At 45.5% G+C, this 143242-nt stretch overlaps 15 protein-coding genes across 15 annotated transcripts; 7 read left to right on the plus strand and 8 right to left on the minus strand.

Annotated features, from left to right (window-relative positions):
- Window positions 1-6904: 6904 nt before the first annotated feature.
- Window positions 6905-9606, plus strand: PtA15_2A144 (uncharacterized protein; the record flags this gene model as incomplete). Its single annotated transcript, XM_053166135.1, has 3 exons — window positions 6905-7657; window positions 7744-8131; window positions 8246-9606. The coding sequence occupies 3 exons, from the start codon at window positions 6905-6907 to the stop codon at window positions 9604-9606; spliced, it is 2502 nt and encodes an 833-aa protein (XP_053017387.1).
- Window positions 9607-10767: 1161 nt separating this feature from the next.
- On the minus strand, window positions 10768-13236 carry PtA15_2A145 (uncharacterized protein; the record flags this gene model as incomplete). Its single annotated transcript, XM_053166136.1, has 3 exons — window positions 10768-12630; window positions 12707-12846; window positions 12930-13236. 3 exons carry the CDS (start codon window positions 13234-13236, stop codon window positions 10768-10770), a joined length of 2310 nt encoding a protein of 769 aa, XP_053017388.1.
- Window positions 13237-14243: 1007 nt separating this feature from the next.
- On the minus strand, window positions 14244-15663 carry PtA15_2A146 (uncharacterized protein; the record flags this gene model as incomplete). The annotated part of the gene is made up of 3 exons (XM_053166137.1): window positions 14244-14731; window positions 14838-15416; window positions 15510-15663. 3 exons carry the CDS (start codon window positions 15661-15663, stop codon window positions 14244-14246), a joined length of 1221 nt encoding a protein of 406 aa, XP_053017389.1.
- A 10170-nt stretch (window positions 15664-25833) lies between these two features.
- PtA15_2A147 (uncharacterized protein) lies at window positions 25834-27967 on the minus strand (the record flags this gene model as incomplete). The annotated part of the gene is made up of 7 exons (XM_053166138.1): window positions 25834-26407; window positions 26508-26805; window positions 26910-27030; window positions 27129-27265; window positions 27365-27453; window positions 27549-27714; window positions 27793-27967. The coding sequence occupies 7 exons, from the start codon at window positions 27965-27967 to the stop codon at window positions 25834-25836; spliced, it is 1560 nt and encodes a 519-aa protein (XP_053017390.1).
- An 848-nt stretch (window positions 27968-28815) lies between these two features.
- PtA15_2A148 (uncharacterized protein) lies at window positions 28816-31471 on the minus strand (the record flags this gene model as incomplete). Its single annotated transcript, XM_053166139.1, has 5 exons — window positions 28816-29360; window positions 29479-30066; window positions 30148-30615; window positions 30678-30947; window positions 31036-31471. The coding sequence occupies 5 exons, from the start codon at window positions 31469-31471 to the stop codon at window positions 28816-28818; spliced, it is 2307 nt and encodes a 768-aa protein (XP_053017391.1).
- A 2258-nt stretch (window positions 31472-33729) lies between these two features.
- On the plus strand, window positions 33730-35493 carry PtA15_2A149 (uncharacterized protein; the record flags this gene model as incomplete). The annotated part of the gene is made up of 3 exons (XM_053166140.1): window positions 33730-34247; window positions 34330-35108; window positions 35285-35493. 3 exons carry the CDS (start codon window positions 33730-33732, stop codon window positions 35491-35493), a joined length of 1506 nt encoding a protein of 501 aa, XP_053017392.1.
- A 1185-nt stretch (window positions 35494-36678) lies between these two features.
- On the plus strand, window positions 36679-39931 carry PtA15_2A150 (uncharacterized protein; the record flags this gene model as incomplete). Its single annotated transcript, XM_053166142.1, has 11 exons — window positions 36679-36976; window positions 37053-37222; window positions 37293-37330; window positions 37437-37887; window positions 37988-37995; window positions 38092-38196; window positions 38270-39091; window positions 39170-39271; window positions 39359-39463; window positions 39565-39676; window positions 39761-39931. The coding sequence occupies 11 exons, from the start codon at window positions 36679-36681 to the stop codon at window positions 39929-39931; spliced, it is 2382 nt and encodes a 793-aa protein (XP_053017393.1).
- A 10286-nt stretch (window positions 39932-50217) lies between these two features.
- On the minus strand, window positions 50218-52715 carry PtA15_2A151 (uncharacterized protein; the record flags this gene model as incomplete). The annotated part of the gene is made up of 5 exons (XM_053166143.1): window positions 50218-50828; window positions 50914-51510; window positions 51587-52027; window positions 52108-52380; window positions 52469-52715. 5 exons carry the CDS (start codon window positions 52713-52715, stop codon window positions 50218-50220), a joined length of 2169 nt encoding a protein of 722 aa, XP_053017394.1.
- Window positions 52716-54083: 1368 nt separating this feature from the next.
- PtA15_2A152 (uncharacterized protein) lies at window positions 54084-54290 on the plus strand (the record flags this gene model as incomplete). The annotated part of the gene is made up of 1 exon (XM_053166144.1): window positions 54084-54290. The coding sequence occupies one exon, from the start codon at window positions 54084-54086 to the stop codon at window positions 54288-54290; it is 207 nt and encodes a 68-aa protein (XP_053017395.1).
- Window positions 54291-55775: 1485 nt separating this feature from the next.
- PtA15_2A153 (uncharacterized protein) lies at window positions 55776-56604 on the plus strand (the record flags this gene model as incomplete). Its single annotated transcript, XM_053166145.1, has 3 exons — window positions 55776-55988; window positions 56084-56326; window positions 56449-56604. 3 exons carry the CDS (start codon window positions 55776-55778, stop codon window positions 56602-56604), a joined length of 612 nt encoding a protein of 203 aa, XP_053017396.1.
- A 6965-nt stretch (window positions 56605-63569) lies between these two features.
- PtA15_2A154 (uncharacterized protein) lies at window positions 63570-63975 on the minus strand (the record flags this gene model as incomplete). The annotated part of the gene is made up of 2 exons (XM_053166146.1): window positions 63570-63619; window positions 63714-63975. 2 exons carry the CDS (start codon window positions 63973-63975, stop codon window positions 63570-63572), a joined length of 312 nt encoding a protein of 103 aa, XP_053017397.1.
- Window positions 63976-108889: 44914 nt separating this feature from the next.
- On the plus strand, window positions 108890-109264 carry PtA15_2A156 (uncharacterized protein; the record flags this gene model as incomplete). Its single annotated transcript, XM_053166147.1, has 3 exons — window positions 108890-108928; window positions 109008-109103; window positions 109178-109264. The coding sequence occupies 3 exons, from the start codon at window positions 108890-108892 to the stop codon at window positions 109262-109264; spliced, it is 222 nt and encodes a 73-aa protein (XP_053017398.1).
- A 6507-nt stretch (window positions 109265-115771) lies between these two features.
- On the minus strand, window positions 115772-116439 carry PtA15_2A157 (uncharacterized protein; the record flags this gene model as incomplete). Its single annotated transcript, XM_053166148.1, has 2 exons — window positions 115772-116356; window positions 116431-116439. 2 exons carry the CDS (start codon window positions 116437-116439, stop codon window positions 115772-115774), a joined length of 594 nt encoding a protein of 197 aa, XP_053017399.1.
- A 1614-nt stretch (window positions 116440-118053) lies between these two features.
- On the plus strand, window positions 118054-118293 carry PtA15_2A158 (uncharacterized protein; the record flags this gene model as incomplete). Its single annotated transcript, XM_053166149.1, has 1 exon — window positions 118054-118293. One exon carries the CDS (start codon window positions 118054-118056, stop codon window positions 118291-118293), a length of 240 nt encoding a protein of 79 aa, XP_053017400.1.
- A 21738-nt stretch (window positions 118294-140031) lies between these two features.
- On the minus strand, window positions 140032-140277 carry PtA15_2A159 (uncharacterized protein; the record flags this gene model as incomplete). Its single annotated transcript, XM_053166150.1, has 1 exon — window positions 140032-140277. The coding sequence occupies one exon, from the start codon at window positions 140275-140277 to the stop codon at window positions 140032-140034; it is 246 nt and encodes an 81-aa protein (XP_053017401.1).
- Window positions 140278-143242: the final 2965 nt, after the last annotated feature.

Consider the following 143242-nt stretch of genomic DNA (forward strand, 5'->3'; position numbering starts at 1 on the left):
CTGTAGGGTATGAGGAGGAGAGGAGCAGTAGTGAGGGAAAAGATGAAATGGGATGTGCAAATCTGAATGATATATGCAGGGAGATATATTTCTAGTATGTGTGAAATTGTATAAGATGGGTGAATGAAGCTGTTATCAAGTTCTGTCCGCAACCACCTCAAAATTTTTAAAATCTACCCCCCCACACCCCCAAATACTAAACACTCCCCTTGCCCCTGACAGAACTTTTTTGCCCATGCCCACTGGCGACCCCCCCCCCCCCCCCCCTTGACCCCCCTCCCGGTATCCGCTCTGGATCAGGTCAGGTTCTCTCGGCCTTGATTCACAACCTTCAGGACGCGCATACTGCCAACAACGCGTCGCCCAACATTGTCATGACCTCTGCCTCTGAACCGCGCTGACTGCTTGATGCTTGCCTGCCAGTGACCAAGCCAACGTTGGCCTCATTCCTCCAATCCCTCCTGGCCCGCCCAGAAAACCAGACCCATGATGGGAAAGTTGTCATGGACACGATGCTTATGTCCTTGCTGCCACAGCTCCTGGACAGCAAAGCCAAGCAAAAGCGCATGATCCTACAAACAATGGAGGAAATGCGCCAGACCATGCAGGAAATGAAACACGCAATGGCGGACCTCCGCGAGCTACCGGGACGCGTCACAACCATTGAGGCAGGACAACTTCCGCGCAAACAGCCCGCACCGGTCAAGTCCTACGCTTCAACTGCAGCCAAGCCAAAAGCCCCACCTCCCCCTCCAACCAAGGCCGAGATGGTTGCGGCCCGCCCTGGCCTCACCATCATCCACGCAAGATCCGGAACCGCCCCGCTTAAGGAAGTTGGCGCAGAAATAACGGTCAGGAAAGTCAACGGGGTACTTGAAAAGATGAACGCAACAGTCCAGGGCAAAAAGGTCTTGGTAAAAGTGGTCCGATTCCTCCCATCTGGTGATGTTTCTTTCTACTCTAAGAACCGCAAACAGAAGGAATGGCTCAATCAGAACAAACAGGTGCACCCCAACCTTGAGGCATCACCAAGTACATACTCCATCCTTGCTCACGGCATCCCCCAAACTCTCAACGTTGACGTGTTGACCATCAAAATTTCCATTGCATCAGACAACGAATTCTTGGCAGACAAGATCTTCAGGATGAGGTGGTTAGGAGGGTCCAGGGACCCGTTGGACCCTTGTCAAGCCGGTACAGTTTTTATCTCCCTTACAGAACCGTTGGTAGCTGATCTCTTGGTAAAACAGAGAGGCCTCTTTTTGAATGGGTGCTTCCATAGGGTAGAGCGCTTCAAGAAGCTCCCGCCGCAGTGCTTCAAGTGCTTGCAAATGGGCCACTTTGGGAAGTGGTGCCGGGCGGACCCCAAATGCGGAAAGTGTGGCAAAAAGCACGAGACACGTGATTGTCAGGATGCGACGACCCCGGCGAGGAAGATTTGCGTGATCTGCAGAGACGCTGGGAAGGGGAAGGGTGTATGGGAAATTTCAACCAGCGCTCTCTTGTAGAGAGCAGGTTGGACAAGAGTTAAGGATAATTCTGGATATGAATTACCTTAAGAAGCTAGTTACAATGAATAAAAGTGGAATAGAAGAAGAATAGAAAGAAAGTATTACGTATAATTCATGTTTATTTATTTCCACGCTATTGTAGCTGTTTAATACTAGTCTTATGAAGACTGAATTAGCCGGTAAACCTGGCTTCTTCGATAAAAGGTATCAAAGGAACAATCAAGATATGTTTCAGATCGTGATAGTTTGTAGTTGTCTAAAGAGCACGACGGGTTATTACTATCAAACCCAGAGATTCGATATTCAATATTAATCAAGATTAGAAGAAGATGGTATAAGGAAAGTAAAGGGTTCAAGATGGGTTTCAATTATCTATCTATGAGGTAGTCAATAACAGTGACTTACAGCTAAGCGTGTAATCCACGAATGATTTAGTAGGTCCTCAAACGTTTATGATTTCGGCGAGTTACTATTCAGTGATGTGTTTTAATTGGTCAGTTGGAGTAATCCTAAACGGAAACTTCTCTAAGGAAATATTACTGAGATTAGACAATTCTAAAGTTGGACCGTTACTAGGTTGTATTCCACTACAAGCCAGTAAAAATGTAACAGTAAGTCGAGATCAAGTGATGATTTCTTTTTAGTGAATTTTCGGGTGTTCTGGTTAGCTCTGCAGAGCGGCTTCCTTCTCTCAATCACCGGAAGTCATCTCTTTACTAGCCGAGTCATGCGTAATCGAAGTCCTCATCTTGCCTAATCTTTGCTCCTGAGTATACTCTGTTTGGACTGCAGCTCAGTGTTTCTTGTTTGTATTGTTTTGTTTGTTTTATTCTATTGGAGCGCTCGGCGCTTTGCTTAGTTGTAGCACTCGCGCTCAATCTATCATATTTTACATATTATTCATTTTAACACATTCTTCATTATCCACTCCCATGGTCCTGGCGCTATCATTTCTTATCTTTGTGTTATACATTTGTGTTATGTTTGAAACCTTTTGGACTTTTATAAAGTCTCTAAGGTTGACAGGAAACTCACACACCTTTTGATAAGGTGTGTGAGGTCAAACGGGCATGGCTGCTTTCTAAAAATCATCTCCAACATGAATAATATAAATCCTATACTAACACATATTTGTCCTAGTAACTCTATTGTAGACTCCTCTCCTTTTGTTTCAAGCAATGAAACCTTTGTGCCCTCTATTATTGTGCAGTTGAACTGCCACAATAGTTGAGCGACTACTTATAGTATTCTTAACACCAAGCCATACTCAGTGATCTTTCTCATCCTACAGGAACCCTGGATTAACCCACTGACTTGTTTGCCTCCTGACCACAAAGCGTGGTGGACCTTCTACAGCCCGGAACATCAGCCAAAGGACCTCAAAGACAAGCACCGGGTTGTGTCCTATGTCCGGAAATCCATTGCCTCCCAGAACATCACAGTTTTGGGCGGCAACAGTAAGTTCTTTATTGCTCTGGAGACCACGTTGCTAACTGGGACCCGGCTGCGGGTCCTAAATGTTTATAATCCACCAGGCACAACCACAGGTATTGAACAGCTCCGTGGATGGCTGGAAGGCACAAACAATAGGCGGGTTGCAACAATCATTGGGATGGACTCCAACCTCCATCACTGCATGTGGAACCCGCCAGGGTACCACCACGTACACAAAGACGCTAAGTTTCTCATTTCTTTGTGCAGGAGACACGGGTACAGACCTGCTTCTGAAAAGGATGCTCCTACTTTTTTGTCCAGCCAGGGGTCAAGGACGACCATTGACCTCACTTGGTCAAATTTCCGAGCCTCACATATGATCCACGGCGCTAGCACCACCTCGGACAATCACAGGCCTGATCATCAGAAACTCGTCATGACGCTGATACAGGCGCCTCCTGGACCATCCTACCGTTTGATAGCCCCCAGGCCGACGGACCTGGATTGTGAGAAGCTCCAGAGAAGGGTGGAGACCAGCCTGAGCCAGCTAAGCACCTCATCTCCCGCTTTAGACGTTGACACGTTTGAGAGAAGGTTGACTGCCTGCTTGTTTGACGCTTGGCAAAGCCAGGGAAAGAAGGTCTGGATCAACCATGGAAAAGTGAAAAAGTGGTGGGACAAGGACAAGCTGAGTCCCCTTGTGAAAACCTGGAATAAATGTTGACGGCTTCTGCTGATGGACCCAACACAGGAAAACGCGGACCGCTTCAACTACTGGAATGGCAAATTCCACGAGGAGGTCAACTTTCTCAAGCAGGATCACTGGAGGAATTTTCTGGCCTCCTCCGATGCAACTACAGTTTATCAGGCCTTCCAGTTCACCAAACCCAGGAGTGGGGGGGGGGCGTACTCCCACTGCAAGACCCAAATGGCGTAGTGACCTCAAGCAAGGAGGACCAGGCAAAGTTACTCTTTGCCGGAACATCAGTAGTCAACAGCTACTGTGATTTATCGGATATTCCCCCAAGGGAGGCTTCATCCTTTGTAGTGTATCCCTCCATCTCTTGCTCACCCCAAGGAGGGGTTGGGAGCGGCGGCAGTCTCCAGTGATGGCACGCCGTCCAAGCTTGCCTTTTTAGGTGATCCGGGTACGGCGTCAAACTTTGAATGTGAATTAGTCGGCATACTATTAGGACTGGAAATAGGAAGCAAGGCCCGACTGCCTAGTGCCGGAGCGCGGATAATTCTGTTGACAGACAGCCAAGCGGCTATTGAAAGATTAAACTCTCCTAGGGCCCCCAAGCCGGGCCAGTACTTATTATCTCAAATATCCCTCCATCTCTTGCTCACCCCAAGGAGGGGTTGGGAGCGGCGGCAGTCTCCAGTGACGGCACACTGTCCAAGCTTGCCTTTTTAGGTGCTCCGGGTACGGCGTCAAACTTTGAATGTGAATTAGTCGGCATACTATTAGGACTGGAAATAGGAAGCAAGGCCCGACTGCCTAGTTCCGGAGCGCGGATAATTCTGTTGACAGACAGCCAAGCGGCTATTGAAAGATTAAACTCTCCTAGGGCCCCCAAGCCGGGCCAGTACTTATTATCTCAAATCCAGGTAGTGGCTGACACCATCCCCCGCTCCACACAGATTTTGATCCGGTGGTGCCCAGGACATGTGGGAATTGCTGGTAACAAACTGGCGGACAAAAAGGCAGCAGAGGCTTGCAGCCCATTTCTGCTGGACGGGTCAATCAAAGGCAGCATCGCGACAGAGAAGGCAAGGCTGATTAGGAAGGAAAGGGTCTGGGGAGGATTGCCAAGGGTGTCCTTCCCTGTTCAGGCCGCTTTTCATCAATTGAGATCAGGTCATTTCCCCTTGAACTCATTCCATTTCAAATGCAGGAGGGTGCCATACCCAATCTGCTTATCTTGCAGAGTCCCCGAGACAGTTGATCATTATCTTTTGGCTTGCTCTAGGTACAGCTAGGCCAGGATGACGGCCAGGCAAATTCTTCTCAAGGAGAGGATCACTGAAATTACAACCAGAACCCTTCTCCACAACGCCAGGGCCCCCAGGGCTACGGAAGCTTTCATCAAAACATTGGCAAGGCTCCCCTATTTCCGGCGGGCCAACAACACCAAAGGTTCCCACCAATAACCGCCTGCTTTTCCCGTATTCGACCTCTTTTTCCGGATCCAACCCCCCTCCCTCTCTCCTTCTCTCTCTTCTCCCTTTTTCTCCTTTTTCCACCCCCTATCTTTTTTTTCTTAGTACTAAATCCCCGCCAGAATCACTGTCATTCCTTCTCCCTTCTATTTACATTTGTATTGCTTTGTGCGGAAACTTTTGTCTGGTAGATGAATATGCATAGTGTGCAATGTCAAATCAATACTGCACTTTAAAAAATAAAAAAAAGAAGAAGCTGTTATCCAATGGTGGGGTGAAAGATGTACTGATAAAGGTAAATCTAATAGTGGAGGTAAACAGTCATACAGGGTCTATGGAATAGAAATTGCATGTGGGGATACAACATCTAGAGGGGTGTACAAATGTGAGGAAATAAAACAAGGGGGGAACACATGATGAGCACAATGTAACAAAGTATGAAGATGAGCAATGATAAAATGTAGTGAATTAATGAAGTGAAGTAATGATGAGCACTAGTAATGTCTATGTAGATCAATGAGATATGTAAGGATGGGTTGTTATGTGTACTACAATGAATATAGATGATGAAAGCTATGTTATGTATTCAATTTATGTAGCTATGGTGATGATTACTAGAATATGGGAAATGTAAGAAGCAAGAAAATTCCAATGAAACTATGAATGCTAATGACTTCTGATCCAATGGGAATTTCAGGGTAGTATGAGTCAGCTACTAGGGGTGAAATATGGTGTGAAATCTGAATCTGGAATAATAATGATAGGATATGCATGATATGAGAATGGTGATATGAGTGGTAAAAGGGTTAGCACAGTGGTGCCAGGTGCAGTACTCCTCTAAAAACCCGTCAAAATAAGGGTTTTGGGCCCTAGCACTACAACTGTGCTGATGTAAACACTGGTAATTTAAATTACCAAGCTTGTTACGTGGCAAATATGGCCACTACAAGGGTTCAAACACTCTGTAACAGAGGAAGGTTTAATTATGTAATTATTAATTACAGGGAATTAAATTGGTGTAGAAGTAGTTGGTAAGCACTTAAACTGATTGGCTGCTTGACAGAGGCGGAGGTCTTGTGGCAACTACTTAAACTTTTCTGGAAACAAATTCAACTGTCCAGAGCCAAGTCTACAGGCCACTGAGGGCACTGCCAGCCGTCCTGAGAGAGCCTGCGGAGGCGGGCGCTTTGTGCCCAGGAGGGACTTAGTTAAGTTTGATGACTTATTTGTGGTTTGAAATTTGAGGCAGTCATGAGAATCATATTTTTGGGACAGCAGTAATGCTGTCAATTTAAGGGGATCAGTGATGATTTTGCTTACCCAGGTGCAATGTTGCAGCTTGCTTGATGAACTGTCCAAAAATGGGAATGGAGACTCCAGAATCATCAGGGAGAAGAATGCTGGCTTTGCAAGCCCAGCAAGAGAGAGTGACTGCCTGCACCCATCCTCAATACTGTTGTGTTGTTCATCGAGGTCATTTTCTTTGTGAAGAGAAAATTGGGTTATGCAACGTGTTCCGCCGGACAACGCAGGCGATTGGGAGTTTCCTGAGGACGGCTGCCCGCTCAGCCCAGAGGGCAGGGTGGGCACGTTTGCTACTGGGCGTGGTTGGTGGCGGTTACAATTGAACAGTCAAACCTTTTTGGGTGGCTCTGTGCGGGGTCCCCGGATCCTCCTCCGTGTACCGAGTACATACATTGTACTCTGATTTGTTCGTGTTGGCCAACTTTCTCCCAATCGCATCAATCCCCCCGACATCCACATCCTACCATCAGGTCAGAGGAACGGCTCTCTAAATGGGAATCCAAGGCTTACTGCCGTTCCTAAGATCAATCCAACGCGAATCACATCTCCAACACTGGGCTGGCAAGACTCTGGCCATCGACGGTTACGTCTGGCTCCATCGCGGCGCGTACCACTGTGCCCAGGAATTATGTCTAGGAAAGCCGACGACGAAACACGTCGAATACTTCGTGCAGAAGATCGACCTCCTGCGCAGATTCGGTGTCTCGGCATACGTGGTGTTCGATGGCGACCATCTGCCGAGCAAGAAGCACACAGAGGACGATCGCGCGAACCGGCGGAAGACTGCGTTGATGAACGCCCAGAAATGGCTAGCCCAGGGCGACCAGAAGAAAGCCCGTGAAGAATTTGTCAAGGCGGTCGATGTCACTCCTCGATTAGCTCACGATGTCATCCTTGCCCTCCGCTCGATGGGTGTCAAATACGTGGTCGCGCCCTATGAAGCAGATGCGCAGCTACGATACTTGGAGATGCAGGGCGAAGTCGACGCGGTAATCACCGAAGACTCGGATCTCTTAGTCTATGGGGCTCGGAATGTCCTGTTCAAACTGGATCCATCTGGTAATTGTATTCACATTAGTCGTGACGAATTCAAGCAACTTGAAGATAAACGAATGGCTCTATGGAGTGACCAACAGTTCAGACAGATGGCGATGTTGAGTGGATGTGATTATCTAGCTAGCATCCCTGGTCTCGGGATAAAGAAGGCGTATGACTTGATAAGAAGACATCAGACAGCTGAGCGGGCAAGTTGATCATCCCCACTAAACTCCGAATCTTCCCACTGCCGCCCCAGTCAACAACTATCCTGACCATCTCACCTTTCTAACAGGCCATCAAGGCAACTCGTCTCGATGGCAAACTACCTGTCCCGCTCAAGTACGAGCAAGCCTTCCGCGAAGCCGAGTTGACGTTTGAACACCAGTTTGTCTACGATCCGACTACCCGAACGATGATCCCTCTCAATCCCCTCCCAGACGTACCGCCTTCCCAAAAATCCCTCGCTGGATGTGGGGAAAAATGGCCTGATCAGATAGCAATCGATGTCGCGGAAGGACGCGTCGATCCATGCACTAAAGAAGTTTTTTCGGGCAAATCCACTGCACTCAAGCACGTCTCTCCGCGCTGTCAACCTACAACAAATACTCCCAAGCAGTCGACCTCCAAACGCCCAGCGCTGAATTCTGGGAAACAATCCACCCTCAATCAGTTTGCCTTCAGTGAGTTTTTTTGGACAGTTGTAAATGACGCACATGCCAGTTTCCTCTACTGAATTACATCGTCAAACCCCGCTTCGTTTTTTTTTTTTTTTTTTTGCAAATTTGTTTTACTAGAGTCATCCAATTCCAATTCAAAAGCAGTCTCTTCGACCCCCGCACACCCTTCTATTTCAGACAACCTTCCTAGTCGACAAGACACGAAGTCCATTGCTCCAGTCAACGGAAAGCCGAGCAAATTTTTTGAGCTTCAATCTAGTAAACAGCCCGATTTAATTAGCCCGACCCCACCCGAAGCTGATTCAGCATCACAGGGATACATTGCGACACAGACAACGATCGAGGATCTTGCAGCCGAGGACGCCGTGCCGATGACACAAGAAGGCTGGGATGCAATATCGGACATGTCGACCGACGACTCGGTCGGTGTCAAGAGGGAAGATGCCAGAAAAGATATCGAGTTCGAAAAGCTAATCGGAGAAGATTTGCCGTCCAGTCAGATGCACGACCCATTCATCGCCCCCGCCACGATTCATTCAGTGTCGCGCCCTGAGCTATTCCCATGCAGCAGCTTCAGTCTATCGAGCCAGGAGAACTGTAAAACATCCCCGGAAATCAAGAATCAAGCCTTTCAAGATAATTCTGATGGTTTCATCAGCACCTCTGAGCCGGATGAAAGTGAGCTGACTATAACCAAACCGCAAGTGACGATCATCACGCCTAATAATCATCACTCAACTGCGGCGGTGTTAAACTGTCGGCGCGTTTCTGAGCCTATCTCTCGGCAGACGCGCCAGTTCCCGATTAGCTCTGATCCGATCTATAGCTCTGATAATGACGAGAATGACCAGACGAAAGTCTTAGAGACTGGGCCCAATCGACGGAAGGCTACCCAATCCACCAGCCAATCTCATCAACCATCCAAAAGGATTTGTCGCGGGTTTGTGCCCACGCCTTCTTCCAAACTTTCTAAAGCTTCCAAACGGAACGTATCAACAACAACAGCCTATGACGAAGAGATCAGCCCTTCGCTCGCAAGAGTCGCCACTGGGATCCGGAACCGGTTCACATTCCAAAAACCTGCTTCATCTTCAGAAAAAAGACCGCCGATCGGGAAACCGAAATTGTTTGACTTTTCTAAGGACATCGTCGAGCTTAAAAGTCAACTTAATGAGAAAACCAAAGCTCCTCTAAGACCATCATCGTCTCATCGCAAGTCCTGCCAACTCCCCACTGGCCCATCGACTGCCTCCTTTATCAACGATGGCCCGACCCCTCGCCCCCCGCAAACCGAGTCCCACGCTCATCCTGCTCATGATTACATCCCCGTCAAACGCCAAACTGCTTCCAGGAAAACCTCATTCAACAAGATCTCTCCCAGCACCCCCTCATCTGCAGCACCCTCCACGCGCTCAACCCCCACCGCGTCTAATAAACTCTCCATGTTCATGTTCAGAGGGAACGTTAACCACAACTGAAATCCCATCTCAGATCTCTCTGGTGTTCTCAACCACACCATCTTCCCATTCACTTCTTGTTTTCCTTTTCCCCTCTCCCCTCCTCGCTCTCCCCATTTTCGATATCCTCTCTTGATGTATAGACTAAAAAAACACGCTGTATTCTTTATTTGTGTTTTTGTTCCTTCTGTCAGAGGAAATGGACAACAGTGGTCAGTCAGTTTCTGGTATATCCACGGGAACACGGAGGATTCAGAGCACGTCGAACGCATGCACTTGGATATGTCCTCGTCTCCAGTATTATATGTACAAGATGATGGGCGCGAAATGCAGTTATGTGCGTCATCATGATACCCCCGCGACAGTCCACCATGGTCGCCGCCATTTTTACATAAAATTTCATGGTGATTTTTGAGGGGTGAGAATCGTATAGTAGGATAGATCCCTTTACACGTTGACTAGAGAATGGCAAAACATAGTGAAGTGTCCCAGAAGTGAAAATCTTGGATACTAAAAGCTCATATCCACACAGTAGTATCCAAGAAGAAAACATCTCTGTACTACAGAAAGCCAAGCAAGAAAGTCTTGCACTGTTTCTTGGTGTGTCATCAAAAGCTTTGGTTGGAACCCTCATGTCACACCTTGAAATCACTTTAAACCCAAACAAACAAACTGAAATTGATGAGCAGGATATTCTTCTCATACATAGACCAGTAGTTTTCAAAACACACTCTGGGATTGATCAAACAATCGACTCTATTGTGAAATTGGGTCCAGTTGGATTGGCTTGTTACCATCATTTAGTCGTATGTGCACCAAGATATCAAAATATGCATGTTATCTAGGGATTATACGCAATGCTGTTTGATTGCTCAAGAATACTATAAAATATCAGGGTCAGTTGTTAAGGAAGATAGATGGAATGATGAAGGTGGTCACATCTTTTCATGGTTGCGGATCATCTGAAAGTATTGAATATTTTAGATAGCCGAGAGAGTAAGTGAATGAGCCGATTGCTCAGATAAGTATGTAAGTATGGGTGTATATTTTAGGTTACACATATCAACAAGCAAGTGAACAAAGGACAGATCATTTATGAGAAGTAAGTTTTTTCCTACTCTTAGATTTACTTGGGGTTTTCCTAGAGCTTTGAGAGCTCTGAAGCGGTTCTTGATGGTGACGCTAAGGGACATGTTCGTCGTCGTCTTCCTCGATCGAATCGTGATCGATCATGCCGCCCGGAAGGACCAATTTCTTTGCCGGAGTGGTCGAATGCAACCGAGTAGATCGACGAGGTGTGATGGGCGGGACGGCAATCGAGTTCTGTAGCTGGAGATTATTGCTGCCACGATTGTCTACTTTGGCCTTTTTGCGGGTGACAGTGGAGGATCGAGGGGGTTGGAAATTTTCTTTGGGATGGTTGTCATTTCTGGCTGTTGGAGGTTTACTCGTTTCGATCGAGGATTGCTCCTGATTGTTCTCCGGAAGCTCGTCCATCTCTTCGTCTTCAAGATTTAATCCGCCTGGCAGAACTCGCTCCATCTGTGGCGCTCGACGGGTCGAGGTCTTGCTAACCCTAGCCATTTTCTTCGGGGGTGACTTCAGTTCTCCTCTATTTTCTCGGGGAACAACGACGGCCGAGAACTGTTGCTTGGGTGGAGCACTCGGTGCTGGCTGGCTCGGCATGGGTTCATCGCTGCTCTCACTGCTGGCAGTGTTCCGGACTTCTCTCATACTCTGAGTTGGGTTGCCTTGTTTGAGGACCCGATCCTCAACTCTCCTTTGAGACGGGCGCCGGGGAGTGAAGGCTATCCGAGTAGGCCATCGTTCTTCAGGTGCCGCTGGCGAAGGCTTTTCTGCTTCTGGGAAGCTTAGTCTGTGGAATGGACTACCCGTGGCCGCGACGCTCGAACGAGCAAAGGATGTCGAGAAATTGGGCGGAGGAGGGGGCGGCTTAGATGCGCTAGTTGGCAGTCGAGATGGGCCGACAAAATGTGTAAATCGGGGAGTGGGCCGCGAAGAGGTTGGGGTGGGGGGCATTTCGGAATCGCCTTGATCACCAACTGGATCAGTCTGAGCGGGCTCTTGCATAGGATCCGGTGAGCTGGGTGCTGTGGGTAGTCGGGTGTATGCGAGTGCTTTGAGAAGTACCTTTTGAGACACATTGGACTTGTCAAGTGACATCCTGGGCATCGCGCGTCTTAAAAATGGCGAGGCTGATAGAGGGATCGAGGTCCTGGAGACAGTTGGTTTGGGTGGGTTGAGTAGTTCTTGTTGAGTGCGCGCTTCGGCCAATGAGCTGGGGGGTGGCAATTCTGGTGGTGGGGGAGGAGGATCCCAAGCCAGTGAGCATACATCGTAACTAGCGCTGAGGTCCATATCGTTTGAAGGGTCTTCTGCCATCCCGTTTGAAGCTTGAGTTTGATTAAGAATTGGATGCTTTTGATCGAATTCGAGTTCAAGCATATTCCGTTGAACCTCTGGTATCATCTCAGCAATGCCCCGGATGACGCGATCAATGTCGGGATTAGAGACGATCCCAGCCGACTCCGATAACTCGCGTTCAAATCTGATGGCCTCAACATAGCGAGCCTCTGAAGTGAGTTTGCTGAGATAAAATTGAATAGCAACCATTGAATGCGGTCCGGGCAACAGCCGGGGGGCTTCAATGACAAATCGAAATAGAGTTGTATCTTCAAGCTCGTCAAATGGAAAAGCAACTAGAATTTGAAGGACTTCTGGTAGTGGTTGGTCATAGTCGTTTAGACCAAAGCAAGTTTCGAAAATGATCCTTAACAGTCGATCCCGCTCGGGTCGGCCATACGAGCGTTGAAGAGCCCAGGCAGATCGGAGGTTACAGTTTATGCACATGGCCCGCAATACGAACTCGATCGATGGCAGGTCGAGTGAAGGTTGGGTAAGCAGATAAAATCGCATAACATAGTCGGATCGAAGTTTTAAAGGGGGTTGAGTGGCAAGGGTCCGGATGATTTCAGGTAGAAAATCGGGCGTGACGGTTGGATCAGACATCCATCGGATGGCAGCCTGAATAGATAACATGAAGCTATCAGTCTGGAGAAAAGCTTGGCTGATACTATGAGGTGGTAGGGAAGCAACGTACCTGCCATTGGGAATGATCGAGCGCCCATATACCATCAAGTCCGCGAGTAAAATGAGATGGGATTATTCGATCGATCGCAAAGCGATTTTCTCGACCGTCTCCATATTCTTTTAAGAGATAATACACCAAGCAATTTTTTTCTGTAAAGGAGGCATTTATGTGAGTGAGCACATCAAAAAAATTAAAAAATTAAAAAGAGAAAGACGAAGGTCAAGTAACTGACTCAGTAGGTCGAAGTCACAGGCATCGATAGAGTCTAATAGATGGCGCAGACGAGATGGATGGGACGGTGGGAAGAGGTCCTTGAAGTTAGGGACAGAACCTATTTTCATCAACCGATCGAAGAATAACATCCCATCGATTGTTTCTTCGCGTGATCGGAGCGTCTTGGGCTCCAGTAAATTTTCGCGCCTGTCCTTCGATTTATATTTGGGGGCATTTTTGTCTGTTTCATTGGTACCAGAAGTTCTTGTTGCCGATTGAAACGGCCAGTCCTTCGTGGTAAACAGCGAAAATATCGATTGGTCCATCCTACGGTATACCGTTCTTGATAAGGATCGATTCACAGTCCCTTTGGATAGGTTCTCTCGTTCGTTCCTGTGAGCTTCTAGTGTGTAGTTCGAATTGGCGCAGAGAGATGTGTTGAGGAGACGGATGTGTTTTTTTTGTTGGGGGACCACAGCAACGCGTTGAGTGGGGTAGCCGCGGAAGGGGGCAAAGCGGGTGGGCCGGACCCCCTTTGACTCTCAGTCCCGCAGCAGGCTGTCTCGGCGTTGCAGCCCCGAACTCGGCCAGAGCTTTTTTATCTCTCCTTCGAGACAAGTCTCTCTTTGGAGGGCCTGGTACAGCCTGGCTGGCACGAAGCGCACTCCTTTCCTTCGGAGGGCCTTGGCGGGACGGCACCTCCCCTCCACAAACAGAGGGACTTGGTTAAGTTACTATTCTGAGACGCTTGAACGGCAAACCCCCACTGGCACAGCCCACATCTTGTACCCATGTTTGGGTTTAAACAAATTCATCCAAAACCTGCGTTGAGGGGAAGGCATATTTAACATGGCTGGCATGGAATTGTTTTCTTACTTGGGCATTCACTGGATGCAGCTGTCTGAAGATTGGGGTCGACATATGTAAGGTGGAGAAGTTTGGATTGTGTTTGTATAACACACCAAATGTAAATTTCAATAGACAACGCTCAATGAGGAATTTCAAAGAAACACAGGAAAAGAAACTCCTAATCATGTTCAAAAAATCATCAGCAGTTGATGAAGTTGCAAAGTGAAGTAGGAAGCGAAGCTCAGACTTTCAACAAAGTTAGAAATGGAAAAAGAGACTAGGAAGATGATGAATTTCAATTTGAAATGAGTTCTTAAGTGATTCCGATGCCATATCAATCCAGTGAAAGTAAAAAAAGCGGTCTTGATAGATGGGCGGGGGGGGGGGGGGGCAGGGTGATTTGAGAGGTTGAACTTCATGAGGCTATCCCGCTGGCGCTACATGATAAACCAAAAAAAGATTTTTGTTCCACATCCCAATTAAGTCATTTGATTTTGATGGTGGGTAATTCATAAGACCCTCTTTTCATCATGAATTCCTCCTGACCTGATTGAATCCGTGCTTCAGCAAAGCTTTCTACAAGCCAATCTACTGCTACTTTGGTATTTTCCAAGAGCCATTTTTGCTCTATTTCTTTATAGATCAAATCTGGTTCAATCCAGTGACCTCGCTGTGTTTTTCCACGGAAATACTCCCCTTCCAATAGTAAATTCCTCAAACAATCAGAAAATATATCTCCCAAGGTCTTCACACAGTAGTTTGGTAGGTAATAAAATCCGCGGAAAACATTCTTCTTCCAAGCTGGGTAATCCATTTTTTCTGAGTGGTTGATAATCAATTGAAGTAATCTATTCAATGTCTTGATCTCATAATTTGACATTTTCTTGGTATCTTTTGATTTTTCAAATCTTGCTTCTACATCTCTTAATAAATTACTTCTTTCAAAAGGTTTGACCTGATTCATGGCATAATCTTTTGGTGAAAAAGCAAGGAGAAAAAAAAGGAATCCCAAAAACAAACTCTACATGAATTTCTTTTTTTGATCAACATTTTTTTCGCAAACCAAAGTGCAACTTACAAATTCTATCAAATACTGGGATATTTTGGATAAACCTTTGGGTACGCTTTAAGGATCTTATCAAGATTTTGGCATTTTCTTCAGAAATTGTTCCAAATTCTCTCTCTGTAGCCTTCTTCATGGGCCCCCAGACCTCTGGAGTATTGTACATTGGAATTATTTCAGCTCTTCCACCATGAATCCCATATTGCCCAAGTGTAACCATGACAGATCCACTATATTGAGGGTCTCCTTCTGAAAGAATGGATTGAAAACTTTTTCCATTCAAGGATCCAAATTTCTTCCTTTGGGCTTGCAGTTCACCTGGGAGATTCTCAAAAGAGATTGGAATGGCTGCTTGAACATTTTCAAACGCATTCCACAACTCTATATCCCAGTCTTTATGCGTAGCTCGACCATGTTCTGGCCCTGTCGAGAATGCTTTCTCTATTCCATCCCGTAAGAATTGGGAAAATTTGCATGTCTTGTGTTTGATTATTATTGGTAAATCTGCTTCAAGGATTTCTAAGCCAATATGATGATCAACTTGCTCAGGTGTGACAAGGTAGTTGACTGTCATGACTTCGCAAAACAGAAATGCTTGAATCAAGAATTCCCAAAAAATCAGTAAATGCCAAGAAACAGCAGATAATAACTATCAAAATTGTGTCAAACATTAACTGATCTACTCACCTATTTCTTCAAGTTGCTCTTTTCTAGCCCGGCCATTTCGCCGTATCCTTCCCACAAATCCTGATGCTATTTTTTGATGCAGTTCTTCTGCATAGTTCATCACCAAGTTGAACTTCTGTTCTGCCCCCCTTATGATCATGCCATTGGATTTCATGTCTACATTGGAATTGGAAGATTGGAATTTCTCTATGGGGGATGCATTGTGTGCTTCTTTGTGAATAATTTGGGGCTGTAAAAAAATTCCAGCTTCATAATCTCCAATTTGTTTTATCTGATGACTAATTCTTGAAACTAGCCTATAATATTCAAACAATTGATCAAAGGGAAGCCCATTTTCAAATAATTCACAAAGTTCCTTGTAATCCTGAAGGAATGGCTGTAGGTTTTCTCCTGAAGTCATTACTTCAAGCTGTAACCAAAATATATCCCCATTTGCAGTAATTGCAGGGCCAATTTCTTGGCAGACTGTGATCACTGAGAAACAAGAGCAATGTCAGAAAAATCAAGTAAGGAAAATAAGAACAACATACACTGTGTAAGCAAATGGTATTCCTTTTCACAACTTTTCACCCATGGACTGAATTCTGGGAAAAACTGCATTTGAATTTTGTAAGGTTCAGGGGCTATTTTAACCACTGTTTTGTAGAAATCCTCTTTTTCAAAAGTTTGTTTTCCTTTCAAATCACAACTCTTACAAAAAGCTGTTATCATTTGGAATATAGATTTTGTGTTGCCAAATTCCTGACGGAGGTCAGAGGTTTTTGGTTTTGGTAATTGTGTTGAAGTTTGATATATAGCCATTCTACTAGCTACAAGTAGCATTAATTTTATCAAAGAGGAAAAACTTGAGCAGAATTCAATTTTATCAAATATTCCTGATGATTTAATGACACACCTATTGAAGATAGAAATCGGTTTGTTCTCAAAACCATAGAGAAAGTATGAAATTTGATTGCAAGTTCCACTGTTGCCTCATTAACTTCTATTTTTAGGTTTAAATCCATAGGATCTTGAGGTTTCATTGTATATCTATCAAGACTCAGGCACCAGTTGTATAGTTTATTTTGCAATTCATGATGGGAACAAAAGGCCCCTTGTTGATCAGATGAACCATTTTTCGCCAGGGTGCTAGTAGTAGTTGGCATGTATTTTTTCCACAATCCTTTCCACTCCATTCTCCCATAATTTATGATATCATCCATACTATAATCTGAAACAAGATTTTTTTGACTCTGAATGAATTCAACTTTTGAACTTCCCACAATCCCACAAGTGAAATTTAGAATTAGCCTTACCTAGGAGCAATTTTATTTTTTCCAGGCCTGCCATATTTTACTAGTAGTTAGTTAGAGCTCTAATCTCAGGAATAAATGCAAAACTGGGAGTCAAGGAATCCAGAGGCCCCAGATTTGTTTTCCAGGGTCTGTAAATCTTGGCAGGAAGTCCTCTACCATGGCTTACCATTAGTTTCCTGGAATTCTTTTGTGATTCCTGTAACATGTCTCCTCATTGAGATACCACGTTTTACTTTTTGCTTTGTTAAATCTGGTTCATACAATGAGATTTTCTCATAAACCCCATCAACTGAATTTGAAAAAACAATCAAGGAATTGAATTCATCAGCTTTTGAAGATAAATTCATGACTGATAAAAGTGATTAAAAATATTCCAGATGGTAGAATTTATCCAAGAGCTGAAACAAGAAGAAGAACTCACTAATTTCATTGACATTGGGATCCTTGATGAAGGCACTGCTGCATCCAAGGTGGAAAAATATGGCTACTGTTAAAGTATATTTAAGGAGATTCATTTCTGAATTTAGAAATAGAGTGCAGAACAATCAAGGAAGAATATCTTGGACATGTCTTCATAAATACCTCCTCCAAATGAAAACTTGCAAGATCCAATAATGACTCTGCTTTTAGTTTCAGCTGGGATCCCCAATGTGACAAATACCCCACACAAGTTTGGAAACAGTTATGCATACTTGTTTTACAGAATCCAAAGCACAAATTGTTCAAAGTGAATCTATGATCCTCACTCCAATTCATGTTTTGAAACATATGTGTAAGTGTAGTAAAACTGCCCTGGCGTGGCAGTATGATATCCCATGTCCCTATCAAATATTCACTTGAGAATCTGTATCTTTTGAGATGTGTTTGAGTCACTCTTACCTTAGGGGGTTTCAAACATGGCATAGTTCCTGTATCAGGAAACCCCAATTCAGCAAATAAGAACTACTTCAACAAATCCTTCATGTTGATATCTGAATGACATCCCCTCTATGACTCTTGCGGCACATGTCGCAGTCTGTTCGTAATCCACAGTACATGTCACAGTTTGGTTCACAATGACATCATTCTTGCTCGGATCTTCATGTCGTCATCCCTTGCTCGGATCTCCCAAATTTCCCCTGCAAGAATCTCCGCTTGACCCTCCGCACTCTTCTTTCTCAAATATATAAGCTTATCTCTCCTTCCATCATCTGACTTTCCGGCTTGGGGAACCTACAAGATTCAACCTTGTCTCTCAAGCTTATCCTTCACATTACATTACTTTAAGCTGCTGTTCCTCCACGTTCGTCTTCTCTTTCATCGACGACATCCATTGCTTCATTATCAAAGAGCACCTCTCTTCTGATACATCAACTTGTTTGACATCATCTCAAGATCTCATCCCTTCCTATCGACTCCTCGCCGACCATTTCCTTCCATTTGACAACTTGTTGATTCCTGTCTTCGGTTATCAAACAACAGCTCTCCAGTAGGTCTTACTCAACACATCGTCTTAATCCCCTCTGATTGACTGTCTCAACTAATCTATCTTTTCTAGTTGCCTTCTTCTTTGTTGCCTTATCCTCTCGTGTACTCTCGTGTCCTATTTTTATGTTGTTCTTGCCTTTAGGTACTTTTTATTTTTTCTTTCTTGTGTATTCCTCATATCATGAAGCTTACTCGAAATCCACTTTAGTTTGACTATTCACACTTCAGACTGGAACCCAGTTTTCCCTATTGTAAGTAGTTGATTGCCAAAACGATTTGTCAGGAAAAGATAACTGTTGTGGTTGAGGCCAGCCAACTTACATAGAACCTTGCATATCCTGGAGATAATTCTTCAGCACTGCAATTTCAAATCAATTGACCAATGATGCTGAGATTCCAATCACAAAAGCAAATACCTAATAATGATTGGAATTAATTATATGATAGACTTGAAGATATGATTGAGAAAAAAAAACTTGTTTACTGGGTATGTTTGTCAGCACAAAAAAACACACAGGGCCCAAAAATCTTCTCAAACTTGTATGTGTCCAATGACCTTGAAGATGATGGTTCAACTCAAGCTTCAAAGCCTTGATAATTTTTGATTACTAGAAAAAAAGAAACAAGGAACACTAAGCAAGATGCTGAATCTGAAAACATGAAGACTTAAGATTCATTTCTCACGCCAGCTGAATTAGAAGAGTTTAAGCCATTTTTTATACCAAAAAGTAGATACAGTCATTTGCTGTAAGAGTATCTCCACCGCTGGTGCTAAATGGTGTTGCCCAATTCTTGAGTTTGGTGAATGGGGTGCAGCTTTAGCAACATGTAGTGAGTGAGCTTTGCACTGTGAGCTGCCATAATTGGATGTTTGCAGTTGTGAAATGTGTGGTGTGGATTTGATTTTGCGGAAGACAGAGGGAGGATCACAAGAAATGTGTGCAATACTTGAAAGGGTGGGGTAGGGTGGGGTGCTATCCTGTCTGATCCCAAGAGGCAAATTTGCACATTTGATGTGTGTTTGCCATCCACGGTGGTGTTATTTGGTTTAGAAACGCAGTTTAGCACCCGCGGTGGAGATGCTCTAAGGGAGGATGATTTTTTGGACACTATCTCCATGTTTTATCCACTGTGCTACATACGCTAAAAAATTGGCCTTTTTAACTATCTGCTAAATTTGCAGACAGCGGAACTTTTCTAGTTCAAACTTCTTTTGTTTCAAATCTCTTTTTTTCTTTTTTTTCTTTTTTCAAACCACTGCGCCACTACGGTCCATTAATGCTACATGACCGCTGATTTAGCGCGCTAAAATTTACATTTTTTTCCTGTACAGTCAAAAAGCAGGTACCGCAGCGATTTCCTGCTGCGCGTAGCGAGTAGCGCAGCGACCCAAAAAATCACTGCGCTAAACGCGGCGAAGCGGATACATTGTTGACTCTCCTTAATTTCAAAATGTGGCAAAACATACCTCAACCATCTGAAAAAGATATCAAACTCAACAGAATCCAAGGAAACCCTGCTAATCCCAACTGGTATTTCTCCTATGGATCTTTGAGTCTGACACTCAGTCCATCTCACATATTGTTTCTTTTGATTTTTTTCTGTATTCATGTATTTCCCGCCCTTCAAGCCGTACATGATTTGGAAGACCTAGGTGCAGGCCTGGTCTTCTAGGGAAGCCCGGGCATACTATGGTAGGCCCCAGGCTTCCCAATGTATGGGTCAATGCTGGAGAAGACCCCTTTGGGTGACTCCGGGAGGGGTCCCCTTCTGGCGTGCTTGGCCTTTAGTGAGCGCTGGGAGGGGTTCTCCTCCGCGAGACAGCTTTTTGAGCGCCTTTGTGGGGGGCTTCTTAGAAGGATCTAATGTTAGCCCAAACATCCTCTGGACTGTAAGTTCAACACAAATACCTGTTCTTGCCATTGAGAAAGCAGTCTTCCCTCCTCAATGACCAGGTTGTAAGCCATCTATCATGGAGGGGAATTTCTCTCCTCAATGACTAGAATTTTTAGTTTGTGCGGCACCTGTTGGAATTTTGTTTAATTCCTCTTACGTACACCTCTAAAACTAGTTTCATATCATTCTCAGCATTGCCAGAATCTTTGTTAGTACATAATTTATCACACCACGTAGTCTAAAACTGTGAGTAGTAGATAACATTTTTCATACATGTTTCAAGCATAGTCTTTGAGATAGTATACTTGAAACTTGTTCTGTGTTCACCTATTTTTATTTTTTCTTCCAACCACATGTTGGCCGCTTGTTTTTAGTCTATTTAAAACCCAGCATACAACAAGCAATTATAAAAACCATTGGTTCTACCTCTTCTCTTTTTTCTGTGCCACCCTGAACCGCATCCGGTGAGCTTTTCACCCTCACTTTCCCCTATCTCAAGCCACTTGGCTCATCTTTTGTGGTGAACTCATGAGGCCTAAGATTATAATTTCAAGAGCACCCTTGGTTGAATTCAGCCCAGTGGGACTTTGTGAGAAACCCTGCCCATATTGGGCTGTGGCAAGAAGGGGTCAAAAGTGTGTCAAGTCTGTGAGTGTGCCAAGCAAGGGTTGTGAGGGGGCAAGTGGGTGTTGCAAGTGTGCCAAGGGCACTTTGGGCTTGGCCAAGTGGGCTTTAAGGTTTTCCCAGCGCACTTGACCTTTTTTGGCCAAAATTTGGTGTGTGCCCAGACATGCTTGCAACACCATAAATAAATGGAGGGAAGGGTAAAGCATCAAGGTTCCGCAAGATTTCCTACACCAAAAAGTGAGAGATTGTTATGAATGATGATAAGAAATGAGAAGAAATCAATTCAAGATGATGGAGAGGCCAAAGAGTTTAGAGTTTAAATGCCTTGGCTTTGCGGCACAAGAATATCAAATGGTCCCTCCTAGTTTAGATCCCCCGCTCTTCAGCAGGATCAATTCACTTTACTCCTCATCCATGCCTGTGTTTTTCAATCAGTAGCTCAAACTGGCACAGAGTTTTGTGTAAAAGGAATTTATTTATTTTTTTGTTCAGGAACCACAGCAACACGTGAGTGGAGTTTGATCAGCTGGATGGGCCAGAAACCTTTGAGTCTCAGTGCCGCAGCAGGCTTTCTGGGCATTGTGGCAAGCCTGAGCTTAAACTTGAGCCTCTCCTTTGTCTCCTATGGAGGCGCTTGTGCTGATTTGGACCTATGTCTGGGTTTAAAAATACTTATGAGGCCTCCTTTGAATTGAAGTCCCTGTGTACCATGGCTGTCATGGCATTAGAGACCAATTTGGACAACATATTGCTACTTGGGGATCTGCTGGATGCAGCTGGTTGAAGATTGGTTTCAATAAGCTGGCAAACTTATTGAATGTGTTTTTGTAACACACCAAATGTAAAGGAAAACACTCATGATAAATTTGCAAAGAAACAAAGGAAAATAAATTCAGAAGTTCAAATAATCATCCAGTTGATAAAGTTGCAAAGAGAAATTGGAATAGAAGCACAGGTTTTCAACAAGCTTATCATTGGGAAAGATCTTTGGGAAAATGATGAATAGAAATTCACGATCAGTGTTTAGTTCATTTCAATGCCATTTAAATGCAGTGAAAGCAAAAAAAACCTTAATTGGGAGACAGGATGATTTGAGGGATTGAACTGAGGCTTGGGGCTACTGGATAACCCAAAAAAAATGTTTCCCATTCTAATTGCCCAGGTCATCTGATTTCTATAGAGGGAGTGTCATAAAAACCTCTCTTCATCATGAAGCGCTCCTGAATTATTTGAATTTGTGATTCAGTAAAGCTTTCTAGAAGCCAATCAACTGCTATCTTGGCATCCTTTTAGAGCCACTTTTGCTCTCTTTCTTTGTAGATCACATCTGGGTCAATCCAGTGCTGCATTTTTTCACTTGAATCTTTACTTTCCAATAGGAATTTCCTTGAACAATCAGCAAATATGTCCCCCATTATCTTCACCAAGGAAGTTGGTAGATAAACAAATCCGGAGAGAACATTTTTCTTCCAATCTTGGTAATCCGTTATCTCTGAGTTGTTGATAATTGATTGGAAAAAACTATTCAATTTCTTGATCTCATAATTTGGCATTTTCTTGGTATCTTTGGAGTGTTCAATTTTTTCCTTTACATCATCTAGTAGAGTACTTCTGTAAGAGAGTTTTACCAAATTCATGGCATAATCTTTTGGTGCAAAATCAAGTGAGAACAAAGCCCAGAAAATAATATCAAATATAATTCTTTTCACTAAAGTTTTATCAAAAACCCAAAGCATGACTTACAAATTCTATCAAACACTGGCAGATTTTGAATGACCCTTTGAGTACGCTTCAAGCATATTATTAGGATTTTGGCATTTTCTTCAGAAATTGTTGCAAATTCTCTTTCTGTTGCCTTTTTCATGGCCCCCCAGATCTCTGGAGTATACTGAAGTGGAATAATTCCAGCGTTTCCACCCTGAATCCTATATGGCCCAATTTGAGCCATAACTAATGCACTATATTTAGCCGACCCTGCTGGAAAGAGGAATTGGCAAGATTTATTTTCCAAAAATTCAAATCTTTTCCTGAGGGCTTGGAGTTCACTTGGGAGATTTGAAGAAGATTTTGGAATGACTGCTTGTACATTTTCAAATGTGTTCCACAACTCAATATTCCAGTCTTTCCATGAGCCCCGACCATTTCCTGACCCTACCAAAAACATTTTCTCTAATACATCGCGCAAGAAGTGGGAAAATTGACATGTGTTATTTTTAATGACTAGTGGCAAACCTGTCTTCTGGATTTCTAGAACAATCTGGTGGTCCACTTGTTCTTGTGTGATAAGGTAGTTGAGTGGCATTACATCACAAAACAGAAATGCTTAAATCAAGAATTTTTCCAAAGTAATTAATACTGAGAAACAACAGAGAGTTGCCAAAAATAAACCCTCAAGAACTTGCATGATGTGCTCACCAATCTCTGTAAGTTGGTCTTTTCTAGCACGGAAATTTGGATGTATCCTTCCCACAAATCCGGATGATATTTTTTGATGCAGTTCTTTGGCACAATTCATCACCAAGCTGACCTTCTGTCTTGCACCTCCCATCATCATGTCTACATTGGATTTTGTAGATTGTAATTTCCCTATGGGGGATGTATCTTTTGCTTCTTTGTGATCGATTTGAGGCTGGAATAACTTTCCAGTTTCATCATCCCCAATCTTTTTGATCTCATGACTAATTTTTGAAACTAGCCTATAATATTCAAACAATTGATCAAAGGGGAGCCCATTTTGAAAGAATTCACAAAGTTCCTTGTAACCCTGAAGAAATGGCTGGAGGTTTTCTCCAGAAGTCATTACTTCAAGTTGTAACCAAAATATATTCCCATGTGCAGCAATTGCAGGACCCATTTTTTGGCAGATTGTGATTACTGAGAAACCAGAGAAATTTCAGACACATCAGAAAAGGGTAAAAAACCAAAAACATACACTGAGTGAGCAACTGATATTCCTGTTCACAGCTCCTTCCCCAAGGACTGTATTCTGGAAAATAATGCAATTGAATTTGGTAAGGTTCAGGTACTATTTTACCCACTGAAATGTAGAAATCCTCTTCTTGGAGAATTGGTTTTCCTTTTGTATCACAGCTCTTGCAAAATGATGTTATCATTTGGAATGTAGCTTTTGAATTCCCAAATGCATTTCTGAGTTCAGAGGGTTTGGGTTTTGGGAATTTGGTTGAAGTTTGATATATAGCCATTCTACCAACTTCAAGTGTGGTGTGTATTTTATCAAAGAGGGCTAAATTCAGCGTAATTTAGTTTTTTAAAAGGTTTGGCAAGATTGAATCACACACCCATTGAAAGTAGAAACCGGTTTGCTTTCAAAACCATAGAAAAAGTGTGGAATTTAATTGCAAGTTCCACTGTTGCCTCATTCACTTCTATTTTTATTTCAAAATCAAGAAGTTCTTGAGGCTTTGTCTTATATTCAGTGATACTTTCATACCATTTGTATAGTTTATTTTGTAAATCATGCTGTAAACGAAAGGCCCCTTGTTGCACTGAAGTGGTTTCAGCTGAGGTGCTGGTTGGCATGTATTTTTTCCATAATCCTTTCCACTCCATTCTCCCATAATTTTTGATATCATCCATACTACAATCTAAACCAACAGATTTATTTTACATCCAAATGAACTTGCCTTTTTAGTTTTTTCAAAAATCCAGAAATAAATTTTAGAAGCTTGTCCTCACCTAGGAGCAATCTCATTTTTTCAGTGCCTACCATGTTACTGAGAGTCAGTTAGAATTCTAAACATAGGAATCAATGCAAAACTGGAGGAATCCTTGCAAAATCTGTAGCGACTGAGGATTTCAATTTAGAGCCAAGAAATCCAATCTTGGAGGCTCCAGATCTGGCTCTTCATGGTCTGTAAATGTTTACAGCAAGTCATCTACTACAGCTTACCTTGTGGTCCCAGGAATTCTTCTGTGATTCTTTCAACATGTGTCCTCATTGAGATACCACGTTTTACTTGCCGCTTTTTTGATTCTGGTTCATCCAATGAAATCTTCTGATAGACCCCATCAACTGAGTTTGAATCAGAATAATCATGGAAACAATCTCATCAGCTCAGAAGTCATATTTCTGATTAATTAACTCTTGCATTGAGTTAAATAGCTCAGATGGCAGGATTTATCCAAGGGTTGAAACACTAGAAAAGGGCACTAACTGATTTCTTTAATATTTGGATCCCTGATGAAACCACTTCTGCATTCAAGGTGGAAAAATATAACTGCTGGTAAAGCATATTTGATGAGATTCATTTTTGAAAATAGCAATTGAGCGTAGAATGATGAGGGAAGATCTTAGTGCAGTCCTCATATATACATCCTCCAATTTCAAATGAAAAATGCATCCAAATGTGTTGTACTGCTTCAAGTTTCAGCCATGATCCTCAATGTGACCAATTCACTACACAACTTTGAAAACATTTATGCATACTGTTTTGACAGAATCCAAAGCACCAATCTTCCATGGTGCATCTGTGAGTCTGACTTCAACTCATGTTTCACAACTAAGTATGCTCAAACTACCCTGTGTCCCCATTAAATCAGCTCTTGGGCATCTGTTTCCTTTGTCCCAGTGCCACGTTACAGTTGCTCTATAGAGGCAGCCAACCTTTAAAAACTTAACACTGCATGGGGCCACCATCCAATTCCAATCACAAAAGCATCCGATCACATGATTGGAATTCAGGTACAAAATGAAGCCTCTAGACTGTTGATTGATCTATTTTTCCAGTTTATGGTGTCTTGTTGGGATAAAAAAAGACAGTACAAAAGGATGTGTGTACAAGGAAGAGATGAAAAGAAGAGTGGGATCAAGAAACATTTGTGTCTAGCGTGATGATGGGTATGATGAAAGGAGGTCTCCTCGCATAAGTCGATGAATAACTATAAAATCGTTGTGGTATTTCCACATGAATAAATAGAGGGACGGGGAAAGCATCAGGGTTCCGCAGGATTTCCTACACCAAACAGTGAGAAAGGTTTATGTATGACAATAGCAGATGAGAGGACATCGAGAATCCAAGTCAAGATGATGGAGAGTGAGCAGAGTTTAGAGTTTCGATGACAGAGTTCAATGTCTCGGCAGCTTTGCGGCAATCTTCGAAAGAGGTGTACATTGCCACCGGGGTTAATCGAAGCACGTCCGGCTGACGCTCGTCGCCAACGATGCCGAGTTCGAGCAATTGACGGGCGACATTATTCATGATTCCCTTTCCGGTAGGGACGAAGAAGAGCGAAAGCTGGGATCCCCTCTGAGCCGGGATTGGCGGAGTGATGATAGTAAAGCCAACTGTCCTGGCTCGCGACTTTTGCTGCTCGTTCAAGCTGTTCGGATAATCTGCGGCGTATCGTGGATCGACATAGCCCGAAAGTCCTTGTAAACACATCTCGAAATACCCTGTCAGATCCTCCGAGCGTGCCCGTAAACTGCTTATCCCTCCCGGATAACTCGCAAATAACTGAAGCGATGAATACAGCGAGATCACCGACAGGACGTCCGGGTTCGAATGGACGAATTGACGCGCCCCTCGCACCGGCTCAAACTGATCTGGCATCTGGAATCGATTCACCGGATTGTGTCCGAACCAACCAGCCAAGCTAAGAACCCATCACAACACAAACAATCAGTCAAGCCACCACTTGCAAAGTGATCACACAGGAAAGAAGATATCGAATGAGGAAAAAAAGGTGTGCTCACCGAGGGCGGCCATGGGCACCACCTAATTTGGTAGGATCAGAAGTCCATTTTTCGTGGACAAATAATCCAGCAATAGCCCCTGGTCCAGCATTCAAGTACTTATAACTGCACCATGCAGCGAAATCGACTTGCCAATCGTGTAGTTCGAGCAAGACGTTACCGATGGCATGGGCGAGGTCCCATCCGACTATGCATCCCTGCTGGTGTCCGGCGGCTGTTATTTGCTTGATTGGAAAGAATTGGCCGGTGTAGAACTGGACACCTGAGAACAAAATCAACGCTATCGACTGGCCCTCTCCTGTGGAGCGGATCCGTTCATGTGGGGGGAGATAAAGTACAATCAGGTGAGTATTGTGGTAAAGAGGGAAACACAGAAACGGAGGCGAGGTATGGACTGCTTACGGTTGATGGTGGAAATGATATCCTCTGGTCGGAGGGTGAATTCCCCAGGTCGAGGCAAGAGCGAAATAAGCGCATATTTGGGATCCAACCCGTGCATCTCAATTTGACTTCTGAAAGCATACTTGAATTTTTCATAGAGCGGCCCAATTGTTTAGAAAAAGAGGGGCGAGGAAGGGTTCAGTTGATGGAAGGGGCGTAGTGAGTTGCATAGAAACATACAAGGTCAGATGGGAAGCAGTTGGCTTCGCAGAGGATTTTGTACCGCTCCTTCGTCGGCCGATAGAAGGTGGTCATCAGGATGTGCAAGTTGGTCGTCAATGAGCCGGTGCATGCTACTTCAGCCGATGTGGAGGCCCCTGATTATCCCGAAAGCAACGGGAATTTCCGCGCGGTACGCCTCATCAACAATAGGCAATGGTGGGGGATGCCTGCTCCACTGCACAAGAATGGCTTACCTACTAAGCGAGCCAAGATTGGATCAACGAGATCAGTGATGCTCTTCCAGTTTCTTCCTTCCGAATGAACAAAATGACCCTGAACAGCTCTGTAGGGGAAATAGAAAACAAGAATCAAAGCGATCAGAAAAAAAAAAAAAAAAGAGCACTGGCAGATGCTTGGAATTCGGGCAATTTAGCTCACTGGTCGGCCCAGATGTCTAGTTCAGCCAAGACCATCTCAGCTGTCCTCCTATTCTGCAATCCTAATGAGTTCCCGCATAGATATACACAAGAGTTGGCCTCGTCTTCCTCATTCTGTTCGTCATCTAGCGGAGCCGTCTGGTCGACTGATTCGGTATTATCAGGGTCTGCAATGAACTCTCGAGTCTTGGTCAGGAAATTTGTTGCTGAAAAGCACGCATTGTGAAGACAGACGAGATACATGCCTCGTTGGGAGCCCGATCTGGGTTCTTTCCTTGGTAATCTGAATTCTGATCGGAGGCCGCCCACACAAGCGATCGAGTCGAGATAGACGGCGAAGTTCGGGTCGGTGAGGGACAGGCAGGCCGAAGCGGACAAACGGCGTGCCCAGATTGCACGATGGGCGGGGGTGGAAGACATGTGTCAGCCTGTAGCTGTCGGCGGAGGGGTGCTGCGTGTAGGTCTGACTGTCGTCGTCGGCTCGATGGATGGTTATTGCAGCTTCGAAGGAGGTGGAGGGATAGAGGAAGAGGGAGCGAGGGTGTCGGTCTACAAAAAGTCTCTTGACCATTCTGAAACTCTCGGGTCGGAGTGGTTGATAAGCCATACACATAATGAAGTCTGCTGCTGCAGTCGGAGTATTCTGGCCGTTGGCTGGCAGCGCTGAGATTTAACGGTGCATACATGCACAACACCGTGGTTGTGTGGCCGCACCTCGAACTTGCACCCTGCCCATCAACCCATCCGACTCCGATGGACGTTGGCCGCTGTCGTGTGCGGGCCGGTGGCTCGTTGAAGAGGCTGGAATCTTTTCCATCAAACGGAACACTCGCTTAATCTTGGACTCGCCTAAATAAACCCTTCAATAATCCATGCAGAGATTCGGGATCGATGCCTTCCCCCTGCTTCAATGTGTTTTGGCAAGTTGCACATATCTATTTAAACGATCCCTCTCCCCCACTCCATACGAGGACATCCAGTTGGTGCCTCTCGTAGCACTCGAATGCAAGTTCCCAAGCAAGCAATAAAACCATTCAAAACTAGGCCACAAACGAAGGGGTAGGCCGTGCACAATACAAACGGGCTGGTTCGAGAAAGAAAAGAAAATCCTTGGAAAAAGAACAAACAGCCGAGATAGGATTAAAAATGTGAAATTATTACCGCTATCTCTTGACACTAGAAAAGAAGAAGAACACGCCACTTCCGCTGTCAGCAAATGAAAGGAGCCCCAAGATGCATTGTCTACCAGGCTTGCTTTCGAATTCACTTCAACTACTTGATGGACCAGAATTGTGCGGTTGCAAGCTTCGGCTGGTCATGAGCAACCTGTGCTCTAGAGGGCTCTTTCCCATCAAATCTACAATATGTTTTTCTTGAACTACTCGGACATGTTTTTCAGCCAAATCTTGCAAAAATCCTTTGAATTCTTCTTTTGTCTCATCCGAAAGCAAGTCATCTCGAAGTTCGTTGTGTAACTCTTGGTTCAAGTGGCCTTCCACTAGTTCGCTAAGGCGAATGTGCTTTTGCAGCACAAGGCTCCGAGAACAATCGGCAAAAATATCCCCCAATATCGACACTAAGTAGGTTGGTAAGTATAAAAATCCGGGTAAAACTTCTTCCTTCCACACAGGGTAACCATCGTTCTGTTTTTTTTTATCAATCAAGTCTAGCAATTTGTTCACGGTCCAGATCTCCTTGCTTGGCATCTTCTCAACCGTTTCGGATTTGGCCTTTTCGGATTCTAAGAGTCTCTCTCTGACCTTCTTCACAAGATCCTTTCTTTCCTGATGCGGGGTCATGATCATGGCATAATCTTGAGATAATACATAGGCACATAGGCAAATATATATATATATATAAATATAAAAGAAATAACGTAAGGTAAACTGAGTCCGTAGCCAATTTTTCTTTAAATTAGCAGCATGACTTACAGATTCTATCAAGTACGGGAAAATTTTGGACAAATCTGTGAATACGCCTTAGAAGACCTATCAAGGTAGCGGCGGCTCCTGTAGACATAGTTGAAAATTCTCTTTCCGTTGCGTTTCTCATGGCTTTCCGGATCGCTGAACTATATTGAAGGTGAATCATACTCTGGGGATGGTTATGAAGGTGAAACAACCGGAGGGCTTCCTTGACTGATGCATTATATTCTTTAATACGCGTTTTCATCTGGTCGGGATCAAGTTCGGAAAGATTTGCTTCCGATTCCTCAATTGTGGTCCTCGCATCTTTGAGTCTCGTTTTGATTTCCACATAAGACATGGGATCTGCCGACCTCACGTCGTGCAATGCTGCCGCCAATTCACGATCCCAGTTTTCGTGTGTTTTGCGTTGGATTTCTGAAGTTTTCCTACGTGCTGCCTCTACTCCGTCTTCCAAGAATCTTCCAAATAAACATATCTTGTGTTTGATGACATACGGTAAATTTGAGCGGAAGACTTCATAGGAAATCTGGAGTGTCACTCGCTCGGGTGAAATGACGTTGTCTGGCGACAATAAGTCCAAGAGAAGAAGTTCTTTGATTGATAATTGCCAGCATGTCAGAATTAGACACACTCGAGCAACGGAAACATGTAATGGTTTGCTGCGGGACTCACTTATGTTGGTTAGCTGCGTTGGATTGGCGCGAGGCTGCAGGCTATACAGTCCTTTCGCAGGTTGAAAAGTTCTTTGGTGATGAAGTTCTTCCGCATAATTCATCAGCAGGTTGAGTTTATCTCGCAAGACTCTGGTTGCTATTTCCTTGCCATCCATTTTTACATATTTCCTTAAGGATGGGTCAGTTGAGACATCGTGTCCTTGAAGTTGAAGTACTTTGGCGTTCATGCAAGCCCGAGTTTGATCATCGCCAAATCTTTTCATCTCACCAGTAATCTTTTTGATTAGCTGATAGTATTCGAACAGCCTATCGATGGGCAGCCCCTTCTCTAAGAATTTGCAAAGCTCTTTGTAAGAAAATAGCAAGGGTTGGAAATTTTCTCTCGCAGCAAGCATTTCCAGCTGTTCCCAAAAAAGACGGTCCTGTGCCGCCATGGTGGGTCCTACGTCGAGGCAAACCGCAATTACTGAGGGGCCATACAGTATCAGATTGATCAAAAAAATGTGAAAGAAAAAAAGGAACACGCACACTCAGACATCAAAATGTATTCTCGCCTGCAAGTATCAATCCAAGCATTCAAGACTTTGAAAGAATAATTTGCAATTCGGTAAGGTTCAGGGATTATTTTTGCAAGGATTTGATAGAAGCCTTCTTCTTGATTAAGGTCTGAATGAACACCCGCACAAAATGCTTTCAACCTTTCAAGTCCCTCTACGTCACTGCTGAAGAATTTTTCTATCGCAGCATCAACGGACTTAGGGAAACTTTGTGCAGTTTGAAATATGGCCATTGGATTGACTTTTCAAAACAGGTAAGATTTGGTCAGTGAAGACTGACCTGAGCCAGTTTAACTCTAGTAATAGTTCAATTGCTTCTGATAACTTACCCACTGACCAGAAATAATGGTAGCTTTTCATAACCATGGATACAATGTGAAAGTTGATTGCAAGCTCCACCGTTTCATAGTTCACCCGCAGGTCGTCACTTGTCAATTCGTCATTGGGTTCCATCTGGGTGTAACCCAGACGCTTCATCCTCCTTGATTCAATCCACTTGCTCCAGTTGTATAGCTTGTCGCGCAATCGACGGGCCGGGTCTACTCTTGCTCTAGTAGTCGAAGCTGATTTACTGAAGCTGCTATTGAGGACATATTTTGTCCACAATTTTTCTGAATTGGCTATTCCGTAAACCCTGATTTCCTCCTGGCTGCTTACTAGATAAAAATCAGTTTTTGTCAGGTTGCAGACATCCAATCGATTGGGGAATGTTTCAAGTATAGATAAATAAAGCTTAGAGGATTGGCCTGACGTATTAGAATCCATAATTTGAGATGGCCTATAAATCATTTCGCAAGTCAGTCAGACCTTTTTATTCACATTATTGATGTGGTATTACGGAAGACTTGCCACCGCGGAGTCCTTTGAGATCTCCTGTTATTCTGCCAATAATCTTATGCATTGGTAAACCACTTTCTAGCAACCGAGATTTATTCGTAGGTGGTAGATCAACCCGAATTTTCTTGTAGAAGTCACTGACTGAACTCCAAGTACCAAGATCAGGGGAAAAAATCATTAGTTCAAAAAAAATTGTCTTCCCTGTTCCGCTCTAGTACTTCACAACGTGTGCCGCAATGCAAAGATGATCCTAGGTACTACCAAAAGAAGCACTCACTAATCTCGTTGACACTCGGATCCTTTATGAATCCGCAGAAGCAACCATAACGAAAAATCAGAACAGCTGCCACGGCGTATCTTAAGAGATTCATTCTTGAAATTCAATGAGCGGTATGGAGGGGAAGAAATTGGTCTTGTGTCATTCAGAGCGACCGCGAAAGTTGGCTCAACGCGAGCTCAAACTTTACGGTGATATCCCCCAGTCTCAAAACAAATAGTTTCTCACAGTTTGCGCACCTACTCCTAGTCATCTATTTGTTCGAAGGAGAACAAACCCGCTGGTGAAACAGCAGTTCTTGCATCGTCGTGTTTACAGAACCCACCCACAGAACCAATTACACTACCTTCAGCTTGCATGTGTATGTACTACATATGTATACTTGCAGTCGTGCACGACTTCAGAACATTTACAGTGGCAAGGCGTGTTTCACAGTTTAAAGCTTTCACTTCAAAAGCAGCCTGACTAGAAACAAGTTCCATAATGCTGAACTGAGGTTCCGGCGGAAGAGTATCATAGCCCACACTCTTCAGCGGAGACCACAGGCTTTGAGGTTGGAATTTGAAGTGCCGCGAAATTGGCTACATATGTAGCCTAAGCCTCTCGAACGGAGATGGGGATCAACCCCAACTTAACTCAGTCCCTCCCGGGCGGCTTCGCGCCCAGGAGGGTACCTATGTATTGGGATCGACCCCGCGGGCCCGCGTTACGCGGCTTCCGTGAGACGCGAGGCGCGCTTCGCGCCAGCGGCAGGCCGTACGTGCAGGCGCACACGACCTGCAGGCTCTCTTTTTCGGAGGATGTCTTTTCTGATTTTTGATCCAGCAACATACTTTTCGGAAAGTGCTGTATGCAACGAGCTTTTCGCGCCTCCTCGGAGAGGCTTACGTGTACAGTTTGTGTCTTGGCCTGAGAAGAATGGGGTTTTTGTGGTATTTTGTGGTATTTTGACTTCAACATCCTGTAGCAGCTGTAGCACCTACAACAGAGCATCTTTTAAACATATAAAATTTGGGGGAGTGGAGCCTACCTTCTTGCCTATCATTACTAAAAAAACTATGTCAAAAGTGGTAATAATGAGGTTTACAAGTGTGTGTTTTAGCGCCTTTAATGAGGGTTGTGAAAGGGGTGTGATGGTGGTCTGCCCCGGCAAGCAGCCTGTGATTCCTGTGACATATTGGCCAAATTTACAAGTGATTTCAACCTGGTTTATGGCTTTTTTTTAAAAAAAAAAAAAATTCAAAACATGTAGGAAATCGTCAGAATTCTGAAGGTGCCATTGGTTTCTCAATTTTTGGAGAGGTTGGGGGTCATCTGAGGGGTTTTATGGTTCATCCAGCCATTTGGCTGGTACTCCTCACGCAAGAAGCTCCACATTGCGTGCAAGTCCCTCCCTGGCGGCAGGGTGCTCGCACCAGCTCGCACCCCGCGAGCATGGGAGGGACTGGTGTTAGTTTGTGTATGTAAGTAAACTCCAACATCCAATCTCCAGCGGAGACTCTAATTGCTCACGTCCAAGGAAATTGATACTATTTCTTCAAAATATGTGAAAAAAATACATAGCCGCAAAGCCAAGCTTTATGCCTACATGTGAAATTTCAAGGCAGGTTGATTGGATTTGTGGTTTGGGAGTTACAACTGCTTCAAAAAGGCCAAAAGCCACCAAAAGCCTCAGCTCTCTGCTCAGGCCACGGCTCGACTTTGCTCACAAGCCCCTCTTTCAGAGGCTCGCTGCGCGAGGCGGCTTCGACGCGCCGGGTCCCCCGGAACCTGAATCACCCCGAGCTGGGTGCCCCCGTAGGGAATCGGGGCTTGCGTGTTAAGTTCGGACTTCCACCACTTCGCGGTCAGCGTGGTGAGTGCGTATGATTGCAGGGCGAACGCATCAACTCGACCACCACTTTGATAGATGTCTTCTTCCTCACAACCGCCGGAAAAAACTCTCAACGAAACCGTGACCATATCAGAAGTAATCGAAAAACAGAGCGAACTAGAGGACGAAGCAGCCGAAGTACTACCGTTTGACATCACCAAATGTTCGAAGCCGGCCGGACACATCCGCCAATCGGTATACTCCTGCCTAACATGCAACCCGACCAAACCAGAGCGGGATCATCTCCGAGCTGGTGTCTGTAGTTCCTGCTCGGTGAGCTGTCACACCGACCACCACTTGGTTGAACTATTTGTCAGAAGAGACTTCGCCTGCGACTGTGGTACAAATCGATGCAATCCTGGCCAATGTCTGTTGATCAACCATCCCATCGACCCGGTGCACCAACCAAACCCCAACAATCCTTCTACTTCGACCGGCTCTTCTAACCGGTATGACAAAAACTTTGATGGCCAGTTTTGCATCTGCGAAAGAGGTAAAACTTATGACCCTGAGACGGAAACTGAAGATATGTACCAATGTCTCGCCTGTGAAGAGTGAGTATCTCTTCCCTCTGAGTTTTGCTACAATATTCTCAAATCAAGAGCAGGGCAATTGACCATAAGACCTGATCGATAGTTGGAGACATGCCAGTTGCTTAGGACCGCATCCTGATCCAGACGATTGGGACGACTTGATCTGCGCAGCATGTGTCCAAAACAACCCTATAATCAAATCCATGATGTTCAAACACGCCGGGGGAGAAGGGACTGGTATGATGTTGTGCAAAGACACAGGGACGGATGGATCTGATCGCATCAGTTGCTATGGAAAACTGCCGATGAACACGGATTCCAAGAAAGACCCCGCGTCAACTCGGACGGGCGCAGAAACAATTAATTTCAAAGATTCAGTGGATCAAACCGCTCAGACAGAGACGGGAATGCAAGATGAAAAGAGCGACGACTCGGAAGCTAAGACTTGGGTGGGCGCTAGCTCCAATGGCCTCATCCCAACTAATCACGAGCCCACATCCAAAGAAGGCCCGCCAACATCTGCCGAGGACCTTGATCGAAACGACAAAAGCCCGAGACCTGTGAGCGCCGAGTCCAAAAAGAAACGATCATCCAGTGTCGATTTATACGAAAAGCCGACAGGTTGTGGCAAGAAACCAAGACTGGATGATTTCTCTGATCGCTCGATTGATTCGCAAGTGAGCGAGTGTCGAGCACCATTCAAAAGTCCATCACAATCTATCTTGAACACGATCGACCCAGGCTTTTCCAACGTCTACTTGGCGGCTGGCTGGCGAGCTAGATGGTGTCATTGTTCCGATTGTCGCCAGGTTTTGGGCCGGTTGAGTTGGTTGATCGAGGAGGAGGAAGACGTCTGGGAACCTGGAGAGGATACTGATTCATGTTGAGTGTTTGACTTCCTTGCGTTTTTCAAAAAGCCTTTTTTTCAATTTCACTAGTACTTTTTGAAATTAGACCCAGGTTTTTTTCTCCCCTTTCTTCTTGAATGGTTGATGTTGACAAACCCAACTTCTCTCTCCTGACTCGATCATCGATGAATCTCTCGACCCGGATAATAGTGAAATCGATTCATGAGTTGGGACTGGAAGCCTTAAAGACACTACCTAGAGACCAACTAGTTACCGGCTTGAACGCCTACAACAAGCTCAAGGAACACATTCTTGAGTTCCTGAAGCCGTTTGAGTCGCAGGATTTGCTGGTCACCGAACAAGATGTTCGCCAGTTCTTCAACGAGACTAAGGCCAAAATTCAGGACAAAACTTGGTGATCTTCATTGCTCACTTCCATCAACCTTATCTATTGCCTGCAGTTTGGAAATTCCTTTTCTTGTTCTGAATACCTCTTTGATGCATATTATCCTGAACATTTTTTGTAACCTATCCATGTGTTGTGAATCCTAGAGAATCTACTAGTTTTGGTTTCCTGTATGCATCTAGAGGCTGAGGAAGTACCTGCAAGCTATCCCAACCGCCGGACATGCCAACCAGACATGCCATCATCCTTTTCAAATCTTCCGTGCCACCATGTGTTTATAGTGGACCAGGCCTGACATTGGTTGTGCCACAACGTAAACCAAAAACAAATCTTGCCACCCATGGGCCATTTCAAATCCACAAGCCCAGTGCAGATTGCAATACAAGATACTGGCTCCGACAAACTCCTCATGCCCCCCGCATCCGCACCCCCATGAACTCCGGGCCAGGCCCGCTCAGTAGTACTGTGCTTATGTAAACAGGCACTCCGACTTGATTTGGATGAGACCGCGGATTGGCCGAGATTGGCCGCCGGTCCGCCCTCTTGGACAACCATGTCCGACAAGAGGTCTAAAAGCCACCGACATCCTGCACCACAACCAGCACATCAGCACCCGGCTGCCCAAAGCGCTCGACCCGCTCGGTGGCGGCCGGCTCAGACGCGTCGCCGTCATCGGCATCCATTGCTGGTTCCCACTGCCAGCTCGGCTCGAGTCTGCACCGGCACCTCGGCCAAGTTCACATCCATGATGGACCACGCCCTGCGCACCGCCCTCCACCACACCACGCCCAGAGAGCCTCTCTGGGCGTGGTGTGGTGGAGGGCGGTGCGCAGGGCGTGGTCCAAGTTGAGCTCTCCGGGAGAGCTCAACTTCAGATAAGGTCACTCTCCGAAGAGATCTCTCTGTTACATAGTCTCTCGATGGCCCGGCTGCCCATCATCGGCGCGCACGCGTGTGACACTGGGGAGGCTGGCGATGAGATGTCACAAGGTATGATGTCACTCACTGGCCGAATGACATCATCGACTGATCGGCCCGGGGCTGCCTGGGGGGAATGCTGACTAATCAATAGGGTGCACAAGCTTTGGGGCACTCTATTTCCACGCGTCCCAAGCGGAAAGGAACCTGCAGCGAAAGAACCCCCTGTTGACCAGAACAACAACAAAACGAGAACCAGAGACACACATCAAGATTCAAAATGACCAATAACCAACCCGACTCATCTCAATTCTCGACCTTGCTTCCAGCCGACCAGTACTATGGCACCTCTCACGAGCCTCGCAGAACAACCAGGACCTATAGCTGGTCTCATCGACACAACAATAATGGCGCAGGCAACAATGCTCATGACATGAATCCCAACAACGTCGCCAATATCTTGGATAACTTCCATTTCAACTCCCAGGAGCTCGATTCAAGCATTACCAAGCAAAACCTCAACCAAGAAGAAGACTCATCCTTTGTACAGCATCAGCGAAACCGTAGACTCAGTCATGGTAAGCAAGCAAGCGAGACAACAAAATTCCTATTTCTCTCCACTGAGCTGACCTCCTAATAATATCCATTAACCAGACGAGAAGCCGATTCAAGCTAGAAAATTCTTACTCCCAGTCGAAGAGACCATCAGGTTGGTTCTAGAACAAGAAGATACGAACGGAGACTTCCAAATCTCAATCACAGACTCCGGTCCAAAACTGTTATCTGTTGGAACTGTTTCATCCAATGGTTACAAAAAATTCGATGTCTGTCTTTTGATTAATCAGGCTCTTGTAAACAAGAATAACTAAAGAACATTACACTTGATCATCACAGATTCGAGGGCAATATATGATCTCTAACCTCTTACAAGAGTGGGCTCTTACCAGACATTTGTTTCTATGTTTCATGATTATGTAGCTGATCACGTGATTCCGTTCGATGTGGGTTGCTATCAAAAAAAAAAAAAAAAAAACACAGACTGGCACTTGCATCGTCGTATGGTCGAAAACATATCGTATTGGATGAAGGAAGACTGACCGAAAATCCCGTGGATAGACTGTCGCGAATGATCAAGACGACTTTTTGGCCCTCATTAACGCGAAGGATCGATGAAGCTGGACTACTAACGATCTTAAATGATCCCAAGGATCGATCATCAACCCAAGCGCGCCGGATCTATGTCCCCCACGGGGAAGAAGATATCTTCAACTACTACAAACAAATCGCCAATCAACATCCTCAGCTCGAATTGATCGTCGAAATGCTTCCTAATCGATCAGATATCACCCCCAGCTTCGTGCGCTCTCTCAACGACCGCCCCGGCATCCTGGCTCTCGCAATGAAAAATATCCAAGCCGGCTCAGGTCATCAGCAATTACAAGCTATCCCGTTCGTTGTGCCTGGGGCTCGGTTCAATGAGCTTTACAACGTACGTATCTCCGCTGAGATACAACTTTTGATTTCTGTGAGTGTGTGATGATATCTCACCAATCTTTCGGTTAACCATAAAAAATGTGTAATGGTTTAAGTGGGACTCGTGAGTTTGCCTTTGTAACCTCCATTATCTGTCAAGTACGAGACGAGTTTTTTTTTTAACTCAATGGCTTGCTTCTCGACGCGTCAATTTATCCAGTTATTTTATTTCAATAGGACTTTTAATCGATGACTATTTGGAATTGGCTCAAGGAATTGTTGAACACTTCGTATTCGAAATCAACCATTATGGAAAAATTTTAAAGTGAGGCCTTCCTGGTCTAGTGAACCATTCTCTCCAGAAATTTACAGCTTGCTTTTCTTTTGACCAAATACAGTGGTAATCGGTCATACTATTTAAGTCGTTCCCAGCCACCCTTCTTAACCGATTTCGCTCTGCAAGTGTACTCTCGACTGCACCCGCTTGAGATTACCGAAAATAAGATTTGGTTGGCGAAAGTGATCAAAGCGGCAATTAAAGAGTACCATACGGTCTGGATGGCCAAGCCACGGCTCGAGCCTAGGACGGGGTTGAGTCGATATCGACCGGATGGGATCGGAGTGCCGCCTGAAACCGAATCTTCTCATTTCACACATGTCTTACAGCCTTATGCTCAAAAGCATTCGATGAGCGTGAATGAGTTTATTGATGCTTACAATCAAGAGAAGGTCCACGAACCCGAATTGGATGAATACTTCTTGCACGACCGAGCGGTCAGAGAATCTGGTCACGACACCACTTATCGCTTCGAAGGAGTCTGTGCGGACCTAGTGACGATCGACTTGAACAGCCTGCTATACAAGTACGAGATCGATATCGCTACTTGTATTCGGGACGTATTTGATGACCGGCTGGAGTTAGATGAAGAGTTCGAGTTCTCTAGCTTTCCATTTGGCGAAGAACTCCCTCATTCCCAACCTGATTTCACTGAGCCACCGCAACATCGTCACGTTAATCAGAAAGTTCAGAGCTCAAAAGAGTGGTTCGATCGCGCAAAGAGACGAAAACAGTTGATCGACCACTTCCTTTGGAATCCTGGAAAATCTCTCTTCTTTGATTTCAATGCCAAGGAGTTCAAGCAAACTACTTACGAGTCTGTGACCGCTTTGTGGACATTATGGGCCGGCCTTGCTAGCCAAGAACAAGCAGAAAAATTGGTGTAAGTCTGCGATTCATTTTTTCTTGTCCCTTATTGAGACGACGAAAGTTGATGTAACTTTATTTTGGTCGTACCCAGGGCGCATTCTTTGACGAAGTTTGAAGTGCCTGGTGGGCTTGTGGCATGCACTGAAGCATCTCGGGGCGAGATAAGTTTGGTGCGACCCAATCGACAATGGGAGTGAGTTCTAGTTCACTAGATCAGTTTCGCCCCTGGCCACCTCACGCTGATATGATGTTGACTTGGGATGCGGGATTTATCTTCTAGTTATCCTGCTGCTTGGGCTCCCCATCAGATCTTGGCTTGGGTCGGATTAGAGCGGTACGGCTTCACCCAAGAGTCTCAACGGACCGCGTACCGCTGGTTATACATGTTAAGCCCCGATCTCTGTCTAGCTTCTAATCTACTTCTCTCCTCCTTCGCCTTACTTTCAACATTCACCCTGATTTTTCTTGGTTTGCGTTTGTGAATAGGATGACGAAAGCGTTTGTCGATTATAACGGAGTCGTGCCCGAGAAATATGACGCAATTGCTCTCAATCATTTGGTCCATGCAGAATACGGAAACCAAGGGGTAGATTTCAAGGTAATGTTTTTTTTTTTATCTAAGCGTACCACGTTCTCAATTCGGCTGATTCTGACTGCTTCTCTCATTTGACGATCTTTGTAGATGGTTCCTAGAGAAGGATTTGGATGGTGCAATACAAGCTATCAATTAGGCTTGAAGTTCTTGAACGATTTCCAGCGTCGAGCTCTTGGCGTTCTCGTACACCCTGACGAACTCTTCCTGCTCTCTAAACCGCCTCCTCATACTCAACCTGTCCGCCATCTCCAACATTGACCCATCCAAAAAAAACTTTGGATCAGCTTCAGTCCGGAAATCGCTCGTTCCGCTCTTTGCAGTATACTCGTTAGAGAAAAATATGAAAACAAATTCCACCAAAAAAATGAGAAAAAAGAACCCACAAATTATGTATTCAATGTTGTATGTATGTATTCATTTATGGATGTATGAAGTTGACATCGTCAAAGATCAGTATGAGAAATAAATGGTGTTTTCAAACTTTCTCTGCAGTGACCATTGTCATCTCCAAACATACTTGCAGGACTACCACTACACACTTCTTATTCATGAGAAATGTCAGCTAATGTGGACAGACAAAAAGCATGCCAAAAATCATCACAGCCAAAGCAGGGGCAAAAATAGTCTATTTCCATTGGGCATTTCCTGGCTCGAAGGGAAAAGGAGGGTCTGGCCGGGAATTGAACCCGGGACCTCACCCACGCAAGCTCAGGTGTGCCCTAAGGGTGAATCATACTACTAGACCACCAAACCCGCTTGCTTCACATTCCTCTATGTTAGGCAATATAGATTGCCTATCTTTATGAGTGGTAGAAACCTTGTTGTTTTATTTCTGGTATTTCAGGGGACGCAGGAGTTGTTTATGATCGAGATGTTGCGACGGCATCAAGGAGCCCTCCAGGCCCATCCTCCTCTCAATCAACGGCCACATCTATGATAAAGTCTATACCTATACCACCAGGCAATATTTGATGACAAGTGGAATCAGGCTGAATCCATATAACTATCCCTTATCTATCCAGCTTGTAGTATTTGTTCAAGGAGAGGCCAGCTGGGTTATCTATGTACAATCGGCGCGCTATTGTTTTTGGCGCGGCGTAAAAGTGAGTGATACCTCTGGTAAACCGGGGATGTACTAGCTGTAACACTTGTGGAGATCGGAGTGCAACAGAGTCACCCATTTCTCAACCTGGAAGCAATGAAACAACCCATCCAGAGCACCTCGGTCTTTGCTGGTACAATCTATTTTGACCTCCGATGCTGGATGTTACCAGCTTTCGTTGGATACACCACGGGCGCATAATTTTCAAAGTTTGTCGTCAAACTGCCCAAGGCAATAATTTGACATCGACTCGCCGCAGCTACGGCAAAAAGCGGTCCCGGTGAGGCAAGACCGCCAATCACCATCTCCAGACAGGCTAAGGCTAGCCTTCCACACAGCAGACCTCCTAGCCCCGTCAGGCAGGATTTGCCATTGATGAGCCGGCAATCTCTCCACTTTACAACGGTGCTGCAAAACTGTGCTGGCCCACCGTCCAAAACAAAATGCTTTGTATTTGTCCCGGCAAGAATACCACCCAGCCACGGTCATGGCATCACAGCACAGCCCCATCATGGGCATGGCTACCTGCCACGCATTTATGTACATAGATATGTAAATAAAAACAGTTGTACGGAAAACTGTAATGTAAATTTGATGGGGGTTGTGGATTAGCGTGTCAGCAATGATCCTTGTTTGCATTATCACAGTGTTGTCAAGAGGCCAACCTGTTCAGCTCCGCGGTGGTGGGTGGTCAGTTGGCATAAATAGAGCTTGGTCCTTTGGCCACATGAGACGCTTTCTCCTCTCAGCTCAATGTGGACATCATTTGGCCACGCACCAAGCTTGAAGTAATGGTGAAGAGGGCCATTCTTGCGCAAGAAAATGCTGCTCTGCCTCCCGGCGAGCTTCTGCTCTTAATCTATGCATTTGTACATATCTGGTTTCTAAATTTCTAACCCCCCCCTGTACTGAGCTCTTGTATTTCTCTTTGCTTTCTACACTTCCACCTTCACTTTTGGTTTTTTTGTTGTATTCTGTCAACGGTGGGCCAGCTACGCTAACCGTAGCGTTAGCGTGGCGTAGCGTAGCAGAATTCCGCTAAATTTTAGCGTAGCGTTAGCAGAATTGCGCCTTCTCTGCGCTAACGCTACGCGCAAAGGGTGCGCAACTAATTTAGCTGTTAGCGTAGCGTTAGCGCAGATGCGCGCTATTGCGCTAACGCTACACACGCAGGGCGCAAAAGAGCGCGCGCTACGGTGCGCCACAGTGCTTTTAGCTGAAAAAAAGGCCTTTTTTTCCGCTAAAACCGCTGTAGCGCAGCGTAGCGTAGCGTAGCGTAGCGTAGCGTAGCGTAGTGACTGTAGCGGCGCGCTAACACTAACAAACAATTGGCGCGCTGTTAGCGGCGCTAACAGCGCGCTAACGCTACTCAAAATGGGCGGGCGCTTTTTGCCGCTACGCTAACGCTAAGTGGCCCTGTAGCGTAGTGTAGCGTAGCGGCCCACCCTTGAAATTTCTGTTTTTCCGGGCAGATTGTTTCCTGCCTCGGATGTGTGCGCAAAAAAAATGACTCTCTAACAGTCCTCACTGTTATTGGTGGCATTGTGCGTTGCACATTGCGCCCCGCTACCGCAAGCGAGCGGGCAATACCTGCCAGTTTCATCTTGCTGCGGACGGTTGCACGCGGTAGTGGTGATGGGTGCCGTACATGTGGCATGCAATGTTTTTAGTGGCTTATGAGCCACTGTGTATCAGCCGTCTGTTCTGGCCACCCCGTTTGGTGGACGTGCTGCAAGCAGCCGACTAACGTCGGCTGCTTCCGTCTGGTGACGTGGGGTTTGGACGGCGGATTGGGCGAGGGAATAGGAGACGGCTTCATGAAGCCGTCGTGGGGCCTGGCACGGGGCCTGTGACTGGACCGTATGTTGTTGCGGGGGAGGTCCTGTTGTGAGACGTAAGGATCAGCCCGTCCAAACAAGTATTTATGCAAAGAAATTACTGTCACTTCCCATCCTGTTTATCCCATTTTCATCAGAAATCATCAAAAGAGTTAAATTTTTATCAGTTATTTTATTAGTTCTTATCCTTTTGTTTATTTTTTGTGTAATGAAATCATGCTCATAATCCTTCTTATCAGCCTCTTGAGCCCCTAGAGGCCAATAACTGGAACCACAAAAGTTTTCATGGGTGCTCAAAGCAGCAGAATGGAGTGCAAACAAAATTGGTGCAACCAATTTACAACATTGACCAGGAGAAATCTCTCTGGGTCAACAGAGGACCAATCCAGACCAGTCTGGGGCAAGCTCTCCGGATTGAAGAGCCACAAGATAATTGTCTTTCTTGGGAAGATGTTTTTCCAATAACAACCAACACCATGAAAAAGCTGAGGGGACTAGCTGGCAGGAGACATGAACCTAACTCCGGCCTTTACTCCAATCATACCCTTAGTGAAAAGTGGCGGAACTTCCTGATGATGGCAAAGGGGCCATTGTTATCCAAGGGGAGTAATTTTGAATTTACCACTGCACTTTAAACATATGTTACTGAATGTCACCTGAGCCCTATTCACATGAGTTTTTTCATGGTGCAACCAAATTACATTGTAGTCATTCAGAAAAAGATTCTTGGCGGCTTCAGTCCTTGGTCTGGATTGGCTGGCTGGGGTCATGTGCCATGTGGCTAGACTGGGGCCAGATTAAATGGTGGTCCAGTCTGCTTTTGCAGTGTGCCATGAGCCCATTTTGACACTGGATGATGGGTGTTTCTCACAGTCAACACTAGAGTATTTTTATTATTTTCACATGCTATGTTAGGTTGGCTTAGAGTCAGTGGCTTGGGGAAATTTGTGCATTTTTTATGAATGTTGTTGTAGGCACCACCTCAAAAAGGATGGCAATGAGTGTACATTGCCATGCTCTAACATTAATCTAACAAAACTCTTACATGTGTCTTACTTCCCTCAAAGACACCTCTTACTTTCCTCAAATAACTCTCTTACTTTCCTCCAACACCTGGCACCACCCCACAAACAAAGGCAATGTGTGTTTATTGCCATGCTATAAAGCTTCTCTTACTTGGATCATTCCAGTGTAGAGCCAGGGTGCTCGGTAGAGATTTTGGAAAATCATCAAAAATCACTTCCAGGATTTATGTGCAATATGAGTATGGAGGGATGGGCTCAGTTAAACAAGTAACAACAATTTTAAATCTCAGTTACATGATTGTATCACAAGGTTATACTTGGTGTTAAGACCAGGTAAGAATTATGTAATAGCAATGTATTGATCATGGAAATCTGTGCACATTGCCATCCTTTTTGGGGTGGTGAGGGTGAACAGGAAAAGATTGTGTGTATATAAATTAATAACCAGTCTATGATGTTCCAAAAAAGGTTTGTAAATTAGAGCCTCAATATCATTGGCTTTCTTGGGTAGATATTTGCCCAATAACAGCCAACCTATTCCATAGTAATCATTCAGAAAAAACTGCTTGGTGGCTGCAGTTCTTTGCCTGGATTGGCTGGCTGGGGTCATGTGCCATGTGGCTAGTAGAATTGGGGAAGGATTAAATGGTGGTCCAGACTGCTTTTGCAGTTTTCCATGAGACCATTTTGGCACTGGAGGATGAGTATTCCTCACAGTCAACACTAGAGTATGTTGCAGTGATAAATCTGGAACAGCAGAAAGCAGAGATGATGTTCGTGGAAGGATTTATCATTGCATCAGAGAAAAGAAGAAAAGAAACAAAGAAGAAAGAAACAATGAGAAAACTCACCTGGAACAGCAGAAAGCAGAGATGATGTTCGTGGAAGGATGAGGAAAGAGCCTTCCACGTCTGCTGCTCCAGGTGACTACAACATGGAGATGTCACGGACTGTGATATGTACATGATAGGTTTGAAGCAGAGAGAAACATGAGGACAAAGACAGAAAACATCATACAACCTCAACACCCCCCCTTGCTGAGAACCACTAAAGAGAGAAGAAACAAAAGGAAAAGAAGGAGGAAAAAGAAAAGAATTAAACAACTCCGAAGCGTGTGCGATGATTTTCGAGTAGAGTGCGGCCAAGCGGTTTGGTGAGCATGTCGGCAAGCATGTTGGACGTCGAGACGTGCAGTACCAAGATTTTTCCTTGTTTGACACACTCACGAGAGAAATGGTAGCGCGCGTCAATGTGCTTGGTGCGCGCGTGGTGTTCCGGGTTTTTGGCCAGAGCTTCTGCCCCAGCATTGTCGACGTGTAAGGGAATGGCGGTTTTCGGCCGGAGTCGGAGTTCAGTCAGAATGTAGCGGAGCCAGAGGGCCTCCTTGCAAGAATCCGAGAGCGCTTTGTACTCAGCTTCCGTGCTCGAGAGAGAAACGGTGGCTTGTTTGCGGGACTTCCACGATATCGCTCCGTCCCCGAGACGGTAAGTGTACGCCGAGGTGGAGCGCCTATCATGGCGATCTTCTGCCCAGTCGGAATCCGAGTAACCAGAGAACATCAAAGAGCCGCCCAGACGCAGTCGAAGATGCTTCGTGGAGACGAGATAGTGCAAGATCCGGAGAGCAGCTCGCCAGTGCGCTTTGGACGGGTCGCAAAGAAATTGAGACAGACGGTTGACGGCAAACGCGATATCCGGTCGGTTACATTGAGATGCCCAAAGGAGAGCACCGATGAGTTGCGGATAAGGACCAGATGACTGCGGTTCTTCTGGTTTTCTAGGGACAAGGTCTTTGAAGGCTGAGTCGGTGGGTGTCTTGACGGAGAGAGGAGAATCGGGAAGGAAGCGCTTCTGCATGTCGGTGATGTAGTGAGCTTGGGAGAGATAGATTAAGCCGTCGTCAAAGTTCCGATCAATCTTCATTGACAGGAAGTGATGGAGGTCTTCATCTGCGCCAATCTTGAACCGATTTCCAAGGTTTACAATCAGCGGATCTACAAATGAGGGTTCGCCCACAATCGCCAGGTCGTCGACGTGAACGGTCACAGCTCCAACAAGGGCATTATTTTTGATGGAGAAATATAGTGTTGGATCGTACTTTGATTGAGTCAATCCAGCCTGCAGGAGGCCGTTATGAAGTTCGATGTTCCATTCACGAGGGGACTGTTTCAGACCGTAAATTGACCGGTGGACCTCACAGACCCAATCAGGGTGAATGGGGTCCTCGAAACCTGGGGGTTGCTCCATGTACACCGGTTCTTCCAGGCGGCCGTTGAGGAAGGCAGTTTTGAAGTCAACTTGTCTCCCTTTCCACTTTTTGGCGGCCAGCAGACTGAGGATGAGCCTCAAAGTCTCAAGACGGAGGGTGGGGGCGAAAACTTCATCGTAATCAACACCATGGACCTGAGTGTACCCCATGGCAACAAGCCTAGCCTTCAGTTTTTGGATAGTCTTGTCGGGCCGTCGCTTAACCTTGAAAACCCATTTGGATTTGATGATCGTTCTCTTCAGAGGTCGGGGAACCAGGCGCCATGTGTCCATACCCAGAAGGGAAAGAAATTCTTCGTTTGCTGATTTGAGCCAACGAGCTTTGTGCGGCGAACGAAGGAGCTGTTTCCAGGTTTTCGGTGTGTCCACATCGTCAGGATCAATTGCGGCCGACTTTGACCATGTGCCGTAGCGATCGGGAGCGCGCCGTTGGCGACCGGAGCGACGAGCTGGAGGTGAATCGGCCCTTGGCGGCGGAGGAAGCGGGACAGGAGGTGAGGAAGGAGGAAGAGGGAGAGTGGGAGGCGGAAGGGGAGGGGATAGGGGGGGGAGCGGGGGTGAGGGTGGATTTTGCGGAGAGGCTGGGGATGGAGGGGGAGGAGGAACTAAGGGAGAGGAAGTTTGGGAGTCGGGGACAGAAGCTTCTTTAGGAGCATGGATGGAGGCGGTTAGACGACGGTCAAACCGCGGTTTAAGAGGAATATTCAGGGGTGGGGAGTCCAGAATTGAGGGGAATGGATCGGGTACGGGCGGGACAGACTGTGGAGCTTCAGGCGGCGGTGGGAAGAAATGTGCGGGCCATGGTAGTTCAATTTCAACTGGTGAGGGCTGACGTTTCAGCTCGGAACCATAGGGAAATGAACCGTCGTCGAAGAGGACATCTCTGGATTTGATGACTGACTTGTTTTCAAGATCCCACAGGCGATACCCATTCCCATCCCCAAGGTAGGAAAGGAGAAGAGACGGTCGGCCTTTCGCATCTAATTTTTGTCGATTGGCCTCCGGCACCTTGTACCACACAAGGCACCCAAATGGATGGAGAGTCGAGAGATTTACGAGTGGAAGGCGGAGAATTTCGTTTGGCGCCTTGAAGCCTGCGGGAGTGTAGCATGGGAAAGAGTTCAGCGTAAAGGAGATGTGCCTCATCGCATCTGCCCAGAAAGATTTTGGAAGTCCTGCGCTCTGAAGCGAACATTGGATTAGATTTCCAAGCGTTCGATTTGTTCGTTCGGCGACTCCGTTGAGCTCGGGAGAATGAGGGGGCCCCGGCTCATGGGCTATTCCAGCAAGATCAAGATAGGATTTGAACTCATTTGAAATATACTCCCCGCCATTGTCGGAGCGCAATGCCAAGATCTTGTGGGAGCCATCCTTCTCAAAGTGTGCACGGTAAATTTTAAAGCAGGAAAAAACGTTTGTTTTTGATTTCATGGGGAAGAGGGAAACAGATTTGGAATAGTCATCGACGAAGGTAACAAAAAACTTGTACCCCTCCCGGGATTTAACTTCGAAAGATCCAACGTCCGAGTGGATGAGTTTGCCAGGGGAGTCGGACCGATAGTTGGACCGAGATTTGAAAGCAGATCGGTGCATCTTTGACTGTACACAGACCGTACAGCGCTGAACGTCCAGCTCGTTCATTACAGTGGGTTTGACGTTTAACGTTTTCAGGAGTCGCTTGAGGGGCCGTAGGCCTATGTGCGATAGACGACGATGATAGCCCAGGAGAGAGCTGTCAACGGAAGAAGGTCCCAGGGTCTTTGTGGAGAGGGACTTTACCTCAGTCAATGGAAGATAGTACAGGCCACCTTTCCTGTAACCATATCCGACAGTGTCACCATTGACAGTGAGGGAGGCGGAGTCCAATATTTTGCACCCGTCTTTCTGAAAGACGCAGGTCAAACCGGCGTCGCACATCGCCGCAATGGACAAGAGCGGCTCGTGTAGGTCGGGGACGACGAGGGTGGGAACGGACACTGGAGAGCTGAGAGGAAGCGAGACGGTACCACGGTGGGAGGCTTTCACAATAGAGTGATCGGCGAGCCTGACGGGGGTGCGATTGAGTTTGATGTTGGAGACACCCTTCGAGTATGGGGTCATGCAGTTAGAGCACCCCGAGTCGAGATTGGCATTGCGGGGCGAAGCTGAGACGGCATTCGCTATGTGCTCGGTTACCACGACGGCATTTCCAGCCTTGGCATGATGAGTGTCCGGGGCATCATCGTTCGAGCCTGAGTAGTCCGAATCGTCCTGATCATCTCCTGTTCCCAGATCCACAACGGTCGTATGACCGGCTTTGGCTTGCGGTTTAGATTGGTACCGGTTTCCGGCTGGCTTGTTGGATCGATTTTGATTGTCCTGACGACGAGAGGAGTTTGAGTTCCGATGGTCGTGATCAGCCAGGATCCTGGCGGCATTCTCGCAAACCTCTAGGTTGTGGCCCGACCTCTTGCAGAAAGAGCAGTAGAGGGAATGATCGAGCGGTGGTCAAGAATTTCTGGGTTGGTGAGAGAGAGAAGTGCGTGCAACCGATTCAACCATTGATTGCTCCTCGTTCCTGGTCTTTCTACGAAGGTGTTCGGCCTTTAGGGCATCCAGAATCTTGACAGGCGGAACTCTGGGGTCGTTCATCATCGCAGAGACGCATGCCAGCCAGTCAGATGGAAGAGAAGTGAGAATTGATGACGAATAGATGTTGTCCAGAGTGAGCGGAGCATCGGCGGTAATGAGAGCTGAGAGGCTTTCAAACGTCTTAGCCATTTCGTCCAAGTGGGCGGTCAGATCATCGCCTGTCATTCGGGCAGTCGTGAGTTTGCGAAGGAAGTAGGTAATGCCCCCAGCAGATGAATCTTGGTGGGCTTCCTTTAGAGCTGTCCAGAGCGCTCGAGCGTCCGTCGTGATGTGACGAACTTTTCGGACATGTGCTGCGTGGATTGTGCTGGAGATGGCTCCGAAAGCTGCTTTGTTATTGCGAGCCCAATTTGGATTCGCTCTGGCCTTCGAGATGTCGTCATCGATAACGTACATGACATCAGTTGTGTTGAGATGAGCCCGCATAAACCAGGTCCACTCGTTGTAGTTGGATCCTGGTCCGGGGGGCTTGAGTCGCTCAATGGTGGTGGTCTTGAGAGCTGGATGAGTCCAGGTCTCCGGGTCGGGTTTAGAAGACATAGTCGAGATGGGTTGATTTGCGGACGAGTTCGTCGGTGGTTTGGGTTCGGTTTTTGGTGGTGATGGTGTCATGAACCGGAAGCTTTATCGAGAAGCGTACGGATCCTCCACGCTGATAGAGATGCTGCGGCTTTAGCGGCAAATGGCGCTCATAACCTGTTGCAGTGATAAATCTGGAACAGCAGAAAGCAGAGATGATGTTCGTGGAAGGATTTATCATTGCATCAGAGAAAAGAAGAAAAGAAACAAAGAAGAAAGAAACAATGAGAAAACTCACCTGGAACAGCAGAAAGCAGAGATGATGTTCGTGGAAGGATGAGGAAAGAGCCTTCCACGTCTGCTGCTCCAGGTGACTACAACATGGAGATGTCACGGACTGTGATATGTACATGATAGGTTTGAAGCAGAGAGAAACATGAGGACAAAGACAGAAAACATCATACAACCTCAACAGAGTATTTTTATTATTTTCACAAGCTATGTTAGGTTGGAAAATTGGCTTAGGGTCAGTGGCTTGGGGAATTTTGTGCAGTTTTTGTGAATTTTGTTGTGGGGGGGACAGGAAAAGATTTTGTGTACATAATAACCAGCCTATCATGTTCCAAAAAAAGTTTGTAAATTGAAGGGAAAGGGACTAGAGAGTCACAAAAAAATTCAGAATCTATATATGTCCTACCACTGTCAGATTACCTTAGCAACAGCAGTGGTTTACTTAGCACTAGCAGTGGCCAACTTAGCACTAGCAGTGCTTAACTTAACAGCCATACTGAGCAAATTTTGTACACAATTGGAAGTTGATTCTTTGTGCAACTTCCTCTTAGAGGAAAAAAGTGTGAACATATACCAGTGAAAAATACAATGAGAGTTGAAGTCTTGCTATGCCAATTGGGGGCCATTTAGTGTGAGCTCCTCCTGAGCCTCCCACCCAAACTGAACAAATGCCTGCTGAGTCTGCAATCCCACCAGATTTCAATTTACACATGCTAATTTTTGATTGTTGGTAAGCAGGAATATGTGTCTCTAAGCCTGGGATTCATTGCTTTCATGTGCGCTTGATGTGATTTTGGTTGGTGTGTTGATTTAGGACTCAGAGCTGCACCTGGCTGAATACCACCAAGAAGTCCTCCACTCTTAGGTATGTTATTTACTTACTTTGGCTACCGCTATCTGTTGTTGGGGATTTAGTGAATACCGCACCCATCTCACTTCCGCAGGCTTGGTTGAAGAGTTCGAAATGCGCAGCACGGCCGGGGGCTTTCCCCCCCTTGCTGCTTGCGGTGCCTGGATAATCGTGGTACTGAGCAAACCAAGCCTGTCGGAGCTCCCCTTGGTACCGGCGTGCTCTTGTTCCAAGCGAAGGAAAGATTCATCCAAGAAGTCTTTGTCGTCTATCTGCGATATAAGATCTTGGGAAAGCAGGTCTCTTCGCAAGAACGCATAGACGTTCTTTTCCAAGAACTCTCGCCGGGGTTTGTCGAGTTTCTTGAGCAGAACGCTCCTCGAACAATCGCCAAATATGTCGTCGATCGTTTCCAGTGTATGCGACGGTGAAGTCGGGATGATCGGGATGAAGAGGCCTCTCCAATCTTCGTATGTGATCATCTTCTCAGCGCTGATTATCCGATAATATATTTGCATCATTAACCCATGTTCTTCCCATCTTATCTTGCCTTTTAATTCGTCTAATCGTGCCTTGGCGCTTTCCAGGATATCATTTCTACATTTAGCGTTGACTTGATACAAAGCATAATCTTTTCCACGAACAGAAAGAAACATTGCTTAATCTTGGGATTTTGGCATGGCAAACAGTAGCTTAAATTTTCAAAGATGACTTACAAATTCTGTCAAAGACTGGTATGTTTCTAACAATCCTTTTGGTGCGAGTCAAACATTTGATCAGGACCTCAGCATTGCGTTTATCAATAGTTGCGAATTCTCTGTCAGTTGTCCTTAACATAGCCTGCCAAATGATTGGGTATTGATCGAGCCGAAGGGTGGCTGAAACATGAACATGTGAATTTTTATAATTGAGGATTGCTAGCCTGACCAATCTGTTATATTCTAACCTGTCCAATTCATTATGTTCTTCCGGGTTTTCTTTGTTTGTGGATTTCTGAGACAAATCAAAACGTTTCCCTGCATATTCCAGCTGTTTTTTCAGTGGCGCATTAACTTTCATCCCTTCCTTCATGGCAGCCGATAGATGTAGGTCCCATCTTCGCATCACTCCTTGCTCTTTTACCGGCTCACTAGAAAGGTCTGTCAATTTGATTATTTCTGTTATCTCGTCTCTCAAGAACTCGGTTATTCGATGTAGGTTGTATTTGATTACCCCTGGTAACCCCGATCGGAATACATCAGCTCTAAGTTGGTGGTATAATTCGTCAGTGTCGAAGCTAGAGTCGATCGACAAAACATCTAAAACCAGTAGGGCTTTGGCGGATAATTCAACGAAGTTAACATGAGCTTTGAAGCAGATCAAGGAGAAAGAGATTTTGTAGGAGCTTACCTATCCTCTCTATCTGCTTCTTTTCAGCACGGACATTGGGATGGAACGTTGCAGGTCCCAAACTTGCTGCTTGATGAAGTTCTTCGGCGTAATTCATCAGCAAGTTGGCCTTCTGTTTTAAGACGGATGTCTCAATTTCCTGTGTAAAAACCATTTCCTCCTTCTTGGCTGACTGACTTTGCGCCCCGGAGACACTAGAGGATCTAGTCAGGTCGTGAGATTCCCCGAAGGTTTTGAGTGAACTACAGATCTTTGAAACTAGCGTATAATAATCAAACAGCCGATTGAACGGGACTCCCTTTGCGAAAAATTCACAAAGCTGTTGGTAAGCCCCGAGAAAGGGTTCTAGCTTTTCTTGAGTGGCAATTCTGCGGAGCTGTCCCCAAAAGAGAGGACCATGGGCGACCATTGAGGGACCCATTTCTTGGCAGACTTCGATAACTTGGGAGAGAGAGAGAGAGGAGCAAGGGAAGTCAGGCGGGTATGAAAGGGTAGACAGGTGCGATGAACAGCATACTTACGCTGGGTTACCACTTGGTACTCCCATTCACATGATGCCACCCAAGCATCCACAGCCGGAAAAGGATCGATCTTCAGTTGGTAAGCCATTGGGATCAGCTTTGCTACCTCGCGGTTGAAGTCTTCTTCTTTTTCAAACCGAGGGTTTTGGGAAATAAGCTCATGTAAAGCCTCAACGATTCCCATGAGGCAGGAGTCTCCGCGTGCCGACGCTCGATCTGCGTCCGTGAGCGCAGGGAGCTTACCAGCAGTTTGAAAGATGGCCATTTGAGCCACTTCGGCCACACCCGGAGAACCAATTAGACTGTCGTGGAAGCCAACCAAATAATAAATAGTATGTTTTTACTTTGCAAAAGCACGTACCCATTGTTGATGAGAGGACGTATACTTTCCAAGTGCGTGCTAAGGCATGAAACTTGAACGCAATTTCGACGAAGTTTCTGGTAGGCTGGATGGCTCCCAATTCTTCTCTTCTTTGCCTATGCCAATCTGTGTCTCGATCAAACGACTCAAACCTTCCTATATTGGCGCACCATTCATTTAATTTTTTGAGCAGATGTTTACTCTTTTTCACGTCTTTTTTGGCTGCTCGTTTTATACTAGAGGACATCTGTCCCGATGACTCGCTTGCTATTATCCCCTCCTTTTCCCATCCCGGTTGTACATCTTTTCTTCCTAAATCCATCAGATCAAGCATGCTTCTGTCTATCACTCTCCAAGAGAACCATTGAGGATTGTCATTTTCTATTTAGATGAGGGAAGAAAGAAAATTTGAAGAACGGAGAAATTCTCACATATTAGGGTTTTGATCATTTCACCACCTATAATTTTCCACAAGACAACACGTCAATCTCAAATTTTGAAGAAGGGCGGTCTTGAAAAAGTGGGGAGATCAGGCACACCTGGCACTTGAGGGTCATCAAAAGCCTTAGTTAATATTTCGATATGTTGGTGAAGCGGATGGTTCATTGTTTCAAGTTGGTTGACAACAAGAAATCTCAGGCGAATCTCTGCGTAAAAACTTCTCACTGTTGAGATCAAAGCCAGAGAATAGTCAGTTTATTAAAAAAAACGGAAACTATGTTTTTTTCGACTGATCAGCGGCAAAAGCGGGTTTGAACCCTGCAAGAAAAATGTGCTATAGCATACTTGAATCGGAACTAGGAGGCTTAACGAGCTGAACAAATCCACCAAAGCACCACCCAACCAACCAAAAACCCAGAAATGAACCGAACGAAGGGAGTCTTCTTAAGTGAACCATCATAGTTGCGCGGATGGATTGAGAAGAGGCAGTGGGCTTTGGGTTTTAGCCACACAAGAGTGTGCTGACATTTATACGAAGTCTTCACTTCTTTCCCCAATTGCCAGTCAAACAATGTTTGACTACAACATAACATATCCCAGGGGATACATTCTAAAACTGTTTCATGTTTTTCTTTTCATTCGGTGTTTCAGGCTCTTCGGATGACGGATCCCAACCCTATATGTATGTCAGTAGGATCAATCTGACACATCACAAGTCCCTGGGCTGGCGCGTACCGACCTCGCGCAAAGCGCGACTTCCGATCACACAATTCATAAATATTTGGTGGGCCCGATACAGCCTGGCGGATCCCCGTCGGAAGCAAGCTTCCATAGAATGAACTTGGGTAAGTGGACCTTCGGTGTGCATTAAGCCTGCCTCTTGTTTTTTCCAGGTGAATACAAGCAGAATGCCAGAAGCAACCACCTTGACAAGTTTCACCCCTCTCAGCGCGCTCCTTGACTGCTTTTGTTGGTTCTAGCTTGGGACTACCTCAATTTCAAGGATTTCAACCATTGTGAGTTGGCAAGGGGTCACTGTGGTGCCTTGCGAGCTCATCAACAACAATCAACAACAATTGAGGCGGGTCAGCTCGCGTTCAGCCCCACTCGATCTCACTGACCAGAGGACGGACGAACAGGGAGGTGGGTGGTGAGCAAGAGGAAGAGGAGAGCGATGGGCGACGGCCACGACGGCTCCGCTCCAGACACTGCACTCACTGGCCCTGCTGCGCGGCCTGCCCGTCCTCTTTCTTGTTTCCACCGCCCCGCGTTTGTCCACAACTCCTCGGCCATCGCCACCGCCCTCGTCGCCCTCTTTGCTTGTCTGTGGCTGCTCGTACTCAGCTCGACGGCTGAGACTATGACGCTGGCGAGATTTTGAGTTCTTTGCAAAATTACATCAGTGAAGGTCAAGTTGCTCTTGGGTGTGGTTATAAGTGGCTGGCGCTAGAAGCACTTAATCCGTCTCCTTATCTGAGCCTCACTATTTTTTTTGGTAGTTGTTGTTATGTTTAGTTAACTTTCAACAAAACTAACCAGCAATCAGTTCAGGCAAATCCAAGTATATTAAAGCTTCAGGTTCACAGAAAAAAAATTCAAGGGTTTCCCCTACATTTGAGCAAATTACAAAAAAAAAAATCAAAGGTTTCCCCTTTTACAAATCAAGCAATCACAGGGTGAAATTCAGGTGACAATTGAAGCAACAAACAAAAAAAAACCATAAAAAAAGTCCTGCACCCAACCACCCAGCGCAGCAAGCTGACGCACTGTGGCCCAACGCCCATCCCTGTCTAGCAGGCGAACCTGAATGTAGCCTAAACAAAGATCACCAATATAATTTGGTTGTGGATTTGCAACAACAGCAAAAAAAAAGTGCAACAAAAAAAAGCGACTGACATGCCGAGTAGCCTCCCCGGGAAGCGGGTGCTTTAACTGCTGGAACGGACCAGTCATTGAGGCTCAATGACCGGAACGACCTGGCCATCAAGGGGAGTTGTGTGTTCCCTCTCCCCGTGGCCGGTTGTACTGCTCGGCGCTCATCTACATGTGTCAGCATATATCGGCGATCACGCTTGAGCCGGGTAGCTGGTCCGTACCGGTCATCAAGGCAGAACTCTTGATGCCGGGTGCGTATATCCTACTTTCTCGTACATCCGGCCATCGAAAGGAGTGCGAAATGTCCTCTCAATGGCTGGGGTCATCGAGAGCAACACACTGATAGCCGGCCATCAAGAGGGTGTACACACTCCCATTGATGGCCCATCTATTCCAGCCATTGAGGGGAGTGTGAATCTCCTCTTGATCATTGTCAGGTACACACTCCCTTCGCGACCTGCCATCCGGCCTTCAAGAACAACTCACCAAGCCTTTGATGGCCGACCCCAACCGGTCATCGAGAGGGGATCAAACTACTCCCCTCAATGGACATTTTGTTCCGGCCATTCTGGTCCGTTCCAGTAGGACCAATACCCGCGCCGGCGATTGGTATTGGTCATACTGGATGAGATCCGCCCACGGCTGGGTGGGAGGGTGGGCACCTGAGATGGTCAGCATACGTACTTGACCTTTTTTTTGTGTGTACATAACCATGGTGATTCTACCAAAGCAGAATTGCTTAGGCTAGATTCATCTCCCCGTCTAGCAGGGTTAAAAAGCGTTGGGAAGAGGACCCCCAGCCCGAAAGCACAGGGGGGCCCCCGAATATTCCCCGCCGGACTGCGCAAATGCAACAGCGGACGGGGGTGAGACGACCCCTGGCTGGAATTACAGCTTGTGGGTCGCCTGAGGAAAATCACACCAAACCCACCCCTCCTTTTATAATCCCTTGTCCTCACCTTGTTGCCATTCAAACATCCCCCCACCAACAATGCTGACCTCAAGCCACAACCATACACCACCAAAAGTCTCGCCACGGGCGTCCTCCGAAACCGTTGCCCGACCAACCAATAATAATCCACGCGTCGTAACCCCGGCTACAACCACGACGTGGCCCCTGCGCCACCCACGCCCGCCATGCCACCTGAATTGGCCCCCTGGGTCCACTTTTCCAGCCCGAACACACTTGAAACGCACTCAAGCTGTCGATCCCCATGCCAAACTTTGTAAGCCCCTGCGCCCACAGGATGCACAATAGAACAGACTGCTGATTGATTTGTGTTGTGGTTTTTTGTCCAGCTGATTGATCCCCAGGACGGCCAATTCATGCCGTACTTCGAGCGCTCTCCAGTCTCGACGCCGGACCAGGAGTGCGATGAGCCGCACTACTTTGACCACCCCTACACCTCGTACGACTCGTCGCCAGACTCGGTCCTGAGCCCGTTGCGCTCCCGGGCCAACTCAATAGCCCTGAAGAAGCTCATGGAGACCCAGATGCAGATGCTGCTTGACATCAGCGCGGCTTGGAAGAAGAAGTACCCTGTGGACGCATTGGACGAGGCGCCCCGGAGCACGGCCCACGACGAGGACGAAGCAGCAGCGCCCTGCACAAGTAGCAGCAGCAGCAGCAGCAAAGCTTGCGAGGTCCCGCCGGTGCCAACCAGTGCTACCCAGCCCGTGTCCTTTCTCCCCGCCAACCCTATCTTCATGAAATCCAATTGATCCTCATACCCGCCGGACCTTCTCGAGTCACACAAACATCGCCAGAAGAAGAACACATTAAAGAACCGAGCCCGCCTCTTCCCGCGCCGGGTGACTAGCATTTCGTTTTCGAGCACGAGCAACAGCTTTGTGCTGCTGGAACAACCCTCATGAATGGCGACCGCCTCCTGCTCCAACTCTTCCCCTCAAACACGCGCACCCCGTCAAGTCTCTCCCCGTACGCCCTTCTGTTCCCCCTCTCCGACCACGGACACACAACGTCACCACACCGCTCTTCGCCGCCCGCATCAGCCTCGGCCTCGGCCCCGGCCCTCCGCTCTCAAGCTCCCCAACGCCTCCGCCGCCACCCAGAACTTGAATTCCAATCCCCTCCCCAACGTTGAGGGCACAATGACTACCCAGGAAACTTCCAAACTTATAGCTTGGCCCAGATCAGAACCATGATGAAGCTGCTTAAGATCATAGGTAAACACAAAGTCCGTCCTCCTCTTGTAACACCTCTCTAATGCTGTTGTCAATTGTTTGGGGTTTTCTTTTAGTTTTTTGGTGTAAAAAGTCAATTGAACATCCCCACTGCTCCATTCAGTAGTAATTTTGTCTACATCAGCCAGGAAAGATGTTGTAGGTTTCCACAATGGTGGCTTATAAAAGACATAAAAAAAGAAACAAGAACAAATGTGCATTTACAACATTGTATTCATGTCTTGATAATCAGGTTTCATGACAATGTATTTCAAGCAAAGGAATAATTAATTAGTTACCTGCACAGTGTGATGATAATTATTGTCAAACTTTTTGTTCTGATCTGCTTTGATTAACCAAGTGACTTGAGGATCAGGGAGGAGATCCACATGAATAGTCTGCTGACAAATCTTGAGATGGTCAAGCAAAATGTTGGCATTGAGTATAGGCATGTTGATTAAGGTACTGTATTGAATGATTGTTGTCAATTGGGAGCAGGTTGATGAGAGTGGATTGATGGCTATCATGCACAAGCAGGTTGATCAGGGCAGGTGTTGGTTAATACCATGTGATGGTTAATATGAGTGAAACTTGATAGAAACAGCCCTAAGAGTGGCCAGGAAGATGGGTGCAAATTACCATTTTATGGAAACAGTGATTCTGAAATCAATCATCAGGCATGGGCTATTTGGGCTGTTCATTTTTTGCACAAGAGTGGGGTTGTGAAAAGGACTATGGGTTTCCTGTCAGGTATGTGGTTTGATGTGGGAAGCTGAAGTGTTGATATGATTAATATTGATGTATTGCTGTGATTATCTCAATAGTGTAAATTGGCAATCACCACTGTTGCAAGTTGTAGCATCTGATTCTGATGGTTCTTTTTGAAACCATCATGGGCAAATAAATTATTTCCAATTGGTAAAATGGCCCATAGTGTCTTTACCATAAATTGTGGTCTGCATTACCTTTTTTTGTGGATCATGGATTTATGATTTAACCACTTGAAATCATGATGCTGCATTGGATATCTCACAACTGCCAGGGTTATAAATTTTTAAAACTCAGCAGGACATTTATTATATCCAAATGGAAAAATGTCACATATTTTTAAACTTGGCAATTATTTGTGAACACATCATGTCCAAGTGTGGTAATGCCATTTGTTATGGGAGAATATCTGATTGAAAATTAGGTAAAATGTACATATGTATTCTTAAGATTTGGCAAGAAATTATGAAAACATGATGTCCAAGTTTGGTAATCCTATTTTTATGGCAAAATAACTGATTTACAATACAACAAAATGCAATGCCAGGGCCCATGCCTATAACTGTGTTTTTTTCACTGCAGCGGTGCAGCCGCCTTGGCCTCTAGTATGTTTATGAAAACCAAAAAAAAAAAAGAAAAAAAAGACCCAAGAAAATTGAGTCTGCAAAATATTTTGTGGAATAAAATTTGGTTATGAGACTGTTTTGTGCAATACAATTTGGTTATCAGAATATTTTGCCCAACATGAACAAATAGTGGGATTGGAGGTATTTTCCGAATATTTTCAACTTGTCATCAAGGATGTCTTAAAAATCTAGAAAGCTTCATAGACGTGTTCAATTAAATATCTCTGAGAAATATCCTGGGGGAATGCATTATTCCCATCACATCTGGGACCCTTGCAGTTGTGGATATAGACCCAAAAGTTCTAGATTTTTGCAGAAAAATCTAGCTTTTGGGGCTCCAGATCACTTCTGGAAGGCCCTCAGATCTTGAAGGGAAGTCACCCAATATTTCCTAAATATTTCACAAATCAGCTGAAGTGATTTCTGATATTTTCAAAATATCTGAAATGCAGATGCTGCCACTCATTCCTCTTGACATCTGCTCTGTATGAACTAGGACATATTTCAATGGACCTACTTCGCGCACTGCGAAAAACTCTTCGCGCACTGTGGGGGTCGTCGTCTCGACGTCCCGCCCCCAGTGCGCGCTTCCACCACGGCTCTTCATGCACTGTGCATTCCCCCGAAAAAACAGCTTACTTTTCTGGAGATATTTTTTGATGAGTCGATAGAACAACCTTTTATGACCCCCCCAAAAAATAATCAAGTCATTTGATGGTCTCCTTGAGCCTAGAGAAAATTGAGATGAAATAATCATATTTTAATGCGGCAGGGACCTGTAATATCGCTTCCTGTGCCCCAGTAGCCCCAAAAATTTCACAGTACACTAGAGGCCAAGGCGGATGAGCCGCTGCGGGGCCTCAAGACAAATGGAGGTGTTGCTGCACCGGTATACAATTGGCAAAACCACTGGAAAACCCAGAATCACCTCTGGAATCTCCACAATTAATATAGAAGTTTTCCCCATCTTGTTTGGGGATTTATGTAAAAGTTATATGGCTTGCAGTCATTAAGAATTATGTCAAGCCTTTCCTTAACACCACTTGCTTCTTCCAACTCAAAGTTGTACAAATGTTGAGCACAGCCCACGCTCATCTCCATCACAATTAGATCACAACACAAGCACCACCATTACTTTTTTTAATCATACTGGCGGTTAGCCATTAATGTCAATTGTAAAACTTCACCAAATTTCTCAGCCAAAACTCAATCTAAGAACAAAGCTCTTGTAGAAGTCATTTTTTCATTTAATGGTTTTGCGCCTATTCTGGCGGTGGTAAGATAGCCCTACAGTGTCAACTGCGCCTATCTGTTACACACCAATTCTTTAAACTTGTATGTTGGCCGGCGGCCAGACAAGAGAAGCTAAAAAATCAAATTTTAGTGATGATTCAACATACGTCAACCAGTTTGTTCACCACCCGGATCAAAAATCCCAGATGCAGTTTTTGTAAACTGCTGTATATTATTTACCTCAAGGGCTCCTGGTTCTATGTTGTGTTTCACCCGCTCCAATTCCCAACTGATCAGTTTTTGTATTGCGATGGGATCAGTGGGCAGTTGAGGGTTTCCGTACTGCTTTAGTGGTAGAAAGGGATGGAACGCCCGTGTAATAGCAAGCCAGTGCGGATCAAAAAACAGCTTGGCTGTGCTGTCATCCGAGTTTTGAATAATCCTTGGTTCAGCCAAGCGTTTTCGAAGCAACCTTTGTCGCCTGTTGAATCAAATCAGGATCCTCGCTTGCATCAGACAAAAGCTTATGAGGCGATTAAAAGCAAGCACACCTCATCCTTAAAAAAAGGTTCTGCCCAGAGAAGTTGAGCTATGTTCCCATACTGCTCAATACCGACGGGCCAATCATGGGATAGAAAGACGTCACTTGAAATTGCAATCGGCAGTTGGCTAACTTGGAAGATATCATATTTGCGTACATGATAGATGGAGTGAATCGTTCCCTTGAAATAGGGCAGATGTTCATAGTGGCCTAGACCAGATCGAGTTCATTTGTAAGCGCATGAAGAAATTGAATCATCAATCAAAGTTTTCTAACCAGCAGTGCAATCACGCCTTTGTAAATCCCACTCGCACCACTGGTTTGAATCGAGTCAATCAATCCATCCGGCAATTCTTAAAAAAGAATCAAAGAGCCCCCAGAACCTAAGAAATGGATGTTGGGCGCGACCCACCAATCTGTTGGAATACACTGCGCGCTCTGCGCTGCGGTACGGCAAGTTACCTCGGACACGATTCAATGACGTCTGTGAGAATTCACGTCTAGGTGAAAGGCATCAATCTCATAAAATGAGAAAGATGCCGGGATCCGAAACAGCTGCGGAGAATGGTAAGCAAAAGCAAACCACATCCGCAGTCCAAACTGGTGCCGCGGGATTGTAAACTGAAAACATCTTTTGATGCATGCAGGTACGATCACCGTGAGCAACAAGATTCAGCTCAAGGGAAACCCCAAAGTGCGACCACTGTTTGAGACGATCACAACTGCTACCAAAGGTATGTAGTTCGATATAAATCAAAGACAGATGGGTAGATAGTTGCTAATGCACTATCCAATGTTCTTCAGGCAAAGCCAAAGACAGAGGAACCAAACACGCCGATTCCGCTCAAAGAGCCGGAGAAAAACTCGGTAAGTGTTTGTGTTAGAAGCAGTGGAAGGAAACAAAAGACTAAGAAGGGGATGACATGTATCTACAGATAACGTCACCACTCTTCGCAGTCATTTCGCGGAAACAAATTAAGCTTTGGAACCTGCCTGGTCTCTGGCTGGATTAATGTAAGGAACAAAAGAGTTCTATAGAAAAAGAAGAAGATAAGAGGACTGATACCGTGTCTGCTAAAGCAGAAAAGATCAAATCAGCCTTTGAACCGTTGAGGTTCCATTTTTCTATTCTCACTCTTATCTCATTAGTAGAACACGGTCTAGTGTCTGCTCTTAGGTAAAACCTAAATTTATCATTGCTCTCATCATTAATTGTACCTAGAGTAATGACAAGTCTAACTGGAATACATTTCTTAGTTCTCTGAAATCTTTCAACATCAACGAGTGCTGAGACTCCAAATCGAGAACAGATGACCGCTACTCCTTGACTCTGTTGACCGCAATCAATTCCCCTTTTTCCTTATCTCGACATCTCTTTCCAACCAGCGGTCAACATCAATTATCAATCATAGTGCGCGGTTGCTCGTCAAGGTCATCAGTCTAGGCGGCTCAATCTAAAGTTTTTTTATTGATTATCCGTTATCTATCCTGTTGACCATGTTTATCTAACCTTCTATTTTATTGTTGTCTCAGCCATAAAGTCCTAGTGTGTGTGGTAGTTCAGGTTCTTTTGTGTTCTCATTTCCATATTGTTCCTGTTTCTTTTAGGTAAAAATTGTTTCTTTTTCATCATTGTTTTCTATCTTTTATTTTAAACTGAAATCAATTTCTTTTAGCCTGATTTTATCATAATCGCGATAGCTTGGAGGCAAAAAGTAAGGGTATCACATTGGATTAAGAAATTGAACTGGCCAAAGCAGAGATGGGAGTGAGAGTGAGTGAAATATGAGCTTACAGCTCCCATAAATAACCTGAGGCTTCGTGGTTTCCACCAACAAATGTTGTCAAGATTGGGGCTAACTTTGGTGAGGCAACTTTCGCGAGGGAAAAGGAAGCTAAACTCAATCAGAAAGTATTCTCCCAAAGCTCGAGGATAACAGATGGTCTCAATGAAGCAAAACACACCTTCTCTCCACTATAATATTGCCAAAATGTTCCCACTTGGTGGTACTTGATGTGAGCCGCAAAGGCTTGCAACTCTGAATGATTCCTAAACAATTGAACATCTCCACAGCAGATCAGCACATTGGGCGCCTTGAAACAAGTAGGTTGGCTGTGTAAAGTGTTTTTGCTGGCCCGGAGTGTTTCCTGCAGCATGCGGTGGGGCTTTTCCGTGCGTGGCGTAGACAACACAAGACAACAAGCCATAAAGCTGGGTTATGGGAGAGGGTGTCGTGGGTGCCAATGAGTGTTTCTATGATACGCTCGCCGAGGGCAACCAAGGGCGTGTTGGTTGGGGTCAAGATGTTACGCTTGTGGTGGGTTGCTGGGCAAGTGGTGTGGCTTATGGCAAGACTGGATCCAGATGAGGGTGGTTGCTGTATGAGGGGCCGCGGTAGGTACGGGTTGTAATCGGATTTGGTCTGGTTGTGCGTATGGCTTGCAAGGCAAATTCACTCAAGACCGCCTATATAAGGACTGCCTGCATGGATGTGTTTCCCTCAGGCGATCTTGCGGGCTTGGCTTCCAGCCCGGGGGATTGTTTCACCCCCGCCTGCTGTAGCACTTGCGCAGTCCGGCGGGGGACTATTTGGTGACCCCCCTGTGCTTAACCGCTGGGGGTCATCTTCCCACTGCTTTTTGACCTTGCTAGACAAGGATGGGCATTGGTCCACGATACACCAGATTGCTGGTGTTGGGTGGCAGGCGCCGTGGAGACTTTTCTGTGAAAATACAAGTGTTGTTTGAGTTTTTTGTAGTCTATTGCAAGGTCCCCCTTTTTTTTTTTTGCTTTTTTTTCAAAGGGGGAACCCTTGAATTTTTTTTGGTGATTTTGTTAATTTATAGGCAGAACCCTTGAAGTTTCATTCTATGATTTGCTGGCTTTAATATATTTGGATGTGCAAATTCATGATCTGATAATTTTCAGAATTTTTCACAGAGATGTAAGGGGTGCGCGGCAGGCTTAGTAGGAAAACTAGAGGCCAAGCGGCTCCGCCGCTGCAGGGTATCCCCACCCACCCCACCTCCCCCGCGCGCCTTAGCCAACCCTGAACTAAGGCTTTTGCGCACCCCTGAACCCACACCTCGTGGCGGAGGCACCAGATCCCCCCCTACCACACAGCCCAACACCCACACGCGTCCCTACCCGGGAACATTTGCCGCCCCGTTGCCCTCAAAAGAAACGCAAGCAAAACTCGCCAGGCTTGCATCCCGCCGCAACCCTCCACCAAGCAGCACCGCAAGCCTCGATTAACAACTGTATAATATTTGGAAGCTATGGTCTCAAATGAGAATGAAATATAGACCAAAACCACACAAATGGGCTCCCAGTATATGAACAAATGTCCACACCGTCACCCTTGAAGTGTCAACGCCAACTGGCTTGTTCCGGTTTGTAAAAGGGTGGGCCTCCGATTAGCGCGGTGTGTCTTTACGTGGAGGCACGACTGCCCGTTGAAACCACGTGCCGAACGTCCTGAGCTACCGTTTTTATGAGGATGTTTCAGTTGAACTCCGTTTTACAATTACCAATTAAGTCAAGCCACAGGAGACGTGAAAACTCCTGCAAACGTACCACTCTCAACCATCACAACGCGACGCTCAACACCTTTCGAAGAATCCGTAGGATGAGTAGGTTCGACTCCCGCCGATGTCTGATGACCAGGCGACCTCTTCGTCTCGACAACTGATTGGGCTGAAGTGGCCAAACTCCCCCAGTGGAGGTGGCCGCAAGCTCCGCACTCCTTCCCACTCGACCCAAAGTTGTAAGGTAAGCGATAATCCTCGATAATCACGGCGCGAGAATCTTGTTCAGATTGAGTCCCCTTCATGGTCATGCTAGTCTGTCGTGGCTTAAGAGCGCTATCTAACCGGCAAATTATGGATAAGTTCCAATACAATTGAAACCGTATAGACTGGGGGCAACGTTGTGCTATGGGAAGAGTTGCCATCAAGCTTACCCAAATGGTCAAGGAATCTCTTGTGATTGATGGTTTCGACGATATTAGTGTGTGGTACCTCGTTGCCGGCGAACTGGTCCTTAATCTTGAATGCAAGGCCTGATCAACCAGGCTAACCACGGGCTATAGTTGGTATGGGCTGTGCAGAAGTAGTCAAGGGTCCGGGCCGGTCGTTATGACTCTTTCAACTGGGTTCAGTATCAGTGGAAACGTGTTACCCAGTTTTTTGAGTGCTGTGATGGCGATGGCCGGGGCTGGTGGTTACGGGTCAAGGGGTCTAGTGGATCCAGCAAAAATGGGCAGGTGGCGAGTGCGAGTCGGAGGGTTAATGGTCACCGATGGAGAGGGCTGAGCGTATAGAGAAGGGTATGGGAAAAGGGCTCACAATATTCGTCATTGCGTGGCGTGGCTGGGCGGTTGATTCAACTTTGAGGCGTTCATTGTTGGCCTTGGGGGACGGTGGGGTTATAGCAACGTGGTGATGAGGGGAGTCAAGAAGGGCTTGATCGAGGCAATGTGTGAGTGTTTTGTGGGCTCTGGGTGCAAATCGGTGTGGAACCGGTGGGGGGGATGTCAAGTATAAAGTCAGGGGGAACTTGGGGTACCTCCTCCTCAGGCGACCTGCCCGGCTGTATTTCCAGTCGGGTGATCGTCTCAACCCCGTCCGCTGTTGCGTTTGCGCAGTCTGACAGGGGTTATTTGTGGGCCCCCCTTGTGCTTGACGGCTGGGGGTCGACTTCCCAACGCTTTTTGACCCTGCTAGACAGGGATGGGCGTTGGCCCACGGTGCGTCAGCTTGCTGCGCTAGGTGGTTGGTTATCGGCTGCGGTGTGATTTTACATGCAGAATTTATTTTTGGCCTGCAACCTTGAATTTTGTCTGAGGCCCTGACATTTTTTCTTGGAATTTGTAAAAGGGGAAGCCCTCGATTTCTTTTTGTAATTTTGCATTTTGTAAGGGGAAACCCTTGAATTTTTTTTCTATAAACCTGAGGCTTTAATATACTTGGATTACTGCTAACTGTATAGCTTTTTTGTTACACACCAAAACAGTCCCAAAATTTCAGAAATTTTTTCATTGTGGATACTCTCCGCGCCATAAATTCCTTGGCAATAGTGTGTCATGATAACATGAGATATAAGGGGTGCGCGGCGGGCTTGGTAGGAAAATGGCTGCTACAGGTATAGATTTTTTGTTACAAGCTGAAACAGTCTGAAATTTTCAGGAATGTTTCAATTTTGCATATCCTCCGCGCCATAAAGCTCTTAGCAATAGTGTGTCATTAAAACATGAGATAAGTTAGCAGTCATTTTCCTCCTAAGCCCGCCGCGCACCCCTTTATCTCATGTTATCATGACACACTATTGCCAAGAAATTTATGGCGCGGAGAATATCCACAATGAAAAAATTTCTGAAATTTTGGGACTTTTTGGGTGTGTAACAAAAAAGCTATACAGTTAGCAGTAATTTTCCTACTAAGCCTGCCACGCACCCCTTATATCTCTGGGAAAAATTCTGAAAATTATCAGATGATGAATTTGCACATGTACCATGATACTGTGAAATGTTTGGGGCTACTGGGGCACAGGAAACGATATTACAGGTCCCTGCCGCATTAAAATATGATTATTTCATCTCAATTTTCTCTAGGCTCAAGGAGACCACCAAATGACTTGATTATATTTTGGGGGGGTCATAAAAGGTTGTTCTATTAGGGGGGTTCACAATACGATAAAAATAAAACTTTAGAGCCAATTTTAAGGCCTTTACAGACAATTTTTTAAAAAATGAAGAACACCCTCTGATTGCCAGGGGACACCTAATCCTGTACATCCTGCCATATTTTTAAAAAGTTGTTGATAAAGGCCTTAAAATTGACTCTAAAGTTTTATTTTTATCCTATTGTGAACCCCCCTATTGACTCATCAAAAAATATCTCCAGAAAAGTAAGCTGTTTTTTCGGGGGAATGCACAGTGCACGAAGAGCTGTGGTGGAAGCGCGCACTGGGGGCGGGACGTCAAGACGACAACCCCCACAGTGCGCGAAGAGTTTTTTGCAGTGCGCAAAGTAATTCCGTATTTCAAAGATATTTGGTTTTCAAAATTAGATATTTTTTACATAAAATCATAAACTGCAATTTTGGCTGGGAGATGTCAATAAAGTTTTGTGCATGCTGACATCTCCCAGCCAAAATTTGCTTTATGATTTTATGTAAACAGTGTCCTATGCAATTTTGAACACCATAATAGACGGGGTGGGTTAATTTTACAAGGTGTGTTTTACAAGGTACAAGGCCTTGTAAAAAAGGTCCTTTTAAAATTACACATTGGGGGGGGGGGGGTGATGTGTAATCCAAGTTTATTAAAGACAGGGAAACACACACTGCAAAAAAAACTTGGTCAACTGCTTGCAGTTGACACGCAGGATACTCGAGTCAAGCTGCCATTGTAACTCCACCTGGATGCACAAGTGCCTTTGTTGGCACAGTCACTGTGCAAGGTGCCCAGTGACTGTGCATTGAAGCTTGGGTTGAGTCAAACCTTGAGTAAGGCTGGTGTAACACCACAAGCTTCCTCAGAGTTACCACATGTCAACTGCTCACAGTTGACACAGTTTTTTTTGCAGTGACAAAAACAAAGATCAAGGGTTTCCCCTACAATTCACACAAATTGCAAAAAAAAAGTCAAGGGTTCCCCCTATTCTGTCACAAGAAAAAAAGTATGGGCCTATCCAACAAATAAAATTGACACAAAATAGTGACAGCAAACACAAAGAAATCAAAAACCCAACAGAGACGCCCCACTACCCATCCCCGTCTGGCGGGGTTAAAAATTAGTGGGCAGATGACCCCCAGCGCGCCGCAAGGGCATTGTGCAAAGGGGTGTAAGGGTTTCACCAAGGCTCCACCCTTACATAAGCTGTGTTGTAATAGAAGCATTATTATCCATGCTTATACATAGTATTCCCGCTTTATATAGTTTTGATCCCATCTCTTCTCTTCTCCCCCAAGCTGGTCTTCCCCTTCTTCCTTCTTTCATCGGCCGATCTCAGAAATTCACATTCTTTTTATAGACTTCAGGCCTTTGGCCCTCCGTCCCTCCGTTCCTTCCAGTGAGGGTTCACAGAACCCTTACAAGGGGGGGCACCAAATAAGCCCCCCAAACTGCGCAAATGCAACAGCGGAGGGGCATGAGCTGAACCCCTGGCTGGAAGTGCAGCACAGTGGTTTGACTGAGGAACAATCTCCCCGCACACCAGCCCACCTTTTATAGATAATCTGGCCTTGCCTCAAGCACAACACCGCAAACTGTTAGCACCGCGCCCCATCCCAACCCTCGCCATTGTCAAGGCAATAATCACCGCGCCACCGCTCACAAGCCAAGAGTAACCTCCGCCTTTCAAAACGGTCCTAACCAGGTCAGGGACCAGTTACCACTCTCATGGACACCAGCCACCAGCCCACACACCCATCACAACTACGCGCTTAGCGCACCCTGGCCATGCCCTCCTCTGTTGCCATCTGGTCCCTCGCCCCCTCCCCCGCACACCCGGCTGGCCATTGGCTGCGACCACGGCGCCATCCGCATCGGCGCCATCGCCGACAACCAGCTCGAGCTCGTCTGCAAGCTTGACCCCTGCAACACCCCTCTCCTCAGCCTCGCCTGGGGCATCTCACCCTCCAAAACTCCTCCCCCGCTCCAGGAGCCCAACGACTCGCAGCTCTTCCTTGTCGCCGGTGGCGCCGACTCCAGTCTCGGAAAACCTCCACCCGGCGAATTTCCCAAGCTGAAATGAAGCCCACATCGACCTCATGATGAAAGCCTCCGCACGGGTCGACACTAGGATCAAGAAGTGGACCCCTAAGCCTCCGGTCATGCTGTGGCAGCTGATTGCGACTGCAAACATCCGCTACTGCGTCAACGCTTACAACGACGCGGCGGCTGACCTCGCCATCATGACCTTCTAGAGTCTAGCCCGGTTAGGCAAGCTCACAAACTCAAAGAAACGGGGTAGCATCGCCAACAAAACGGACCTCCCGACGACAGACGTCACATTTTACTTGGACAAGGCGTCAGAAGAGCTGGCCTCCATCACGCTCTTGGCGGCAAAGACAGCTAAGCCTTGCGCAGCACAGTTGATGATCCTCGCGAACCATGAAGGGCATCCTATGCCCAGCAGGGGCGGGGAATAGACGCCTAACCAAGGCCGGCTCAGTCAGAACCTTCCTTTTTCGGTTACCGGAAAGGGAACACACAGCTTCACCCAACAGGACATGAGGCGGTGACCCGGATCTGAACAGTCCTTGCGCAGCAAAGATCCGCTACGTCCTCGGCCATAGTTTTCTGGTCAAGGGAGCCTCCCTACGGTACGCACTAGGGATGAACGTGCCAAACATATACGCGTCGTCTGCACCGTCGCCGTCCTCAAGTCAGTCGCCCTTTCTCTCTCTCTCTCTCACCACACCAGCCGCCTCTGAAAACATCTCTCTCTCTCCAGTGGCACATTAATCTCGGGCGACGCGCTGGGCAATGTGCATTTCTGGGACACCAAGTCGTGTATGCGGCTCCAGACGATCCGCGCCCATTGCGCCGACATCCTCTGCATGGTGCCCTCCGCCAACGGCTGCTCAGTGTTCACCTTGGGCGTCGACCAGAAGACCTGCCAGCTCACCCTCCACATCCAATCCATTGCCGGCAACACAAGCGAGACAACGGCCGCCCAGCCGCGCTGGCTGCTGGCCGCCTCCTGTCGCCTCCACTCCCACAACGGAATTCATGTACCCGTTGATGTATCAGTTGAAACTCAAAGTTTTCAAACCTCCTACTTTTTATCCTTTCTTTTGCCTTTCAATGCAAAGATCTCCCTCAAAACCCTATATTTCTTTCTTCCTTTTTTTTGACATTGTTTGGGTGATATTGCACTCAGGAACCAAGTGTGGTAGTTTGCCTCATTTTGTTTATAAATCTGACAGTTTAATTTTTGATTAATTCCTGATGCCATACATACTACCAGTCTAAAATGTACGTCAAAAATTTCAAACACAAACCTGACAGCCTGGATTAATAAAAAACAGACATAACCTATCTTTCTTTGACACTTTCCAACTACCTTATAGGTAGAATGAAAGCTTTATAAAATATCCCTTCAGATTGTAGAAAAAATTGTGTTTGCAAGATGAGAGGTTTTTTCATCAGATACTATAATGACTCTGCATGAGGCATGGGGGGAGGCATTGAGATTTTTCAAGCTCACTGAATGTAGGATTTCCATTTATCAAATCCCAGCTCTAGGCAACAAGAAATCTATTTGACTCAACTCAACAAAAACTAGTAAGCCCATGCCAAGTCAGATGGAAAACAGGGACTCTTAACAGTGCTCAAATAAAATGAGAATGGAAGTCTAATTACTGATCATGAAATGCCATCATGGGGTTTTCATTCATCTATCCATTTATTAAAAATCCTTAATTACATCAACAACTCCTTTTTTCGCGCAGCACTTCCCCACTGTAGGGTCTGTCAGTGGTGCGCGAAGAAAGGACTTGTTGGCGTAACTAATGATTTTTAATGTAAGACACTGCCTGGGAGGACGACAATCACGGCAGAGCCAGTCAATACCTCCCAGTGGCCTTACTGGAACACTCCTCTGACATTGGCTCCCTTTTATATTCGATGTGCCCCAGCTTTTGCCCCTGGAGACAGAGAAAAGCTATTGTCCAATCCAATCAGCTGTTCCAAGCTTGGATCGATAAATATGCATGTACCCAAATGCAGCTCACAGCAAAAAATCAACGGACTTACTTCGCGCACTGCGGAAAACTCTTCGCGCACTGTGGGGGTCGTCGTCTCGACGTCCAGCCCCCAGTGCGCGCTTCTGCCACGGCTCTTCGCGCACTGCATTTTCCGCCAAAAAAACGGCTTGCATTTCTTGAGATATTTTTTGATGAATCAATAGAATGGCTTTTTATGATCCCCCTAAAAAATAATCAAGTCATTCAGGGGTCTCCTTGAGCCTAGAGAAAATTGACATGAAAAAATCATATTTTAACGCGGCAGGGACCTGTAATACCACTTCCTGTGCCCCAGTAGCCCCAAAAATTTCACAGTATCATGGTACATGTGCAAATTCATGACCTGATAATTTTCAGAATTTTTCCCAGAGATATATAGGGGTGCGCGGCAGGCTTAGTAGGAAAATTACTGCTAACTGTATAGCTTTTTTGTTACACACCCAAACAGTCCCAAAATTTCAGAAATGTTTTCATTGTGGATATTCCCCGCGCCATAAATTTCTTGGCAATAGTGTGTCATGATAACATGAGATGTAGTGCGGCGGGCTTAGTTGGAAAATGACTGCTAACTTATCTCATGTTTTAATGACACACTATTGATAAGAGCTTTATGGCGCGGAGAATATGAAAAATTGAAACATTCCTGAAAATTTCAGACTGTTTCAGCGTGTAACAAAAAATCTATACATGTAGCCGCCATTTTCCTACTAAGCCCGCCGCGCACCCCTTATATCTCATGTTATCATGACACACTATTGCCAAGAAATTTATGGCGCGGAGAATATCCACAATGAAAAAATTTCTGAAATTTTGGGACTGTTTGGGTGTGTAACAAAAAAGCTATACAGTTAGCAGTAATTTTCCTACTAAGCCTGCTGCGCACCCCTTATATCTCATTTTATAATGACACACTATTGCTAGGAATTTCAGGGAATTAATTTGAAGCATATTTCTCTGTGCTCTCAAAATTTTGTACCTTTGTTGTGTGGAACAAAAAAGTTATACATATACGCAAAATAATAAACACAATACCTATTTGGGCTAAAGAAAAGCTGGTGAAAATTCTGAAAATTATCAGGTCATGAATTTGCACATGTACCATGATACTGTGAAATTTTTGGGGCTACTGGGGCACAAGAAGCGGTATTACAGGTCCCTGCCGCGTTAAAATATGATTTTTTCATGTCAATTTTCTCTAGGCTCAAGGAGACCCCTAAATGACTTGATTATTTTTTAGGGGGATCATAAAAATTCATTCTATTGATTCATCAAAAAATATTTCAAGAAATGCAAGCCGTTTTTTGGGGGGAATGCACAGTGCGCGAAGAGCCGTGGCGAAAGCGCGCACTGGGGGCGGGACGTCGAGACGACGACCGCCACAGTGCGCGAAGAGTTTCTCGCAGTGCGCGAAGTAAGTCCGAAAATCAAATGTCTAAAAGTTACCCATTTCTACTCAACAAGTTTCCAAATGCACCGTCCATGAATGCTATGTTTGTTGCTCTGTTTTCTTAATCCAGTGTTTACATGGCAATCTCCGTTCGCGTAAGGTGCAGAGTCAATTCCTGAATATTATCAAATGTCTGTGCTCAGCGCGTATTATGCGAGCTGATTTCCCAGATTTGGCTCACAACAACCTGCCAATAGCCAAATTTGTAAATTTGTCGCGTTTCCCCATCTGATGAGCAACACCATCGCTGTCAATCTCCAGTCCGCAAAAGTCAACCCGCCATGTGACTGCACATTTATTTTCACCCAAATGTTCTTGACATACAAGAGCATAAGAGCTCACTTGGCCAGAAATGTCGAGCTCACTCGACCGGAAATGTCTCGCATTGATTGGTGTCCTCAATTGGATTAGCATTCTGTCATATTTAGATCTCTTCATATTTACGATTTGTTGGTCGGGCATCCAGCTCGTACATACAATTTGGTATGGTCTTCTTTCGCTAACTTTCTTCCAGAGTACTTCCACTGATCCTGCAACCCACAGTTTGATATCGGAAAGCCTGCTCCTTGAAGCTGACAGGTCATGTATTCCCAGGAGGCCAATACCAAGAAGCTCGTGGACAGCTTCAGGAATTTCAAGTGGGTCACGAACTACCAAGAAATCTCCAAGACTTCCTGGTTGTCAGAAGAGAGTATGTTCGACCACATCTTTTCCTTTTCCAGCTCGCCCTCGCCGCCTCCCTGCCAGCGTCAACAGGAGACCCAACTGATCCGGATACGACTTACCGGACCGTTGCCTTCCGTAAGCTCACAAGGACCCTCAAGCAGTTGCCTCGCCGTCACCGTAGCAGAACCTCAAGAATCTTGAAAGCCAGTTGCACGTACAGGTTCCGCTGGTCCCTCAACAAAACTAACCTCAACTCAATGGCTGATTTCGTCGTTTTCACTATTGAATTGCTTCCGGCACTCTACTTGACAACTGCTCTGAGTCTGAGTAACGCTATCAAGTATTCAGAGTGCTTAGTCCATACCTCTTGTTGATGAAGGAACCTTTGCTTCTTCTCTCGAGTTCACTGCTAGCGCGTTCATTCCCAGCCAAATTGATCAGACACACTTTACTACTCCTGACACCGCCATTATCACTATGCAATTGTGATTTGATCACAATCCCAAAGATAGTGTGTGATTGACTGGAGCGCTGTGGAACTTCTACGCAGGGCGTGATCTGAGCTTGGAAGGGAAATAGCAAAAACTAAGTAAGTTTAGGCTAAAGGTGCTTGAAGGGCTGCCTTCCTATAATAAACTCTGGAAGAATTTTACACTAAGAATTTAGTGTGGCTAAATCAGAAGAAGTATTCTTAAATATTTCTACTACAGACCCTAAGAACCAGGACTCTGTGCGTGGGATGAGAGATGTTATAGTTTGACGTAAGTGACTTTTTTTTAGAAGGGTCAATTTATATTTGTTATGTTATCAAGTTCTCAATTTATAATTCAATTTATATTATAATTATTACTATTATGATCTTACTATTTAGATGGGTGATGGAAGCGGAAGTAATTTCTTAATATTACTATTTATGCTGGCATGGGGAAGAAAGGGAACAAGAAGGGGCAGAAGAGGCCTCCTTATATAGTAAATAATCTAGTCTGAGAGTGGATTTTACAAGTGTGAAATAGAATACTACTTTGGGATGCTGTACAGTTGTAGTGTGAAATAATAACCTATATTGGGATGCTGTACATGATATTTGTGAAATAGTATTCTACTTTGAGTTGAGATCACTTGGCTTGTTCCTCTTTGGGGTGAAAACATGATCTAAGAGTAGATTTTCTAACATGTGATAATGGAATCTTTCAGCAGTGTCCCTTTCAGTCCTAGTGTAGATTTGTACTATGTAATGTGTGTGATTTGTATGTGAAAACTAGAATTCTACTATGTACTTGAGTATGTAACTAAATAGACTAGTACTGGTTTTCTGGGTGATAATTTAATTGACAATTCTATGTAATCTGTAGCTTGTATGTTAATTTGTACTAGAAGGGTTTTGTTTGTACTTTATAATATACTATTATATTAATTCTTCCCTATTTTTGACGTGTTTGTAAGTGGATTAGTCTTACCACATCCTCCCCCAACTTAGATGTCTGCCCTCAGACAACAGAAAGAAGACTAATGAAAGAAATGAAACTTTTCCTATAAAATGTTTTTCTGCGCCGCATGGTTGCGCTGAGTTTCGTGATTGATGAGTGTGATATTTGATTTTCCTAAGATGTTACATTGTCGCCAGCTCGCGCGTTCTCCTTTGGGCTTCTGAGTGATTGAGCTGTGATATGTCGAATTGACTAGATATCACGACATTACATAGGTCGTTACCTTTCACTGACACAGATGTACCGATTTTGACGACTTCAATAATCGATATTGTTCGTATTCACTAGTATTCGATACTCGTTCAACCGATCTCCCAGCACGACATCCTCCCCTCACAATCACTACGAATCATCCATCAAGTTCGTCCCGGTAAAGCCTCTTTCGCCGCACCAAGAATCTTCACAGCTCGGATTTCAGCCAACCCCACAGCTTCCTTCTTCACGATCCCTTCGAAACCAACCGTACCACTTAGGATCCACTTTCACGTCGTTATAATTCTTCGCAGCCGACCTCTTAATCGATTCCACAGCGGCTTTCCTCTCTCTGGTTCTATCAGTCTTCGTGGTGCCAAGTGATCCTGCACGTTTGACTTCCGGCATTGCTCCCTAGTAAGCTTCATAAAATTTATTATTTGACGTCTTTTCGTGATCCTGACTAATTTCATACTTCCTCGTTTTCAACTCTAGACTACAATTTCAACTCTGATCGACTTTTTCATGATACTACTTATTCTTCGATCGAGACAGCTCCCTTTTCTTCGTGGATCAGATTTTCCGCTCGTCTTCTCGATTCTCGTTAAGTTTGTCGTCCTCGTGCAATTGTGAGTATTTAAACTGGCCTCCTTTCTCTTCTTCTTCCCTATTCCCAGACAACTACTAAACTAAAATTTACTAAAATCCACCTCTTCTAAAAGAAAAATGTCTTGCAATTCCCCTATTGATATTCATGACGACTTTGACCCAAACGCTAGTCGTTTAGCCGACGAACTTGCTGTATCTAAACTCTTAGCCCCTAACGGTGAACCTATTATCGTCGGTGACTGTTTCTCCCAAACCGAACTCAACAAACTCGCCGAAATCGCTTTAGTTATTATACAAAAATACTGCCATAAACATCTCCCTCGCTCGTATTTCGAACAACAAGATCGAATTCAAATGTATATTGAGATTCAAAACAGTTTCTCGATGGTACGTCCTATTTTCCCCTTATAATCCGTTTATACTAATATACTTACTTATTTTTAATTCATTTATTCTTTTGTATAGACCAATATCCATGTGCTTCTCGACAGCTTCTTCGCCAAATACCATAGCCTCGACTCCTTAGATAAGAAGGTTAACCAAGGTGGTAAGTGTCGCGTTCCGTATGTCTTCGTTTCGTTTGTGATAATATTTAACGTGCGATGCGGCGTATTTTCTAGTTAAAACCGAACCGTCTAGCTCCTCCAGTTCGTAGGATCCGCCGGGCATCTGTCGACGAACTCGGTAAGGCTCGTTCCATTTATTTTCAAATAACTTCCCCCACTGAGAATCCAGACTTTTATTGTATACTAATACTAAATCCTTCTCCTTTAATGATTCTCTAGATTTTTTCTTGTCATTCCAGTAGTCTACCGAGTATTGTCTAGTTTTTAACAAATGCGAATGAGCTTTTTGTAAAATTTTATCCCTACGTCGTAATTGAAGAACTCGAGCCTCTAAAAGCTCCTGAGTTGATTTTATCGCGTCCCAGTTAATGCCTAAAAATGACTCAAACTCTAAGTCCAAAGGGAGAATGGCTTGTTGACCGAAAACAAGCTCGAAGGGCGAATAACCTGAGGTTCTCTTAGTTGAGATTCTATCGGCGAATAATACTAGAGGAAGAAAAGTTCGCCATTTTTTACCCTCTGTACCGCAGAGTTTAACTAATGTATCCTTAATGGCTTGATGTCCACGCTCTACCATCCCATTTGCCTCTGGATAGTAGGGTGTCGTAACTTTTACTTTAATATCTAGATTAATTAAAGATTCTTGAAACTGATTTCCAAATTCAGATCCTCCGTCTACCACGACCGTTTTCGGCGCGCTGTAACGATAAATCCAGCTTTCTAGAAACCACTGCGCTATCTTTTTTGCTTGAATTTTTTCCATTCCTACAGCTTCAACCCACCCCGAGAGATCATCTCGAGCTATTACTAAGTATTTCCATCGTCCGGCTTTAATATGAACAGTATCCAGACTAACTCTACCAAATATTGTCGCCTCTCCTGTAGCATTCTTTTCTTCCAATGGTAATATTTTACTTCTTTTTTGACAAGGTTCGCAAGACTGAACCCAATTTTTAACTATTTTTTTAAGATTAGGCCACCAAAACCGCAATTTAATTCGCCAATACGTTTCATCCGTTCCACGATGGCCGAGACTTTCGTGCAACTCGTATAGTATCTTCTTTTGTATTTCTGGTACTGTAACTACTACTTGCGCAAAGGGCTGACTTTTCTTATGTAGTGTACCATTTGAAATAAAGAAAAAGGCAGATTTTTGAATAATATACTTAAACTCTTCCTTACTCGTCTCCGCTGGCCTATTCATTGTTGATAAGTAGATTTCTAATTTCTTCCAGAATCCTTGCTGTAACTCGAGCACGTCCTCCCCCAACTTTGCTGTTGTCCCCAACAGCTGTACAGAGAAAGCAGCTTTGGTTCCAAAGCCAGGATGAGGTTTTACCCAAACTTCATCTTCGTCAAAACACGGTGCGTCCTTTTCGTCAGAATCCGGCGGTCGTCTAGAAAGGCCATCCGGCATCGTAAACGTCTTAGCAGGAGTGTGAACTAAATCATACGAAAAAAATTGAATAAAAGCTATCCACCGGTTCATTGGCGCATTAGGTAAGGATGGGTTATTAATCATTCCAATTAAACATTTAGCATCAACACGTAATTGGAAATGTTGACCCCACAATACTGTTTGTAATTTTTTAAGGATTTTAGATACACCGCAGAGCTCGAGTTTTGATTGAGAATAACTCGACTCCCTCTTCGAAAAAACTATAGACTCATATTGAACTGGTCGATCTTGCTTTTCGTCATCTTCCTGCGTAAGTACCGCTCCTGCCGCGATAACGCTAGAATCTACCAATAACTTAATTATTCCTGCTGATTGACCGTAATCTAATTTCTTTAGAGTTATATCCGCCCCGACTATCTTCTTCAACGCTTCAAAAGACTCTTGGCACGCTGCTGTCCATTCCCAGGTAGCATCTTTCCACGTAAGTCGACGAAGAGGCGCGGCAACCGTCGAGAAACTTTTAATAAACATTCTAACGTATACACATACTCCCAAAAAACCCCTGACTTCTGTTACATTCTTCGGTACAGGCCAAGTTTCGACTTTATTCAGTTTCTTCTTCGAAATTCGACGTCCTTCTTTACATACGACGTGTCCAACAAGATCTAACGCCGGTACACAGCAGGCGAATTTTTTAGCTGAAATTGTAAGTCCCGCCTCTTCTATTCTAAACAAAATTCTCTCTAAAGTTACCGCGTATTCGTAAATAAATCGCCTGATTTTTGGGTTTTCTTTTAATGTTTCTCCTCCGTAATCTGATTCCGGCCCCTTTATTCCGCCGTCGTCTATAAAGATACCAATGTGCTGAGGAATCTCCGGCTGGAGTATCCACATCATCTGCGCTTGGTAAACAGCGACAGAATTCGTGGCGCCTTGAGGTAATCTGGTAAGCTGAAATCTTCCCAATGGCGTCTCAAATGTAGTTAAAGGTCGGGATTCAGGCGCTAATTCTCTTTTGTCATAACCGCCCATTATATCACCTAAGCCATAGCACGCTCGACCCGTAAAAGACTGAACTAGCTCTTCCACCGATGGCGGCAATCCGGCGTCTTTAATAGTCACTTTATTTAACCTCTGTAAGTCGTGTACAATTCTTAATTTTCCGTCCTGTTTCTTAATACAAAATATCGGACTAGTATAACTTGAAGTGGATGGCTCGTATAATCCAGTATTTATTCTTTCACGAACTAACTCGGTAAATGTTTCCTTAATTGGTCCAGGAATAGGAATTGGCTTTAATTGCCACGGTTCGTGCGGAACTACCGGAATAACGTACGGCTTCCCATAAGAATGCTTGAGAAGTCCGCGATCCTTCTCCGTGAAAGCTAGCGCGGCTTGTCGAAGAACAATAATGAAACAAAATAAGTTATATTCTTCTTCTGATAACCAATCCGGAGGACCGAAGTTGATTAATTTTAATCTCTCTTCTGTTACTTTTTCTGTAGGAATGAATTTAGGCGGATTAGGGATTACTGGAGTCTTGTATGGATCCCGCGATAAAGGCGGCCTTGAGAGAGGCGGATTTACAGATAGCGGCATAGGTATATTAACTGGTTTGATCTTCCTTGCTACCGTTTTGTACTTGGTGGCATTACAACTAATTTCTTGTTTCCCCAGAACTTCTACTGTTTGTCGAAGCCCCGGGTCTAGTCTAAAAAATCCCGGGTAGCCGTATTCACCGGTATAGAAGTTTCAAATTTCTGATTTGTCGGCGTAAGAATTGGAATTAAATAAGTTTTATCTTTGGAGTCCATTATAGCTAATGATTCTCCCCCATTTTCGTTATATTTAATTGTAGCTTTAACATCGACTAGAAAAGGTTTCTCGAGTATGAATTGGAGTGCTCCTCGCGCAACCCAAAAATGGACTACTCGAGTAAGTTTTCCTATTGTTACTTCGACTCCTTCCGCTATGCCAAGTATTCCCGTATGGTGACCGCCAATTCCCTTTAAATTCATTGGTTTTTCAGTTATGACGAGTCCTAACTGCTGCGCCAAGTTCTCTGGAATCAAATTAACCATAGATCCCGTATCTAAGAGAGCTTCCTCACTGATATTATTTATTTTAAGTTTAATATAACCTAAAGGGCATGAATAATGTGTAGTAAGTAAGTCCTCTGAATTTTCTAGTACTATTCCGGCATGTTTAGTAGAATTAATTTCCTCGTTTGGAACGCGTCGATTAGAAATCTTCTTTTTAAAGATGTCCACCACTCCGTTGGATATCGCGAAAATTTCACCATAGCTCAGAGTCATACGCCCTTCAGTCAACATGCGCTTAGCGGTTTCTTCCTCAACGCCAGGAAATTCCTTAGCTAAAGTCCGCTCTAAGTGAGTTTTTCGAACTGGTTTCTCTTTCTCCATTTCTTCTTCGTCTGCTTCCTCAAACCTGACCTTAGTTGATCCTGACTTAGGTTTAATAGGTTCTTTAGATGTTTTTTGGGTTGCGGCTTTTTGAAGAAGATCCTCGACGTCGACGTCCATAACCGATTCCTTTCCGCCCTTCGACCGTTTGCTTCCTCCAGAATTCTCCGGTTCCTTCTCCGATCGCGTGCGCTTGCCGATATCCGCCTCATACATCATCCTCTCCTCCGGTTCGCATTTTTCCAGCTGACCAAAAGAAGTAATTATTTCCTTAGGTTTAGACTCGTTAAATCTGTCAACGACTTCTTTAATTGGTCGGCGCGTATTCCAGGGAATAACCGTATTATCTGGTAGGAGAAAGTTTCTTCCGTCTTTCTTAACTAAGCCATGCGCTTCGTCATAAGCAAAGATCCCACAGCTGTTACTACCATGGGTTTCTTGGTAGCAATAGTAACACTTAAAATCTGGTCTTTTGTAGGGCTCATTTGCAGGAGCTGATACAGATGGCAAGTGAGGCGGTGCCATTTTTCCAGCAGATAAAGAGGCTAATTGCCTAGTTAAATCCTGTATTTGCTTCTTGAATTTTTCCGCAACAGGTTTCTCAACGACGCGCTCTACAACCCGCTCAATTTTTGGCTTTTCGGCTTTTGACGTGGACGGTGAGTTTTCTGATTCCTCGTGTCCGCTCCATAAGTCTCGTCTTTCTAGAATAGACGCTGATTGGACCTCACGCTGAATGTACCGTAATAAAACGCTAGATTTCGGCAAAATATCACCACCATCTTTCGAAATCTCCATCTGATCATCTCGAATCAACTCTTTCGTGACAGCTGAGCCCAATTGTCGACTGAGCGCTCCCAAAAGCATGTCTCGAAATTCTTCCAAGCTGGCGTTATAACCCATTTGTACTAAATAGTGAGTTATAGTTTCGAATTTTGTTTTAAATATTTTGAATTCGCTGAGAGTACTGATTCCGCCTTTCTTGATGGCGGCGTTTACTAAGTTTTTAAGATCTTTATTTGTATATTTAACTAATGGTAACGCTTTTCCAAATCGGTCGAGAAGCTCCTGCTTCAAACCTTCCCAGTCGCAGTTAATAAATCCCCTCATTTCTTCGATTTCGTCCTTCAATTCTTCTCCCCGCACGAAGAATACCACCTGTTTCGCCAGATCCCTCGCGCTAGCATCGTCCGTCCATCCCGCGTTTTCGAACCGCATGATGAATTTTTCGATTGTAATATTAGTTCCATCAAAATAAATTTCTTTATCCATCGGTTTAATTTTTACAGCTTTTGCGCCCGTAGCCGGACCTTCATATTTGGGTAAAGAAACTTCCCGCTCTACATTATGCACCAGAAGACGAGAGCCGCGCTGTCTAGACGAATCAGTCGACGGAGGCGCGCGTATTTCGTCCAAAGGTGGTAAATCACTTTCTGGAGAAGCAGCGCCTTCTCTATATTGACCAGCATTAGCGTAAAGGTTAATTGGTGGCGGAAGATTTCGGTGCGCCATGACTAAAAAAGGTAATTTGGAATTTAAAGTGTTTTAAATCTGATTTTTAGATAATTTTACGCGTAAACTTGCTAAAGAAAAGCGCGTAAAATGAGGAAGAGATGAAGAAAGCGCGTAAATTTGGAAAAAGTGCGTAAAGTAAGTTTTATTTAAGGTTTAGAGTTGTAAAATTTGATTAAGAATAATTTCTAAAGGAAGATTTGGCCACTGTTGGGACACCACTTGTGGAACTTCTACGCAGGGCGTGATCTGAGCTTGGAAGGGAAATAGCAAAAACTAAGTAAGTTTAGGCTAAAGGTGCTTGAAGGGCTGCCTTCCTATAATAAACTCTGGAAGAATTTTACACTAAGAATTTAGTGTGGCTAAATCAGAAGAAGTATTCTTAAATATTTCTACTACAGACCCTAAGAACCAGGACTCTGTGCGTGGGATGAGAGATGTTATAGTTTGACGTAAGTGACTTTTTTTTAGAAGGGTCAATTTATATTTGTTATGTTATCAAGTTCTCAATTTATAATTCAATTTATATTATAATTATTACTATTATGATCTTACTATTTAGATGGGTGATGGAAGCGGAAGTAATTTCTTAATATTACTATTTATGCTGGCATGGGGAAGAAAGGGAACAAGAAGGGGCAGAAGAGGCCTCCTTATATAGTAAATAATCTAGTCTGAGAGTGGATTTTACAAGTGTGAAATAGAATACTACTTTGGGATGCTGTACAGTTGTAGTGTGAAATAATAACCTATATTGGGATGCTGTACATGATATTTGTGAAATAGTATTCTACTTTGAGTTGAGATCACTTGGCTTGTTCCTCTTTGGGGTGAAAACATGATCTAAGAGTAGATTTTCTAACATGTGATAATGGAATCTTTCAGCAGTGTCCCTTTCAGTCCTAGTGTAGATTTGTACTATGTAATGTGTGTGATTTGTATGTGAAAACTAGAATTCTACTATGTACTTGAGTATGTAACTAAATAGACTAGTACTGGTTTTCTGGGTGATAATTTAATTGACAATTCTATGTAATCTGTAGCTTGTATGTTAATTTGTACTAACAGGGTTTTGTTTGTACTTTATAATATACTATTATATTAATTCTTCCCTATTTTTGACGTGTTTGTAAGTGGATTAGTCTTACCACAGCGCACATTCCAGTCAGGCTCAGCTACATACATACCGCTCTTGTTCTCTCCTGCTCATTAACACGGCCACCTGTCCGACATTTGCCAGGACTTCTTCTCTTACTGGATCTGCAAAAAACATCCCATTTGTTTGCTGTCGGATTTTCACTGGCGGAGGGGTACATTACGTGCTCGGAATGTGCAAATTGTGGAGTTGCTCATTATAGACTCCCAAGTATGACACCCTCAGTAGAAACTGTCTTTTAGGATGCTTGGTGGAAAAAAATCAGCCTTTTATCATTTTGAAATCAAATGAGAGTGAACTGTTACTGATTGAATGAATGTAAAGATTTCCTGGACCAAAAGTGGGATGATTCCAGGTTGGTGGAAAGAACCAGTCAGAGTACAAGTCTTGCCTGTAGGTCACATCATTGAAGCGGTGTACAATTTCTATCCACTCCTCCATTTTCCATTTTGCCTAAATTGGAGAAGATGAGACTTAGTTACCCTGATTTAGTATCTCTCACAGCATGATTTGTTTGCTGTGCATTTGATGCCACATCTCAAAGCATATAATCCCCACAGGGCTCCAAGTAGAGTACCCATAGATACATAATCTCAAGTAGCAAAATATCAGTATTGGCAAAAAAACTTGTAAGGCTTTTTTTATCCATTCCATTTCACCAACAGATCCTTCAGCTCTCTTGCTCCAATGTGGAATTTTATTTTTATTTTCAGGTTATCCATTTGGAAAAGTTTCTTTTCTTTCTATTTATAAATCATTCATTGTTTTCCAATGTGCTTGATTCCTGTGGGATTGAAATGTTGTATGGCCTCTACAGAGCAATTTTTATGGTTTGAGAAACCAATTTTATTGACAACTTGACAGACTCCCCGTGAACCTGGGGTTGCTCTATGACCAATTTGTCTGAACTCAGTGGTTTATTCAAGAATACTGAATTCCCTTGGGTCATGTTTTTGTTACATATTTTATTACACCAAAATAAGAAAGCAACAACAAATGCAGGTTTATTGGAGGACTTCCCGTCACCTTGGAACAGATCTGGAATTTCAGATTCCGCAGGGAAATCTGAAATCTGGAACTCTGGATCACTTTGGGGATCTTTGAGGACCTAGATTTCCCTGCAAAATCTGAAATCTGGCCGGTCAGATCTGACTTTCCTGATTGACAGGAAGTACTCCATTATTCTGTGCCAAGTTCATCTTTTGTGGCAGATGTGATGAGTTAATTTTCTGCGGCGCAGCCGCAAGTTCCCTAGTATATAATATTCATGAGTTAATTTTGTAGTTTATGAATAGGTGTTTTGAATATCTCACTTTCAAATTCATACATTTTTTTCACTGTGTTTATGGTACAGAAGGCAAGCTTTGCCCATGTTACAGATGTTTCCATTGAGCCCCTGCAAATACAGTGCTATAATGGGCCACTTTCACCTTCTGTACCATAAACACAGTAAAAAGATATGTGGATTTCAATGTGAAGATACTGAAATCATATATTAATAAGCTGCAACATATACTGTGAGATCACATACTTACATAAATTGACTCCTGCAGCGGCACAGCCGCCTTGGCCTCTAGTTTTACAAGGAGTTGTCCAAATCTTGACCTTGTAATGGAAGTCCTTGCAAAAAAGACCTTGTAAATTTCCACCTCAGATTTTCCATGTGTAATTTCACAAGGTATATTTTTGCAAGGGGTGACCTTGTAAGAAAATGACCTTTCAAAATTGCACATCCCACTTTCTTAAATCCACACAATCCTAGACCTCTGGATCTAAGTTTTGGGGCGTTTTTTTCTCACAAAATGGCACAAACAGCCCACAAATCTCACAATACATGTTGAAATCCCCAAAGGCCCTATGGATGAACCTCCAGCTGTGCCGCAGCAACAAGCAAAAGTGGGCCAGTTGTTATAGTAGTCCAGGAAGGCCCTAATCAAGTGATTAGTGGGCTCACAGGGAGGGTGTCAGCCTTAGAGTCAACACAGTTGACCTAAACTCTGCCTCTTTTCTACTCATTACATATGAAAGTACTTCATATCCTTTTCATCTTAAGAGATATCACTGTTTTGACTTCATTTTCTGTTTCCTCATGCAATTTTAACCCTAGTTACAACTTATCAATTCTTTGTAACTATACTCCTTCCCTGAGTTCTTGAGTTATGGCGCGCATGCGCAGTTGTGACGTGTCAGCGCTAACAGGCGCGCCAAACCACATGTACATATGTAATTACATAAGCAAACTGTGAAAATTTTCGAAGTCAGGATCCCCCTTGCCTGAGGAGGATCTACAGACTTCAGCACACCAGAACCACGCCCCAGATAACCCAGGATCACCACCAAAGAGACTACCACGCTCCCAGTATACCTACCGTCACAGGCGCCTAGGATATTGACAGTAAGTAGACTCTTTTCACTGAACCTTGCTTATCCAGAGTGAAACTCTGTTGCTCTTGACTGTTTCTTCTTTTATTCAACTCTTTCAATCTTAAAAGATCAAAAGGTTATCTCTGGTTAAGACCTACAAAACCAGAGCAGAGTAGTGACCCTACTTCTGAATCCCACCAACGTTTCCTTGTTGTGAGTGGAGGCTGTTGCACTCTTTCTTGGCCTTGCACAGCTGGCATCCAACTTTTCCAGGTTGAGAATAGCCCAGATCAATTAATTAAGACTTAAAGTCTAGGCCTGATCTTCTCTTTCTCTCTTTCTTTCCTCTCTCTCTGTTTTTATTTCTTTATCCCAAGAAATCCAACCAGAGTCCCCCCATTTTCCTTGTGTCCTGTTGTCACACAAGAGACACAGGCTCACAGAGGGGGTAGGACGAAACCGGAGCCCCTGGGGGGACAATCCGCTGCCAACCCTTCCCCCTTTTAAATAAGCACAGTCATGCTTGTCGCCCAACAATATCCTGACGGTTGCCCCACACCACCCACCACGGGCTCATCGCCATCTGCCACAGTCTCGTCGCCATCTGCCACGAGCTCATCGCCATCCGCCACGAGCTCGTCGCCATCTGCCACAAGCTGGTCGCCATCCGCCACAAGCTCGTTGCCATCTGCCACAGACTTGTTGCCATCCGCCACGGACTCATTGCCATCCGCCACAGGCTCGCCGCCATCCGCCACGCTCTTGTTGCCATCTGCACCGTGGCCACTCAGCGATTACCGCATATTCTATCTAAAAGCTTGCCCACACTTTAATATGGCCGGCAGACTGAGCTCAGCTTGGGAGATGGGGAAGAAACGAACAGGTGTGATTAATTCGCCGGAGCTATCTCACCCATCTTTGTTGTCTTGAGTCAAGCAAACAGAAGAGAGGCGTATACATATTCAAGTATTAGAAAAGCCTGGACTCCCTTCTCTTCGATTATTGGATGTTGCACCAACCAGTTACTTCTCAATTGTCTCACAATGTTTGTTTTATGAAGAAATTTCATCATTGAACATAGTGGTGGCCACCAAATAAAAACATGGCCACAAGCATATAGGAAGAAAGACAATTTCCAAAAAAAAAACCAAGCTAGCAACATTGGCACCTTTTTTGTCTCTGGTGTCTTTTGAGATGAGATTGATGTTGATCCCATGGCCCTTGCGTAATGTTGTTGCGCCATTCCTTTAATAAAGCCTTCTGTCGGCAAGAGAGCGGTTGCGCAGGAGGATCAACGGGGTCATGATCATCGTCATCTTCCACCGGGCTGTCTTGCTCATTCCATTCAAAGAAGGAGTGGCCAGATGTCCCTGAGTGATCCACTGTAAAGTTGTGCAGTATCCCCAGCGCAAACACAAGATTGCGTTGCATGTCCAGGTCATAGTTGAGGGGATGTGACAGAATCAAAAAGCGCTTCTTCCATGCGCCAAAAGTTCTTTCAACCATGTTCCGGAGCAAGGAGTGTCTCAAATTAAATAACTCTTGTGGGTTTGAAGGCCTAAAACATAGATGAGATGTCAGCATAAGTTGCCATAGGGGTGATATGTTCAACTTACCTTTGTCCAGCTAATGCCTGCTTTCGCAAATGATACCAAACACCGCGGTATGGAACCAACAAAGGGTAGTTACGCGTAGATAACGGTAACGTATCAAAATTTTTGTCGTTATCTACGCGTTACGCGCAACGGCAGTGCGATTACGTTATCGCAACACGTTGAGCCGGTTTTTTTTATGCTCGTTGCGTTATTCGGGCGCGCGGAGCCCTTGAGAACGGGCAAAAAATGAGGCTAAAAAGCCTTAAATGGTCCGTTATCGCGTTGTCCCCCGGATAACGCGATAACGGGCCTCAAAAATGAGGCCCGTTACGTTACGCGCGGGGCCTGAAATGGCCCCGTTACTAGTAAAGTAACGGGGGGTAGTTACGTTACCAAAATTGCACGGATAACGCAACGTAACGTAACTACCCTTTGTTGCCACCCCTCCTTTTTTGTTTTTTTTTTTGGAAAAACAACTTCCAACTGCAAAATGTGCACAAGTTAACTGGGTGCCTCCTGTTGTGACTCGGGAACAGGTCCATAGAGATGGCAAACGGGTACCCGCGCGGCGGTACCCGGCACCCGCCAGCGGGTACTCATCAGGGTGGCGGGTACCGCCGCCGCGGGTGCCAAGTACGGGTACGGGTGTCCGTTTTTGTGCAATTTTTAGGCGGGTACCCGGGTACCGCCGTTTGATACCCGCCATGTGGATGTCCCCGCCCCCCTGTCCTATGTGATATCCCCGTGGCCGAGAGAGTTCCCTCTCGGAGAGCTGGTGCATGTATATCAGCCCAGCCTCTTGGCGAGCTGGTAAATACATGTACACATGCTTGCCAAGAGGGAAAACTGGTATGCACACACCAGCTCGCCGAGAGGGATTCCTCTCGGCGAGCAGCCTCTTGGCGAGCAGGTATTCACACACCAGCTCGCCGGGAGGAATCCCTCTCGGCGAGCAGGTATACACACACCAGCTCGCCGAGAGGGATTCCTCTCGGCGAGCAGGTATACATATACCAGCCCAAGAGGGATCCCTCTCGGCGAGCAGGTATACATATACCAGCTCGCAGCCCCCGAGAGGAATCCCTCTGGGCAAGCTAGTGAATGTACCTGCTCGCCAAGAGGGATCCCTCTTGGGCACCGGCGAGCTGGTATATGTATACCTGCTCGCCAAGAGGAATCCCTCTCGGCGAGCTGGTGTGTGTATACCTGCTTGCCGAGAGGAATCCCTCTTGGCGAGCTGGTGTGTGTATACCAGTGCTCGCCGAGAGGAATCCCTCTTGGCGAACCGGTGTTGTGTATACCAGTGCTCGCCGAGAGGAATCTCTCTCGGCGAGCTGGTATGTATACTTGCTCACCGAGATGAATCCCCTCTCGGCGGCAGGTATACGGATACCAGCTCGCCGAGGCCCAAGAGAGATTCCTCTCGGTGAGCAGGTACATACCTACAAAAAATAACTTGGCAGGTACCGCCGGTACCCGCCAAAAATACCCGGGTACCGCCGCCGCGGGTGCCAAGTACGGGTACGGGTATCTGTTTTGGGCCAAAAAAGCAGGCGGTACCCGGACACGCGGCGGGTACCCGGGTACCGATTGCCATCTCTAGAACAGGAGTGACAAGGTTGGTTCGTATTGACAAGGTCTCAGCCCGGACAGAGGTCCGGGATGAAGTAGATACGACTGCGGCGAGTGACAGAGTGCGTAGCCCTCTGGGCTACAACACCCCCCCTCTCGCCGTAGACGTGGTACTACGTACAAGAGCAAACAACTGAAAGTGAAAGACAACAAATAGAAGCAAGAAAAAAGAAAAAAAAAACATGAAACAAATAGAGGCAAGATGACCGAGATAGAAAAAAAAATCACAAATGAAGTGAAAAAGAAGAAAAAAACATCATAGAGAAAAAAAAATATAAACTAGGAGCCCTTAATCCTATCTCTCTGGGATGCAAAACTCTCAGGCGGCATGCATTTGGTAAAAATGTTGGCGAGTTGATCTCTGGTCCCAACCCATTGAAGCTCCGTCTTCTTTTGGAATAATGCCTCATTGGTTATATAAAAGTCCGGGTCCGTGTGACGCGTTCTCTTGTTGGACGCATTGTCCGTGGCAACCCTGATTGCTGACTGGTTATTGCAAAAGAGATGACCTACAAAATCTATCTTTAGCACGTCCCTTAAGAGATGCCAAACCCACAGGGTCTGACGGGTTGCTACGCCCAACGCCATATACTCAGCATGGCAAGTCGATGATGCCACCGACTGCTGCCTGCGTGATACCCAGAGAACTGGACAATTAAGAAACAAGATTAGTACTCCGTATGATGACCGTGGGAATTCTCCTCCCCAAGACGCATCTGCAAAAGTCTTTATTTGTTTAGCATCACTTTTTGGAAAAATAAATAGGCACTGATCCTTGCTGCCTGCCAGATAATTCACAAGATGTCTTACTCCTTTCCAGTGTGCTGGGCCTGGTTTTGCCGCAAACCTTGCAAGATAATTCACCGCAAAACAGATGTCCGGTTGAGTCCCTACCGCCAGGTAGCTAAAAGACCCTATGACAGAGAGGTATTTTCCTGAGTCCGCCGCGATTCCGTTCTCGTCCGTCGTGGCATTGAAACCTGCTGGCAGAGGTTTTGAAGCCGTGGCAATGCCATCCCAGTGTTTGTCTAGGATCCCAGCCACTAGTTCTTTCTGAAATAACTCGAAGCCGCGAGCCGATCGCAAGACATTGAGCCCTACAATGGATTCAATGTCGTGGGACCATTTTATCTTCAAGATGTCTTTGAAATCGGCTTCTAGTTTCTTCAGGAGCGCCGGACTGGATGCCGTGACAACACCGTTGTCCACGTGAAGCCACACAACACCCGCTTCGTCTGGATGTTGGAGAATGTACAAGCTATTGTCATATTGCGAAGGAGAATAGCCAAATTTGTCTAGGACCGCTTTTAAGTGTAGCCACCAGCAGCGCGCTGCTTGCCTAGTGCCGTACAGAGCCTTTTTCAGAAGGAGCGCATGGCCTGGTGGCGTCACCATTCCTTCAGGAGGTTTCACCCAGACTTCCTTGTCTATTGGCGAGTTCAGGTACGCCGCCACGAAATCAAAGCTTTGTACCGGCCATCCGTAAGCCGCCGCAACAACCAGAAGTAGACGGAGTGATACAAAGGTGGCCGTCGGCGCGAAAGTTGCATTGAAATCTTCGCCTTCCACTTGAGTAAAACCCTTTGCTACATATCTAGCCTTGAAACGCACCCCTGATCCCGCCGCTTCTGTTTTCGTCGCAAACACCCATCGCCCGCCTAGAGCCTTCTTATCTTCCGGTTTCAGCTTGAGAATCCAGACCCGCATTTTCTCCAGGTTAGACAGTTCAACAGCAATTGCCTTCGACCACGCCTCTTTCTCCGGGGAATTCATTGCCTGTTTGAATGTTTTCGGCACTGAGATCGCATAAAACTGGCAAAGATCAATGATTTTATCTACAATGAGTTCTTGATTGGTGAACTCAATCTCTTGCAAGAAATCGCCAAGCTGCAGTAAATTCATGACATAGTCCACCGTCAGTTTTGGGCTTGAAGTAACTGGTCTGTCCGCGGCCTGTGTGTTATCTGATTCCTCGGCTTGTCTGTCAACAGGAATCGCCCCAGTAGGCGACTTCTTCACCGTCGGCACATCCACAAGGTCCCCAGGGAAACGTACCATCGCGGACGAGACAAAACGCCGCTGATTTGGTATCCAAAAGAGCCAACCTCTACTCTGCTCAAGGTGCGCAATCACATAGCCTTTCAGCGCCCGTTCGTCCAGTTTTTTGCGTTTTTCATGAGGAATATGTACCTAGCCTGTACTCCCAAAAACCCGGAAGTTATCGTATTGTGGCTTTTGATCAAACAGAGCTTTGTACGGCGTCTTGTCACCACTTGCTTTGTTGGGCAACCTGTTGAGGACGTAAGTTGCCCACACAACCAAATAGCTCCAGAATTCCTTCAGGAGGGGGCTGTCAATAAGAATCGTCCGCCCTGTGTCTGCGACTGTCCGGTTGAAACGCTCAATGACACCATTCTGATAGTGGTGGTATGGTAGCACCTTCTCCGCCGCTATGCCTCGCGCTGCCAAGAAGTCCGTTAGTTTCTGATTAGCGAATTCACCGCCGTTGTTGCTCCTGAGGGTCTTCACTTGATGTCCTGTGGCTTGCTCTGAACAAGTGATGATTTCCATAATGTGTTGATTGGCCTCCAATTTTTTCTTCAGAACCTTCACAAACGAGTATCCTGAAGCTACGTCTCGCATGGTGAGCAGTTATTTGCCCCCTTCCACCGAATCAACCTGGAAGGGTCCCATCAAATCCGCCGACAAAACATCCAAACAATCTACTTTTTGCAAAGTTGAAGCTAAAGGGTTAATATGAGTACTTTTGCTTATGGTGCACACGGGAAAGTGTATCTTCCCTGCAGGTATTTCTCCAGGCAGGCCATTTCCAAGCTGGCCTTTGATTATGCGTCTAACATGTTGCAGGCTCGCGTGTCCAAATGCTCAGTGATAAAAGAGCAATTTTACTTCATCTTTGCTCAGTGTCTCTGGCTTCCATTGATAATCAGTGGCTGCTACCAGAGGCTCCTTGAAAAAATCCTCCAAATTTGGGGTATTAGCTTTAGACGCAAGCATAGAGATATCATTGCCACTTGGATTAGACGCAACCACAGAGACAGGAGATATATTCTGGGAAAGGGAATCTGAAGATGAGACAATGGGTAAGCTGGACGGGGAAGAGGAAACAGAATTGTGTGAGGCAGATGGAAAAGAGATCGGACAAGAGGGTTCCGAAGATAGCGCGCAAGACATAAGAAACTTTGGTTGGTCTTCCAATCAATGACTACCTGCCCTGATCATGGGGTAAGGCATACACCAGCGGTTTTTGGCTGGTTTGAAGACGCAGTCGAAGAGATGCTTGCCCAACATCCTAGATATCTTGAAAGTATCTGTGGCGTTATCATAATTAACCAACGTGTTAGCTTTGCAAAGCGCTGCCATTGATATAAGAGTGGCTTTTGCTTGCTCACAAAACAAAACATGCCGCAGGGCAATGACAGTCCCATCCGGTGCTTGGAACTTTAGGGTTCCCACCCCGGTAATAGACGACCCGGGTCCGCTGGTAGCTACAGACACGCCAATGGGTTTTGGGAGGATACAGAAGTCGTGAAGGAGTGATTTATAACCAGTGAAACCGTGAGAGGCACCGGTATCAAAAATTGCAGTCTCACTCACCAGATAATCTCCCAAAGCCATGGAGTGAAAATTGAGGTCATCCAGGTCGTCCGGCAAGCCATTGACCTCAACCACGTGCGCTGAGACCCCCCCTTTTGCCGGTGTTGGTTTCGACGATGTCAAAGGCCAATTCTGTTGGAAGGTCGGTCAATTCGCGGACTGGTAGCGGGGCCGGTAGTAGTCCGCTAGATGCCGCGCATGTTCTTGATTGCGCGAGGGGGGGTTCATGGTCCGCTTGAAGTTCGTTCTGGTGAATCTTCCCGAGTCGACCTGTGTCCCGCTTGGAAGTTGACCGTATATTGTCCCAACTATTGTCCCAATCACCAGACCCATTCTTCCGCTGGCTGACTTTGATCTAGACTGATCCGGGCAGTTCCTGGCATAATGATTTTCGCCACCGCATTGCCAACACTTGTGTGCTGTAAGTGCGTAGAAGTCCAGCGCATCTACCCATTCACTCTCATCAACATCTACTAGAAAAGCTGATACATCAAAGGTATCATATTCCGGGGTTGATGTGAGAAGCGCCGACAGAGGGTTTGCTCAGGTGAAACCGGGGTTTTTGCTTAAGTTTGAGTCCATCAGATGCTTGTGCTGGTCCTTGCAAATGTCGAGGACCTTCAGGATAGCTTCAAACGGAGGACAGCGGCCTTTCTTGTCATCTTGTACTCACTTTTTGACTCGCAATTTGAAGGCTTTCTTGTACAGCGCATCGGACTCCATCACGGCCGCTTGGAGGACAAAACCTTGGTAGGCATCCATCCCAAACGTCACGTTTATTGCTAGCCACTCTGCGTTGAGATCCCGCATTGTCGATGCTATGCTGGCATTGTGTCCATCCGGGTCGAATTTGAAACGGCGAAATTTGTAGAAGATGCTCATTTGCGCCGCCCTAGACAAGGTTTTGAACTTCGCGAGCAGTGCCAAGAACATAGCAAAGCATGTCGGCAAAGTTTGCATTTCTGCCACTAGTGAGTGATTGATGCTGGCAATGAGAACTACCCGACCTATCTTCTCGTATGTTAGATTGTCACACTCCTGGAAAAAGAAATGGGCCATCTTCAAGTTTGCCCGAGCAACTTCCGCCAGATTTTGATACCAGTCACCGAAGTTGGATCCATCGGCCTTGAGGCTGTTGATCGCTTGGAATTGGGAATTTGCTGTCTGTGTCGCGGTACCAACTAGTTTACTTTGCTTCAAGTGAAATTTGGCTTCTTCAAAGTCTCTGATTTCCTTGGCGAGCCGCTCGTCCGCCGCTAATTGTTGTGGCCGTTCCGCTATTTGGGTTTGAACAAAAGGTGCCGCTGCGCGAGGAGTCGGAGTGGTACCTCTGGGCAATTGAGGGTCTATGTGAGGAGGCAAACCTCGGGACGCAGGATGGTTGTCCGTCAGGTGAGTGTCTTTTGTCCTGAGCACTTGCTTTCCTTTTTGTTGACCAGGGCCCGCGGTAGTTTCAGGACTAGGGGGAAGTTCAAATTTCGACTGGAGTATGGCTATGTCTTCTGCCAATCTAGTACGGTGGGAGATGTCGTCGATCAGCCAGTTGGACGTTCCTACTGATTTCAAGGTCGATGGAGGGTTATTCGATGGGGTCATTATTTGTTATTGGAGGAAATAGGGGAAAAATTAGGAAGGGAATAAAAAAGGAAAAGGGGAATTGGAAAAAAGTGATTGGAGTAGGTTTGATAGAGTGAGGGAGAAAAAAAATATTGTTGAAAGGAATAAGATTTGGGGGATTTTCAAGATTCGGATGATGAGATAAGGGGAATATAGGATTTGGATCGGTGGTGTTTTGGGTGGATGTTGATGTGGATTGAGCAAGAAGAAGAGTAAAAAAAATTGGAGGGGTTGTCCTCGATTTCTTCCCAAACGGTCGAGTCAGAACTTTGTTACCACCAACAGCAAGCGGGACTGGGCCACAGGCCTGTGTTCAAGAAGATGGCTAGTCTCTCTAGCTGTCAATGATTGTCAAGTCCAAACTCTAACACCCAAAAAGAAAGTATTGTCCAGAGAATTGTTGATGATCCGGATAAACAAGACCAATGAGAGTTTGCGCGAGACAGAGGACAAAAAAGATAAGCCAATGAGGAACTCTGTCTGATGCTAGGCCGGCAGCAGTTGGGGGAGGGGAATGGAAAAAAAAGAAAGGGAAATGTGTTGTATTCCCTCCGGGGTGATTGGCCGTGAGTGAGCGCTGAGATTAGTGTAAGCGTGGGGGGGTTTTGATTTTACAACGGCTGGAGATGCGCGTTGGCGGGTTTTGTTTTGAGAGGGAGCCGGGGATACTGCCGGCGGGGTTGTGATCTAAACCAGAGGATGGAAGAGATTGGTGTTGCGGGGTAATGAACTTAAAGACGTGAGACTTCGGGCAGACAGTTGCCAAGACTGAGAACTTTGAATTTGATGGAAGACTGAATTTCTGGTTCAGAGTTGGTCCATGCCGCTCCAAAGCCTGAGTTCAAACTGAACTCAAACCTTGGAGTTTGTGACATCTCACAGACAGCTCATCACAACCTAGCGCGCACGCGCGCTACAACAAAACAAGACCAGAGACAGAAACAAAGCAAAAAAAAAACAAAAAACCAAGACCAACCCTCCTTATCCAAACCTGTCCAAAGCACGCAGAGTGAAAGATAAAAAGCAAACAGTCATGCTGAAAAGAAAACTGACATGAGAACCAAAACACCAACACAGAAACAAAGGGAAGGAAAGGAGGAAAGGGAAAGAAAACCTGAAACGCCTTGAGGATGCGCCACGCTGCGCCGTTGAACTTGAGGAGGCCTTGAGGGCTGAAAGCTTCGCCATAACTTTGATTGAGTCGCGGGACTCAATCAGATTACCTAATCATATTTGATTGAGTCGCGGGACTCAATGATGGCCGCCAGCGCGCGCAATGCGCAAAAAATCTTGATCCCACACGTGTACCAGTCTGTCCACCACACCGACCTCCCAACAAATTGTTAGTAAGTCGGATAGACAAGCCAATTAAGCTTGACGGTTGGTATGGAATCAAAAACAATCCAAGTTTATTAAAGTCTCTGAATCACAAAACAAAACTTCAAGGGTTTCCCCTACAAATCTCCAAAAATCACAAAAAAAATCAAGGGTTTCCCCTCTACAACTTCCAGAAAAAAACTGAAGGTTTTTCCCTCTACAAATGCCAAAATTAACAAAAAAGCACAATTTTAAAACAACCTGCAACCAGCCACCTAACATCAGCAAGCTGATGCACCGTGGCCCACTGTCCATCCCTGTCTAGCAGGGTTAAAAAACAGTGAGAGGATGACCCCCAGCGCGCCGCATTGAAGGCATTATGCAAAGGGGGGCCAACAAGTTTAGCCCCTCAAACTGCGCAAGTGCAACAGCGGAGGGGGTGAGGACGAACCGCACGCTGGAAGTACAGCAGCAGAGGACGCCCTGGGGGATTAGCCAAACACAAGATCCTCCCCCCTTTTATACGCCATGGACCAGCAAGCTTGCCTCAAGCCTTGCCCTGGACTAGCCTGGACTCCGCTTGCATGTTCACGGCAACGCCACCACCACGGCCCACGCCACCTATGTATGTATTTTTGACCCGCAAGGCATTAGCTACGGCTTGGATCTTCTGGCCATTCTGGTCAACATCCGATGTGTGCTACTGGAAGCTGAAATTGACCTTAGAATTTGCCCTGTTGGGGGCATTGCGGCGCCACCGACATGTCCCTTTGACACCAATGTATGGATATATTCCAGGAATATCCTATGGGGGCCTGCAAAATACACCTTGACTTGCAACAGCCTCCGAGCAAAAAATCAAACACAGCCTCAGAAACACCATCCTCACACTCCCACTCGAACTTCCCCCAGCCTCCAAAGGGCCAACCATCACTGCTGCGAATCAACCCCACCCATCATCCCCACCATCACCAGGAAGCAGCAGATTACTCCAAGATTACCACCACATCAATCTCCTCCTACAACTACGATGTCGAATGTGTAAAACTGCTCAACAAGGTCAGCAACAAAGCCCCGGGATTCTCAACTGTTGGTGGTGAAAGAAGCTCGCCAGATACCGCCAGAGATCCTCATTGTTTATCAGTCAAGATCAAGAACAAGGAAGGTATTTCCTCTCCGATCTCGGTCCGACTGCCTCTGTCAGCCGGGCTACCATTCTAGAATAGAGCCCCGCCTGCAGCTCCGGTAGCGCAGCCAAGAGCACCGTAAACCGGGTGCAGAGCAGACCGCAGCGCGGATCTCTGCGCAGCATAGATTTGTTTTAAATTGTTTTAAATATTACAAATAGCTTCCTAGAGAAGCTAGACACCAACGGGACCGCCGCGCGGTCCAGAATCTCTTCTGTACAATATATCCCAACTAGGTACAAGTAACAAAAACAAGGGAGCACGTATAAAAAGACCCACTCAGAAGACCCACGTAATACTCAGCAGACAGCCACTGGTTGCGCAAAAACTACGTGGGCTTGTTAGCGGCTAAATCACTCAGCCACGCGATACAGAGTACTGTAGTACCTGGTCGCATGGAAACAACAGCCGCCAGTAGGCGGCTAAACAATCAAGCCACGCGACTCAGAGAACTACAGTACCTGGTCGCGTGGTAGCAATCTTCTTCCGAGCTCCGTCGCAGCAACAGTAGCGGAAAGACTCGGACACGAATCGCCGAAGAGCTCCGCATAGGAACCGACTCCTAGTGATCCTCCACTCGAGAGCAGAGGATCTCTAGCGTGTCATTTCGAGTAGAACTCTTTAAACGAGTTCCGAGAAGAAAGAATCTTCCTTGTGACCGGTATCCAAGAGATACGGGTCTTACGAGTAGCAAGACCAGTAAAGAGGCTGTGCCTTCCAACAAAATGTATTGGAAGGCCATCCAGGAGAATAGCGAGCCGACGAGCCTCCCAGAAACAGCATAAAAGCCGGTGTTGGGAGGACTCTGGCTCCCCAGAATCATCAATCACTTTAACCGCCCAGCAGCGCACTACTTCGCCGAACATATTCGTTGATCAGTTCGCTCTCAGCTTGTGTTAGATTGTTTTTAGATTCATTGCTCGTCGCTGGACTCCTGCTCCAACAGTAAGTCCAGCTCATTTTCTCTTTATCATCTCGGGAGTAATCCCCATCAATTATATACTTGGGAACTTGTCGAACAACCCCCGCTTGTCGGACCCCAGACAACACAGGACATACTACCCCTGCTTGTCAGGCCCTGTAAGAACCGCCCCGGAGGGCACCTTAACCATTCCGCTGCTCTCGCGGCCCCTCCGTTACATCCCATCAGGGATATAAATCTTTATAAACCATCATCTTACCGCGTCTACAGACGCGACCACTCGCCGCAGTCACTCGTGTAGCTAGAGGACTTCGTGTCTTGGCATCACCAAGCCTGACAATTGGGGGTCTGGCCGGGAACTTATCCCAAAAAACCAGAAAAAATCCTACTATTTCGTCTATCTGACGATTAACCAAACCAAACCTACCTCTAAAATTCTTTTAGCTTACATCACCGTTAGATTGTGTCTAGAAAACTCTGCAGTTTGAGCACGGCGCGCTATATCGCACCATTAGATTGACCTTTTAGTCTAGTAAAGCTCAAAAACCGAGCTCTTTCGCGCGCAACTTACCCCTGAACAATTCTGAAGCTACTAATCCTTCAGAATTATCTCCTATCATCTCTTTACTCGCTTTTGAACCTCCCTAACTTGCTTTTTGCGTTCTTATTTTTCCACATCAGTGGCTCATTTACAACAGAACGCCGAGCTGATTCAATATTACCTCCGCTATCTTAAACTCAGAAACGAAGAGTTTATTAAAAACTACCAGCCGGACGACTTTGAAAAGTTAACCTGCGAAGAAAGAATCCAACTCGGCACGATCCTAGTTGAAAAGAGCAAGAAAAAAGATTTAGAGGCTCGAATCACTCTGAACTTTCTACTCAACGAACACCGGTTGAATAGAATTCAAAGAAAAAAGGAAAGAAGTAAATCGCTTTTTTTTTTTTGCGTACTTAAAAATTTACTTTGAAAAATTCTAACAAATTATTGATTCTTCCGCTTAGTGGCCGAACAAAACAAGGAAAAAACAAGCTCCTTTACTGCAAAAGAAGCCGAGAAGTTTGAGAATCCCGTATTAAGCGATTCTGAAGCGGACGAACTCGGTTAGTCCAAGTTTCTCTTGCAAATAATCCGTATAAAAACACTAAAACATAAATAAATAAATAAAAAAACATAAACTAACATGTCCACCCGATCGAGCAGACCCGATCTCGAAGGACCTCTGTCCACCCCCAAGAGGCATCCTAGACAAGCCACCGGCGGCGGAAGCCGGGGAAGTGGCGGAAGAGGAGGAAGCCGCGGAGGAGGAGGAAGCCGCGGAGGTAGCCGTCGAGCCTCCCAAGGAGAAGACTCCGAAGCTGAGCTCCCTGAAGTTCAAGAAGAAGAACCCAGCTCCGGTTCCGAGTACCTCGACGACCACCTCGACCAATCCGGCGAGGACTATCCTCAAGACGAAAGAACAGCTAATCAAGCTGGACAAGACCAAGGACTTAGTCCGCGACCACGTCCTGAACTGGCAGGAGTGTGTAGCTCTCCAAGCGAAAGGAGGAGCGACAGAAGAGCTGCGAACAGCTCTCCGCAGAGCTCAAGAGAGCCAGAAAATGGCGCAGAAGTTGATGGCTCAAAAACAGCTAGAGTCTTACGTCGAGGGTTGGAATCCTTGGACGGTGATGAAGCAACTCTACCCAGCCAGAAACACCGGGAAAAAGCGCAAAGCACCCCCAACTCAAGCAGCCAGAGACAACGTCATCCGATGGAAGCGTCTGATGAAGGTGGCGGACACACTAGACAAAGCTTACGATCACCTACAATAGACAGAGACTTTATTTTTTCTTTGTTTGAGAATGTATACAGTAATCTAGACAAATTACATTACAACTCAAATAATTACCATAAAACTACTGTCTCCAAAATTATTGATTGTTATAAAGCCACGAGTAACATGATTGAGACCGGCGTAAAAAAATCTCTGGAATTGTCCCAAGAACCTTTTGTTAAGATCCCAGAACTGAGAGAAATAGTTCAGAAAACTGAGAGAGAACTCCGTGACATAGTTAAAACTGTTGCTGCAGTAAGAGACTCCAATCTCACAGCGCAGGACAAATTAACTGATCTTGACATCAGCCTGGCGGACTTCAAAAATGAAGTAATCACCATGATTAAATCTGAGATAATGGTAGCTCAGCGTGAGCGTGAGGAGCACCAATCTGCTCAGTTAAGAATTCTGATTGACCTTGTCAGCAACCAGGATGACACAATCAAAGAAGTTGCCAAACAAATCACTCAGTCTGTTTCGGAACAAATTAGCACTTTGAAAATTGAGATTAAGTCCCTTAAACAGGCAGCCTCTGGTATTCAAACTCCGCCCCACATGACCAATAAGGCGGAATCCATTGTTCAAGAAGAATTACAATTCAATAACCCTTTCTTGAACACAAAAGAGAGAGTCTTTCAACATAAAGAAAGATCAATGCCTCCCAAAAAAGAGGAACCTGTTGAACAAACCCCTCCTTACCAAAACCAAGCAAGACAGACCTCATCACATTTGAGCAACTTTGATATGTTTGCAATGAACAAACTCTTGCCACCCATCAAAGAATGGCCCAAATTCACCGGCGAAGGAGAATATGATCACATATACTTTATGAATTACATAGATCATCTCCTTGAGTCCTACAAAGCGTCAGATGAAATAGTGACATCCAGATTACCGCGATTGTTTGAAGGCATGGCCTTAGATTGGTTTGTAGGAAAAAAGAAATCAGTTGGCAAAATCAGCTGGAAGGAATGGAAGAAACTGATCCACTTACAATACGGCACTGACGTCTGGGAAGATAAAATGCTTGCCGCATATGAAACCAATTTCTTTGACCCTATGAAACATGTGCCTTACAAATGGTGCTTGACACAAAAGAAGAGAATTGACTGCATATATGATCAACCTTCTCAAAAATTTGTCACCAAGAAAATCTTGAAAAAGTGTCGGGGTGACTTAGAGCATGATGTAATGTGTCGCCTGCGAGATCCTGACGTAGACTTAGCAGAGTTAGTCTCAGTTATAGAATTGGTGATTGCTGCAAAAGGTTTAGATAAGAAGCCCAAATCTTATGAAGAAAGAAAGAGTGCTGTGTATAGAGATAATGCGCCCACCGGCACAAAACCTGCTGAAACTGCGCCAAAAAGGGCTAATATTCCTGAGTGTTATAATTGCGGGGAAAAGGGCCATAAGAGACCTGAGTGCCCCAAACCCCGCAGAAGGATTAACAACATTGAGGTGTTTACAGATGACGAAGGCGACTCTGACACTGGATCCCAGTTTGATATAGTACATTTTGAAAATGACCGGGAGAGTGTCACCGGGGATTGTGGATCCGAACCAATAGCCCGCTGCAACGTGATTCAAGCAGACTTGGGTGACCCCCTTCACATTACAGTAATCCAAGGTGATTCAAACTTGCCACAAAAATGGAACCCTTCCTCTGGAGTTGGACATGTATCTGATGCCAAATTGATGACTAATAAGCCAGAAGAAGGTATGAGTTATACCCTAGGCAAAACAAGTTACACTACTGTGCTCTATGATGGTAAAGAAGTTAAAGCTCTCCTAGATATTGGAGCCTTCTGTTCATGTACCAGTACCAACTTGTTGAGCCGGTACTATCCAGGATGGCGGGAGAAATTACTCCCAACCCCGCGTGCCAAGTTTAGTAGTTGTAATTCTGCACTTAAGCCTATAGGAGTTGTAAAGATGCCACTAATTTTCCCGCACACCAAGGGTTCACTTAGACTACATATAGAATTTGTAGTGTTAGAAGATGCTGTGTGTGATTACCTAATCTTGGGAAATGATGCATTCTGTCTTTACGGGATAGATGTTTTCCAAAGTAAAGACAGGTTCTACACTATAGGTGGAGATTGGAAAAGGAAGTTTGAGATATGTAACATCAATTTCCAGAGCCCTGTAAAAGGAAACCAAGACGAGAAAGAGCTGAACCGTTTCCGTCAAGATTACATGTCTCAAGCTGCCGTCAGTGACACACTGAGCAAAGACCAACATCTAGATGTGTTAAAAATTTGCTTTGAACATGAAGAAGCTTTCTGCACAAAAGAGGAGCCCATAGGTAATATCTCCGGACATGACATTGAGATAGAACTTACTTGCAAACCTCCTTATCCCCCCGCGCTGAGGAGAGCGGCGTATCCCTCAAGCCCTAAGTCCCGTGAAGCACTAGAAATTCACATTAAGGAACTTCTAGAACTTAAAGTATTGAGGAAAGTAGGCCATAATGAGCAAGTGGAAATAACTACACCAGTAATAATAGCATGGCATAATGAGAAGTCCCGCATGGTAGGAGACTTTCGAGCGCTTAACAATTATACGAAAGCGGATAATTACCCTATCCCCCGTATAGACCACTCGTTACATAACTTGGCTAACGCGAAGTTTATCACGACAATGGACGTGCTTAAAGGTTTCCACCAAATTCCTATTAAGGAAGAGAGTAGGCAATTTATGAGAATTATCTGCCACTTAGGTGTTTACGAATATTTGCGCATGCCTTTTGGTATTAAAAATGCGCCGTCCCACTTTCAGCGTATGATGGATACCATATTCGGATCTTTTATCCGACAAAGCTGGATGATGGTGTATATAGACGACATCATCATATATTCTACGGACTGGGAGGAACATCTTGAGAAAATAAGATTAGTACTCAAAACGGCAATAAAATCCGGTTTGAAAATGTCCATTAAGAAATGCAACTTTGGATTCAAAGAACTTAAAGCCTTAGGCCATATTGTCTCAGGTTTATCACTAGCTATAGATCAAAATAGAGTGGCGGCAGTACTACTCAAACCTATGCCACAGACTATTACGGAAATGCAGTCATTTCTTGGATTCTGTAGCTATTACCGTCAACACATCCCTAGGTTTGCAAACATAACCAAAAGTTTGTATGAACTATGTAGCAAGGATGTATTTTTTGAGATGACCTACGGGAGAGTAGAAGACTATGAGCAGCTAAAGAGACTCATAACCACTGCCCCTGTCTTAGCTCAACCAGATTACGCTCTACCATTCATCCTGTACATAGATGCTTGTTTTGAGGGAATAGGCGCCGCGTTACACCAAGAATTCATTATAGATGGAGTACCGGTAGAAAAACCAATCTTGTTCATATCAAGACAAGTCCGTAAAACAGAGATGAGATACGGCGCTAGTCAGATGGAATTTCTCTGCCTTGTTTGGGCATTAGAAAAATTACACTACTATCTGGAAGGTTGTAAAATCATAGTAGTCACCGACTGTACTGCTGTGAAAACTCTCATGAATATGAAAACACCTAACCGTCACATGCTCAGATGGCAAATCGCAATTCAGCAATATAGAGGCCACATGACTATAATTCATAGAGCGGGAGCTAAGCATACTAATGCCGACGGACTAAGTAGATGGGCTCTACCCAATACTCCAGATAACCCAGCGTACGACCCAGAAGATGAGGATGTATTTCCAATCTTAGGCATTCATGTATGTGACATTGATGATGTATTCTTCGAAGAGGTCAGAGTTAGTTACAGTGAAGATATGGAGCTAGTTAAATTAATCAATATATTGGACAATGAAAACAGCGCGCCAGAATTGATTGCTAGTCTACCGGAGAAATGGCTTACTCCTTACAAAGCCGGACAATTCACACTCTTAGACGGCATAATTTATTTTCGCCATAGACATTCTAGCGTAATTGTGCTAAGCAAAGAGAGTCACATAAAAAATATGTTACAAGAATGCCATGACAATGTTGGTTCCGGTCACTTCTCCGAAGAGCGTACTGTTGAAAGAGTCAAACAAACCGCCTGGTGGATTGACTGGAAAACCCAGGTTAAAGAATATGTTAAGTCATGTGAAATTTGCCAGAAGTCTAACAAGCAAACCGGCAAGAGATTTGGATTATTACAAACCATTGCGGAACCAAAAACGCGGTGGGAAATAATCAACATGGATTTTGTAACTGGCCTACCCCCTGGAGGACCTTTCTCCTACAACTCTGTTCTAGTAGTAGTAGACAGGTTCTCAAAAAGAGCCAGGTTTATCCCGCATCATAAAGATGATACAGCTATGGAAGTAGCCATATTATTTTGGAATAGAATAATGGCTGACGTAGGTATCCCAAAAATTATTATAAGTGACAGGGACCCTAAATTTACATCAGAATTTTGGCGAAACTTGCATGATATGCTGGGTACTAAACTAGCTTTTTCCACTGCATACCATCCGCAGACAGATGGCCTAGCAGAACGCATGATACAAACATTAGAAGACCTACTCAGAAGGTTCTGTGCGTTTGGATTAGAGTTTAAAAACAGTGACGGGTACACGCATGATTGGGTCAACCTGTTGCCAGCATTAGAGATGGCATATAATAGCAGCAAACATTCTACTACAAAAGAAACGCCCTACATCTTAGAAAGAGGATGGATACCGCGGTTACCTAAGGATACTATTAATGATAAATTACCTGTAGCCCACCCAACCGCCGCGGACTTCAAAAAGATGTTAGACGCAACAAATTCTCACGCAGCCAGATGTGTCCAAGAAGCAGCAGAGTATAGTAAAACTCGCTGGGACAAAAGTCACAAAGAACCTGAATTCCAAATAGGAGATCCAGTGCTTCTGTCCACAGTGAACTTTAATAATCTGGGAGGTAGCAGAAAACTGAAACCCGCGTTTGTGGGACCTTTTGTCATTAAGAACCTACACGGTAAAAATGCAGTAGAAGTAATTTTGACAGAAGAATTCAGTAGGAAACACCCTGTGTTTCCCGTAAGCCTTATCAAGAAATATGTTGCAAGAGCAAATGAAGTGGTCCCCAAACCGTTACCGGTACCCTTAGAAGAACCTTCAAAGAAAGAACAACTTAAGGTACATAAGATCCTCAAAGATAAAAAGGAGAGGATTTCAGGAAAAGATACAAGGTTATACCTTGTAAGATACAGAAACCAATCTGCAGATAAAGATGAATGGCTGCCAGAAGACAACATCCCGGACGGTGCAATTCACCTACGTAGCTACAGAGCTTCTAAACGTAAATAATTTTAGAAAGTCAGCTAAGTTAAGAGTAACTTATCTTGGTGGTGGGGAATGTCAGCCGGGCTACCATTCTAGAATAGAGCCCCGCCTGCAGCTCCGGTAGCGCAGCCAAGAGCACCGTAAACCGGGTGCAGAGCAGACCGCAGCGCGGATCTCTGCGCAGCATAGATTTGTTTTAAATTGTTTTAAATATTACAAATAGCTTCCTAGAGAAGCTAGACACCAACGGGACCGCCGCGCGGTCCAGAATCTCTTCTGTACAATATATCCCAACTAGGTACAAGTAACAAAAACAAGGGAGCACGTATAAAAAGACCCACTCAGAAGACCCACGTAATACTCAGCAGACAGCCACTGGTTGCGCGAAAACTACGTGGGCTTGTTAGCGGCTAAATCACTCAGCCACGCGATACAGAGTACTGTAGTACCTGGTTGCATGGAAACAACAGCCGCCAGTAGGCGGCTAAACAATCAAGCCACGCGACTCAGAGAACTACAGTACCTGGTCGCGTGGTAGCAATCTTCTTCCGAGCTCCGTCGCAGCAACAGTAGCGGAAAGACTCGGACACGAATCGCCGAAGAGCTCCGCATAGGAACCGACTCCTAGTGATCCTCCACTCGAGAGCAGAGGATCTCTAGCGTTGTGGAACTCCTACCGTGCCAGGCGGTAGGCAGAGCGTCGAGGGGATGGGTGCTGTTGAGCTGCCCTCATGGGTGGTCCGAGAAATGAGATGAGGATCGAAAAGAGTGATAGCGTTGGGGGTGGATTTTTGAGAGACGGCAGGGATGGAATACCGTCGGCGGTGGTTGGTTTTGAGGAGAATCAGGTGATGATGATGGATCAGGATCAGGGATAAAGAATCAGGAATAGAGCTGGGGATACTGCCAGCGGATCAGAAAAGGGTGATGGAATTTCTCTTGGATCAGAGCAAGTCCCATGCCGTCCCATCCTCCAAGTTTGAACTTGAACTTGGACTCTGGGGAGTGACATGTCACAGGACATGTCATCACATCCCTAACTACAAACATCAAACAGGAAAAGAGAAGAAAACACCACAACAGTCAAAGATAAAGCAACACCAATGAGAATAAGGAAGAAAAGAAACACACAATCAAATAATAAAGAATCTAAAAAAAGAAAACAAAACAAGACAAAAGAAACAAAATAAAACCCACATGACTCATGTTTTAGGACCAAGAAAGGAAAAGAAAGAATCTGGGAGGGATTTAGAATCTTGAGGAAGTGAGAAAGTGAGGGAGGGGATCATCTTGAGGATGAATCTTGAGGATCTTGAGGCTGAAGGGTCTTGAGAGGCTGGATAATTCTTCTCTTGAGGATTTTCTGATGAGTGATCTAAAATCTTGAAATCTTGATCTTGAGGCCCTGTACCAGTTTGACCACCACATCCACCCACCATTTGCAGTCTGTCCCTAGACTGCGCCACGCATTCCTAGATCAAGAGAAGACAAAAGGGGAAGAACCCGGGGGCCACTCACGAATGTGGCAAATTGTAGAGTTTTTGACAAAGCGGTAGAAACTACCCGAGAGGTGCATACTTTGGGAGGACTTACTTTTATACTCCTATGCCTCCGCAGAAAACCCAAACAACACGGAACTAGTTTACCCTCATTGCGGAGGTGGACTTGAGGAGAGCAGAGACATTCTGCAGGATCAGGATCGGCTAGTTTATTCTCATTGCGGAGACGGATCTGAGTTCGAAAGAAAGGTTGTTGATTGGTGGAATCAGAGGAGGATCGGGAAGCTAGTTTAACCTCATCTCGGAGGCGGATCGGAGACGGTGAAGATAGTTTAACCTCATCTCGGAGGCGGATCGGAGACGGTGAAGATAGTTTAACCTCATCTCGGAGGCAGATCGGAGTCGGTGAAGATGAAACCAAACATCCCACAGGCGGGTGGAGAGCTGAGAAAACCCTGGGATTGGAGCCTTCAACGAGGGTACCAGATGAAACCTTCACTTCCTGGGAACCTATCTTGATGCAGCGGAGCGAAATCCAATTATTCATTTTCTCTGCAGTGGGCAGAGCGATGGCAACAGACGCAGATGTGGGTGACTTCCTCCTAGGAGGCTTAGACACCAAAAGACCAGGGCTAATAATCTTGGAGATCTTCTTCAGGACAGAGTCTACTGCCTGCGCGGACGGAGTACAACACGGTAGACATGCAGCTTCAGATTGATTAGACTCGGGGACAGGTGACTTGCGGATCGGACGGCGAGGATGAGGCTGGAAATTGGACAGAACTCTGAGGAACGTTGGCTCAGGACCTTTCTTCCGAGTGGGATCAGACACGTGAGCATGTGAAAGAGGCGGTGGTGGAGCCACTGGCGGATACCGCCTCTTGAGGTTGCCGCAACTAGTTCTATACGGTAGATGATTAACTGGATCGGGAGAGGAGCTTGTAGCTTGAAATAACACCACGACACTTCGAATCGGGCGACTAGGATCGAACGGGATCAGGGCGCCGCTTGGAAGGAAAAAATTCTGACCCTTCTGCTTTATGAGATCGTCTTCTTTGTCCCTCTGAAGCACAGAACAACAGGCCGTCCCATGTCCTTTGTGATGACAGTAATAGCAGATCAAAGGACGACGAGTTGCTGCGGCGGAAGACGAGGGAGAAGAAAGAAACCTCTTCAGCCTTTGCTCCAAAGACTCGAGCTTCTCTAAGCGATCTTCCAACAACCGCAGCATCCTTGAAAATTCATCCATAGCAGGAGACGATTGAGTGGGTGGGGTCACCAGAGCAGGATCAAACCTGTTGGTCGTTTGGGTCCTCACACAAGCCCCTGAGACGAGAGTGGGCTGTCTGAAAACGATTGGGACTCTGTTGGGCTTCAGAACGAACGGATGAATGCTTGGATGGCTTTGTAGACGACTTTGAAACGTCTCGACAGCGGGATTCCCCCACCAGGGAGGTATGCAGGCTGGAGGGCCCTTCAAACAATGGGAGGGACTCAGGAGGCCGTTCAGATGATCGGCAGGACCGATCGGGGCTTGATAGATGATCTAGGGGCTCGGTCGCCTTTTGAGGCCGGTGGCAGGTCTTCAGGCTGTCTGGTTGTTTGGTTTCTGTAACCAAAAGGAAGTTGAGGGGCGAGGGTGCAAGCAATCCGTTTGGGAGCAATCGTCTGGACTTCTGCAGATCAGAGGAGGAAGGAGGGCGAGAAGATTGGTCCGGTCTGGCTATTTGTGCTTTCTAATCGGTCGGCCGCGCAGAAGAACAGCTAGAGATTGAGATCGAAACAAGAGATGCAATCTGAACAATCGGCCTGGGCTTGATCTTCTGAGGCTGTTCGGGTCCTGAAACAATCTCGGACCGATCCTGAAACGACCAGGAAAGGAGAGCCGGAACCTAGACAAGGATGAAAGACAGTACCGCAAGGCTCACGTATGTGGCAAAGGTAATGCTTTGACAAAAGTAGATAGACCCTGGAGGTGCACTATGGAGGGGACTTACTTTTGTCTCTCCTATGCCCCGCTTATAACACCAGAAAAAAAAAAACAAGAAACTCCACTCGGTTGCGATTGCTTTCAGTGGCTCTTGCTCCTGAAACGGCTTGAGGGTACAAGAATGAGCTGTCTAGTTGATCTTTGATTGCTCCTGCGACGAGGAAGAAGGAAGAGATAGGGCCTGGCGATATGGACGTCCAGTCGAGCTAAAAAGAAAGAAAGAAGGGGTCGACAATTCCTCTAATCGATCGGTCGAGTTCCAGAGAGCCAGGAATGGGGTGATCGAGTGTCTGTAGTCGTCGTCGGGACTTTGGGTTGAGATTGAGAGAAGGAGAGAGCCAAGCGCTCGTCGATCGATCGGGCCTGGAGATCAGAGAAAGTAGGAAGGGGGATGCGACTTTGAGGTCGAATAACTTCTGATCTAATCGTGCAATCGGGACCTAGAATATGTACGATTGAAGCTCGTGTCGTCCTCTAGAACCTCGTCGTCGGATAATTTGCACAAAAGCTAACGGCTTTGGCGATAAAGCAGCTTGAAGTTCAAGATCAAGGGATTCGGATAGGTCGGCTTTGACGTGGGATAAATTTTGATCGAGTCGCCCAATAACACCAATGAAGGGCTCCAAAGAAAGCTGGAATCGCCCTCTACAACCTTGATCTCAACGGCGTCCTCTAACGTCGGGCCGTATCCGGGATTCGATTGATTAAAGTTGAGCTGACTTGGGGCTTTGCCTCCGCCGAGAAATCACAAACAAAAAGGGAGACTCCAAGCGGAGCAGATCCGCGCCTACGACACCGAGAGGAGTCGTCCTAGATAGAGAAACTCAGGGGGAAAAAAAAAGAAGCAGGAATCCGGGGAAGAACTCGAGATCAAGTAGAAAGGATTTGAAAGGGAGAGCGCCTCAACCGCCAATCGTCTCGAAATCCGTAAGGGCGAGACTGTAAATCTTGAGGTCGCTGGTTCGATCCCGGCTCGGGGGACCAAATGTGGAACTCCTACCGTGCCAGGCGGTAGGCAGAGCGTCGAGGGGATGGGTGCTGTTGAGCTGCCCTCATGGGTGGTCCGAGAAATGAGATGAGGATCGAAAAGAGTGATAGCGTTGGGGGTGGATTTTTGAGAGACGGCAGGGATGGAATACCATCGGCGGTGGTTGGTTTTGAGGAGAATCAGGTGATGATGATGGATCAGGATCAGGGATAAAGAATCAGGAATAGAGCTGGGGATACTGCCAGCGGATCAGAAAAGGGTGATGGAATTTCTCTTGGATCAGAGCAAGTCCCATGCCGTCCCATCCTCCAAGTTTGAACTTGAACTTGGACTCTGGGGAGTGACATGTCACAGGACATGTCATCACATCCCTAACTACAAACATCAAACAGGAAAAGAGAAGAAAACACCACAACAGTCAAAGATAAAGCAACACCAATGAGAATAAGGAAGAAAAGAAACACACAATCAAATAATAAAGAATCTAAAAAAAGAAAACAAAACAAGACAAAAGAAACAAAATAAAACCCACATGACTCATGTTTTAGGACCAAGAAAGGAAAAGAAAGAATCTGGGAGGGATTTAGAATCTTGAGGAAGTGAGAAAGTGAGGGAGGGGATCATCTTGAGGATGAATCTTGAGGATCTTGAGGCTGAAGGGTCTTGAGAGGCTGGATAATTCTTCTCTTGAGGATTTTCTGATGAGTGATCTAAAATCTTGAAATCTTGATCTTGAGGCCCTGTACCAGTTTGACCACCACAGCGTGTCATTTCGAGTAGAACTCTTTAAACGATTTCCGAGAAGAAAGAATCTTCCTTGTGACCGGTATCCAAGAGATACGGGTCTTACGAGTAGCAAGACCAGTAAAGAGGCTGTGCCTTCCAACAAAATGTATTGGAAGGCCATCCAGGAGAATAGCGAGTCGACGAGCCTCCCAGAAACAGCATAAAAGCCGGTGTTGGGAGGACTCTGGCTCCCCAGAATCATCAATCACTTTAACCGCCCAGCAGCGCACTACTTCGCCGAACATATTCGTTGATCAGTTCGCTCTCAGCTTGTGTTAGATTGTTTTTAGATTCATTGCTCGTCGCTGGACTCCTGCTCCAACAGTAAGTCCAGCTCATTTTCTCTTTATCATCTCGGGAGTAATCCCCATCAATTATATACTTGGGAACTTGTCGAACAACCCCCGCTTGTCGGACCCCAGACAACACAGGACATACTACCCCTGCTTGTCAGGCCCTGTAAGAACCGCCCCGGAGGGCACCTTAACCATTCCGCTGCTCTCGCGGCCCCTCCGTTACATCCCATCAGGGATATAAATCTTTATAAACCATCATCTTACCGCGTCTACAGACGCGACCACTCGCCGCAGTCACTCGTGTAGCTAGAGGACTTCGTGTCTTGGCATCACCGAGCCTGACAGCCTCACTCCTAAAGCTGATTGTATTTGCTTGTCAACCATGATCCAGCTTCTTTCCCAACGGGGATGCATTTGCTACGGGCTTGGAAGACGCCTCATGCTCGCTGTTTGACCTGAGGGCCGACCGCGAGCTGAATCAGTACACACACGACAACGTGCTCTGCGGGATCACCTCGGTTGCCTTCTCTGCCTCGCCCCGGATCCTCTTCGCGGGCTACAACTAATTCAACTGCAACTTCTGGGAAAAGCTGAAGGTCAAAATAGCTGGTTTTCTGGCCTACCATGAGAACTGCATCTTGGTGTCTTGTCTGACCAAATGGCGACTCGTACAGGCGGCTGGGATAGCATTCTCAAGGTCAGCACTCCTTCACATTTTCTGCCCGGATTGCCTTGCTCACCTCGCTCCGGTTGTTGTTGTGTTTGTTTCTATCTAGGTCTGGGCACCAAACAACTACACTCGTACATGTTATAATCTTTCTGCAGCAACAAACCTCAAGACAAGTTTGTCCCTCGCGGACGGGGTCCTGCGAGTATGTTCCAACTTTTAATCAGCTTTACCACCCTCAAAGAACGCTCAACTTAATCCTCTGGCGTTCCATGTCAGCCAACAGCTTGGTCCGTGCAGCCCGTTGGCTCTCCAATTGACAAGCACAGCGCATCAGCCAACACCGTCGGGGGTCCAGGCCAATGAGGTCCTTTTGGAGGATTCCCTTGCTGATAGCCCACAACGCGTTGGCTGGGCGACACGGTTGAGCGGGCGGGGCTCCTTGGCATAACCGGCACAATTGTTCTTGCCGATCTTTTGAGCGGAACAGCGTTGAGTGGCCCAAATGATCCTTGACCCCACCCCGCAGATCCTCGACACCGTCTTCCATCAACAATAACTGCGGCAAGAAAAGGAACAACGGGTGAAGGCACTCCACCAAGCCCGGCTCCAAAGCGTGCGCGAAGATCTCATTTTTAATGATAAATTCTCTCCGACTCCGCAGGAGACCTTATGATCACCGCTGATATTTCTGAAGATCCTCATGCGCGGCAGTTCGTGGCAGATGTGCTTTAATTGCCGATGGTCCCCACTACCCCCACTACTTAAAATACCTCCAGCACCTTTGGCATTGGCGGATCAACAAATGCTACATCATCAATACTGAACTCATTCTCCTCCCTGATTCAATAATTCTACAATCTCAAGGCAGTTCCTTTATCACAATCCACTTGACACTTGTCGAGTCACATTGACCTTCAAGACCTTTGTTTCCTCACTGATTGGTCTATCCACTCTATAAACGTTGAAACTACTGTTCAAGCCAATCCCATGCTTGCTGTCAATCCCTACAAGAATTACTGTCTATACGATTTATTGATCATCATGACAAAAGCTTAAGCTGGTGCTGTGGCAAATTGGTACCTGGTTTCCAATGAAAATAAATCATGTCTGCACCACACATTATTACCACATAAGAAACCAACAAAATCTTATTGGGTACAAAAACATCACAAAATAGTAGGATTTTCATTGTTCCTGTCACTGGATGCACCCTAAGGATGGATACACCTTTATTTAATTTCAACAACTGAAAAATTGATCCACATTAACATTGAGATATTGAAAACATGAGATCCCATGAGTAAAACATTTCATTGTTTCTTGGAAATCAGGTGGATCTCAGTGTATCAATATATATGGAAATTAGAGTTCACATTCATCAAATGGGGAATCTATTCCACACTTGGCCGCTTTCCTTGGGGGAGGTATGATGGTGAGAATGATGGGTTTGGTGGTGAGGGTTTGAAGAGTTGGGGGAAATGGGGATTATACATAATTGCAAATAGAAACATGAGTGCCCTGCAGCGGCGTAGCCGCCTTGGCCTCTAGTGTGTATGATAAGATAGAGATCCGTATGATTAGTACAGCGACCTGTTAACTATGATCTGTAGCTTGCAGTGGGATAAATAGAGCGTCAGGGGCTCATAACCTGCTGTGACTTGGGAACAGGAGTGACAAGGTTGGTTTGTATTGACAATGTCTCAGCCCGGACAGAGGTCCGAGATGAGGTAGATACCGCGACTGCGGCGAGTGACAGAGTGCGTAGCCCTCTGGGCTACAACACCTCCCCCTGGGGATGACTTGAGAGCCCTACAGGTTATTTTTACCCAAGAGGTTGTAAGACCCCTGTGCCTTGGGTTTCATAAACCTTCAACAAGACCCAACTCAGACCAAATATATTTAGTCATGTTGCCTCCTCCCCTCCTTAGAAAATGGGAAGTTACACTATCTAGGTCCCTTAGATGTCATTTAGTTATCCAGTGCCATGTGTTGTGAAAAACAACATAAACAGAATCTGTGGGTGCCAAAAGAAAGCTTGAATGTTTCTTAAAAGAATGATACCTAATTTCTTCAAAGAAACTCCTGTTTCTGATTTTGAAATGTCAATTATGTCATCAAAAATTAGTTATAATCAGCTAGCCTAAGTTACCCAGATAACTAATTTTTGATCTTAAAAATGATATTTCAACATGAAAGATATGAGTTTCTTGGATCAAATTAGAGCTCATCTTGTTGAGCAACCTTCAAGCTTTCTTTTGACACCCACATATTCTATTCATGTTGTTATTCAAACCACATAGGACCTGATAACCAAATGACATCCAAGCAACCTGGATAGCGTAACTTCCCATTTTTCCTCCTAGCTCAACACATTCAACCCCAACTGACTTTCTCTCTGAAATAGGTGAGCTTTCCAATCTTTTCTCATTCCCATTTTTCTTTTATCTAGTCTTCTATATAGCAGGGAACCAAAACCAACTGACTGTCTCATTGTAATTCATCCCAACCATTAGCTTCAGAAATTGCTGAGACCCCATCTCCACTGTTCCGTTTTTACCGAAATTCAAATTAATTTTCTAGGTAGTTGTGGGGCTCTGTCTAGATAGAACAGAAATACTCAGAGATAACAGAATGGACAGCTGAACTAGCTTAGAGAGAAATTCAGTTGAGGTAGGGTCTGCTGAGCTAGCAATTAAGCGGAGGAGGGATCTGAGTTGGGTCTTGTGAAAGGTTTATAAAACCCAAGGCCCAGGTTCTTACAACCTCTTGGGACAAAATAACCTGTAGGGCTCTAAGTCATCCCCAGGGCACGCAGTTAACTTAGGCACATTTTGCAGTTTGAAGTTGTTTTTCCAAAAAAAAAAAAAAAAAGGAGGGTTGGGGGGGAAAATGACCTTGTAAATGTTTTTTGAAACCTTATAAATTTAACTTGGCTAACCACTGTCATTAATTTTTACAAGGTGCTTTTGCAAGGTGTTTTACTATTTCAAGATTTCCCTTGTAAAATTCAAGATTTTGCTAACAATGTGCAATTTTGAAAGGTCATTTTCTTACAAGGTCACCCCTTGCAAAAATATACCTTGTGAAATTACACATGGAAAATCTGAGGTGGAAATTTACAAGGTCTTTTTTGCGAGGACTTCCATTACAAGGTCAAGATTTGGACAACTCCTTGTAAAATTACACATCACCCCCCCCCCCCCCCCAATGTGTAATTTTACAAGGCCTTGTACCTTGTAAAATTAAATACCCCCATAATAGACTCAAACCAGCTTCAAAAAATATATATAGGGCCTTGGAAAAATGACTCCCAGGCCTTAGGAAAACAACTCCCAGAATTGAGTTACGTCTGTGGGGCCGCGCCCGGCAATCCTGACATGGTCACCTCGACCATCTCCTTGGTCGTGGACTTTTTGGGAGTCGTTCTACCAATTGCAATGCCGCAACTGGGAGTCACTGAGATAATTTCCCTGACCACATCTTATTAATATTTTTTATTATTTTTGAGAGTTGGCCAACTAAAAACTCTGCCCGTGTGGGAGTTGGACTAAATCCAAGTTTATTAAAATCACAGAAACACGGAAGGCAAGATCCAAGTTTTTGACTGTTCTCATTAGCAAAATTCCCATAAAAGTTGAAATCAATCCCCAAACACCCTGGAGGGCACCTCGGATTAGGAGGCCCTAATCAAGTGATTAGTGGGCTCCAGGGAGGGGGTAGGACGAAACCGGTTCCCCTGGGGGCAATACCACCTCCACCCCCCCCCCCCCCCCTTATATATCCTTGCCCACCTCAACCACTCTCTGTGTTGCCAACTGTTTTCTGGCTAACCAACAGTGAACACGCCCCCGTTGTATCAACAACTGTTGCTTCCATGCCCCTGGGCCCTTGTTGCATCATCCTTGAACCAAGTGAGCTCCCTTGTTGTTACCCCCACACGCCGAATCAATTGATCACTACAACCCCATCAGCCTTCAGGCCTCTCCAATTCAGACTCGCACGACCCCGCCTTCCCCTCGTCAACACTGCCGCCCGCCTCATCAACGTCAACAATTCATTGTTCAACTTTCTTTTCAATTATCTCCCAACCTGACAACAGAAAAATTGGCCCAAATAGGAAAGAAGTTCGAGAAAAGTAATGTTGCAGTCAATGTGGTCTTATTTAGATCTGAACCTGCGTCCAACGAGTAACGAATGCGTGCGTTGGTCAATGCAGTTGAGAGTGGAGGCAATTTGATAAATGATTGTCATCCCAGGCAGTTCAACAGCTTCAATATGCTTCTCTCGGCCTGAATGACTGTAGATTTTGCTTGCCAGAGGGTGATCTAAACTGCTTAAGATTCACTGTCTCCTGTCCAACAACTTGTCTTCCGCTTTGCACTGGTTAGAATGTCAGCTCAGAAAAAGATCTTGCAAACGGCTAAGGTGAGTCAAATGCCCGGGCCCACGTCTCCTTGAAACTGCACCAGTTTACCAGTTCTGATATTGGTTGCTGTTTTTGTCCCTTTTCTCTCTTTGATCTTAGCCCCCCCACAACCCCCAATGAGACCAAGCCCAAGCTATCCTTGATCTCGAGACTAACGTACCCAATCTCACCGCCGAACTTTGTCCCCTCCAAATCAGCACTGCTTGCGAGGTTGAGATCAAGGGTGGACGCAAGGGCATCTTCATCTTTGTACCTGTCCCTCAAGTCAAATATTTCCACAAAGTCCAAGGCCGGTGAATTAATCTTCATCCCCAGTGATCTGAATATATATCACTCAAGGCTTACTTGTTGCCCTCTTGCTTGCAGCTGACCCGGGAACTGGAAAAGAAATTCTCCGATCACCATCTTGTCTTCATTGGTCAGTGACAAATGATGTGTAAGCCTACCAGCAGCACCCGCCAAAAGCAACAGCGCCCACAATCCCGTAATCTGAAAGAAGTTCATGAAAAGATTTTGGAGGATTTGGTCTACCCTACCAAAATCACTGGCAAACAAATCCGTTTCCACACCAACAGCTCCAAGGTGATGAAATGAGCTTCTTCTCCTCTTGCAATTTGTCCTTCTGTTGAGATATGCTACTCAGAATATCCTCATGTGAGCTGTCCTGTAAACTGGCAATTGAATTATCATAATTCATGTGTTGTTTCAAACTTAGTGCATGTACATTCAATTAATTCTATTTTGATTATTATTAACCTCTGAATGTCATGGACTATATTTCCTTTCCTCCCATTGGTTGGCAGGTTTGTGGATGAAGAAGAAGTTCAACAAGCCTTGCTTGCTATCTTGAGACCAATAAAGTTTCCAGGACCTTATGAGCAAGTGCAATAGGTTTTTGACATTGGTTAGGAAATATACCCTTTGCTTTGACAGGAAGCAAGGAAAACAACAGTACAGATTCAAATCTAACCATCCTGCTGAAAAGGAAGAACATCACAACAAATTGTTTTTGAATGTAAACCAGAGGCAGCACTTGATGACTTTGAGTGTTTTTCAGTTGGTGCTCATGTCAAGCAAGTTTGCTGAAATATTTGAGATATTGCCTTAATTACTTTTGGGGACCCATGATGATGCCTGCATGTTATGCAAAATTGAATCCTTTCTTAATCAAATCAAATTTTCATTGTCCTTACAAACAAAAAATAACTGTTATTGGATGCTGATAAACATTTTTGCTATATAGTCAAGAACAAAAAGTACAACAACTGTAAAATGTTGGGTGAGTGGTGGTGGATTTTGATCAATTTGATGACCACATGGACAATCAGGATGGCACACATTTGGAGATCAGCGGCAAGACCGTGAAATAAATCACATTCAACTCGGCAATCTGTGCACAGACAAAAAAAAAATGACCTGTCCTGAAAGAGAAAAAAACAAAGATTTTAGGAGGAGGTTGTTGCAATATGATTGTGGAGTGAGCGTACCCAGCCACAACTGACTTCAACTGGGTCTTGAACACTGTGAATTTTGTTAAAAGGGGCAGATGGGAGGTTGAGGAGAAGGCGTAGGTCATTGTTGAGGTCGGCGGCGGACAGGAGATTGGGTCAGATTCTCTTAATCAAAGAGGCAATGACAGCCAGGTAAGCAACCATGAGGGATTGGCAATTGGACAGGCGGAGTTAGATGCCCTCCCAGCCGGGGAAGCTTAGCTGGACCGAGCTTAACTAAGCCTCTCCGAGGAGTCGCGAAGCGTCTCCGAAGGACGGGAGGGTGCTCGCGCCCCGCGAGCACAGGGAGGGACTTTTGTTAAGTTCGTAGCTGGACGGCCTTCATGTCCTTGATCATGATGAATCTCAGGCCCGGGATGCCGAGGTCTTTGGCTGTTGAGGTGGTGTGGCGGCGGTGGGTCTTTGAGGAGGCCGTTCCAGCTGTGTTGGTCAGAAAACCAAAATTTTACTGGTGCTGTGGCTCAAAGGCCACAACTTTAGCCCACCAAAAATCTTGAATTGTTCAAGCTTAAGCGGAATCACAATATGCACCTCGAATCCCTCTGGGCCTTTTTGAATGCAATCCAAAACCTGGATTTCCCCTTATTTACATAAGCAGGTTTAGTCAGAGCTCTCCAGGGTCCTGTTGCAACCACCACTCCGCCAACCTTTGACTTTCTTTTTTGGGAATAACCTAGCCTCAATTCAAAGCATCGGGCGCCACGCTGCTCTGGAGTCCGATCAGTAATGAGTCTTTTTCTAACAGATGTTTTTCTTGTTACTATGTACACCAAGTACTTATAGGGAAAAAATCCAAATCAAGTTACGAAAAGACAACGCAAACAAAGAAAGGAGAGCAGTATTTCGTATCTTTTAAGGCGAAGGGGGGAGGGGGAGACAAGGGCCAGGGAGAAAGAGGGAGAGAGAGAGGAAACAGGATTATAAGGATTACAATTACGAATCAAAATTGTATTCAAATGAAGGAGGCAAATCAGCAATAGGACCATCTAGCAAAGCTCGATCAGGATCAGCAGCGCTTTCGGCAGCTGCGTTATTATTCGAGCCAGCTGGATTAGCGGCAGCCGCACCCGGATTAGTGGCCGCGTTTTTTAAAGAGCTCATTTCCAAGAATTCAGCAGGCTCGTCCGGTTTACGGTCTCTCATTACTAATATGCCACCTCCAGCGCCGGTCGCGATCGAGTCGGCCTGGCTCAGAATCGCATGTGCCACGCTGGTCGAGCTACCGGTCAATCCTACCTTGTGGTGGCTCTTCTGGGTCGCCGACGATGCTAGCAAAGGTCTCACCGGGACGTATCGTGAATCATCGGGGAAGGTGATGTATGGCAGCTGAGTGGCTGTGACCCTAGAGAGGTTCGAGAGCTTGTCAATCGAACCCTCGTCCTTTCTCCGCTTTGACGATTTAGTCTCTCCGTTCTCTGTCTTCGATACGTCCATCTTTGTCGAGTCTGCTCCCGGGCCATCGTCGATCTTCATTGCATCACTTGCTTGATGTGCTGTTGGACTTTCAGGTGCCGGAGTCTAGATTCAATGCCGTTTCAGTTCAACAGCAAAGTTAGAAGATGCTGAGAATGGTTAAAGGAAGCGCCACTTACCACTTCCATATCTTCTGCATTTAATTTTTTGAATGTGTGGCGTGGGATGTTTCCTGGGTTGTTGTTTGCCAGGGCAAGGACCACACATGGTATGTATGCGGGTTGTTGGGAGTGGCGTGTTGGGTGGCGCGGCAAGGTGGAGGTGCCACCAAGGCGGTTACGGTGACATAGGAAGGCGGGTGGCGTGGCCGTGGTCTGGCTAAAGGTGCGGTGCGGTGGGGTGTTGCTGGTGGGTATATAAAGAGGAGGGGGTGAGTCGTTTGATCCTCAGGGGATTCGGTTTCGTCCGCCCCCTCCCTGGGAGGCCCCGAACTGCTTGGTTAGGCCCTCCCTGGATAGTTTACCAACCGGCCCTCTTTTGCTCGTTGCTCCGGCACAGCTGGAGGGTCATCCATAGGGCCTTTGGGCCTTTGGGGATATTTCAACGTGCCAGGCAATTTTTGCCTAATTTTGTGAGAAAAAAAACACCCCAAAACTTAGATCTGCGGGTCTAGAATTCTGTGGATTTAAGAAAGTGGGATAATATCATAATTTTCTTTTGATGAATATCAACTGCAGTGTGATGAGTCAGGTCCCAATCCATTACTGAAAAAATGGGCCTAGACTCTTTGAAGGAGGTCATACAGCTTACAAGGGGCTTGGGGATTTAAACCTGGTATTTGCAGCGGCAAAGCCGCCTTGGCCTCTAGTGCATATGATATCACACCAATCCTGGCACTTCACCGTAACCGTGATCAACCAACACAGCACGTAGTTGTACACATATGGTATTCTAAATTACATAAGATTTTTTTACATAAAATCATAAACTGCAATTTTGGCTGGGAGATGTCACTTCAAGTTTTATGCACGTTGACATCTCCCAGCCAAAATTGGCTTTATGATTTTATGTAAACAGTGGCATATGCAATTTTGAATACCATAACACCACACAACTATGGTGTTCAAAGTTGACTTGCATAAAATCATAACACCATAAAATCATAAAATTCTAAGCTGAAAAAAATATGTTGCACCCAAGCACTCAAATTAGAGCAACATTTCTAGAATGGTACATATGAAATCATCACTTGAAAGTTTTATAATTTTATGATTTTATGCATTGAAAATTTTATGATTTCAACTTTGGACACCCTTCATACTGTGATTCCAGGAATGCTTGGACAGATTTTTGAGCTGTGAACTCCAAATCATGGAATCCTGACATTTGAGTTCAGCCTTCCTGCTGGGCAACAATAGGGGGCTGACATGCCAAGTTTGCAGCTGTGTTGGTCAGAAAACCAAAATTTTACCGGTGCTGTGGCTCAAAGGCCATAACTTTAGCCCACTGAAAATCTTGAATTGTTCAAACTTAAGCGGAATCACAATACAAAAAATCCCAACAGCTCAATCAAATCACTCCCCAACACTGGAGGACTTCCCGTTGAGTCTGGGAGCCTCCCAGATCTCAATTCACACACCCAAATTCTTAATTTCTGACAAAAAGATAAGTGTTTTCCCAACCCTACAGTTTATTGATTTCATGTGCACTGGTTGATTTTTTGATAGGTGTCTTAATTTAGGATTTAGAGGGGCATCTAGAGCTCTCTAAATGACGACGGGAAGTCATCCACTCTAACCACCATGTCTAATTGGGCTGACACCTCTTCGAGCTCCGTTCACGTTTCCTCAAACGCCGCAAAAACTGCCCAAGACCCTGACACCGCCAACGTTATGATAGCCGCCAAAGATATGATAGCTGCTACTGCGGCCGCTCAAGTCTACAAGAAGATGGTTTTCGGCCTTCCGACCGTGGTCAAAAGTCCTCTGGCCGCCAATCAAGCTACTGAAACCATCAAACCCCCACCGCGACCAAAGATATGATCGCCGCTTCCTCGGCCGCTCAAGCCTCCAAGAACATTTTTTTTGGCCTTCTTGCCGCCGGCGAAGCTCCTCCTGATGCGATTCCAGCAACTACTAACGTTGTAAAGGCCCCGAACCCAATCGAAGATGTCATAGATCCCTTCCTCCTTCAGCTTTCCAAATCCAAAGAAGAAATTAAGATAAGCCCAAAAGATCAACATACTGAAAAAGAGGAAGATGTAAATGGCGAGCTTGAGAAAGAAGATGATGATGATGAATTGAATGACAAGCTAGTTAGAGAAGACAAGGTCATCACGAAGTTTTTGAATCTATTAGAGTCTCAGCCTGGTGACAAACAACACAAAGAGATACCGATACCTGACCATATTTCGGCAGAGAATCAACCGGCCGAGATTGAATCTGAAGACAATCAACATAGCAAATCCTCCGATTCCAAAGGCCAAGAGCCGCATGAAGGCATTCCTCCTCCTTGTGGTATCTACGCGGATCCTGAATCCCTCAGGAGATCAGTCAAAGGATTCGCTGGACGCAACGGCTACGCTATCAGCACCAGGAGATCTGTGCGGGGAAAAAGTATCACTTTTAAATGCGACAAGTGAGTTTTTACCCTCTCTCAAAGCAAACATGATCCATCAGTTATCGATAAGTTTAACTCGTGCACCCTCTTTTTCATTTTCAGGGGTGGTGATCTAAAACAAAACAAGCGTAAAGGCAATACCTGTGAACCCAATTCCTCTCGATTGATTGACCGTCCGTTCACAGCTGCCGCATGCTATCATAAGAAGGCAGGACATTGGAAATTCTCAGTTTCGGAACCGAAGCACAATCATCGCGCCTCTAAAAATGCGACAGCCCACACAGCCAACCAAAAACTAATAGATAGTCTCTATGAGAAAATGAAGAAGCTAGGTGAAGCTGGTTTAAAACCATCACAAATTCTTGAAGCACTCAAGAAAACCCAAAGGATTGCGAAAAGCATGCTTTGCCTGAGGCTTTGGAATGGCGTGTCAATTATGCCAGTTGTTTTGAGAAGACGAAAGAAAGAAAGATTCCATTCCCTACAACCCAATACTAGCACACTCATTTTATTTACAACTCTCTTTAGTTTTGATTGATCTCTTGTTATTTCTTCCTTTCTCTCAGTAATTGGACAATCTTGTTCATTATTTGTACATGCACAAATTTAGTGCCTTTGCGGCTTAACATACATATTTGGTAAGGAATAGGTGTGACAACTGCCAAAAGTCTGACGCTCACAGTCTGTTTTAGTTGGCCAACTCTCAAAAATAACAAAAAATAATAAAAAGATGTGGTCGGGGAAATTATCTCAGCAACTCCCAGTTTGTAAGAAACGGAATTACGTTTCATTATGAAGCAGGACTTTAGTAAGAATGATACGCGTAAATAAGCGTATATTGAAATGTGACAGAAACTTATCAGGACAACTAACCATTTTGGATATAGGTCGAGGACTTTTGACAGGAAGGCCAAAAAGGCGAAGAACTAGGAAATACGAAGCTTGTATTCTCTTTTTGTTCTAATTCCTTAAGAAAGTCCTGTACCAAATCAGGAAGTGCATTGACTTGTTAAATAAGATAAAAGGAATTGTGTTTTCTTGTATATTTCTCTTTTCCTTTTTTTCTCTATTGTAATATCTTTGTTTTCTTCATTATCATCAGAAATTCAAAACACTATCCAAAGTCTGTAAAACCTTTGTTGAAAATCTCAAACACTCCTTATCCGAATTTGAAATAGCGCTGTCGTTGTCATTAGCTAGTCTGTCGACATTCGTGAGAAACCTTCTCTGGCCTGTCCAATCAATTCGCGTAATACTTTAGTCATTACAGTGCCCCCCACGACTTCTCAACTACCCCGCACCTGCAAAAAAAATTGAACTTTGAACAATGTGTTCAAAGTCACCAGACATGTATCACATGTAAATTATACATTTTTGAGCCCTACAGACGTAGGAGAACTCAAAAATATAACTTTGAAGTCTGTGCAATGCCTCAAAAAAAAGTTTCATTTTTTTCAGATGCAAAATTTGGAACAGCTGGTTTTAAGACCATAGTATGTGGTTACAGACATGTACTATGGACTTATGGAATATTTATTATGTATTTAGAGACTAAATTATCTATGTACATACATACTACAGGTGTAGGTATTTATGAACATGTACCTCCTTAGTTATTGTTGATTGCCATATCCATCAGTACACTCTTTGGAATGTGGCAATGTGAAGAATATTTCTTCATTGCTCTCTTGGCAGTGGGTCCAGTGAAATTTCAATGACTTTGGACTATTATCATGCATGTTACCAGGTCTGGTTGGTGAAATGTGACATTTGCATCAAAAAATGGGCCAAAAAGAGCCCAGCATCAGCCCACTTTTAAAAGAATTTTTGGAAAAAAAATCTCCAAAATTTGGAACCCCCCTGTAGGGGTAGTTGAAAAGTCGTGGGGGGCACTGTACACAGTTGCGGCATTGCAATTAGGAGAACGACTCCCAAAAAGTCCGCGACCAAGGAGATGGTCGAGGCGACCATGTCAGGATCGCCGGGCGCAGCCCCACAGACGTAACTCAATTCTGGGAGTCGTTTTCCTAGGGCCTGGAAGTCGTTTTTCCAAGGCCCTATATAGCCGTCAAGTTGCTTCAGAGCCTCTGCGTATACCTTAGCTTGCCCCATTTATGTATGTATCAATCTGTGTAATGTTTTGTTTTCCCCTCAGTGATCACACCAGTCACAGTGTCTTTGGCACATTACATCATATGTGTTGTGACTCGGGAGCAAGAGTGACAAATAAGGCATGGATTGACAAGCTCTCAGCCCGGACTCGGGATGAGATGGATACCGCGACTGCGGCGAGTGACACTAGGTGACACTGACAGAGTGCGTAGCCCTCTGGGCGACAACAATATGTAAATTTCCAATGATTTTGACACATTTCCACATGTTTCAAAATGTGGTTTCAATTAAGGTTCAAAAAACCACGTATTTCACGCAGAATCCTATTTGCAAGAGATGTAGCAACCAATACAGGATTCATAATACTCCAACTCGTCTCTCCGCCAACAGGGACAACTTTCCTTAATCCCTCCTTAGGGTTTGTGCGGCTGCGGGACGGCGCACCCCTCTCTGTAACTTCGGGACGAGAGACTTGTTTGTTCGTGAGGCGAATGATGCTGCCGCGTTTGAACAAAGTTCATGACCCTTATGGCCAACGCCACTCAATTGCATGTCAGATGGTAAACTTTTGAAACTTGTACAGATTTCCTGGTTGAGATCCCTTTCCCTGCGAGTTTAAGCATACCCCATGTTTTATTGTCCACCCAAAATTCCGCAAGGCATTGGTGACCCTCAGTTGAATATCTATGGTGGTCGGTTCTTATCCGCGAGTATCAAACTCACTTTTGAAGCGGAGCTCTGTGGACCTCCAAACTGGACAGGCTGAGAATGATTCTCAAGGGCATAGTTTTCCTTGTTGAGCATTTTTCTTTTTGCTTACCAATCTGTTTCCTCCAACTGAATGTCATAAATTTAACACATGCTGCATGGCTATTGGCAGCTTCTTCAAGTAGCGTATCAATCGACTGCGAAAAGAGTCGTCAATCCCGCGGATGGAACAGGTCAATTGAACCGGTCGTCAAACTCAACCACAATGTCCGCATCTACTGCAGCGACATCTGCGAATCTTACGGGGCCACCCTCCGCATCCAATACCTTTCATCATCACTCCAAACGTCTAGTCAGTGATAATAATCTTTCATTTCTCAGAAACGCGCTGAAAGCCTGTAACTTTTGGATTAATTAGGTCACAGCGACTGAGGCAGAGGCTGGGACAGAGGCAAGGGCAGCGGCAGCGGCAGGGACAGGGGCACCAGCCGAAGAGGAAATCTGTGCAATTTGCCAAGAGCCGCTGCGTCCGCCGGCCGCGAACGAAGATGAGTCACAACGGTCTAGGTCTAGGAGTAGACGAGTGCTCGGCATGAGGTTACCAAGTTTATCTCGGTCACGTTCCAGAAGAGTTTCTCATACGCAAACTGAAGAACCTGTAGAAACTGAACTAGATGGATGGCCGTGCGCACACATGCTTCACAGGACTTGTATGGCAAGGTGCATTGAAGCAGGACGTACCACTTGTCCAACTTGCAGTATGGAGCTTAATGGGAGACCTCAACAAGTGCCTGCTCGGCCAGCTCCTCAAACTCAAAATCATAATTCAGGTGTGCATTCTGGGCAAGCAAATTGGGCTGGATCTATTGGGCAAGCATACAGCCCTGGATTTCATGGGCAATCCACAGGTGGGACACGGGGATTTAGGGTTGAACCCCCAGCACCACCTGGGGAACAAATATCTTCATTTTCGAATGAGTCTGGATTTTACGAGCAACCATACGGGCCCGGATCTTATGGGCAATCCACAGGGGGTACGTATGGATTCCATTCTGAACAACCACCACCTTATGGGCAACAAGAGCCCTCATATTCAGAATTAATTTTTGGGAGTCTGCCTCATGGCAATATGCAACCAAGCTATTCTCCTCAATACCCACCCTCACCAGCTAGACATGAAATGTCTACATCTTCAGGATATTATGGTAATCAAGCCCCAATGTCTGGCATGATGATGCACCCCCCGCATGGACAGATGCCCTCATACCCACTGCCATCTGGTCCACAACCCGGACATATGATGTCACCCCCACACTGGCAAACAGCTCCACCCCAACCGCCACCTGGATTCCCAGGAGCTGGCTTTCCAAGACCTGGCTTCCCAGGACCTGGCTTCCTGGGACCTGGCTTCCCAGGAATTGGATTCCCAGGAGCTGGCTTTCAACCACCTGTGCTTCGAGAACCTCGTTATCATATCCCTGGATTTGAAGGATATAGTTTCTCACTCCCTGGGTTTCTACGCCCCCGTAATAGACGCTGTATGCGTCTAATGATGATGCCACCCTCCCATATGCCTCCTCCTCCACCATCACCTGGGTTCCCAGCAGGGTTTTCTAGGGGCCCACCTACAAACATGATGCAATTTTCAAGGCATACACCTCAGCCAAATCCATATTTCAACCATATGTATCCTGGGCAACAAGATACAAGCTTTGTGAGGCACAGTCACCAAGACTCAGTCAATGATTTTCAAGTTAAAATTTTTTACATCTCCCTGTTCCTCCTCTGTTACATATTTTTTAAGTTATCAAGATGAATCAAGATTCTAGAAAGTTTACAGTGAATTCAACCCAGGAAATCTTCCCCAAAAAAATCAAAAACCAAAAAAACAAGAAATTTTCAACAAAAATCAGGAGAGGGAAAAATTCAAGGGATCCTACCATGGAATTTAATTTGATCACCTATGAAAAACAGTTGAAATTTTGGAAAGTGTGGAAGGGGTTGAGAGTTCTCTGTTAGAATTAAATTCTGAGGTTTTCAAAAGATTCAATTTTTAAATCTTAAACAATTTGGATTGGCTCTGTATTGCATTCCCCAGCCAGTCTTGCAACCTCCCGTGCCCTTTGGATCCATCTTAATTTTGATCCTTTCAATTTCACCCACCAAAATCTCAGCTCCAAACCACCACTGCATATGATTCTCCTCAAATGTCACCTTTTCACCTCTTCTCCTTCACCATCATCTCTTTTGTACTTATCAAAATACAGATTTACTTTGCAAACTGCAAAAAAATTGTCTTACACTGAAGGAGGTGTCTACTTGAATTCCTGGCCACATTGCAGTACAGTAGCTCAAAACGCTTCACTCACTGCAAATTAAAAACCTTGAAATTCCCATTTTTTTCTTTTTGGTACAATTTGAGTCAAATATCTCCAAATACTCCAGTATTCAACAGTCCCAAAAAATATGTTGAATACCACCGTGCTAGTCTTTGGGAGAGGCTATGAACGCGGGAGAGCCAGAGGGAGAGGCCCTTACTAGATGAATCCTTACCTAAAAGTTCCTTAAATAGTGATTCCCCATTAGGTCTTAGCCTAGATATAGACAGTCTCTCTGACCCATCAAATAGAGAATTTTTCCTCAATAATCTCAACACTGAAATGTCTAGAAATGGCCTTTTGTTTCTAGAAGAAAAAATACAATTCTTGTTTTCTGAATTTTTCTCTGAACTATCTGGTACTGTTGAAACCATTCCTGGTACTCTTCTTGAATCTTGTGTCAGCAATTCTAAAGATGTCCTGAATCATTCCATCCTTGATCAGTTTAAGAATGAGTTCATTCCCTTTTTACTTGACCAAATCCTGAACAACATAGGTGAAAGTGCCAGAGAGAAATCCACAGTGAACAACAATGTGTTAGGTCAACTGAAAAAACACATAGATCAGAAATTTGAGACAGTTCAAGATTTGATTCTGGTAAATGAGTCTCAATGGCATTCCAACATGGATACAATTGGTCAGAACCTGAAAGATTTTGAGGAGAAAGTGAGCAACAATCTTTCATCCATTGGTAATCAGATCAATGACCTTCATGCAAATGAGCACAACAGATTTGAACAATCCGAGAGGAGATTCAGTGACATATCTTCTGTAGTAAATTCTGTGAACTCAAAGCTGGATTCCTTGGTAATACCAGATGACAGAGAACAGCCCCCACATCTCTTATACAATAACCCTTTTCAGAATATCCATCATGAGCAACAACAGGAACACAGAGCCACTCCTCCTGTTCCTACTCCTGAACCCCAGAGACCATCAAGAGATAACTTCCCCAAACCTGCAAGCAATACTCCTAATGTAAATGCTCAAGAAGAATTCCCCTACATTGATCATGGAGCAGTAGACTTTGAGATGAGGAAGGAATTGTGGAAAGGTATTCCTAAGAATGGAGACTGGGAAAAATTCTCTGGAGAATTGCTGTACAACCATGAACTCTGGATTAAAAACACTGATATCCTTGTCAGAGACTACTTGATTCTTGATAATATGATAATCAGTAGATTAACAATCTTGTTGACTGACACTGCAAGGAATTGGTACCTAGGCATCAGAGATCAGTATGGAAACAAATCTTGGGCCTGGTGGAAGAATGCCATCAGAAATAAGTTTGGCACTGAGAACTGGAAATGGAAAATGCAACAAGAGTTTGAGAGTGATCACTTTGCCTATGATGGGAGAAAAATCCATAAATGGTTTGGTAATCAGAGAGAAAGACTGAAAGCTTATCAACCTGAACTCAGTCAGTATCTTATTTGTGAGAAAATCTTGAAGCAATGCCCTCCAAACCTTGAGCATGCTATCAAAAGCAGATATAAAAGAGATGCTACTGAAATGAGCTTTGAGGATATGGTTATAATTGCTGAAGAAATCATAGATAGAGTCATGAAAAGGAACAAGCCTGTGACAAACAATTATAATACTCCAAACAGATCCCAATGGAGAAATAATCCTGCCCCTGAGAAAACTGATAAGGCAACTGACTCCTCTACAAAAAGGAATCCTGTCTCTGCCCCTGAGAAGGAAAAACTTATATGCCATTTCTGCAAACAAACTGGCCACTTCTCCAGGGAATGCCCTAAGAAGAAGAACAGAATTAATAATGTAGGAATGGATGATGATGATGATCCCAAGAGTGACAATGGAGAAGATCAAGGTGAGCCACAAAAGTCTGAATCAGAACTAGATGAAGAAGAAGAGAATCATAGAACCAACCACATGATCCTTGCCATGGACAATGGAAATGGTGCCAATTATGATCCCTTAGTTGACTTTGATTTTGGAGCACATGCTGTAGAGTGTGAGATAAACCAAGACTTCTCCATTGCTGAAATTCAAGCTGAAACTCATCAACCCCAGACCTGGGACAAATCCTGCCAGTCTTCCCATATAGAGGATGCTAGACTGATGAAATCTAAACCTGACAGAGGAAAAGCTCAACTTACTGGAAAAGCTAATCTCACTACTGTCCTCATTGAATCCAGAGAAAACTCATGTCTTCTTGATAGTGGATCTTCTTGCTCAATCATCAGCAACAGATTGCTAGATTCTATAATACCAGAATGGGAAAACAAGCTCATGCCAATCAACCATGCTAAATTCCACAGCTGTAGTGACCAATTACAGCCAATGGGCATAATAGAAATGGCTTTGATTTTTCCTCATACTAAAGGTTCCGTAGGAATTCTAGCAGAATTTGTGGTGATGAGAAATGCCAGAATCAACTACCTTATACTTGGAAATGATTACATGTCTCTGTATGGTTTGGATATCACAAACAGCAAAGAGAGATTCTTCACCATTGGTAATGAGAATAAGAGGAAGAAATTCAGTTTTAAATCCCATCCTCCAGAGAAAATGAGTCCTTCAAATGAAATCTCTGCTGTAAAGAAGTCCAATCCCCAACTGCAACAATTTATTGCAGAAGAACTTTGTGAAGCCAAGTTCAGTGACAAGCTAACCATTGAGCAAAAATAGAAGCTGTTTGAAGTCCTCTACAATAACAACCTTGCCTTCTCTAACACCAATCAACCCCTTGGTGCCATTAGAGGCCATGAAGTTCATCTCAAGTTGACAACTGAGAGGCCCTATCCTCCTCTGCTCAGGAGACCTCCTTACCCTGCCAGACCCAAAAGCAGAGAAGCTCTTGAACAACATATTGAAGAGCTAGTAAACCTGAATTTTCTAAGGAAAGTTGGCCATAATGAAGTAGTTGAGATCACCACTCCTGTAATCATTGCCTGGCATAATGGAAAGTCCAGAATGGTAGGAGATTCCAGAGCTTTAAACTCCTATACTGCTTCAGACAGGTATCCCATTCCCAAGATCAGTGAGACTCTGAACAACCTAGCCAAAGCTAAATATCTGACTAGTATGGATGTACTCAAAGGTTTTCACCAGAATGTCATTGCAGAAGATTCTAGACACCTGCTCAGGATTATTATGCACAAAGGAATCTATGAATACCTGAGAATGCCCTTTGGGATCAAGAATGCCCCCTCTCATTTCCAGAGAATGATGGACATTGAGTTCAGAAAAGAAATTGATGAGAAGTGGGTCATTTTCTACATTGATGATATCATCATTATGTCCAACACTTGGGAAGAACACCTCAATAGGATAGACAGGATACTGAAAGTTGTCATCAACATGAACATGAAAATCTCCCTGAAGAAGTATAACTTTGGATTTGATCAGATCAAAGCTCTAGGCCATCTTGTCTCTGGAATTGCCATAGGAATAGACCAGAACAAAGTAGCTGCTGTCCTCCAAAAGCCTGTGCCTAGTAGTAGGGAAGAAATGCAATCATTTCTTGGTTTTGCTGGTTACTACAGACAACACATTGAGAATTTTGCAGAGATAGCAAAACCTCTAACTGAGCTCACAAGGATTGATGTCATATATGAGATGACTCATCATAGGATAGTAGCCTACAACTTGTTAAAAGAGAAACTGATCACAGCTCCATTGCTACTGTTTCCTGACTGGGCCCATCCTTTCACACTATATGTAGATGCTAGTATTGCTGGTTTAGGTGCTGCTTTACATCAAGTCCAAGTCATTGATGGAGTAAGAAAAGAGGGACCTATTGTTTTCATATCCAGACAACTGAAGGACAGTGAAACTAGATATGGTGCCGGCCAACTTGAATGCTTGTGCCTGGTTTGGGCCCTAGAGAAACTCCATTACTACTTGGATGGCAGTTTATTTCATGGTGTAACAGATTGCACAGCTTTGAGATTACTGCTGAACATGAAGACTCCCAACAGACACATGCTCAGGTGGCAGATTGACATTCAAGAATACAGAGGCAACATGACTATAATCCACAAAGATGGGAATATTCACAAGAATGCTGATGGAATTAGCAGATGGGCCTTGCCAAATGATCCTAGTAACCCTGCTTATGACCCAGAAGACAAAGATGATGATAGATTCCCCATCATGGGCATACATGTCTCTACTTTCAAGAATGAGTTCTTTGACTCAGTAAGAGAAGGTTACAAGCAAGATAAAAACACTGCTATATTGTCTGAACTTGTGTTGAAAGATGCTAAAGACACCCAGCTGAAAAATTCTCTACAAGATCCTTGGAGAAAGCTATATGATGAGGGAAGATTCTCTATATTTGGTGGCCTCATCTACTTCAGAGAAAAACACAATTCTGTCCTAGTCTTAGCTGACAAGGAAAGTATCAACACGTTTTTGCATGAATGCCATGACAGTGTCTACTCTGGTCATCTTTCTCTGTAGACAGGACCTTGGAGAAAGTAGCTGATACTGCCTGGTGGGCTAATTGGAGACAAGACACTGGTGAATACTGCTCTTCCTGTGATAGATTCCAGAAAGCAAATTAAGCCACAGGCAAGAGATTTCGACTGCTCATGAAAATTGAAGAACCTTCAAAGCCATGGGATGTGATTAACATGGATTGGGTAACCTCCTTGTCTCCTGGAGGAGCTGCTAGTTTCAATGCTTGTCTGGTAATAGTAGACAGATACTCTAAGACCCCCATATTTGTACCCTGCTTCAAGGATGACTCTGTCATGGACACTGCCATACTGTTTTGGAACAGAGTAATGCCCAGAACTGGCATCCCCAGAATCATCATCTCTGACAGAGATCCCAAGTTCACATCTGAATTCTGGACTGGTTTACATAGTATGCTAGGAACCAAACTCTCCTTCTCCACTGCTTACCACCCCCAGACTGATGGATTAGCTGAGAGAATGATTCAAAAACTTGAAGATATGATCAGGAGGTTTTGTGCATATGGTCTAGAATTCAAAGACAATGATGGATACACTCATGACTGGGTTTCACTTCTACCAATCCTTGAGCTAGCATATTGCACCAGCATACATGCAACCACTGGAACACCTCCTGCCATCCTGGAGAAAGGCTGGATCCCAAACCTTCCCAGAAATTTCTTGAAACAAGACTCTGTAGACATTCATCCTACTGCTCTTGCCTATGGGAAAATCTTTGAGAAAGCAAGAAAACATGCTGAACAATGCATAACAGAAGCTACCTCTTACAACAAAGAAAGATGGGACAAGACTCACAAAGAACCATCCTTTAAAGTTGGTGATAAAGTCCTGATATCCACAGCAAACTTCAACAACTTGTCTGGTCCTAAGAAGATGAGAGACTCCTTTACTGGACCATTCCTTGTGAAAGCTTTACATGGGAAGAATGCTGTAGAAGTGATTCTGACTGAAGAGTTCAGCAGGAAACATCCCACATTCCCTGTCAGCTTGGTAAAACCATACAGAGACCCCAATCCAGATAAGTTCCCCTTGAGACAGAAGGTTAAAGTTGTTATTCCCCCCATGGATAAGACCCCTCAGAGTAAAATCATACAGAAGATTCTCAGAGACAAAAGATTGAGAGTGGAGAACAGAGATGTTATGATTTACTTGGCTAGATACAAGGGCATGAGTGCTGATCATGATGAATGGCTCCTTGAAAAGGACATTCCAGACTCTGCTATCCTTCTCAGGAAATCCAGAAGTGAGAAGAGATCTACCCCTGTGGTTTAATTTCTTACAGAAATCCAACCTTTTTGGTGGTAGGGAATGTCAGCCTTGGAGTCAACCCAGCTGACCTAAAGTCTGCCTTTTTCTACTTTTTACATATGAATTACTTTATATCTTTTTCATCTTTAGAGATAAAATTATTTTGACTTCATATTCTGTTTCCTCGTGCAATTGTATCCCTAGTTACAACTCACCAATTCTTTGTAACTCTACTCCTTCCCTGAGTTATTGAGTTGCAGCGCGCACGTGCAGTTGTGACGTGTCAGCGCTACCAGGCGCGCCAAACCACATGTACATATGTAAATTACATAAGCAAACTGTGAAAATTTTCGTAGTCAGGATCCCCCTTGCCTGAGGCGGATCTACAGACTTCAGCACACCAGAACCACACCCCAGATAACCCCAGGATCACCACCAAAGAGATTACCACGCTCCCAGTATACCTACCATCACAGGCGCCTAGGATATTGACAGTAAGTAACCTCTTTCACTGAACCTTGTTTATCTCAGAGGTACAACTCTGTGTCTGCTTGATCTGCTCTTCTTCTTCTGGCCTTTGCCTTATCCTTGATCACAGGGCTGCCCCTGCTTAACATCATTCTTTTTCTGTGGTTTTTGTAAGAAACAAACCACATAGGTTTCCCTTTAAAGAACCTTGACTATCCAGAAGGAAGCTAAAAAATTGTGGCTGGATTAAACTTGTCTAATCCAGAAGCCCTCCATGTTTCTTTGGTGAGAGGAGGCTGTAGCACTCTCTAGCACAGCTTGGCAGCACTCTTCTGAAGAGGTAGCATTGCCAGTGGACCTGCATTCCCACCAGAATAACCTTGAATATCTGCTTAACCTTGAATCTGCTCAGTCTCTTTCTCTCTTTCTCTCTCTCTCTTATATTTGTATTTTCTTCATCCAAAGAAATCCAAATATTCCCCTCTTCTTTCTTGTGTCCTGCTGTCACTATAGAGACTCAGGCTCACAAGTATACACACTCCCCCAATGACCAGCCAGCACGCATGTGGAGTGTAAATCACTGGTGATTGAGTGGATTAAGCACTCCTCTTGATGAACCAGTCATCAAGAAGAGTGACATATTTCAAGATAAGAAATACAACAAGAACAAGAGAGAAGGAAAGAGAGAGAAATATGAAGATCTGGGTAATTATATTCAAAGTTTAAATGATGAGTGGTGGGTACTAACTTCCACTGGCTATGCAACAACCTTAAGGGTTGGCAGGCAATCTGTGCTAGAGAATGAGATGCAACAGCCTCTTCTCACAATGAAACATAGAATGACTCTGAATTAGACAAGTCTAATCAACCACAATTATTTAGACTATGTAGATGAGAGTCAAGGTTCTTTAAAGGGAAAACTATGTGGTTTTTTTCTTACAAAAACTACAGGAAAAGAAGGATATGCAATCAGAGTGATCCTTGGGATAAGAGGATTGAGATATAATAAAGTAGAAAATGCAGACTTTAGGCCAGTCGCGCTGGCTCTACGGCTGAAATGGTGGGTTTTGGTACTCATGGTGGGGGGAAGTGTTGAGTATTGGACTATTCCAAGACACAAGAAAGAAAAAAAAGGGCACAAGAGTGAGCTCAGTGGCTCAAGAGAGGAAAGACAGTGAGGATGAGTGTCTCACCGGATGCGGCTCAGTTGTGGGTGCGCAGAAGGAAGGATGAGATCTGATGGTGTTGATTTCTTGTAATTATGTAGGCTATGTTATATAGACTACGTACATGATATCAACTTGTGGGTGAGGGCACAAAAGAATATAAAAAGAAATGCATGGAAAGATCTGGAACTCTCAAAAAGGATATCACAGGAAAACCAGGTCTGTCACATGCAGAGAGCGCGCACACAAGAGGAAATCAGTAGTCAGGAAAGCTATTTAGCTAGTCTAGGTAGGGAACAAAGTCACAAGGCTAGTACGGCAATAAAGGCATGACATGACTAAAAGATATCCATAATGGAAGAAGAGAACATAAGTATGTGAGACAAAAAGATCAGTGAATCAGGTGAGAGGGAGCAGGAAGGGGAATGGAGGCAGAAGACAAGAAGAGTTGAGACCTGAGGACAAGAATCCAACAGGAAGTATGATACAATTGAATTAATTGGCAGCTCAGAGATCTTTTGCAGAGGGAAGCACTGAGAGAGGGGATTGCAGGATAGGAGACAGGACTGGCAGCTTGGAAATGTTTTGTGGAGGAAATAACTGAAGGAGAGGATTTCAGGTGAGAATTCAAGAGAGTCAATTACACAGGAATTGTAAAGGAGGTTGATGGAGTGAGGGTTAAGAGGGAGAACACCAGGCAGGTTTTTGGGAAACCACCCCATCTAAAGATGGCCCCTTGTACCCGGGTACCCGCCAACAAGTCTGGGTACCCGCCTTAAAATCCCCAGGTTTTGGGCACCCTCACCCGCACCCGCACCCTGCACCCGCCAAGGAAGGAGGGGCTGGTACCTTGGGCGGATACCTGCGGGTTTGTTGTAGCCAGGCTACAGTAGACAGGAAACAATAGGTCCTAGATGTCAGGGTCTGACAGGACCTAAGACAAGTTACAACAGGAGAAGGTCTTGTGACACCTAGCTTTACCGGCTTTGGTTGGTATTAGTGTTACGTTACAGGTTTCTATTCATTCTTTATGACGCCACCCATACTGGCAGCGCCCCCTTGTCATGTTAGCTCTTTAAGGACATATTTCAATTATGTCTATTTGTTGTTGCCTTTTATTTCATATATGTCCATGAGCTGTTTTAGCTACATGTCCCTATATATAAGGATCAGTGTTGTAGAGTGCTTTTCCTCAGTCATTCTCAGTAAACCTTTGAAATAAAACAGAGCTTCAACATCTACAACTCAAAGTGACCTATCCTAGTCCCCTTTGAGCCTGTACTCACGTTACGGTTACAGTGTGCAGCTACTGATTTTTCCAAGCAGAACAATCTACTCAGAACAATCCATTGAGCTTCCTGGTGTCAGTTTGTGGTTCTGCTACTCTTAGCTTTATCATACCTGCTGGTGTCACTCATTCATGACCTGTCATTTACAGGTCTTACCCTCAATTAGGGATCTTCATGTGACACCAGTGGATGTTCATTCACCCACCTGCAGCCATTCATATCCAAGTGTCCTTAGTACAGTGGTTGGTACACTTGACATGGGTTCAACTCCCGTAGGACACATAATATTTTATGGAGTTTCACACCTGGATGTCCAGGAAGCTCATTGGATATGTATAGCTTCATTGGCAGCTTGTATCTGCCTCCGTTCAAATTTTGTGTGAAAATCAAACGGAGTGAATGCCTTTCTTTCCTGTCCTTGAAAGGACGGGCAGAAACAGCCTTTTTGATTGTTCCATGCAAAACAATCTGCTGAAAATGATCCATTGAGCTTCCTGGATGTCCAGGAAGCTCATTGTATATGTAGCTTTGTTTGCATGGCTGTTTCAGCCCTTCCAAAACATGTATCCATCTCTGTTTGATTTTTGCGCGAAAATCATGGAGGAGGCAGTCTGTGGTATGAGGAGGATTGACTAATCAACCCCATGGCCCTGGTCGGAGCTGGGAATCCACCAACAACGCCGCCAGGGGAAACCTAGCTCCACAATGCCCTGGCCGGAAGACAACGCCACCTTGACCAACCGGGGTGAGGCACCAGGTACCAACAAAGGGTAGTTACGCTACGTGCAATGCGTAGATAACGTTAACGTAACAGAATTTTTGTCGTTATCTACACGTTACGCGTAATGGCGGTGCAATTACATTATTGCACCACATTAAGCCGTTTTTTTTTATTTATTCTCATTGCGTTATCCAGGCGTGAGGAGCCCCTGATAACGGGCAAAAAATGAGGCTAAAAAAGCCTTGAATGGTCCGTTAATGCGTTATCCAGGGGATAACGCAATAACGGGCCTCAAAAATGAGGCCCATTACGTTACGCACAGGGCCTGAAATGACCCCGTTACTGGTAAAGTAACAGGGGGGCCCAGATAACGGGGGTAGCTACCACCAGGGGGGAATTGGTGGCACTCTCTGGAGAGTGCCAGACCGTAATTTATGTGGGGAAGTGCTCCATAAGTAAGCCATGGCCTCATGTGTGACTATGTCATGAGTCAGCTGCATGTTGTGTTGATCTGATGCCTATCTTCATCTTATGTTCATGCATGAAATCTGGTAAGTGAAATTTACCGGATGACCATTGGTAAGTCATTTTTCAATCATTTCCACTTTGGCTTCCTTGAACCACCTGTGGGCCCCATGTGCAGATTCTGTAGTAGCTTGTCAACACAGATCAACTTGCAAGAAGAAATCATGTCCACAGGTGGCAACATCTCACCGTTCTATGGGGTAAGTGGAGGTCATTTCTTCTTTCCAAGATAGATAGCCAAGCCAATTGAAAGATCAAGGATTGGTGATGTGCTAAAATAAAACACATGACATGCATAGGGCCAGAGGAAAGGTGGAATCAATTGTGGAATTAGGTCATATTAGTAACATAAGTAAAAACTCATCAACCAGAAGATTACAATCTCCAGCAGCATCATTGGTGATACACAATTCCTGTCTGAGAAGTTGAATTCACACAGTCCATTCCTGATGTAGAGGAATGGTATTTGTAGAATTCATCCAGTTGATATGTGTTTCTCCTGCAAAAACTAAACTATGACAGCACAAAAAGCTCCCCTTGGCTCCCTTCATTCAGGACAAGGAAGGTGAAATCCACACAGCACTGTGTCATCTGATACTAATTCCGCTGTATGTTCAGGTTTTATCCTCCAAGTAAAAATGGATCTTTGGCAGAATGCATCCAGGTTACTGCTTTCTGACATTAAGTGACCTCACTGTGAGACAAGCAACATGGTCCTGGATTGGATATATTGTCTTGAGTGCATTGTGGAGTGAATCCTGGATGGCCGACCACTTCACTTCCACCCTCCTGCCTGCACAACCCAACTTTACCCCATTCTTGAATGTCTAAGCCCTCCTCCTCCTCCATGTGTCACGTAAAAATTCTAAGTGAAAAAACCGCAAGATCAAGGAAGATGATGCATATTGGGCTGTTTCCATACTTAAAATACTTAAATAGCTAGAGGGCATGATTGCTAGCAATGAGCGAGGCAGTTTCATAATTTGGAGATGGGAAAAATGGGTTCATGCAGGTTATATAACAAGGGTAAGAAAAGCGGGAACCATACACCGGGTAACCATGTCACCGCCATCCATGGTCGGACCACAATCAATCTACCCCTGGCAAGTGCCCCCAGAATACCATGAAGCATTGCCAACTCAACAAGCTAGGTCAGATCAGACGCGTCGTTATTGTGTGATTATAACACTGAAAAGAAGATGGGATAGGCAGTATCACAATAGAGCCCCAACTATGTTGCAGCCATGATCTCACCCTGTATAATCCCTGCTTGATCTGGGATTATATAGCCGGAAAGGGGAAGGATAACACGGTGAATTCCATGGGTATTGGGAAATAATGAGCAGGCAAATTGTGTGAAGAAGCTGTGTTGCCATCTTGGGACCCTTCCATTGCCAATATTCAACAAGAACCATATCTACTTTCTTGTTCAGGTCACTACCACAGGACTTCTGGGAGCAAGGTGTACTATTTTGTGGACTTCACTCCTGCCAAATCAATCTCCTTCAAAACCACTGTGGAATTGTTGATCTCCTTACTGGGTAATCAGCAGATGTCTGAAAGTCAAGGAGAGGGTTTCCTATTGTTCTAGATCTTTGGTGGCTTTTAATTGAGCCTGAATGCATGAGTGTATAGCCTCCAAGTAATAAATTTCATGGAGAGATGCTACTATTGCTTATATCCAAGCTACTTATGGGTGAAAGATCATCGAAGTGGCAGCTTGAGCAAGTTGTTGGCACGAGATAGAAATCAAATCCACTCCCTCCCTCCCCTTGTACTTCAAATTACACTCAGGGAAAAACAACATCTGTAAGACGCATCTGCCAGGCATTACTCCAAAACCTTCAAGCACCACGGCGAAAGTGATGTTGAGATGGGTTGATTTGGACAGGCAGCACAACATCTAGCCCTTTCTAAGCTTTGCTTATGCCTCAATCCGTCAGCATGGAAAGTTGATCAGCTGCTGCAAATCGGGGAAGTGCGGATTGCCTGGTGTATCTATTCTGTGGGGCCCATTGAGCCCTTGACGATGTGCTTGAGCAAGTGCCGGATGGGAATATACACCTGTTGCTGCCTGCCCCTGTACAACCTCTTCACTTTGACCTGGGATGGCTGGCTCCGACAGAGGTGAATTGCAGGGCTCCTCTTGGACCTCTCTGGAAATCTTGGGCAAGGATCAACGATCAATCCCCCCAAATGTTGGCAACCTTCCCTCCTGACCCAGTTAGAGGATCTGTAGAAGGTGGATAGATGTCTATGGCTGAACGGAGATGTGAGTTCTGTTCAGACTGTATGATTTCTAGTTGTGCCTTGGCTGGAAGTGCCACCGGAGACTCAGGTCCGGGTGGTGGACTTAGGATGGCGGCTGAGGTGAAAGTCATGCCATAGCGGGTGTGCAGTTTTTGTGAATTAGTGACTTAGCAAGTTCTGCTGTTGGCTCCCAGGCCCACTTCAGACAAGCTGTATCTGATCATAACCATTCAGGGTGTCTCAGGAATTGGGTTGAGGGCAGAGGGTGGAGCAGCCGTGGATCGCTAGTAGCTTGACTATGATTCACAACGGCGGGGCCCAAATTCTGACCTTGTCAGCAACGGAACAGTCCCACAGCAACCACCTGTCACAGAAGTCTACCATAATGAACGGCCGGACATTACGGTGGACATAGACGAGTTTCCCCCCCCCCCCCCCCCCCTGGCCTGCGTTTGTAGGGATCAGGTGAATATGAAGGACCTGCAGAAGTTGGCCTATGAAAGGATTGCGGGGCCAACAGGCAATCAGGGCAGTTCAACCCTTCCCCAAATACGGACATACATCAGACCATGACACCATTCTTCTTTCACGCTTGGCAGGATGTGTTTGGGTGAGTCAAAGGGTGGTGGGGACGTATCCTCACTGTTTGAATGCAAGAAAGGGGAAACATCTCCCAGATGACGTACATGGGTAAACAGCGAGCACAAGATGCTTTCCCTTTGTTTCAGTTCCAAGGGCATGATTGGCCAACACCGGTCATATGACTCATTCTGGGCTGATGAATCTGCGACAGTGGTCCTCTCTGTTGTCTCCCTGATCTGCCTCACTGGTTTGGTTCCTCTCACCCTGCGACATCAATATCCTCAGCATGATCGAGCTTGCCGGCAATATCCATATGTCAAACACAAATCAGGATGATATACGTGGTGTAGACAATGAGATCCATATCAAGACTTGCATCGTGTCTTATCAGCTCCCCTCCGATGTCGTCAGGTCAGCGCACCAACAGTACAACGTTGTGCTTAAGTCAACTTCAGCCGACGTGCCAGCCATTCTATACGACTTCTGCACTCAAGTTTTCTTCAGCGGCCAACTCATCGTTCATCCCGATTCGAGGCCCCCCACGATTCTAGTCAAACGTTTCAGATGGCAGGTCCACCGGGGACACTTTCCACTCGCCCATGAATTTGAGGATACCCACGCCTCTGGTACATCTTATGTAGTTAAAGTCCATATGAATCCGATCGTCGGTTGTGTGCGGTTCGTTGAAGTTGTTAATCCAGAAATGAAGGTGGTAAGTGTGCTTCTCTTGTTTAGTCAAAACCCTCTGCATTTCTTTTGCTCTTGTTGGCTAGTTTTGATTGCAAGTCGCGGGCACTGACTTGGAACTATAGGGCAAGTGTGGTCACATGAAGCTGTCGGCTACAAATGCCCTGGTACACGAGCGCTTTCAAACTCTTCGCCGGGGGGATACTATAAGGTTCGGTGGGATCACAGCAAATGAATCAAGTAACGGAAGCAGATTACTGGCCATAAGGGTACACTGTATACACCCGCGGTTTCAGTGCCTTGGAAGGAGGACTGACATATTCTACAGGTCGAGTGTGCCTCCAAGCTTGAAAGAGTTGATAAGACCACCTACCAATTAAGAGCCAACCCGAAGAGACGTTTCAACCTCCGAGTAAGCGATTGGAACAGACCTGCAAGGACGAGACGAGTCCAGCGGAAGAAAATCCATTGTCCTTGATTCCAGGCTCTGGATCCGATAGGCCACAGTAGATCATATCCTGAGTTGCACACATATGCCCGAATACTCCCTTCGCACCCTTGGAATTTGTTCCTGCTCGTCCCGACCCTTGAGATCCATCTTTGTTTGTTCTCTAATTGGTGGCATGTGTCGGCAGCAACAATCACACTGCTGGCTGTTTGAAATTAAGCTTGTGTTGTTGGGCAGCTGCATCTATGTTCTGCTCAATTGTATGATTGAGATCAAGCTTTGATCCTCTGGAGCAGTGCAGTGTCAACTTATGTGAAATAGTATTCGAGAAAACCTCCGCAGGGCAACACCAAAATCATTAGCACAGTGGGTTTACATCTCTTCTGTGTATTTTTCATATCTCACGGAGAATGGGTGGGTAAAGACAGCATCAAAAGAAGAAATTGTCGCCTTACTTACAATTCAGCGATGTGCTCCTTCAGTAAGAATCGGGACAAAGATACATGCGCTCAGGTGCACTCGCAAGTTCTAGTTAACAACATAGGTTTATTTACGTGTAATTTGATGGGGGGTGTGTGGCATAAGAAAGGGAGGTTTCAACGTATTCCAATGATTAAGGAAGTCGGTAGTTATTGCCTGGGCAAGCTGGTATCGGGTGGGGACTTGGACCGAGGCAAGAGAGCAAAGCTTGTCCGGAGACTGGAAGACAGGAGCGAGCATCTTGACCAGAAGTGCAGAAAGGCTACGCCAAATGGTTTCTTTGCAGGTGTGTGACGTTGAAGAGTGCTGCTTGATGATAGAGATTGCCTGAATGAATGACATGCACGTCAACACTCCAGCTATGCGATGATCCCGTGATGTAATGAAGAGTCCGCGAACTCCAGCAAGGATGAAGTAAACAAGGGGCTGGAAGTTCTGCTTCTTCTGATACTTTTGGAGCTTTTGGACTGCTGCTTTGGGGAACTGAGTCAGAGCCGATGGATCCGGCTCGGTAGGAGAGAGTTGTTTGTCTGAGTTGTTGGTGGAAGCTTGATTGGCACGGGTGTTTGCCTTCTTTTGCGCTGCCGTCAAGGGAGCCTCGCTCAGGGAGTGCGTTTGCATTATGATATAGGCCATCAGAACATCTATGATAACGTTGCGGAAGTCATGAAGGAGATTGACGGAGTGCATGCGCTGGTTGGGCTGAAGAGAACGGTCGCTCTGATCTGAGGGCGGGTCGAAGGTGGATGATGAGTTTTTCAAAGTGTCGAGGTAACAAAGTGCTTCGACGCCCCTTGTGACGTGATTGTCCATTGGTTGGGAGTTGATTGGTGGCGGGATGAAAAAAATATCAGCCATCAGTTCAACGGAGGCGGCGACAACCTTGGCCCATTCAGCGGTGACGTATTGGGGGGGGTAGTGCAATCGGTACAAGCAACGGACAAGAGTGGACTCCGGGTGTTGAGTTCTTTTGAAAGGGGGAATGAAGGAGCCAGGCGCGAGGTCATTGTTCTTATTGCCGAACTCAGTTAGCAGTGGGAAGTCGAGCAAATCCGGGCAATACCACTGCTCCTGATGAGAGGGGCTGAGGAATTCATCGGCTGAGGTAGAAGGAGACTGTCAGCTGTTGTAAATCAAGTCGCACCATCGACCAGCAGTCAAACTCACCCAGAGATGTTATTGTCTGGATCCAAGAGGAATAGGAGCAGGAGATGCGTCCCAATTGGAAGGAGGGAGCGGCCAGAGGTGGATTGTGCAGACCCTGGGCGCAGTTTTCAAGCAAATGGGAGAGAGAATTCCAAGTGGCCACATACTTGGACCAGGACGGTTTCGATCCAGCCCACTCCTGAGTGATAGAAACCACTTGTGCTCGGATCTGGTCAGACTTAATGATCGTGAGGTGAGGAAGTGGAGAGGTGGCGGTCTGTTCGGATGATTCAGTTGGACGCTGATCAGTATGAGTTGTGGTCGAATTCGAGGGACCACTAGCAGCAGGAGTGGGGCCATGCTCAGCCGTAGGAAGCGGGAGGGATTGAGGCTCCCCGGATGTCTGATTCGCTGTAGCGTCTTTGTGAGGCGCGGGGGATAGGGATTGCTGGGGGGCCAAACCGTGTTCGGAAGTAGTTGATCCCTCGGCGGTGGGATCGCTCAATCAAGGGTGTGTGGAAGCGTCTGGTTGCGCACCACCGGGCAGTGTGACTTGAGATGGGTCGTTGTCAGGTCTGGCAAGACGTAGATTTTGGCTAGTTTTGTCGGCAACGGCGTTGGGCTGCTGGTTGCCAAGGGCTGCCCGAAAGGATGGCTCAGCGCCGGCGGGGACCACGTCTTCCCAGGAGAATTGGTCCTTGTCCAGCGAGTTGGTAGGTGGGAGGCTGGCTAGGGTTGTCTGAAGAGTCATGATTGGCGCTAGGGAAGTGCTGGCCGATGCTGGGGTCTTGTCAAGGAGATTGACCACCTTAACCAATTTCTCCTTTGGTCCTCGTTTGATGGGTGGCCGCTTGTGGAATGGCTTCCCCATTGAAACCGCTGTGGTTGAGGGGCTGGTGGGTTGGGCAATTCTGATATCCTCGTCATCGGGGACAATGCCGGTTTGTTCCCATTCTGTAGGGAGAAGGTGGGTGGTGAGTTGCAAGGCATTGAATTGGTGGATCATGAGGATACAGGACGACCCACTTTGTCTGCTCCGTCTGATGGAAAATGCTAGATCTTGAGCTTTGCGTTTGCAGCTACGGGGTAACTTGAGGGCAAGGATTGCTAGAGCTTGTTGCTCGGCAGCTCCAATGCTGCGATCAAACTCATCCGCGGTAATCTCCTGGATCTCGGTTGACAGAATGGATTCTTGAGGTTCAAGGGAGGCGGAGGATACCGACGGGAGGTTCTGAAGGGCAAACTGGGAGAATGAAGGTGGGGCGGTCGGAAGCCCCGGATAGTTCTGACGGAGGTCCTGTTCAGCTGATGCAACGCCAAATCAGCTTTGGCACGGCAGGACAAGCAGGAATGGCTGAGATTTGACTTAATGGGAGGTGGAGTGGCAGACAGCCAATCACTGGTAGGAGGGGTGGGTGTAGACTGGTCGGACGGGTTTGATGGAGGGCGATCACTCATGTTGGTGGGTGTGGATTAAATCTGAAGAGGAAGAATGGGTTTGAGAGTGGCGGAATGTGAGGAAAGCGGAGGACAATGAGTGGGCAAAAGAGCAAGGGCAGGGTCAGGAGAACCCGGTATTTATGGGCGACAGAAGAAGGGGGCACTTGTCCTTTGTGGGTCCCCAATTGTATGGGAGCTGTGTGGGGTCACTTTCAACTTCTCCCTTTGAGAAGATCTACAAGAATGTTGGCTTTGGGTGACCGAATACCCCGCTGCTGATGATGGCTTCCCTTATTTGCACATGATGATATGTAATTGGGCAAGCGTGACGCACGCTGAGCATGGGAGATCCGTTCCCACCCCCATGCTCAGCGTGCACAATGTGGCTCCTCCCGGTGATAGGCCAGGGATCAGAGATCCTTGATCAGGGCAATGATATTGCGGGGTGAGGACGTGACTTGGTTCAAGGGCAGCGCGGCCGGATCTGTGCTGTGGCAGGGTAAATGTAGGGGGAGGACTGAGCATGTATGTAGCACTCGGTGCTGCATGCTCAGTCTTCCAGATGTTCTACCAAACGTCACAGTGGACAACATAGTTGCCTAGATTATCCGTAGTGTGACACCTTGGCAGCGTGGCGACGGCTTGGGTCAGCAGGTGGATAGATCTTGAAGTGGTGAATGAGCTCCCTGGGCAGGCGTTGACAGTGGGTCCTGCAGTTGGATCCTTCGGTACGCGGAGAATAGCACAACTTGGGTGTCGAGATGATTCAGGCACGCCTGAAACCTCATTGGGGTGGGGCCTTGGTAGGCTTGATCTGCCACATGGTTGAGACATCAGGCCCGGCTGATCATTTGGCATTTGTCCACCCTGACGTTCGGCCGAGCGTCATGGTGTGCATCAGATGCCGGCTGGCGTGGACAAGTCACAAGCACATATCACAACCCCGCCACCGATTGTTGGTGCTTCAGCTGATCTCTGTATAACTCTGACGGCCCCACATGACCCTATCAATGCGCACCCACAGCATTATTGGCAGCGGTGCTTGGGTTTGGGAGACACGTGAAGCCGACCCAACTGCATTGCGGAAGGAGCAATGATTGAGCGCAGTGCCTCTGGTGGTGCTTATCAATCATTACTGACACCGATGCGAGATAACCAATGAAACCAGAGGGTTGTGCACCGCACACATTGTGGGCTCCCCACCCTCTTCAGCCATAACATGACCCACCAGCTAGCCAGGAGGTCCCATCTTGAGCGTGTTTGGGTAGAATAGGAAGGGCAGATGAAGACTGGGAATGTGGCCCTGTGTCGGGGACCAATGATTGCTTGTGCAAGCAACCTCACTCCGGTGGTGAAGGGCTGCCCCGGCCAACACCCCAAATTCATGAACCCACACCTCTCGCGTGGCCTGTAAACGCGTGCGCAAAGGAGCAACTCCATCGGCTCTTGGGTGATGAGATGTCATTGCTGTAGGCAGCGAGGGTGATAGGTGCGCCGCAGGAGGGGTGACATCCTGTGCTTGTCCACCCGGACCTTCGGCCAATGGTTGTGGTGGACAGCGTATAGGGCAAGAACCCGGTCATGCCCACAGTGCCCACATGGTTGTCTCCCCCAACGTTTGGCCGGACGTGAGGGTGGACACGAGCAGGGTGGCCTCGGAGTCCTGCCTCTGCCCGAGGGCCATGTAGCAAGGATGGGTGGAAAGTCAGCCTGAGCCTCACTCAGGGGTGACGCGTGTATTGTCATCGTCTCTGAGGGCACTCATAAAGAGGTTACAACTACAAGATTTATATAAAGGGAATGATGAATTATACCGCTTCGTGGAGGCTCCATCCCTGCATGGGACAGCCCTTCAAGTGTCCACCTGCATCATGCCCGTCGATATCACAGCGGGATTTGGAGCTGACCCACTGGGCCCCGCCGGTCGTAGGCCGGTGGAATTTGGCGCTTGGGCGGATGAACTCGTGCCAGTGGTGCTAGTGTGTCGGAAGCAGATATCTTCTAGGTTTTTTGCGATCGTACTGAGGTCTATTTCTGCTACCGTCGACACAGTCTCCTGCTCATAAGTGCTGAGTTTTGACCAGTATTCTTTCCTATAGCAATCGAGCGGCAATCCTCGGGCGACTCCAATGATTCCCTTTGTCGGTTTGAAGTTGTGTTGTGAGCAAGGATACATCTTGGCATGGGTTGCAATCGTTTGGCGGTGCTGTGCCTGGGCTTGGACCATCTTGTCGATGCAGTGGAGGATTGTCGTGAGGTCGTCGCTCCGCCATTCA

The sequence above is a fragment of the Puccinia triticina genome, chromosome 2A (genome assembly GCF_026914185.1).
Source record: "Puccinia triticina chromosome 2A, complete sequence".
Taxonomy (NCBI): Eukaryota; Fungi; Basidiomycota; class Pucciniomycetes; order Pucciniales; family Pucciniaceae; genus Puccinia; species Puccinia triticina.